The 144,179-nt window shown below is 34.9% G+C and overlaps 7 protein-coding genes and 1 long non-coding RNA gene across 9 annotated transcripts in view; 5 read left to right on the top strand and 3 right to left on the bottom strand.

Moving 5' to 3' along the window:
* Positions 1 to 8,863, top strand: part of LOC123662729 (pickpocket protein 28-like) — a 14,943-nt gene extending 6,080 nt beyond the window's left edge. Inside the window, exons 3-10 of the mRNA XM_045597532.1 lie at positions 2,541 to 2,655; positions 2,880 to 3,037; positions 3,942 to 4,167; positions 4,701 to 4,968; positions 5,053 to 5,118; positions 5,638 to 5,821; positions 6,872 to 6,963; positions 8,736 to 8,863. Coding sequence (XP_045453488.1) covers positions 2,541 to 2,655; positions 2,880 to 3,037; positions 3,942 to 4,167; positions 4,701 to 4,968; positions 5,053 to 5,118; positions 5,638 to 5,821; positions 6,872 to 6,963; positions 8,736 to 8,863 — 1,237 coding nt within the window. The remainder of the gene's footprint in view (positions 1 to 2,540; positions 2,656 to 2,879; positions 3,038 to 3,941; positions 4,168 to 4,700; positions 4,969 to 5,052; positions 5,119 to 5,637; positions 5,822 to 6,871; positions 6,964 to 8,735) is intronic.
* Positions 8,864 to 9,121: 258 nt separating this feature from the next.
* On the top strand, positions 9,122 to 14,063 carry LOC123662728. The gene is made up of 7 exons (XM_045597531.1): positions 9,122 to 9,300; positions 9,853 to 10,060; positions 11,002 to 11,207; positions 11,952 to 12,045; positions 12,152 to 12,280; positions 13,431 to 13,654; positions 13,814 to 14,063. Exons 1-7 carry the CDS (start codon positions 9,122 to 9,124, stop codon positions 14,061 to 14,063), a joined length of 1,290 nt encoding a protein of 429 aa, XP_045453487.1.
* A 363-nt stretch (positions 14,064 to 14,426) lies between these two features.
* LOC123662946 lies at positions 14,427 to 15,102 on the top strand. The gene is made up of 2 exons (XR_006744578.1): positions 14,427 to 14,778; positions 15,047 to 15,102. It is a non-coding gene; the product is annotated as an uncharacterized LOC123662946 (long non-coding RNA).
* Positions 15,103 to 33,391: 18,289 nt separating this feature from the next.
* Positions 33,392 to 34,401, bottom strand: LOC123662593. Its single transcript, XM_045597415.1, has one exon. It carries the CDS (start codon positions 34,391 to 34,393, stop codon positions 33,527 to 33,529), a length of 867 nt encoding a protein of 288 aa, XP_045453371.1. The 5' UTR covers positions 34,394 to 34,401; the 3' UTR covers positions 33,392 to 33,526.
* Positions 34,402 to 41,644: 7,243 nt separating this feature from the next.
* LOC123662950 (tetratricopeptide repeat protein 5-like) lies at positions 41,645 to 65,344 on the top strand. The gene is made up of 8 exons (XM_045597714.1): positions 41,645 to 41,833; positions 42,020 to 42,152; positions 42,530 to 42,753; positions 43,762 to 44,061; positions 62,248 to 62,433; positions 62,818 to 62,999; positions 64,280 to 64,424; positions 65,225 to 65,344. The coding sequence occupies exons 1-8, from the start codon at positions 41,756 to 41,758 to the stop codon at positions 65,342 to 65,344; spliced, it is 1,368 nt and encodes a 455-aa protein (XP_045453670.1). The 5' UTR covers positions 41,645 to 41,755.
* Positions 65,345 to 74,082: 8,738 nt separating this feature from the next.
* Positions 74,083 to 76,906, bottom strand: LOC123662951 (torso-like protein). The gene is made up of 5 exons (XM_045597715.1): positions 76,800 to 76,906; positions 75,465 to 75,683; positions 75,045 to 75,339; positions 74,815 to 74,949; positions 74,083 to 74,511 (listed from the first exon to the last, which is right to left on the bottom strand). Exons 1-5 carry the CDS (start codon positions 76,904 to 76,906, stop codon positions 74,251 to 74,253), a joined length of 1,017 nt encoding a protein of 338 aa, XP_045453671.1. The 3' UTR covers positions 74,083 to 74,250.
* Positions 76,907 to 85,668: 8,762 nt separating this feature from the next.
* LOC123662952 lies at positions 85,669 to 90,456 on the top strand. 2 transcript variants are annotated; one of them, XM_045597717.1, is made up of 5 exons: positions 85,669 to 85,874; positions 86,380 to 86,614; positions 88,314 to 88,365; positions 88,778 to 88,878; positions 90,248 to 90,456. In XM_045597717.1, the coding sequence occupies exons 2-5, from the start codon at positions 86,383 to 86,385 to the stop codon at positions 90,388 to 90,390; spliced, it is 528 nt and encodes a 175-aa protein (XP_045453673.1). In that variant the 5' UTR covers positions 85,669 to 85,874; positions 86,380 to 86,382; the 3' UTR covers positions 90,391 to 90,456. The 2 variants fall into 2 exon arrangements, with proteins under 2 accessions (XP_045453673.1, XP_045453672.1); XM_045597716.1 differs by having other exon boundaries at positions 88,314 to 88,370; positions 88,780 to 88,878.
* Positions 90,457 to 92,567: 2,111 nt separating this feature from the next.
* LOC123662727 (torso-like protein) lies at positions 92,568 to 103,944 on the bottom strand. Its single transcript, XM_045597530.1, has 7 exons — positions 103,844 to 103,944; positions 102,040 to 102,264; positions 101,370 to 101,492; positions 97,842 to 98,016; positions 95,029 to 95,163; positions 94,086 to 94,220; positions 92,568 to 93,460 (listed from the first exon to the last, which is right to left on the bottom strand). The coding sequence occupies exons 1-7, from the start codon at positions 103,942 to 103,944 to the stop codon at positions 93,200 to 93,202; spliced, it is 1,155 nt and encodes a 384-aa protein (XP_045453486.1). The 3' UTR covers positions 92,568 to 93,199.
* Between the last annotated feature and the right edge of the window lie 40,235 nt (positions 103,945 to 144,179).

The following is a 144,179-nucleotide window of genomic DNA, read 5'->3' as shown; positions in this document are numbered from 1 at the left end:
TCTCGAAATCTACCTATCAGATCTGACAAATACAATACCTACAATACAATTAATCTTTATTGCAAACTAAGTAAAACAGATAATACACAGGACAGGATAAGACCAATAAAGATAAATAATACTAATACAGATTACGTTGTACAAAAATTATTTCCTTTGTTTTTTCCTACTCCTCAAATCATATAAATCAACTTCAACTATCACCAATTAGTAGGTAAGTAATATTTTATACATTACTAGCGACCCGCCCCGGCTTCGCACGGGTGCAATGCTGATACTAAATGTACTACAGAATATCTTTGCTATTGTTTTTATTATTACTTATTTAGGCACGCGCCGCCGGCTGTCCGGCCGTAGTACCGCCGCAACCGTTATGTCCTTGCAATTTAAATTTGTAATATCTTCGAAAATATTCATTTAAATTACATGCTGTAAAGAGCTATATTGATCTATATTAAATGCATAGTATATTGAAGATACTTAATGGGACAAGAATTAATGCTGTATTGCTTAAAATTGCTTCGTAAATAAGACATTATTTCTCGTAAAAAGTAAAGGATAAAAAATGGTTTATTGTGGGTTATCCCTAAGAGATAGACATATACCATCGCGGACTTTTTTGTAGATCTTTTTAAGATCTACAATACTGTAGTACAATATTTTGATCCATCTCGTAGGGTTCTTCAGCCAGCGCGAGCGTTTGCAATGTAAGCGCAAAAAAATGTGTTTATTAACGACATCACATTAGAAACCTCTAAAATTATCAGTGTTTCTCTACTATATTATGCATGTATTATACATATAAACCATCCTCTTGAATCACCCTATGTAGTAAAATCGCATCAAAATCCGTTGCGTAGTTTTAAAGATCTAAGTATAGGTACATAGGGACAAACAGAGAGCGCGAAGCGACTTTGTTGTATACTGTGAAAGTGATAGCTCATATCTCAAAAATATCTTGAAAAGAAATAGGTAAGTAATCTAAAAAATGAGCTAAAAAATTGGTGTTCAAAAAATAAAATTAAAAAAAACATCTAAAGTAAGCAGTCTTGTTATGGGTTACCATGTAGCGATTTAATGCTAATAATGTGACTGGTTGTTTGATGTTTTTTGAGATTGAATTGAGATTATTTCAGTAATGTTATTATTAGGTATTGATTATTTATTTCTCTATGATAATACGTATTAATCTATTTCATTTCATTTATTTATAATATATCTTTATATAAATAAAAATGAAATGCCAAAATGTATGTACACGCAATTTTTTTTTCAGTTATATACTAATAATAATAAAAAATCTACATATTAACTCCCAGATGGATCCCAGATGGGATTCCCAGACTCGGAACTCACGAGACTCATAGTGGTGGCGGTTTAGCCACCGCGCTACGGAGGTCGTCAATGAGATCGTAAACGCATTTGCTAGCTTGTCACATGTACGCGCGCGATATTTTCTCACTGCTCTTCTCGGAGTCTTTCCCGTTCGCACACTATGTCAGGTGAAATAGCATTCATTTAGGCCTCGCCTACCAACGAGTTCGCGCCGTCGACTTGTTGACCCTTAAGAGTGTATGCTACCTCAAATTGCTTATTTTCCACTCGGCAGGATGTCCATATCTTCCAAACTACTGAATATTTAAGTTTGAAATTTATGTATGGTAAAGTTCAGGATATAAATTATCTTTCATATGTTTCGAAAACACGATTCCATAAAAATTTTTCGATACAAAAAAACCGCAAAGTTACCTCTATTTTTGTCTTAAAACCTTAATATCTCAGTAAATATAGAAGTTATGGACTTGAGATTAAGTATGGTATTTGAAGTAAGTATGAAGAACATTTTATATGTTGCGTTTTTTAAAAAATAACTATTGATAATGTTTGTGGGGAGAAAATACATATAATTCGCGCGATGAACAACCAAGCGCTCTCAGTTCTCATGTGTAATTAGTACGGGTGAAATCTGAATTCGAGCTGAGGTAGTGTAGCCCCTTAAGCCCCTGATATGTATTTATGATTTTATTTATCACGACAAATGTAAGCTATAGACTAAAATGACGTTATGTCTCTTTTAAGTCTACAAAAGATGTAATCAGTCATTGATGACTAATCACGGACCAAATCAAATCGATTCAGTAGCATTAATAACAAATGATAGTAATTAATAGTATAATCAAATATAGGAACATCTATTTATTATATATTTAAAAAGTTTTAATTTAATTAAAAAATATATATTGCTCTGTTCGTAGAGTTACAAAATAAATAAATTTCTAAAAAAAAGTAGCCTATGTTACTCCTTATTACATAAGCTATCTACCAGTGACAGTCCCGTCAAAATCGGTTCAGCCTTTTTCTGGGATTAGCCGGAACCAACAGACAGACAGACAGACAAAAATTGTAACAAATGTTATTTTGGTATATGTACTGTGTATATATCCATATGTATTTAGTAAAATGTGGTTATTTTAATATTACAAACAGACACTCCAATTTTATTTATTTGTATCGATTTTTATTGTTTTTATATTTTACAGTACATACAGGTTCTTCGCATCTTTAGTTTGCCCTCAAATGGACGTGAGAAATTTTGAAAGGAAGGAAAGGTTAAGCGTTACTGAAAATCATTTGTTGCAAGAATTCATATTAAAGGTAACTTACGCCTTAACTACAAATTGATATAATCAATATAATTCATTCAAACCAATATTTTAACACAATACATATGTCATATAGCACAATTATTTAGTTCAAAGAGAAACATTAATTATTTTAAGACAACCTAATTTTAACAAAAAAAAAACCTTTTTCGATACATTTTCCTGTTCTACATTTGACCATTTCAGTCAATTATATAAAAAAAAAATACTTTTAAGGTATCGCCAAAATGTTCAGATTTGGTTAAAATATGTCATTGGCGTTCAGGATACGACACGGCGTATTACAGAAACGACTGCTGTGAAAAATTATTAAAACCAATATTTACTGAATACGGACTCTGTTACACTTTCAACAGTCTGCCATTAAATGGAATGTAACGTATATCCTAAGACTTACTAATATTATAAAGTTAATCGATTCAGCCTGTAACATCCCACAGCTGGGCATAGGCCTCCTTCTCTGTGAAGGAGAAGGATTGGAGCTTTCTCCAACACGCTGCTCTACTGCGGGTTAGCGCATATATTCCCTACTATAAGTAACGATCGCTATCAGGATTAGGTGATACGGGATCATTCATTAATTTTAATTAACGTACTCTCCGAAGCGCAGTGGGGGTACCCAGGAGGAACAACTAACTTACAGAAGATCACAGCTAAATAACAATGCTTTCAAGTAGTGTTGTGTTAGTGAGGTGAGTAAGGTGACCAGAGCTCCTTTGGGGGAAGGGATTGGGGGTAGCGTCAGCAACGGACTTCTTATGCTTCTGGTGATGCAGGCGTTTATAAGCTACGGTAATCGCTTACCATCAGGTGAGCCGTGCGCTTGTTTGTGACATCCAAATTGGAAAAAAATATTTGTACAAATTCAAATGTCCATCCCGAGCGGCCACGAGCGTGCGAGCCACAATGAATAAATTCATTTTATTATTAACTAGCTGTGCCCGACTTCACCCACGTGTAATTTAACAAGTTATTGTTCAGTTCGCAGAGTTATAAAATAAATAGATTTCTAAAATAAAAGTAGCCTAGGTTACTCCTTATTACCTCAGCTATCTGTCAGTGAAAGTCCGGTCAAAATCGCTCTAGCAGTTTCAGAGATTAGCCGGAACAAACAGACAGACAGACAGGCAGACAGACAAAAATTGAAAAATATGTTATATTGGTATATGTACGGTGTATACATCCATATGCATTTAGTAAAAAGTGGTTATTTTAATATCACAAACAGACGCTCCAATTTTATATATTTGTATAGATTATATTTACTAATTTATCCAGGACAAATGAAACTGCAGCTTGGCAAAAATCCTTTAATCACATATCTACTTCTGATCCTCTTGAATGGGATCTTGACAGTGGATATCCAAAAGTGTTTCCACCAAAACTTGGTGCATTACCCTTCAGGGTTATGGCTTCGGGTGAAGTTAATGGTTTAAGTATTGAGCTACATTTGAATACAAGTGAACATCAATATGATTGTGATGGAGCTAATGTTGGGTTTAACGTAAGTAAAAAAATCATTAATTTATTAAATCAGCAGGAAATATTTTGCTTAAAATTTGAAGGAGCTCGTCTGGGGAAAAACCGCAACCTTACAGAAGATCACAATATCACTGCTCACAAGTATTGTTGTGCTCTTGTGGTAAGTGAGGTAGTCAGAGCTCCTAGGGAGGGTTGGGGGTAGGGTTTTCAACGCGTTTGCGTTGCATGCAACTACAGCCTACGGTAACTGCTGACCACCAGCTGGGCCGTACGTTTGTTTGCCTTGCTAACTATAAAATAATTGATATTTACTGTATTAACAAATAAGTCTTTTCTAATAATAATTTATCAATTTTATGCCAAGCTCTTTATTTTTTTATATACGGTAACATTTTGGTGAATTTTTTTCATATTTTACTAAAATAGGCACCCTTATTTAAATATGCTAAAAGGGCTATAACTGGTCTAAACAAATGCTCAATAAAGTTATTCAGAATGACGTACGGTTGGAACTAATTAATAAATCAAAAGCATCTAATACAAAATTTCTCACAGGTCTTGATTAGTTCCCCAACAGATCACGTCTATACAAGCAATATACTTCGTCTTCCCATGGACAGAATGACGACCATCGAAGTATCACCAATAACATACAAGACCGATAGCTCGTTACGAGCGTTGTCACCAGACCAAAGACAGTGCTTCTTCCAAAATGAAAGACAACTGCAATATTACGAATACTATACGGATACAAATTGTAAATTAGACCTGAGGATACGAGAAACAATAAAACATTGTAGATGTGTGTTGTATAATTGGCCAAGTATGCATTATCAATATTAATCGCAATACTATTAAAACTTGATTAAAATTCAATTAGATTATTTTAAATATAATTCTGTTGTAGGAAAAGATGTACGGAGTCCAATTTGTTCAACCGAATTGGATTTCGAATGCGTTGCACGAGTCAAAGGTCAGTCGTATTCTGTTCAAATTTCTAATATTTAATTTTCAATGACATCTCACTGTACTTTTTTTGAACCAGAAATCTAAAAATGTGTATTAAAAGTAGGAGGTAAAGATAGAGGTACATATATAAGAGAACTGAAATAGGAGTTCGTTTCAGCATATTGTTTTTTTCTAAAAAGTAGGTACATGTCTTTGAATCGATGCCTTATTTCACAAGCGGACACAAGAAGTATTTTAAATAAATTAAAGATAGCCTCTAGGTTTTTTATACCTGGCTCAACTTCACTCTGCAAATGACAATATAAAAATCTTAATATATATAAATCTCGTGTCACAATGTTTGTCCTCAATGGACTCCTAAACCACTTAACCGATTATAATAAAATTCGCACACCATGTGCAGTTCGATCCAACTTGAAAGATAGGCTATATTTTATTTTGATATATTAATTATTATATTTAAGAAAAAATAAAGAAGGCGGTACAAAGTTCGCCAGGTCAGCTAGTTTCTTATAAATTGCAGTTCAGGTTGGCGAACAACTAATTTACGCGTACTACGCAGACAGCGAAGAACAAAGACAGCCACACGAAGGTGCAATATCTTGTTACCCAGCATGTAATGATATACTTTATTCCACCCAAGTTTACTACTCCGATTTGATTAGAGACCACAACGTTAGGAAAATAGACTTAGACAAGGACAAGACGTAAGTAAAAATCGTTTAGATTTACGTAGTTGCCTGCAATAACTGTACGGAGTCTGACAATTTGTATAATCATGTCTTTCAACGTATATCATGAGCAGAAATTTAGTTTTTGATAATTTTTAAAATAACTGCTTCGTTTAAATATAGCTATATATATATATTTTAAACTGCGTATCTGTCCAAGTTACCGCGCACTCAAAAATGTAATTGCCTTTGCGATCTAATGACCTTCTTTAATTTGGGTTAGTTCTTGCGAAATTGCTGTTTTGTATATACCTTAGTCTTTCGTATTGCACATATATCGTCTGTTATTCTACTTATATATACTTACGATTATCTTAATACACTTAGTCCTACATCGACTTTTATTGGCTTTGGTTTATCTCATTGACCTTCCCTCAGATGTCATCTCTCGCTCACATATAAACAGTACACAATACAGTATCAAATTTGGAATCATTGTAATATCTATGGTTTAGTTTCTAAACTCTTAAAACGAGGTTACAACGACTATTTCCAAAAACATTAATTTGTTTCCTCTTATCCTCAATCATTTAAAATATCGCTTTGTTTAGTTGAAATATTAATTGAGTATGCTAATCTCAAGATTTGATAAAATAATTTGAAATTTTTTTCTTCGCATAGAAAACGTAAAGCTCGTAAAGGTTTTTTTGTGCCTCTAGGGTGTTAAACGTTGGTTTCACCTAAAGGTGAGCGATTATAGTTCATTATGGACACCAGCAAAACCAGAAAATTAAAGCTGGTTGCCGACTCCATCTGCCCTGTCAGCACAGCACATCTCTAGAAGACCTGGCTCAACACAGGATCACTACGTTACTTGAGAGCAGGATTATTTGGCTTTTTTTTGAGGTTCTTCCCCATTTAGGCTTTAATCAAATTTAAGCAAGAGATTTCATTCTGTATCCTGCCTCAATAATAACATTTCAAAACATTACGATACGACAGTTCAAAGCGGAACAGAACTAAAAAGCCAGTCAAACTCATTTGGTTATTTATTTTTAGTGAGTTACAAATGTTTTGTATTTTCAGAGGAGTGAAGACACATATAAATGTACATTTCTACGACGATATGTTCTTAGGTCAGCATCGTCACGCACAATACGATGATTATTACTTCGCAGGTTTGTATTACTAAAATATACATAATATACATATATCTACGGTCGTACGGTACGTCTACACATACACACACATACACTCACACATATGCATATATAATGAGGTCAAAGACAAGTTCATTATTCGAAATATGATGTTATTTTGTTGTTTTTATTATTATTTGTCCTCATCTGAAATATAATAAATTAATAAAGAAATTCTCGAAACCAATGAAGGCATTAACGAAATAAACATAATCACAATTTAAATTAAAAATACTGTACGTAAGTTACGTAACGTAAGGTTATACGTACATATTGAAATACTGCGACTGATTCAGGGAAATAATTTCTACTACTTGGAATGGAATAAATTCGTTTGTAGAAATATCATATACTATAATTTATACCATAGTATCGACTATCTCCGTTGTATGGCATTATACCTATATAAATCTATATAAAACTCTTGAAAAACTTAATAACATATCTACTTATCACCAATTGTGTACGAAAATTATTTTAAAATTCGGGGAACTACATAATTTCGTAAATTAAATTAAATATGCATAGGTAGGTATATAAAAATATCATTCAGATTAAATATTTTAATATTCATTCTTAAGATTACAAAAATGCCTACGGTAAATTGTCGGAATTTATCTTTTAAGACACCTTATAAAAATTAGGTACATCAATTTTAAGTAGCAAATTGTTTTTTTTTTTGCTACAACCAACAATGTTATATTTTTGTGACTATAGACCTATCCTTATACTTGTGTAATAAATATTCAAAAATTAAGACATTTTACTATTACAAAAAAAAAATTATAGTGGTATAAAATGTAACCGCGTGGAACTAAAAAAAAAATTATTGTTCAGTTCGCAGAATTAGTACCGTGTATACACCCATATGCATTTAGTAAAAAGCAGTTATTTTATTACAAACAGACACTCTAATTTTATTTATTTGTATAGAGTATTAATTTATTTATTGTTTTGATACTTCCGATATTTCGACGTCGTTACAGGCTCCAAGATCGCGAGTAACATTGACGAAAATAATTGTGTTTGCTCACAAACGAAAAAAAAAACCGACTTCAATTTCATCGACGAGTAATACAACGTAGATCGACGAAAAAATAGTCAAGTAACTACGCGTTATCAAAGATAACTCAAAAAGTAGTTATCAGATCTTGATAAAATTTATACGTGACCACATGATAAATATCAGCTTTCGATTAAATTAAAAATTATCAAAACCGGTACACCCAAGAAAAAGGTTATTGCAGATTTTTGAGAGTTTCCCTCGATTTCTCTAGGATCCCATCATTAGATCCTGGTTTCCTTATCACGGTACTAAACTAGGGATATCCCCTTTCCGAAAAAAAAGAATTATCAAAATCGGTACATCCAGTAGAAAGTTATGCGGTATAATACAACGTAGGTCGACGAAAAAAGCGTCAAGTAAAAACGCATTATTAGATATAACTCTAAAAGTAGTTGTTAGATCTCAAATAAATTTAAATGGGACCAATTGACACACACCACCTTTCGATTAAAAAAAATTGTCGAAATCGGTCCACCCGGTCAAAAGTTCTGATGTAACATACATTAAAAAAAATACAGTCGAATTAAGAATCTCCTCCTTTTTTGGAAGTCAGTTAAAAAGGTGAATTTTAGAAATGTTTAATCACACTGTGCCCCAACATAATGTAGAAAACTAGGTAATTTAAATTATCCGTAGGCTTGTAAAGAAAATATTTCCTTTCCATTCATAAATTTCTTCTTTGCAGGAGCCATTGGTGGTCTTCTCAGTCTGTTCCTTGGTTTTAGCATCATCAGCGTCGCTGAGCTGGTTTACTTCGTGATGTTAAAACCAATTCATATAGCGTTTAAAAATACTTACAATGTTATACGTTAATTATAATGTATGTACTCTAAGTTTTAATGTTAATAGGTACAAGACTAATGATTTGGTAATAGTTATCTTATTTACATGATGTTGACAACATTTTCTTTTGCAAATAAACCTACTTTGTTGATCCTTCTGACATTTTTTATTTTAATTGTAGATTAAAAATTTGTGGTTACATATTTGACAATATTTGTCTTAAACAATAACGCATTATCCATAGTGTATTTTTTATAATTATTTTTTAATCGATATATAAATACGACAATGTTCAACCAAGAAGCTTGTCTTGGAACCTCTTGTGGTATGGATAAACTAAGAATGCTAAGCGATGAGCTCAATGCAAAAGTAGTTGAACAGATTAATGGATCACAAGAATTAGTTATGCTCACCAGTTTTGCGAGAGAGTCTAATGAGTACCAGTTCAAAAAGTGTCTTCAAAATAGGTATCTGTATAATGTGTTGTTGTTAATATACCAATCTCATAATATTACATATATTTCCTATTTAATAAAATAAATAAGTATAGTTAAAAAATTATAGAAGAATCATAATTTTCTAATTGCTATGAAACTAGAACTTGCTCGAATAATACCGCGGGTTAGCTAATTTATCTTATGACGACGTATAATAAGTAGATCCACTGTTTAGTACTACTTTGCTTGCAATTAGTTCTGTAGTGTTCGATATAACAAATATACTGGTTTATATGTAACAATTATAAAACCTAATACCTACACTATTCACCATAGTGACAAGTCACGAATGCAAAGTGCACGGTGCACTCGAGAGCATGGTTCTTGCAATCTAAATATCGGAAACTCAAAAGCAGCACCACACACACAAACATAGCAAACATTCCGTTTTACATTTAAGGCATCGTATTAATAATCATGAAAATTTAAAAACTTAGATATATAACAAATATTTTTATAATACTGTTACACTGGATTTGCTTGTAAGAGACACGTAGAGATGTACGGACTGTTATACTTTAGAATCTCTGATGTAGCCTCGTGGCGTTGGGTGTTAGAAGATCTTTCTAAACGATTAGAAGAGGCTCTAGATTCTTTGAAATATGAACACAATGCACTGCGTGTAGTTGTGCAGAGAATCAAAGATGAATTAAACTATCATTCCACAGAAGGGACGCGACCAGGAGCTATATGTCCCTTGACGGATTTAGTAGAAAAATTTATTATAGAGGTAAATGTCGGGTAATATTTACAACTACTTTACGTTATTTGTAATGTTACGTTATGTAAGGCTATATTTAGTGAACGTGTGTATAAAAGAACGTCATATCATGTTCAATATTAAACACACAGTAGTACGTCCTACAATGACCTAAGCGTGTCCTGTTTTTGCCCACGTTAAGATGTGTTACGTACCTATACAAAAAAAAGTTCTACGCACCGCCACGCACTTACTGTGGTACATGCGTAATGTTGACTTGCATCGCGACCTTGGGATCGATTCAATTGCAAAGCATCTCAAAATACTCGCTACGGCGTATTTTGAGAAAGCGCGCATTCACCCTAACTCATTTCTAGCAGAGGTTTGCCAATACGTAAGTAGAGAAATACTATAGATTACACTAAGACGTCCCATGCACGTCAGCCGACCCCAACGATACGATACGATCACAGTCTTAAACGCCCCGTACACTAATACACCGTATACACGACAAACACACACCGTCTCCGCCAGCGTAGGCGTGTTCCGACGGCTTGTACGAGCCTAAGCGCGTAGCGAGCCGCCAGTAGCTCGATACCGCGCTCCATTCAGCGCTTTCCTCCACACCGACTTTGTTCTAAACCGAGGTGCGCTCTTGCTAAAAGATATCGCGATGGCTAGAAGACACCCTTAGGATTAACGGCCATCCCTAGCCCCAGAGGGCCGTTAATTCTAAGGGTCGGTCCTATCCTAATCCTAAGGTCTCTCCTAAGGACCGTTAATCCTAGGCTGGGTCTCAGTACCCGGCAACACCACCCTGTGATACTATCAAGAGCCATAGGGTTAAGAGTAATACACAATCCAAAAAAAAAAATTATTCATTCATTACCTTTTGATCGAGGCTTTAATTTCGACACACCTAAAATATATATAAAAACAAACCGTTAATCCATTAATAATAACTTTTTTAGGAACAAGAATTTCTTCGTATTCAGAAAAGAAATTTCGAAAAATTAATTGTAGAATTAGACAAACAAACGTCTGATATTGGAAAAACTATGAATAAAATTAAGAACGATGTCATAAATAAAATACAAAGTTTATCTATCGATGAAACGTGTGCTCGAAAAGATTACAAGAATGAAATAGTTGCAGACTCGAAGAAAAACCGTAAAAAGTAACAAATTCTAGATACTAATGCTAATGGCGCATTCACAATAACTTTTCTATATTCGATTTAATTTATTACTTAAATAATTGGGTTATTATAGACGAGTAGAATAATAGTTTTCGACTAGTAGCTATGTAGTCCAATTGCTTAATTGATTGACTAATTTCTGAACCAGTTTCCTATTTTTAATAAAAGCTAGTCTATACAAGACATTTTGTGCATACAGTCTTGCACAATTTTTCTGCTCCTAAATAGATATACGATTTTATCTGTTACATTTCGAACGTTTCCATCTTTAAATTTTGCAAACGTTTGTTCCGTAATACATACAGTCACATCGGCAGTCATTCCTCATAACCTATAAAAAATCTGTTAAGTTAACTGTAGTTACGACAGAATTGACTGTTGCGGCCAATAAATGCCAGTTTGTTGTTTGTAAACACCGTTAAAATGACTCTGAAATTGTACATGAGAGATTCTTACAATAATTGTTTATTACAAATCCCATCTTCGAGGTTTTTTGTATGCATTACCAGTCCCGATGATGTGTCATCTTCATTCAAATATATTAGGGTACCTTTTGTGAATCTCAATTTACTTGAAGATGTCTTATAGATTTTCACTTAAAAATCTTGTACACAAGTAATACAAAAAAGTTTCCTTGCTCTATTTCGCTTTTACTGGTTTAAATAAAGACTTTCAATGTTTTTCACTTATATTATAATTATTTTTGTTTGTATTACTTAACAGAGGCTACACTGTATCATGTTGGGCAAAGCATTGTGCGGCCTTAAAAAAAGCTGGATTAAAAGCTCTTTGCAATGCTGTAATAACCCGACAGCAGGTATGACAAACTAAAAACTTTCTTGGCTTATATATCCCATTTGTAATAGTATAAACTCTAAGGCTATATAAGCTTCTACTTTTGGTGTTTTAAAAACGAAATTTAGGTTCGAGGAGCTAGAGTTCAACTGTCGTTTACTGCTCAAGCTTACGCTGCCAGAATTGATGCGGTCTTGAGAAGGAGATTATATTCAAACAAAATCAAAGTTCAGGATCTACAATGGCAAAGAGAAGAGGTAAACTGTAAACAGATCTCAGATTAATAGTCTCCAAATCGTTATTACCTGTTTTTTACTAGATACTGTAGGTGTCTATTCAAAAGGATCGCGATTTTTTATTTTATTAGAAAGTATTTATTCATCAATATGTATGTTATTCCCTACAAAGTAATCTTCCTCGGAAGCAATAACTATCCATACACATATTATTTTCCAATTCTCGAAAAACGAAAAAAATATTTTTTTTTTGTAATCTTGTTCAGCTCCTTCTTCGCCGTCTTTAGCTTTTTAATCGTGGCGTAGCATCGTCCTTTCATGGGCCTATTTAGTTTAGGAAACAGAAAAAGTCACAAGGATTAGGTCTGGAATAAAATTCCCCTTAAAGGTAGTTACAGCATGCGCTTTAGACAATTAAGTCGTATTACCTATTCTAAAAATTTTAAACTTTACCAACAGTCAACATTAGAAATGTGGATACATTTATAATGTCGAAGCATTTTATTTTGTTTCTCACACAAAGTTTGACACAGATTCTTTGATCCAGTTTTGAAACAGGCAAAAATCGAAGACGAGCCAAGCACGTCCAAGCAAAGCAGCTGTCAAAAATTACCTAACAACTCAAAGTGGTCGACTCTGATAGCATATGTGATAGACATTAATACCAATATAAAAAAATCAAAAAAATCTATTATATGTAGCCGTATTTTTGAACAGAACTCGTACATCGGCAATATTTTTTAATGCTAGCTTAATTAAAATAGGTATTGCAAAGATTTTTTATTATATGAACTATTCATTCATTCATTACAGCCTATACAGTCCACTGCTGGACATAGGCCTCCACAAGTTTACGCCAAAAATAACGTGAACTCGTGTGTTTTGCCCATAGTCACCACGCTGGGCAGGCGGGTTGGTGACCGCAGGGCTGGCTTTGTCGCACCGGAGACGCTGCTGCCCGTCTTCGGCCTGTGTATTTCAAAGCCAGCAGTTGGATGGTTATCCCGCCACCCGGTCGGCTTTTTAAGTTCCAAGGTGGTAGCGGAACTGTGTTATCCCTTAGTCGCCTCTTACGACACCCACGGGAAGAGAGGGGGTGGCTATATTCTTTAGTACCGCAGCCACACAGTATATGAACTATTAAGAATTAAAAAATAAATAATATTTTTAGGCTTTACGTGACTATACATCTCTTAAAGAAGAATTAACATCAGCTGAAAAAACTCTTATAATGACTATGGATCAGGAACATATAATCGAGGCTAGGTTAAATGATCGCACTCGACGACCAAATAGGGAATTAATAAAAGACGACGTCAATAGAAAGTTAAGAGACGAACAAGTACAACTAAGAAAATATGCAAAAGAATTGAGAAATAATATAAAGAGGATTATGTAATGTATACGATTTTTTTATTTATCAATTTAAAACGCGGAAATAAATGAAATTCATAAATAAAATCACTCGTTTAAGTAAGGAAAACAATTTGTTACCTAAAAACATAATTACTTTATTCCAATCAATTTGTCATTTTGGAGTATCTTTGTTTACAGAAAATTGCAAAATGATTTAAGTGAGGCAATAACGCATATAGATTGTTGTGCAGAGGATTTAATGCAAGTGATCAATATAGATCAAGAACGGGTACAAAATAGACAAGCAGAGCAAAGTACAAATGATTCTGCAAGAAATGTTTCTACATCACCAACTTCTTTAGCAGATAATACTCATCACTCGCAAGTTTTGAATCAACTTACTGTTATTCAAGAAGAAAATGAAGACGATTATCCATTTGAATACTAATATTTTAATGTGAATAAATTTTCTTTAGATTTTTGATGCAAATTGCAAAAATTTGGAATGTTTCCGTGAATATTGATGTTATGTAGTGATATAATTAAGAATTCCGAATTAAATGTACTTGTTATGTACTGATAACTATTTATTATGACTAAATGATGTGTATTATTTTATATATACAGGGTGGGGATGACAATACGACAATAACTTTGACATCGTATATGTAATGATATTCCAAGCCCACATACAAAAAATCAATAAAATACATCCAGTAGTTTAGTCAAAAAATATGATTTTTCATTTTTTACAATTACTACGTGTTGTATAACATTAATAAACGGTCACCCGCAGGTTAACGCAGGGCTTGTTACCGTTACCAATTACCATTATAAAGTACCGGTAAATAGCGTTAATTTTAACAGATACCTGTTTTACCGTTAAAACTTTTAACGGTAATTCGGTAACGAAAACGTTTTTTAACGTTAAATTTTACCGTTAAATAGAATTTTAACGATACTGATAACGTTACCTCTAATATCAAGAATTAACGAAATTTTTATCGATACTTCTACGACGTTGCCGCTCCGTGCAAGTGACCTTCAACTCGACGCGCTAGGATTGATAAAAGCGGCAACAGCGCGTGTCATTGGATTATAACGCTGTAGGTACGAACATCAATGTACTTCAACCGTTTACGTACTCTTAATTCGAACATTAGGTAGGTATAATGTATTCCGAAATTATAATGGCGAACTCAAAAGAGTACTGTCCGAGTGACCGATTTATATCTCTCTCATTTTATTATTTAATTTTATTTCATTATTGTTGAAATTCATAAAATAATATTTTAGTATGTTATACATATAAGAAATAAAATAATATATGCGCCTATATATCAAACAAAATTTATGTTTTGCATATTATATGTGTTTCTAGATATTCATTTTGTATTTAGGTACATAATGATTCGTGGTTTTCTTTTTCAGAACTTGCAATTGTTTTTATTTTTAAATTAAACTGTATGAGACTACATAAACTAAAACAGAATTTTGTTTTATTACCTAATTATATAGTAGGTACCTGGATGAGCGAGGTTTGCTCGATATGTTAGATAAAAGTAAGAAATAAAAAGTAATCTGACTGGACACATCTGAACTCGAACCTTGGTCATTTAAATTCTGGATAGCCCGATTTCCCACCTGAGCTATTATAACCTTATAAGGGATGGCAAAATTTACCTTAGTATTGTAATGATATTGTAGCAGTTTTTCATTGCAAGAAAACAATGTTAAAACGACATTTTCTAAAAATGAATCCTAGCTAACTAGTTGGAGCCGTCAGCCAAGATTGATATTATATATATACAAAAATTGCTCGTTTAAAGATATTATTCTCTCGTTTAAAGGATTTATTTTGTATATATTTTTTAATCATTCATTAATACATTGTATCAGATGTTACTATTTGTAAGAACACGTATAAAATATATTTAATGCCGACACTACAAACACCACGAAGACCAACTAGCTTATTTCTTCACAATCCCGCTGGAATAATTATTCTGCGATATATCAAATTACATTGCAAATAATTAATCCGGGCTAGCGAATCAGTTTCTAAAAGTAATAATTATTATCTTATACTGTGTGTGAATGGATTAATTTATTTTATACGGGAAATATTGTGTTATCCATGTACCGTTTCATATTTTTGTGTACAGTACACAATAAATAACACAATATTTCTCCACAGAGCTTTGAATTTTTTATAATACAATTATTGAATAAGTTTTTGTTTATTTCATTTATTCAAAATACATATATTATCTATAATATAAAAAAGAGTCGCTGAATGTGTTGCTAAGTGCAAAACTCGAGAACGGTTGGACCGATTTCGCTAAATCTTTTTTTAAAATATTCCTTGAAGTACGAGGATGGTTCTTACGGAGAGAAAAATTCAAAAAAAAATTTAAATTTCCTGAAAAAGTCTAAAAACAACACTTTTCTATACTCCCATACAAAATATTTGTGATAATACTTAAAAGTCAATTTGAACTTTAATACCATACGATAAAGTTTGTGTTAGGCGATACGAAGTTCGCCGGGTCAGCTAGTGTTTTATAATTTTTTACCTAAAGAATGAGGATACCTATATTACAATTATAATTTAACTGGAGTTATTTGCTGTGTCCTACCTCAATTTAGCTGTTATTATGCACATAATAACCTACTATTTTTTAATGTGACATATTACACACATAGACATCTTTCTATTTCATACCTTAGCTTTAAGTTTCCATTAAACAATATTTATTTCGTGTTATGAAATAAGATGGTGGAACGAACAAATTCAATACTGGGGCAAGTATCCCAATGGGGTGATTGCAACCTGGTCACGTTCAACGCCGCCAAAACGCAGGCCTGTTTATTCTCCACCAAACGGAGTCCTTTCAACTTGACTCCTACTTTCCGTGGTACACCTGTCCCTGTGTCCGATACCCTCGACCTCCTTGGCATAGAGTTGAATTCTAACCTCAACTTTGGCAATTACATTGAGTCCAAAGCGCAAACTGCGGCCAGAAAGCTTGGCATCTTAAATAAGGTTAAGCGATATTTCACGCCTAAACAGCTTCTTACGCTATACAAAGCTCAAATCCGATCGTGCATGGAATATTGTAGTCACTTGTGGGATGGCTCAGCTAAATATCAACTCGCCACACTGGACTCAGTGGAACGCAGAGCCAAGCGGCTTATCGGTAATGCCAGTTTGGTGAAATCTCTTCATACTCTGGCTCACCGAAGAAAGGTTGCCAGTCTAACGGTCTTTTACAGGTTGTACTTTGGAGAGTGTGCCCTGGAGCTGCACGAGCTCATACCCCCATCTCCTTTCTTCCATCGGACTTTCAGACGTACCGCAGGCTTCCATCCCTACCTGATTGATATACCTTTCATTCGTACAAAGCGCTTCGAATCATCTTTTTTAATGCGCACAGCCAAAGAATGGAATTCCCTGCCGGCGTCTGTATTTCCGAGTTCATATAACCCGAACATGTTTAAAGCGCGAGTGAACAGGCTTCTTCTGGGCGAACTCGCTCCATCTTCGACCTCGTCTGTGCTCTAGAGCTAGACTGAGGTCAAGAGTAAGCCCATATCGTAATAAAAAAAAAAAAAAAAAAAAAAAAGATAAAAACGTAACAAAATTTATTGAAAAATTACCTTTCGAATCATTACTCAAAAAAATATTCTAATAAACTTGTAAGTCATCGAAAAATAGTCCGAACTTAGCCGAACGTACATAAAATTACATTCACATTTGTATTAATTAGCACGCAGATATATAATAATAAATACGTATACGTCAGCGTAATGTGTGTATAGCAGCTTGTCTTGTTTTTTTTTTTTCTGTCAGGAAATTGTGGTACTACCTAAAAGCAATGTTTTCAATAAATTATCACTCCAATAATAAATTTCAATTATAGTAAATTTGTCATGCTAAGTATTTTTCCAATGATTAATATTTTTGTAAAAATTCATTCTTTTTCTGTTCTTGTTAGTGTATGTCTTGTTGGTGTTAACGTTAAATAAATAAATGATTAATTAATACATAATTATAATAAAAATGTAATCGCTGGACTGTGGATCGTTGTCTGAACATTTAATATATAAGAGAAAAAAATATTATTTGGATCTTCATCGACGCAAATAGCACCCAAAACAATCATTGTCAGAACTTTTGTCTGTTTGTCTGTGCGTTTGTGCACGCTAATCTCAGAAAAGGCTTATCCGATTTAGATGCGGTTTAACTAATATATTGTGGCAAGCTTAGCTTAACATTTATAAAAAAGTTATACTAATTTAAAGAATCACGTTGAACATGACGGTCACTATTCCACACGGACAAAGTCAAGCAAGCGCAGCTAGTTTAGTAATAAGTATTTTGATTCTTGTTCCACTCTGAATTTAAACGCTCTCGTCTTTAAAATATGTATTTTTTTTTTTTTTTGATCTCTTGACAATTTCTAACTGCTACTTTTTTTCAATAGTCAAAAATTAATATGGGTTTTAATGATAAATATGATGCTTAGTACATGACTCTTCTCTTGCAAGTAATTTATTTATTAAGAATTGCTAGCAGTTTTTATATGTTACGATACATAGGAAATTTAATGTTATTTTATTAGACTACATTTCTAAATGAATAACCATATTGAAGCAAACGCGACATGCAGAGTTATGCTGTTAATCTATACATCTATACTCTTTACAAATTAATAAATTTGGAGTGTCTGTTTGTAATATTGAAATAACCGCTTTTTACTAAATTCATATGGATGTATACCAAATATATATAATACATATACCAAAATTACATTTTTTTACAATTTTTGTCGGTCTGTCTGTCTGTCTATCTGTCTATTTGTTCCGGTTAATATTTGGAACGGCTGCACCAATTTTGACGGGACTTTCAATGGCAGATAGCTGATGTAATAAGGAGTAACTTAGGCTCCTTTTATTTTAGAAATTTATTTATTTTGTAACTCTGAGAACTAAACATTTTTTTTTTTAAATTCCACGCGGACGAAGTCGCGGCACAAGTAGTGTAACAATACTTATAAGAAAACTTGATTATACAATAGCAAATACTCAAAATAGAAAAAAAAAAATTATAATAATATATAGATAGAGAATAGATAAAATAAAAAATATATATTCTAAATGGTATGATAGTATTTAAATACTAAAGTGAATTCTTTTTTAAAGACAAGAGTTTTCAGCGCAACAAGTTTTCTTGCAATTGTATGACGTTAATTTTTAAACCTCAGTTATAGTACATCAACGAGCAATTCTTGTATATATATATATATATATATATATATATATATATATATATATATAATTTGATACTCGTAAACGGCTCCAACGGTTTTCATGAAATGTATGCAGGGGATTTCGGGAGCGATAAATTGATATAGCTAAGATTCATTTTTAGAAAATGTCGTTTTATCCCGGTTTTTAGGCTCTGAAAAAATAGCTACAATATCGTTATAATATGAAGGTAAATTTCGAAATTGTTAATAAAGTTGTAATAGCTCGGTGGGAAGTCGGCCGGTCGGGAGTGATATAGAAGACTAGAGTTCAAATCACCATGTCTCCAGAATTGTTTGTTTTTTCTTTTTATTTCTAATTTCACTCATGATTTTTTATTGAAATAACCAGTTCATATTTTTATTATTATTTCGGTAAAATCGGAAAATATTATTTATATTTTATCAATATGTAATTCGTATTTAAATATGATTTCCAAAAAACACGATATACTAAAAATACTGAGGTAAGATCGGTCACCCAGGTACTTAGGTTGGATAGGATTAGATTAAAACCATAATTTATCAATTGTATTTCTTCTAGTTTGAATTTAGAGTTAAAGCAATTTATCATTAGGGCAAGTATTTTTAATTATCGAAAATCGTACTTTAAGGTTAAGTATTTAAGTTCAAAAAAAGAACTGAATAGAGTAGGTACATATCTTGTGTTGTTGATAATTGTTTTTTTTTATAAATATTCATAGAAATAATACATATATAAATATAAAATACATAAAATACATTTTATAAATATTCATAGAAATAATACATATATAAATATAAAATACAAATATTACACAAAGACTCAGGCGGGAATCGAACCCGCACCCCGTGGAACAGAAAGCAGGGCCACTACAAACTGCGCCAGCGGGCTAGTAGATTGTTGTTTATCTTTTGTTTTGATCGAAGCCGGGGCGGGTCGCCAGTAATTCATAAAATGAACTCAAATTAAACTAAACTAAGCCCAGACGAGATACATCAATTTGAATTAACTAGTAAAACCAACAAGTTGTTATAAATCAAACAAAACAAATTAAATGACATCAATTTACATTACATTTAATAATAATAAAAACCTATTATGTCGTATAAAATCCAATCAAGTTAAATTAAGTTAATCAAAATTCAGTCAGTAAATACATATAATTAAATTTTCATAAATTGAAACACAAATATCAAACAAAATAATTAAAATACAATAGTTTAAATACCATAAAATTAAAATAAGACAAACATCAAAACAAACAAAATCAAATTTAGTCAAAATTAAGACAAATAAAAAAGACGGAATTAAATCAATTTGCCGTTAAAACAAAGCATTTGTAAGCAAAATAATATTTACAGGTAAATTTATTAGTTATTTACTACATTTACATGCATTCGCATGTCGCATGCATTCAGCCTGTATCATCCCACTGCCGGGCCTCTTTCTATACGTACGAGAAGGATTGGAGCTTAATCCACCACGCTGCTCCACTGCGGGTTGGCGGATATATTAATAATATATCCAAATTATATCATCAGTCATCATCATCATCATGACATACTTAGATAATATATCCAAATTATATATTAAGATATATTTATAATAAATATTTTAGATTTAGCTTGTTAATTTCTTTATGTATATGTATATTCATAGCTGTGACATATACTCATATAAGGGGTTTTTTATAGATTAACGCATATAAGATTCAATTACTGTCGTTTAGAAATTTTAATAAGCTGTTTTCCGGGATACCTTCTAAAATATTTGCTCCTTTTGCAATTACATGGTTACATACAAGCCACAAGGGCGGATCCAGATATTTTAAAGGTTATTTTAAAAAAAATTTAAGATTTATTTTAATTTTTAAGCGCAGTACTTAGATACCTACATTAATAAAATATCTATTTTTTAAGTGTATCTATTATTATTAAAATTAATAATTAAATTATAACTTCTTGTGACGGCTTTGTGATCCCCTCCCCCGGCGCCAAAGCTGGATCCGCTCTTGGTTACTAATTTCTGCTTCGGTTCGAGTACCTACAGTCACCTTGTAAATTTTATCGTTGTAGTATTATAACCAAATTATAATATATTGAAATTGTGTAGCTAAGATCCTGTTTGATTTATTTGAATAATTTTCCTTGATTCGATTAGATTTTGTTTATTTTAATGTATATATTTTAATTTGAATAAACTTCATTTAATATTGTTAACATAATAATAGAAAAATACTTGTTTTTAATTCTAATTGTATAAAATAGGAAAGAGTTAAAGTTTAGTTTAAAGTTAAGTTTTTGTGAAACCAAGTGTAATAACAAAATTACTTAAGTTCTTAGATGGAAAAGGGTATTTTTCTGTTAAATGTATGCATTGAATTATGTTAAGTAGATGTATTTTTTTATTTTTTGGTACTTTTGTCAAAAATTCGCAAGAAATAAAAGGCTTTTTTATTTTTATTTTATTTATTTTTATTATAACCCTTTACTAGCTATACCCGTGCGAATAATTCGCATTCAATAAGTATAATAATTATCACTTTACAAAATTACAAAAAAAAAGTATTATTATAGGTGAGTTGATTTGAAATTAAACAATAAAAAAATTACGGACCCTCAATCATGTTGACGCTGTTTCAGAATTAAAGCCGTCATATACCTACATAATTTTATTAATTAATTAATTTACAAAAACAAAAGCAATCACGACTTTTTAGTTGCTAATGTCAGTAGAGCAAGCAATTATCTATAATAAAATGATATATAATTTATGCTGAGTAATTGTGAGGTTTTTTTCTAAAAAGGGAAGCAAACATCTTAAACCTTAGCGTAGGTATTAATATATATGATATTCAATAATAGACGATCAGACTTTATAAGTTTATACAAAAAATAAACATTGAACTTTTAAAAGCAATTATTGGAATTATTAGATCTATTATTTAAGAAAAAGTTTATAACGTTTAGTTTCTGCATAACAATTTTTAATTATACCTACTATCTAATTCACATATTGATTTTTAATGTTTACGCAAGTTTTATATTATCTGACCTTGACTGGATTTGTTCTGTTTTGCGAACTTTTAAATGCATAAATTAAGCAATAGACATATGGTAGACAAAACGCTTGTGATGCTGCTAGTGTTGCAGGGCTGTAATCTACGGAAATCGATTACCTGGTCTCAATATTTGTTGAAAAAAAATCTTCATGTCTTAATAAGAGTTTTAAAATTATAAGTCCGAAAGTCTGAAATTTTAGAGAATATTTGATCTTTTCAGTTTTACAGAGTTATAAAGACTTATTGTCTTAAAAGGTGGTATGATGATTTCTTAAGATATTTTAATACTTTTTCCAAATAAATATATCCAACAGGGTCACCATCGGGTGAGCCGTGCGCTTATTCGAAGATTAGTACATATGTGGTAAATATGTAGCTAGTGCTTGTTTGCCGATCGACCTAGTTGGATAAAAAAAAAGTTCTATCGAAAACACTGCTTAAACACTTTGAGATGTACCAAAAAAGGTATGGTAGAATTATTCTTCTTTCATTGGTCTACAAAAACAGTCCGTGTTGACTTTTAAGAAAGCTATTCATACTTAACTTCTAAATAATGCATGTGTAATTAACTTCTAAATTTATATTGCACTAATTCTAAAGCTATACGGATACAGTATTAATTACAAAAACCTTAATTAATTTTGTTAATTGATTAAATATTTATGATATTTACTAAATACGTTAATTAATTAGATAATTGACTAAAATACGTCAATAATTTAAACATTTTATGTAAAATTTGATACTTTATGTTATACATTATACATATTTATTATATACGTTTGTGTGTATATACGTTTGAACAAATAGGTAAGTAGCTAAAAAGTCAGCGCTCAATTAATTTAAATAGACTAAAAAAAGCAAGCGAAAATATTATTCAATTAGCAGTGCCCGCGACTTCGTCCGCGTGGAACTTATAAAAAATTATTGTTCAGTTCGCAGAAACACAAAATAAATAAATTTCTAAAATATAAGTAGCCTAAGTTACTCCTTATATCTGCCCAGCCGTTTCAGAGATTAGCCGGAACAAATAAACAGACAGACAGACAGGCAAAAATTGCAAAAAATATTATTTTAGTATTAGTACCGTGTATACACCCATTCAGTAAAAAGAGGTTATTTTAATATTACAAACAGACACCAATTTTATTTATTTGAATAGATGACGGGTCAGATACCGACGACGCGACACCACCCGCTCGACCTTCGCTTCGCGCCCCCCGTTGTTGCTGAGATAAATATTATTATTATACTAGGTAGCTAGTTACACGTGCAAAGCTGAAAAAGGACGCTAGCGTCGATAGCGAAATATACAACAAAATCAGTGACATCAAGTACGCGGTACCTTCTTGTTAGTTAATTAATTTTATTAATTTTAAAATAAAATATAACACGCAAATTTGTATCATTTGGGACCCCCTCCTCCCCCTTTGTCACGCTAAGTCACACGTTCAATGATCCCCTAACAGACATTACTATGTAACAACCACAGCCCACCCATCCTCCTAGAATATTTTTATTTCGAAAGTATAGGTGTCTCTATTTATTTAAATAAATACATATTTAGTTTAAAGGACGCTCTCAGCGGGTGCTATTCTATTTCCGTGATTGCGATAATCCCCTTCCCCATATAATTGCAAACGTATTTGACGGGACCGAATATAGGATAGAACACCTAATGAGAAAAACTACTTGTATCATTTTTTCATCAATAAATTATTGTAGTACTAGAATTCAGTTGGTAATAAAAACAACTGATTCAAAGATATTAAAATAAAATAAATAAAATTGTGTTTACTCGCAAACGAAAGAAAAAACCAACTTCAATTACATCGACGAGTAAAATAACGTTTATAGACGAAAACATAGTAAAATACGCATTATTAGATATAACTCGAAAAGTACTTGATCAAATTCAAATGGGACTATAATGATAAGCACCACCTTTTGAATAAAAAAAGAATTATCGAAATCGGTCAACCCAATAAAAATAAATTATGACGTAACACACATTACAAAGAATTCAATCGAATTGAGAATTTCTTCTTTTTTTTCAAGTCTATTAAAAATAATAATACACAACGAACGGCTTATTTCATATTCCATCATTGTTTTAAAAATAGATCACATATGTGCACACTAAACAAACGGCGTATTCTGTAATAATTCAAAAACTAATAAAGAAAATTACAAATCTAATCTGTCTCTTTCTTACATTGTACGAGCGTAATAATTTCGTTACCTATAACGTTAATAGTAGCAATTAACAGTAACGGTATAGATAAGTAACGTTAAAAATAACGTTAACTGAGTTTTTACCGGTAAAAAATATAACGGTAAAATTGGTGAAAAATACCGGTATCTAAAGTATCGTTACTCCAAAAATAACGTTATGCCGACCTTGGCAAATTAACGTTACCGAATTTTTAACGGTATTCCAAGCCCTAGGTTAACGACCCTTTGAGCGCGATTGGTACAAACATAATACCTATTACGCGTCCGCGTAATTTAAAAACGTGCAAAATTGTTATCTATTTTGGTAGGTCAGTGTTGTGTTAAGACATATTAAAAACATTTGTTAAATAGTTTTAGTATTCAGTATGATTCTAATAATTTTCTTTTTATAATTTTTGTTTTTTAAAAATTTATTGTTTCTTTTAATGCTTAAATTTTAAATTCTGAAAATCTAAATTCTGAATCTAACATAGTTTTTGCAAGTAGGTAATATCACGGGGAGCACACATGGCATATCAACAATATTTAATAAATTTAAGTATTTCATTGACTATATTTATTTCAAGATCAAAATATTCGCGAAACTTTTGCTCGAACAGTTCAACAAATGCGATAAAGACAACAAATAACAATAACAACAATTATTAATAATAAAATACCACGTTATTACATTAAAATATTAAATCTTGCAACAGCTGAAAAAAACAATCAACGTGGCACGTGTGTTGCAATGACCCTGAGAACGTCTAACGGTGTAAAGGACAACTGGCTGTGCCAGGGCTGCTAGAAAAATTTGTCACATTCATACAAAATTTTCTGTGGTCATATTTTTTAACAAAAGAATTTGTTGGCTTAAAATTCGTATAATTTTCGTTTCTTCTTATTAATTGATTGGCTAATAATGTGCCCTTAAGTGTATCATTGGATAAACTGTTTCTAAGTTTTGTTCTGATTAAATGAACTTCATTGAATGCTCGTTCATATTATAGATTGCACTGTGATGGGGAAAAAATAACAAATTTAAAGCAAATTGAGGCAATATTTTATAATTTTCAAATTGTTTTTTTATTTCAAAATGTATTTTTTTCAAGTCGAAATTATTATCACAAAAGAAATTATAAGTTTCATTAGAAAGCAAACAAATACAGCCTTTATATGATTTTTCAGAGTCTTCATTCAAGTAAAAAAAAGATCTAGACACGCGTTACGTAGTTGGGAAATTCAACGAAATTCTTGTTTGCCGGTGGATGACGTTTCTTTAATTATGAAATGCTTCCAGGTAATAGGAATATAAAAATCGTACATTTTGTGTACGATCTTAGTCTAGCGATCGTACATGAGTAAAAATGCAAAAAAAAATTCGTATGAGTACGATTAAAATCGTACATCTGGCAGCCCTGGTGCGTAGGCTAGCGTAAACAAAACATGTTATAACATGTTTTTGGTTTTTTCCAGGCTCGCTGCGTACGCGACAAGCGGCCAGTAGTCTCTATGCGCTTTATTTAGATACTTGTGTTTCTTGATGTTATTAGCGTTGTTTTGTCAATTTTAATTAATTATTGGATTATCTCGAAAAATTCTTGGAGTGAATTGTGCGATATTTAACGCTTTATTTTTATAGTGATAAGTACTTAGTTTAATAGTTATTATGTAAATTGTGCGATATTTAACGCTTTATTTTTATAGTGATAAGTACCTAGTTAATAGTTATTAAGTGAATTGTGCGACATTTAACGCTTTATTTTTATAGTGATAAGTACCTAGTTTTAATAGTTATTGAGTGAATTGTGCGAAATTAGACGCTTAAGTATTAATATTAACAATAGTTTTTATTTTATTTACAATGCCACGCTATAATTACACAGCTTCGGAGTACGCTGACATGATTTTTGTTTACGGAGAATGTCACGGCAATGCTAATTTGGCAATAGAGAAGTACAGGGAGAGATATGGGAACACCCGTATTTGTCCAACCAATGGCCGCACTATTACAAATGCTTTCCAGAGGATACGGGAAAATCAATGCTTAATCCCGCATTTAGATACTGCTCCTCCACGTGCAAGTCGATTGCAGGATGCTGAAATTTTAGATTATTTTTCAAATAACCCAACAACCAGTTTGCGTAAGGCAGCACGTCTCCATCGTGTGGATCATAAAACGATACATAATGTTTTAAAAAGTGACAAACTGAGGCCTTTTAGGTACAGTAAAGTGCATGCAATGTTGTCAAGGGACAAGCCCGTCAGAGAAGCATTCTGCCGCTGGATGCTAAACAAAGTTTTTGATAACCCAAACTTCCTGTACAATGTGATGTGGACGGACGAGAGTACATTCACAAGGAATGGTTTATGGAACCGTCAAAACCTTCGATATTGGAAACACGTGAATCTAGCACGGGAGACGTCCCACCAATACAGGTTTACGGTAAATGTATGGGCGGGCATACATAGAAAAACCATAATTGGTCCTATTTTTATTGACGGCAGTTTAAATTCTGATAAGTTTCTGGAACTCCTAAACGGACCAGTTGCTGATTATATTGACGAGCTTAGTCTAGACGCTTACAGCCAGATGTGGTATCAGCTAGACGGAGCACCTGCTCATTCAGTTGTGTCTGCCAGGGAACGTTTATCGGAAATGTTCGGACAGCAGTGGATTGGCCGTCATGGACCATCAAGGTGGCCAGCGAGATCACCAGATCTCACGCCGATGGATTTCTTTTTGTGGGGTTTTATAAAAAACGATGTGTACTCAACAGAAGTAAATACAGTTGATGAGTTAAAAAATAGAATTATAAGAGCTTTTATTAAATTAAAAAACATGACCGCCAATGGCGAAATTATGTCAAAATTAATTAATAACATTGTAAGAAGATATAATTTGTGCATCAGTGTTCATGGCGGACATATCGAAAATTTGAAAATTTAGTACTATCACCGTCCAAACAACCCAAGTAGTAGTTCATTGTGGCACCGCGCGTCATAAAAGGTCAGTGAACCCATAGCTACACATGTTGTAATAAAATTTTATCATATTTTTCTTATTTAGTTTGTTTGAAAAAAAATCTTTTTTTATTTTGACCGTAGGACTTTTTTGATGGTTTTGAAATACTCCTATAAACTAGTATTACCGGTGTTATCAATTTTTGTCGTATTGTCATCCCCACTCTGTATATACAACCTACATATAGTAGAACCTACTAGCTACCCGGGCAGACTTCGTTCTGTCAAAAATTAATAGTAAAAATTTTTATTTTTGGATTTTCTTTTCTATCAATACCTTCCGTGGGCTTTAAGAAACATAAAAAAATAATAATTAGCCGAATTGGTCGAACCATTCTCGAGTTATGCGTTTAGCAACATCCAGATAGATATACATACTGACTTTGACTGTTTGTAAAGGAAGAGAAAGTAAAAAACATTTGGTGAAATTTAGAATCGTTTGGCACGAATTTAAGGGCGAAAAGGGGTGACTGGGTGAGGAGATGTCACGGAAGGAAATTATGCCGATTTACATATATTTTAATAAATTATATTTACTGAGTTAAGGTGTAACAATAAAAGACTGACTATTTTGCCTGTTTTCAAAATTAAATTGAGACTGTTATCTGAACCGCATTGACCAATCAATCTCCTTCGTGTGTTCTCCACTCTCTGTGACATTAGCGAATCAGCTGTGCTCCACTGGCACAAGTGAAAGCCATTAAACCAATCAATCAATCAATAATTACTGAGCCGCAGCAACGCGTGGCTGGGTCAGCTAGTATATATATATATTTATATATGTATGTGCCCGCGGCTTCGCCCGCGTTTAAATCAGTGAGTCACAAAGTTTTCCCGGCAAACTTGCCACGATGGCGAAGTGGCTTCTTCCGGACCTGGACAGATATAATATAATAAATAACGGTTCGTTATTAAACAGGTTTGTTTTCTTTGTTGGCGTCCTGTCGTGTTGGCGCCATGGCGCGTTGGCACGTTGGCGCATTGGCGTTTTGGCGCATTGGCGTGTTGGCGTGTTGGCGTGTTGGCGTATTGGCGTGTTGTCGTATTTGCGTGTGGCGTGTTGGCGTATTGGCACATTGGCGTGTTGGCGTGTTGGCGTATTGGTGTGTTGGAGTGTTGGCGTGTTGGAGTATTGGCGTGTTGGAGTGTTGACGTTTTGGTGTGTTGGCGTTTTGACGTGTTGGCGTGTTGGCGTATTGGCGTATTGGCGTGTTGGCGTATTGGCGTGTTGGCGTGTTGGCGCATTGGCGTATTGGCGTGTTGGCGTATTGGCGTGTTGGCATGTTGGCGTATTGGCGCATTGGCGTGTTGGCGTATTGGCATGTTGGCGTGTTGGCGTGTTGGCGTATTGGCGTGTTGGCGTGTTGGCGTATTTGCGTGTTGGCGTGTTGGCGTTTTGGCACATTGGCGTGTTGGCGTATTGGTGTGTTGGAGTGTTGGCGTGTTGGAGTATTGGGGTGTTGGAGTGTTGGTGTGTTGGAGTGTTGGCGTGTTGGCGCATTGGCGTGTTGGCGTATTGGCGTGTTGGCATGTTGGCGTGTTGGTGCATTGGCGTGTTGGCACATTGGCATGTTGGCGTGTTGGCGCATTGGCGTGTTGGAGTGTTGGCGTGTTGGGGTTTTGGCATGTTTGGGTGTTGGCGTATTGGCGTATTGACGTGTTGGAGTGTTGGCGTATTGGCGTATTGGCGTGTTGGATAGTTGGCGTATTGGCGTGTTGGAGTGTTGGCGTGTTGGCGTATTGACGTGTTGGCGTGTTGGCGTATTGGTGTGTTGGCGTGTTGGCGTATTGGCACATTGGCGTGTTGGCGTGTTGGCGCATTGACGTATTAGCGTGTTGACGTGTTGGCATGTTGGAGTGTTGGCGTATTGGCGTGTTGGAGTTTTGGCATGTTGGCGTGTTGGCGTATTGGCGTGTTGGCGTATTGGCACATTGGCGTGTTGGCGCATTGGCGTATTGGCGTGTTGGCCTATTGGCGTGTTGGCATGTTAGCGTATTGGCGCATTGGCGTGTTGGCGTGTTGGCGTATTTGCGTGTTGGCGTTTTGGCACATTGGCGTGTTGGCGTGTTGGCGTATTGGTGTGTTGGAGTGTTGGCGTGTTGGAGTATTGGTGTGTTGGAGTGTTGGCGTGTTGGCGTATTGGCGTGTTGGCGTATTGGCACATTGGCGTGTTGGCGTGTTGGCGCATTGGCGTGTTGGCGTATTGGCGTGTTGGCATGTTGGCGTGTTGGTGCATTGGCGTGTTGGCACATTGGCATGTTGGCGTGTTGGCGCATTGGCGTGTTGGAGTGTTGGCGTGTTGGGGTTTTGGCATGTTTGGGTGTTGGCGTATTGGCGTATTGACGTGTTGGAGTGTTGGCGTATTGGCGTGTTGGATAGTTGGCGTATTGGCGTGTTGGAGTGTTGGCGTGTTGGCGTATTGACGTGTTGGCGTGTTGGCGTATTGGTGTGTTGGCGTGTTGGCGTATTGGCACATTGGCGTGTTGGCGTGTTGGCGCATTGACGTATTAGCGTGTTGACGTGTTGGCATGTTGGAGTGTTGGCGTATTGGCGTGTTGGAGTTTTGGCATGTTGGCGTCTTGGCGTATTGGCATGTTTAAGTTAAGCGGACAATAAAAAAAGGTCGATGTTTCCGATTTTAGTAATTTTCCAATATGCAAGGAAACAAAACTAATGAATGAAAACTATTGCTAACGGGCGTCAGATGTAGCCCGGACGACGACCACTGACTACTGCGCTCAGTCAGGCGTTATACACATTATATAATTTATATGTAGAAAGCCGGTAGAGATAACTCTAGAAGAAGTCTCTTCCAGCTAACTTGCGGTAGTTGTTTTATTTATTTTTTATTTTATTACTGGACTTTCATTTGGACAAAATATCTGTGTTGTTACGGCAATAAAATATATAGCCGCCCCCTATCTTCCCGTGGGTGTCGTAAGAGGCGACTAAGAGATAACATAGTTCCACTACCACCTTGGAACTTAAAAAGCCGACCGGTGGCGGAATAACCATCCAACTGCTGGATTTGAAATACACAGGCTGAAGACGGACAGCAGCGTCTTCGGTGCGACAAAGCCAGCCCTGCGGTCACCAATCCGCCTGCCCACCGTGGTGACTATGGCAAACACATATGAGGAGCTTGAACTTGTGGAGGCGGCTTGTCCAGCAGTAGACTGTATCAAGCTAAAGTGAAGATGGTGATAATGATGAACACGGAATCGACTATCTGTTTAAACGTTATATCAAGTCAGTCAGTCAGTCCACTGCTGGACAAAGGCCTCACTGAGTTCGCGCAAGACATCCCGGTTTTCCACAATATAACAATATATTTATATATAATTACTAGCTGTGCCCGCGGCTTCGCCCGCGTTTAAATCAGTGAGTCACAAAGTTTTCCCGGCAAACTTCCAGTGAAACTCAAAATCTCAAAGCGGCTTAGTCGTTCCGTAAACCTTCCTCTTGAAGCCCTCTCTCCATTGGTAAAACCGTATGAAAAGTCGTTCAGTAAATTTTGAGGGAATCGATCACATACAATTTTGGGGACTTATTGTTATAATATACTAACTGTTGCCCGCGACTACGTTCGCGTGGTTATGAAGATATGCATATCAAGATGTTTAAGCAAATTATTTTTTTATTTCAGTCACTTGAAATGCTTATCACGCTGAGTATTTTTTTAAAAGGCACAATTTAGTATAATTTATTAGTTATTTTTATAAAACCTCTCTATACACTACATTTTTAGTTTTGTTTTCAGGCTGCAGTATAAATAACCTAGCAGGCGAACTTATAGCTGCTGTATATGTTTTATACAAACTATCAACCCCAATCAAACGCCCTTAGCAATGGAATATCAAAAAATCCGTTCTTAGCGGACGTTTACTAACTATAATCTACTTTCCTGCTAAATTTCATCTTTGTCCATCCTGGATGGATCCAGCGGTTTTTGAGTTCTCGTGATGAGTGAGTCAGTGACCTTTCTCTTTTATATATATAGATTACGATGCATTATTTGGACTCCTTTTCACCATCTATAGAGCATACATTTTAAATTTCGTCTCTTACTTTAAAAACATAGGCCTTTCATACAAACTTCCGACCCCCGTTTTATCTTTTACGTCCTATACAAAACCTACTTGCCAAATTTCAAGTATGTAGGTGTTATAGTTTCCGAGATTTCGTGATGAGTGAGTCAACCTACCATCCCCCGTTTTAACCCTAAAAGGGAGTTGGTTTCTAAAGATACATTATTTGGACATACTCTCACCATCTGTAGCCCATACATTTTAAATTTCAAGTCTCTTCCTTCAAAAACATAGGACTTTCATACAAACTTCCAACCCCCGTTTTATCCCCTTAGGGGTCGAGTTTCGTAAAATCCGTTCTCAGCGGATGTTTACGCCCTATAAGAAACATATCTGCAAAATGTCAAGTTTGTAGCTGTTATAGTTTCTGAGATTACGTGATGAGTGAGTCAACCTACCATCCCCCGTTTTAACCCCAAAAGGGAGTTGCTTTCTAAAGAAACATTATTTGGACACCTTCTCGCCATCTATAAGGTGTACATTTTAAATTTCAAGTCTCTTACTTCAAAAACATGGGACTTTCACACAAACTTCCCACCCCCGTTTTACCCCCTCAAGGGTCGAATTTCGTAAAATTCGTTCTTAGCGGATGTCTACGCCTTATTAGGAGCCTTTCTGCCAAATTTCAAGTTTGTAACTGTTATAGTTTCGGAGATTTCGTGATCAGTGAGCCAACCTACTATCCCCCGTTTTAACCCCAAAAAGGGGTTGATTTCTAAAGATACATTATTTGGACACCTTTTCACCATCTATAGAGCTTACATTTGAAATTTCAAGTCTCTTACTTCAAAAACATAGGACTTTCATACATTCAACTTCCAACCCCCGTTTTACCCCCTTAGGGGTCGTTTTTCATAAAATCCGTTCTTAGCGGATGCCTACGTCTTATAAGAAGCCTACCTGCCAAATTGAAAGTTTGTAGGTGTTATAGTTTTGGAGATTTCGTGATGAGTGACCTTTCGCGTTTATATATATTATAGATTATAGATTTTTATATATGTAATATTTCTATACATATTTATAAAAAAAAAGTATTTAGCCTTATCAGCTGGCTGTTACCTATAACACATGCATTAAGTTGCTTACCATAGGAACAGACGACCGTGTATTTATGTTATTCGATATCTGTTTATTATTACCTTGTATTACAAGTGGTATGGGAGACCTCTACCCTACCAGACCCTCTCTCCAAGCCGTGCCAAGCGATTCTAAATCCAACCCAATAGAGGAAGAAAATGTTTTTAAAGTGTCCGTCAACCTGTCATTTACTATCTCTACTATTATTCGGTATAAAATATAAATTGCTTTATTAGAATTTTGTAAGTCAAACACAATAAATGTGATTAATTTTACATTATTTTGTTTTTCAAATTTAATAAATATTTTCAAATATTGTTTACTTATTTCTAGTATTTTTTAGAATGTGAAGTACAAGGAAACAACAATTTATTTTATTAAGATTTATTTCTGAAATAAAAGATTGAAATAATAAATACTATGTGACGGGGATGCTATATTTTTACTGTTGGAGCTTCAGACAAAGTAAATAAATATTATTATAGTAAGAAAGATAATGTTTACTTTATTTTTATTTTTTACATCATTCATTTTGAAATTCACATTTTAAGCATTTAACAGAATATATGTTTATACAAATCAATTTTTTTTTGTTCTTAACTAAGTTTCGATCACTATAATCTGAATGTGAAAGAAAAATAAATTCAGGTGAAAATATATAATGTTAAGTAAAATTAAAGCGAGATGTAACCAGCAAAAAAAAAAAGTAGCAAGTAAAAATTTAAGCAAGGAATGTATATTATCTACTATTACAAAGGTCTTAATAAATAAAAGAGATTTAGTATAAAACATTGCAGCTACTTTTGAAATTCTATTTTATTGTCATAAAATAAAATATATATATATATATATATATATATATATATATATATATATATATATATAAAACATTCTACTTTGTAATTTCATTTTAAGCAAAGTAATTAGTTTTTACTTTAGGTATGTCAATACCTGAAATTATTATTCTCACATTTAAAATATTAAATGATGATGGTAATAAGCAAAAATACAAACACTTGTAACATAAAAATCTATTACGTTTATTACAATATTTTCATATTTTCTTCATTAAGTTATTCAAAATAATAAGAAACAAATATTATTTGTTGTTTTTAATTTCAATCAAATTAGCTAGTTATGGTAAAAAAAAAACATTAACTAAACTGATTTAAATGTGCTTCACTATGGACGTGGTCTTCAATACTACGAGCATTACAAATTATTTCTACCTGACATTTGTTACAGAATGCGTTTTTCTCGTGCTCATTTTTAAGGAAGTCTTGAATAGATACCTCCTGGCCGTCGATCAGGTCTTCAATATGAATAAACCATTCCATGTGCTCTGGTGAGTCATCAATGTGTTCCAAAACACTTATGGAAGTATTCTCTATATATTCATCACAAAGCTTGCACCATAATTCATCGTCATTATCCACGCGGAATATTCCATTTAACGGTTTCAGTTTTTCAGCGACGTTGCTTCGATGTAAAATGTCGTTAACATGAGTCTCTATGTTTTGGAGGGAGCAATTAATGTTGCAATTGCAAACTTCGCAATATACGTCTTCACTTTCGCTTGCTAAATAAGAATCGACGTTGATGAATTCGCCCTCTATTAAATTGTCGACGGCTGCCATCCAATTGGCATGATCGTCACTTTCGATATGAGAGGCAACAGAGTCCTCTTCAGAGAGATTCACATTGCAAGGCTTGCAATATAATTGTTCGTTGTTGTAAATCATTCCATTTTCAGCCATTTGGTCTATGTTTTCTTTATGTTTTGTACCATTCGTATGTTCTTCGATACATTTGTTGGCCTTTGGAATGTAAACTCCACAAAAAACACAACGCATACGCGTTTTTGAGTTTGCTAAGATGCCATATAACGGGCCTGTCTTCATTATTACTGGTTCTGCTACTACGTTAATAAATAATAATGTTATTAATAAACCTATTACAAATAATTTGCTTTTCGAGGTTTCTGGCAATTGATTGATTTGTTTGAATGGTAAAATGTGCATTGACGGTTGACAATACTATTGTTAGTTCTAGAGTTGCAACTTGCTAAAAATTTGTCTTTGGAAGTGTGTAGTTACATTAAAAAAAAACAAGGTTTTATTATAACGTTATAAATTACCATCATAAAAAAACGGTAAATAGCGTTAATTTTTCCCTGTACCAAATTAAAATTTTTAATAAAATTTTTAACGGTAATTAGACAAAGAGCAACAAGGAGTAGCCATGTACAGGCGTTCTCTCTGTCAAGGTGTAAGGCCAAATGGCCATATGCGTACAATAAAACTAGTTGCAGCCGCACTGATCACTAGACTAAATCTAGTTGCGCGATCGAATCAACGTCCTTCAAAAAATGCCAAATTATTCTGTTTTGTGCCAAATTATTCTCTTTTGGACTTAATTTATTATATACTACAAATCAAACATCTTCATGTACAATAAACGATTGTAAAGAGTAAAGATTTGATTGTTTGTTTGTTAGCATTGAATAGGCTCCGAAACTACTGGACCGATTCAAAAAATTATTTAACCGTTGAGAAGCTACACTATCCCTAAGCAACGTAAGTTATACTATATTTTCAAAAATATTAGGGATCCTTACTAAAACTCCAATAATGTAACCCAAGGGATAAAAAAATAACCTAAAAAATTCCTTACATTGCGTGCCCTGCAAAAACTAATGATAACAGAAATATATAATGTAGTAAGCCTTTGTAGAAAACATCATCATCTACAATAATTGTATTTGCTCGCAAACAAAAAAAAAACCAACTTCAATTACATCGACAAGTAATACAATAAACGTAATATACCCGCGTTATTAGAGGTTACTAAAAAGTTGTTATCAGAGCTCGATGAAATTTAAACGCAACTATGTCATAAAGGGGTTGTTTCAAATTTATATGGAGCCTGGGCTAGGTATTTGTACAGTATTTTAAAATGTTCAGGTTCATGAAATAGTAATTATTTCTTCATTATTTCTCATTAAAAGGCCTTTTTTACGAGGTAGTTTTTATTTTAAGAATTAAAATCGCAACCACTTGGCATCCTTTTTGACAATGACATGTACACAAATGTCATGATGACATTTTACATAATTATAAATAACTAAAACAATTGGTACCTACGCATCCAACAACAAGTCGATTCTGAGGAGACCTGTGTCTAGTAATGGGTTGTGAAAAGGGGCTGAGACGGATATTTCAATGTCTTATTTATTTAAATAGTGACATTTCATCTAACATAGATAACAAAAATACATAGGTAGATGGCGTGGATGCACTTCGAGAGTTACCATTCTACGTATGTACCCAATTATCAATTTTATAAACTACCTCTAAATCACTATAAAACTACTTAAATGCATATTTTATTTTAATTTCTATGATTTTATACTATTTTTTCGAATACTGTACAAAGACCTGGCCCAAAATGAAACAACCCCTTTCAGTTTTCTATTAAATGAAAAATCATCAAAATCGGTCCACCCACTCAAAAGTTCTGAAGTAACATACATAAAAAAATACAGTCGAATTGAGAACCTCCTCCCTTTTTGGAAGTCGGTTAAAAAGTGTCGCGACAGCATATGTATTATGTAACTATTATAATTATGTTACAATACGTTTGGTGCATCTTTGTTGTGCCAAACAATGCCAGTCTACATATAGTAAACGATTTAAAGTTAACTCACATTTTGAGGAGTTGACGATGTACACGGTGGTGTCAACGAATCAGGAATAGGGAGCGTAGGACTAATGGCATCATAAGACGATACCCTGTCATCTGCTAGATTGAATGATTGTTGATGACTCTGAAAGGATGGATTTAACATTGTTAATTTTCAAAGTTGATAAATCTAAGTTTCATTTCACTACTATGACTAAGGTGAACAATATCAGGTGGACTGATTTACGCTTTATTACCTTGTACATGAGATTAAAAAAAAAACTTACGGGACAAAAGATGTGTGGCGTTAGTATTGGTTTGGTGCCCTCGACTAATTCCCTTCTATTGTTCGCCAACACTTGAAAGTTAGTGGTATTGATATGATCTAAACAAATGACACTATTTTTTGCGGGCATCCAGGTTAGTCTGTTATTATAATTTTTTTTTTCCATGTATCCCTTAATTTTTTTATTTTTAGGAAACCTGCCAAATTTTTATATAAAACATTATGATCGAAGTTCACATTAAGTAATTCTAGTAAAATGTGTTAATACTTGTGAGTATTGTGTTATATTTAATTTAATGCAATTTTATTATATAACAATGTTTATTAAAGAAAGCTCGCAATATAATATTTGAAATAAATCAAAATCTCAAAAATGTCTGTCTCCTCTTTTGCCTTTGCCGTTTTTATCGATAACTATCTACAAACAAACCGGTAACAACACTATCGCTCGGCGACAGTGACTTCTCGGAAATAGACTCGGATCAGTCGCTCGACCGATCCGCATATTGTATGAGGGCAAGCGGCCTGTGTTGATAAGCAAATCGAGTCAACACGACCGATATCATTTATAATTTTTATGTTTAAAAAAGGTTTAAAAGAAGTATACAGTAATAATGTGATTAAAAAATACTTACGTATGAAAGGTAACGCCATCTTTTAGTAAATTTGACGTGACAGATCTCTTTTTGCAGCAAAAAACAGAACAATTTGGCATTTTTTGAAGGACGTTGATTCAATCGCGCAACTAGATTTAGTCTAGTGATCAGTGCGGCTGCAACTAGTTTTATTGTATGCATATGGCCATTTGGCCTTACACCTTGACAGAGGGGAACGCCTGTACATGGCTACTCCCCTCCGTGTTGCTCTTTGGTTGTCAAAGACTATACTTATAATATCAAAGACTCTAATGTCAAAGACTATACTACTATAATAATAAACAAAAGAGTATATAAGCGTTTGTGTCAAATGCATGGTAGTGTGTGTAATGTTTTTTTATTGATTTAATGTATTTTATTTATTTATTTATTTTTTATGTGGGAAACATACAATTTTAAATTATATATTATGACTCATTACAATAACTGAAATCGATAAAGTTTCCACCATTAGCATCTCATCTATTTTTATGGATAATTTTAAGAAAACGAAGAAACTATAAGTGTGCTAAATTTCATACTCCTCTGTCCGCACAATTTTCGTATAAAGGCGTACAACGATTTTGCGTCACGTATTGATATATAGATACTAGCCGACCCCGCAAACGTTGTTTTTCCATATACGCTGTTAACCCCCTTCCCCCCCCCCCCCCTATAACTTAGGGGTATGAAAAATATATGTTATTCGATTCTCAGACCTACCCAATATGCACACAAAATTGAAATAAGAACCGGTCAAGCCGTTTCGGAGGAGTTTAACTACAAACACCGCGACACGAGAATTTTATTATGTTGTTATTGTTTATTATGAGTTATTGATAATTCAAAATTTATTAAAATGTAATTATTTAATTATTTAAATGTATTTGTACTAACATTCGATTATAAGCAACATTGTTACTAACACTATATGGGCTAGTCCCGAAATAAAGATTATTATTATTATTATTATTATTATTTATATATTAGTTATGGTATGTTGCCCATAGTCACCTCGCTGGGCAGGTGGGTTGGTGACGGCAGGGCTGACTTTGTCGCACCGAAGATGCTGCTGCCCGTCTTTAAGTATTTCAAAGCCATCCGTTGGATGGTTATCCCGCCATCGGTCAGCTTTGCAAGGTCGGCTACATATTTTATACATAGTACGACCTTAATAATTTTGTTACCTTTATAGGTAACGATAGCAATTAATGGTATAACTCGCGTCATATAAAAAGAACGCTGAAAGAAACTGGAGGGGGAGCGTTTGTGCATAGGTATACTCGCGCACGAAAGTACTATTGTTTTATTTTTAATTAGGCTTTCACTAGCGGCTTCATATAATGGTTATTAGTAGTTTGGTAGTGTGAAGAAAAGGGGGTATCCCCCACCTAGACGGGTGTTGTGTTCGGCGGGCTACTGCCCCAACGATTGTTGTCGGGTTCTTGTATATATACTCAATCACTTTGAAAACTCTGATAGCGCGATGTAGCATACGTCAGTTTTTTTTCTAATTACGTAGTTAGTATGTTGCGCGATAGATGTCACCACAGTAGGTACATTAAAAAATACTAGAAATACCAGCGCGAATAATTTGGAGTAAATAAGTATTTATTTTTTTATTTATTTAGGATCACCAGTATTTGTTGACACTAATTAGGTACACAATAACGTAAACTTAACCTTAATAAATACTTTTCAGCTAATTGTTACAATTTCTTAAGGTGAACACACGTCCTAGGCCTTGGCTCAGACAAGGCGGTACACCGCTAGAGCAGCACCGATGAGAATAGAACCCGTATCCTCCAAGCCGAGGCTACCTTCCAAATAGGGAGGTAACAGCCTGTTGGCTGCCAATGGCACTCCACGTCGCAGCATTGAGGGGGAGACGGAAAAATCGCGGTCTCAGTTCCAGAGGAGCGCCCCGAGTCACAGAAATCAAATCTTGCAAGATCTCTCTCATATGTTCTACTTTTTGGGCGACTGCTCCCTCAGTGATCGCATCCACAGGCGCTTCGCTACAAACGTTTTCTTGTTGCGTTGACACTGCGTCGCGTACTGTCGACACGGGTTCGACTTCAGGAGTAGCCTCACGTTGAAAACTTTCGAACTCAGCGGCGTCGAATACGTTTCGTATTTCGTTGAATGTACCGAGCTCGATTTGCCAGGTTCTGTTCTGTGACAGTTAAAGTAGCCTCAAACAGCAGAAACTCGCGGTGCATTATCGCCCGGTAGCCAGTCAACCCGGTGCTATGCAGCTTTGGTTGTCCTTAGTCGCCTTTGACGACATTCTAGGCTTAGGAAGGGGTGGCCCTATTCTACTTTACCGGGAACCACACGACTTTTATTAAATTATTATTATTAAGTATATAGTTATATTATTGTCTCTTGAACAACAACAACATAATAATAAGATAGCTCAAAAAGTACTCATAGCATCTCGATAAAACTTTAGTGGGACCATGTGGCCAAAAGCACCAATTTTTGTACCAGTAACTAACAAAAAAAAAAAAAAACAAATGAATTGAGAATCTTCTCGCTTTTTAAAGTTGGTTAAAAGTGAGTTTTACTAAACTATAGTTTAGAGTTAGTTTTGAGTTATAACTCATTTGACCTTACTTTTAAATTACTTTACAAGTTTAACTTTCTTTTTAAATGTTTATAGGTTTTATACATATATATTGATAATTAAAATACCTTATTTTTAACAGTACAAAATCATTTATTTATACTTTGTAATTACTTTTATATCAAATATAATTTAATTCCATAAATAACAATAACTAACAATATGCAATTACTAAGTATTAACAACTAAAATATGTTAAAAATTGTATGTAGTGATTTACAGTTTTTTGTCTTATACTTTGTCATTATCGTGCCTCTTTCCTTTAATGTGCCGTTCAAGATTATCAGCATTACAGGAAACTTCAGTATTACATTTATAACATGTAGCTTTGTCTTCAGTGACATTTGTTAAATATTTATCAATAGTTATATTTTGACCTTCGATCAATCCTAATATCTTTGTTAATCTTGTATTATGTTCTTTATCTTCATCGACATGTTCAAGTATTATTTCAATATAATTTTCGAAATAAACTTGACATATTTTACACCATAAATCATCATTGCTTCCTTCGACTGAAAATATTCCATTGTACGGTTGTACAGCCATCGCTCGGGCTCGTCTATGTTTTGAACTATGTATGTGTTCTTCTAATTTATTCAGACTAAAATCTATGTATCTATCACATATAGTGCAATAAACATTCAGTCTAGATTCCCGTATATTACAAGGCAATTCAAGAAATCCACCATCTTTCTCCAATATTGCATTTATTTGTAACATTAATTCTTGATGTTGAAAATTCTGTATGTGTTCTAATAAATCCTCTAAATTCACTTTACAGATGAAACAGTGCCCTTTATTTTCACGCACTATAACATTATTCTGTATCATTAACCTTTGTACATACAAATTGTTATGATTCTTGCAATTTAAATGACTTTCAATTGCTTCGTCGTCCAAAATATGTATTTCACATAAATTACACATAGTTTTGCCATCATCGTCAATTATGATATCTTCGTAATATGCCATTTATAATTAAAAAAAAAAAATATTTAAGGGCTTAATACATTTAGGTTTTAAATAAAAATAATTACCTATGCCAAAGAAACAAGGACACAAAAAAAATTAACACTGAAGCACAAAAAAATATTTAATGTAATGTTTATAAATACGACACTAAATCTGCAAAATTATTTGATAGTAAATGCTAATTACAACTAAAATATCCACACTTTAAAGGTTCAATCTTTATTTTTAATAGCTAGGAATTATGTTTAATTTTGATTCAGATTTTATGACATTTTACTACTTTGTGACTGTGTTTTTGTTCAGTATGTCACTTTTATTAGGGAAAGTCCCAATTATTTTAAATTTGATTACATGTGTAGAAATTATTCACTTCAATTGAAGTTTTGTTTTAATGTCTTCGTCCACGACCAAGTAATTATTGTAAGCAATATTAATATTTAATATCATTCACATAAAAATATCTAAGACAAAAGCACAGAGTACATTGTAATAGTAGGGAAAGACACTGTGGGCGCGTTCCACCCAAGAATTAATAAGAATTAATAAACGCTTCACACTCAACGGATCCCCCAGTAGAATTTTCTCCTGTGCTGGGGGTCCGGAAACACATACAATACACAAGCACAACGCCCAGACCACGACTAACATCTATATGGTCGATATGAATGTCTGTCGTGACCGGGAACCGAATCCGCGACCGCTGGCGCAACAGCCAGTGCGTTAACCGTTGCGCCAACGGGTCGTCAAGAGAAGAAGCTTATATAAAACACAACAATAAAACAAGCTTCTTGGGTGGAACGATAGAATCAAATAGAATGGGGCGTTGCGGACGCTTAATGGAACGCGGCCTATATGCTTTGCTATGACAACGGTTGTCATAATAAAGTAAAAATAAACGGTTTAACGAATAAAAATACTTATCTATATCTGAAAAAACTTAATAATTAATAAAACTTAAAATTAATAATTTATGAAATGTTAAAGTTGTATTTGTTCTTAAGTCTTATAACTTCTCTTGATTTACCTTAGAAAAATAATAAACTGAAATATCCAATGTGTCATTTTGTTTGGTGAACTTGACATTGACATTTCTTTGTGTCGAATTGATTAGGGAATTATTGGTTTTTAAATAAACTGCTTACAAAATAGAAATCGACAGATACATTAAAAAATCATCATGTCGGCAAATACCGCCGATACAGAGGATCAGGTCGAAATTTTGGAAAATCTTCCAGAAGTCATGGAAAAATTATCGGTGAGTGAGAATAGTATAGTTTAGTCAACATCATCTCAATGATGAAGAAATAATATATTTTTTAATACTTTTTTTAAACTTTATGATGTGACATGATGTTTCTAATTTAAATATAATTAAAGAAATACCATATATTATCATTGAAATACATTTTAGAATGTTATAAAAAAAATTGTGTGTTTTCAGGATGATTTAAAAGAGCTGTATTCTTATAGGGATTTATTTTTTGAAAATCATCCACTAGACATGGCCGGTGGGAAGAATAAATGTGTAGATGAGAAAAAAGAGATTTTGGTCAAAAAATTTGAGGCTATTGATGGTTTGTCACTTACTTTTATTAAATCGAGAAATAACTAAAAGCTTAGGACATTATGGCATAATATTGAGCCGATATACATACTTTTATCATGTATAAAATTATACCTAAGTAATAATTTAAGAAATTTAATTATTATTCAGTCAGTCAGTTCGGCCTATTGCAGTCCACTGCTGGACAAAGGCCTCCCCACTTGGGGAATATGTCTAAGAAATTTAATTAATTGTAACAAAAATTATCTGTCTTGAATTAAAATGTACTAATTTTTACAAGAACATTTATTATAATGTTTATTATGTTTCTTATTTTAAAATATTTACATATTTTACTTATTTTATAAGAAATCTCACAGAATTAATTAAACGTGTTCATAATTTCAGTGGAGACACAAATACCATTCTCGTTAAGGGCAGAATTTCTATACATGAAAGGCAGATGTTACAATGTTAGTCCAACATACGACCCACGGGCAACTCAGTGTTTGAGCAAGGCGATAAAGTTGAATCCTCACTTAGTAGCAGCTTGGAACGAACTCGGCGAATGTTATTTGAAAAATCTTAATGTGAAGGAAGCAAAGGCCAGTTTTGAAGGTGCACTCAAACATGTAAGTTTAATTATTTATTTTAGAAAAAAAAAGCCAAGCGTAAAACTCGAGAATGACTATAGTCATCACAAAATAATAGGCCTGTTTTGACATTTGTCATCGAAACGTAAATAGCAAAGTAACCATACGACTCGGTATTCGATACTCACGATAGATTGATTCAAGTTTGTATGAGTATTTGATCAATTTGATTATGTAATGTAAAGTGCAATTGATTAAAATTCTGATCAGAAATTTAACTTAAACTTTAATATTGTAGGTAATTTGAAATAATACAATGGTACAAAAGGTCAATTTGTCTTTATTTTATGTTTTTATATTGTTTTCTAATGTTTACACAAATTTTGAACATTATAATGAAACAAGTTTTTTGGATTTAATTGCGGTTTATTAGCCAAATCAAAGTTTCATTTACGGCTTTGAGCACCAATCTCTTTTTTTCAGTAAAGATCACTACACAATATTCAATTACGATTCAAATAAAAAGAAGCTCGTAAAATTCAGTAATTAATTTGTTGCAGCACTAGTGTTTAAAAAAAAAGACTTAGAATATAACTGTTTTTTAAGACATTTCGTAATTATTAGAAATTGCATGCTGCTATAAAGTAAGCGCGAAAAGAATACTCCCAATATATTCTATCATATTATTTAACGCACCAAAATTTTTTACATATTTTTTAAAACACTTTGTTACTCGTTTTTTTTTTGTACAAAATAAATTGAATTTTCTGAAAAGTCCACTGAACAATCAAAGAAAATATCATTTCTACACTAATAATAATTATTATTACTTAGAAAATTCAGACAGCTTACCAATTTTATTTTATTATTTTCTAGTTATTTCTTTATAGCAGTACTAAATGATAACATCATCAAACATAAAATTAATTTTATCAAGTTTAAACTTGGTGGCAATGGTGGCCTACAATTTTCTTCTACCATTTATTTAAAAGGTGAATTGATTGATTGAAGATTTCTGCAAACAAATATAAATTACATTCATTACAGGAACGTAATCGGCTATCATTAAGATGCCTTTCAATAATTCTTCGACATGAAATCGGAGATATGAAACGGAGCGAGTCAACACCAATAATATTGAAAAGTGTCGATTTAGCTAAGGAAGCAGTCGCTCAAGACATCAAAGATGGAATATCATGGTCGGTGCTAGGAAACGCGTATTTATGTCAATTTTTTATGGTGGCCCAAGATCCGTCTACATTAAAACTTTGCATGAGTGCCTACAAACAAGCTTGGATGGATCCCGTGGCGAAGGGCCAGCCGGATCTTTTTTATAATAAGGGTGTCGTAAGTATACACACACACATATATATATATATATACTAGCAGTGCGCGCGGCTTCGCCCGCGTTGAAATCAGTGTGTCACAAAGTTTTCCCGACAAACTTCCAGTGAAACTCTCATCAAAATCAGCTTAGCCGTTCAGTAGATTTTGAGGGAATCGATCACATACACTTTTGGGGACTTTGTTTTATAATACACCAACTGTTGCCCGCAACTACGACTACGATCAAGATGTTTAACGCTTATTATTTTTTTATTTCAGTCACTTGAAATGCTTATCACACTGAGTAACTTTTGAAAAGGCACAATTTAGTATAATTTAATAGTTATTTTTATAAAACCTCTCTATACACCACATTTTTAGTTTTATTTTCAGGCTGCAGTATAAAAAACCTATCAGGCGAACTTATAGCTACTGTATATGTCTCATACAAACTATCAACCCCAATTAAACCCCCTTAGCGGTGGAATATCGCAAAATCCGTTCTTAGCGGACGTCTACTAACTATAATCTACCTTCCTGCTAAATTTCATCTTTGTCCATCCTAGATGGATGGATCATCTAGCGGTTTTTGAGTTCTCGTGATGAGTGAGTCAGTGATCTTTCTATTATATATATATATATCTAAAAGCGAAAGGTCACTCATCACGAAATCTCCGAAACTATAACACCCACAAACTTGAAATTTGGCAGGTAGGCTCCTTATAAGACGTAGACATCCGCTAAGAACGAATTTTATGAAACTCAAATCCTAAGGGGGTCGAGTTTCGTAAAATGCGGGGGTTGCAAGTTTGTATGAAAGTCCTATGTTTTAGAAGTAAAAGACTTGAAATTTAAAATGTATGCCTTATAGATGATGAGAAGGTGTCCAAACAATGTAGCTTTAGAAATCAACGCCCTTTTGGGGTTAAAACGGGGGATAGTAGGTTACTCACTCATCACGAAATCTCCGAAACTATAACCCCTACAAACTTGAAATTTGGCAGATAGGCTCCTTATAGAGCGTAGACATTCGCGAATTTTGAACGAACGAATTTTACGAAATTCGACCCTTAAGGGGGTAAAACGGGGGTTGGAAGTTTGTATGAAAGTCCTATGTTTTTGAAGTAAGAGAGTTGAAATTTAAAATGTACGATCTTTAGATGGTGAGGTGTCTAAATAATGTATATTTAAAAATCAACTCCTTTTTGGGGTTAAAGCGGGGGATGGTAGGTTGACTCCTTCATCACGAAATCTCCGAAACTATAAGACCTAAAAATTTGAAATTTGGCAAATAGGCTCCTTATTGGTCGTAGACCGACCCCAAACGGGATAAAACGGGGGTCGGAAGTTTGTATGAAAGCCCTAGACTTGAAATTTGAACAAAACTAAACAGAATAAAGAACAAAATAGAAAAGAACAGAAAAGAATGGAGTAGAATAGAATAGAACAGAATAGAACAGAACAGAATAGAACAGAACAGAATGGAATAGAACAGAATAGAACAGAATAAGAACAGAATAGAACAGAACAGAATAAGAACAGAATAGAACAGAAGAGAGTAGAATAGAACAGAATAGAATAGAACAGAATAGAACAGAACAGAGTAGAATAGAACAGAATAAGAACAGAACAGAATATAACAGAATAGAACAGAACAGAATAGAACAGAACAGAGTAGAATATAACAGAATAGAATAGAACAGAACATAATAGAATAGAACAGAACAAAACAGAATAGAAAGGAATAAGAACAGAATAGAACAGAACAGAATAGAATATAATAAGAACAGAATAGAACAGAACAGAATAAGAACAAAACAGAATAGAATAGAACAGAACAGAATAAGAACAGAATAGAACAGAACAGAATAGAACAGAACAGAATAAGAACAGAATAGAACAGAATAGAACAGAATAGAACAGAATAGAACAGAACAGAATAGAACAGAATAAGAACAGAACAGAACAGAAAGAATAGAATAGAACAGAACAGAATAAGAACAGAATAGAATAGAACAGAATAGAACAGAACAGAATAGAACAGAACATAATAGAACAGAATAGAACAGAACAGAATAGAATAGAACAGAATAGAACAGAACAGGATAGAATAGAACAGAATAGAACAGAGTAGAATAGAACAGAATAAAAACAGAATAGAACAGAACAGAATAAGAACAGAATAGAATAGAATAGAACGGAACAGAATAGAATAGAATAGAATAAAACAGAATAGGACAGAACAGAAAAAGAACAGAACAGAGTAGAATAGAACAGAATAGAATAGAACAGAACATAATAGAACAGAATAGAATAAAACAGAAAAGAAAAGATAAGAATAGATTCTAGAATAGAATAGAACAAAACAGAACAGAATAGAAAGGAATAAGAACAAATAGAACAGAATAGAACAGAATAGAACAGAATATAACAGAATAGAATAGAACAGAATAAGAACAGAACAGAATAGAACAGAATAGGACAGAACAGAAAAAGAACAGAACAGAGTAGAATAGAACAGAATAGAACAGAACGTAATAGAACAGAATAGAATAGAACAGAACAGAAGGGAAGAGAACAGAACAGAAAAGAAAAGATTAGAACAGAATAGAATAGAACAAAACAGAACAGAATAGAAAGGAATAAGAACAGAATAGAACAGAATAGAATAGAACAGAACAGGATAGAAAAGAAAAGATCAGAACGGAATAGAATAGAACAGAATTTATTATAACATGTTATATACAGATAACATATATATACATCTATCTATCTATCTATCTATCTATCTATCTATCTATACATATATAAAAGCGAAAGGTCACTCATCACGAAATCTCCGAAACTATAACACCTACAAACTTGAAATTTGGCAGGTAGACTCCTTATAGGACATCGACGTTCGCTAAGAACAGATTTTACGAAACTCACTCACTTTCATACAAACTTCCAACCCCCGTTTTACCCCCTTAGGGGTCGAATTTCGTAAAATTCGTTCTTAGCGAATGCCTACGCTCTATAAGGAGCCTACCTGCCAAATTTAAAGTTTGTGGGTGTTATAGTTTCGGAGATTTCGTGATGAGTGACCTTTCGCTTTTATATATATTATTATAGAATATAGAATTTTTTTTACTTGACAAATTTTGGCTTTATGGCTGTTACTGAAATTTCATTTTTTTCATCGTTACTTTTTTGAAGTTTTATAATATTATATTATATTTTATTTGCCCCCGTCGGAGCTCGTGGCGGAGGTCCTTGCTGAGACCTACTCATACGTCTTGGGTAGGAGGGCTCTCGGTGAGAACGTGGAAAGTGGATGGGGCAAGAAGCATTAATGTGGAGGTGGGGGAAGGACCTGGCGGAGCAGCCGTATGGCAGACGCGTAACGGCTGCCTTGCGCCCGGTCCTTGAGCGGTGGATATGCCGTAAGCGCAAGCCCCTCACCTTCTGTCTGACGCAAGTTCTCACCGTGCACGGCTGCTTTCCCAGAAGGAGAATGACGAGCGGATGAGAGAGGAGGCCACCGACGAGGCCTCCGTCCGCAGGCGACGAACGGGGTTGAGTAGGAGGCACTACTTAATGCGCGTTCAGTAACGCCCCTGTGCTCGTGTCGGGCCGGGATGCTCGTGTGGAACCCGGTCCTGCTAGACATGCGTCGTCGAGATTGTTCAAAGGTGAGCCGGACAGTCCCCGATGATGGAGGAGAAGTCTGGCCTTTTCGCCGAGGCCAGCCGGTCGCTGGAAGGATCCTGTTGCCTGTAGATCCGGGACCCTCCAATTAAAGCGGCTGAAGGCTCCCGCAGGGGTTTGGTGGGTATTGCACCCCCCAAGTGCTGAAGCCGACATACGGTCTAGGACTGCCTACCCGGGCTTTCTGGATATCACCCGTAAATGGGTTCCCCTGCGGATTTTTTTTTTATATAGATCATCATTCAAGTGGACTTCGTTCAAAATCTCTTGCATATTTTTATTTTAGATCGCATCAAAAGTTTAGCTAAAAAAAACCGCCCAAGTGCGAGTCGGACTCGCGCACAAGTGTTCCATACTATTAACTAGGTAAACAAGAGTAGGTAAACAATTTTAATATTGTGTGATCATTGCCGAGCAACTGCCACGCGACACCGACACAACGACACCGACACCACTACACTGACATAATGACACACCGACACAACTACACCGACATAATGACACGCACCTTTATACCGACACCGACACTGACACAATTACACCGACATAATGACACACCGACACAACGTCACCGACACAACGACACCGACATAACGACATCGACACAACGACACCGACACAACTACACAGGCTGCTGAAGAAACAGCCCACGTGATCCTGGAATGCGAGGGAGTGGCCACACACCGGGCAACCATTAGGGAAATAAGGACGTTTCGAGAAGCCTGTGAACGCCCCAGGAGGCTCCTGAGCTTCTGGAAGGAGCTGGGCTGGCTGAACTAGTCAGCCCTCTTTTCACACATAACGGACCACCTTTGTGTCTAAATGCGGAAAACCGAGCCCACAACAAATACAAATACAATGGGCCAAATACAAATACAATGGAATAATAATATAATAATTGGGAAGGGGAGGGTCGGGGTTGGGGAGGGATAGAGGTGGTGGGTCCCGGCTGGGCCCTTGGTCGACAGGCGGAAGCCAGTGCGACTGTGGACTCGGAACTCACGCAGATCCCAGCCAGTAGCACTCCCTCTAGTCCTGCTAATTGTATTTCGCCCCGTTTGCCACACCAGCTTTTTGGACGACTTTCCTTGCATAAGTCAAGAACTTGTTCCTGTGGCGGTCATCCTCGATGAGTAGGGGCAGGTTGTGCTTTTCTATGTTAGTGTCTGTCTCATTTTCTGTGTCGTGTCTTAAGATACTATACTTAGGGCAGTGGAACAGGACGTGTTCTACTGTTTCTTCGGTTTCGTCGTCACATTCGCAATACGGGGTGCTGCAGATTTTCCTTTTGTAGAGGTACGACCTAAAACCTCCATGTCCGGTGAGTAATTGTGCCATGCAGTTGTCTATTTTAATCTTATTGATTATTCTGTAGGCCTTTCTTGCATCAGGGAAGAACATCTTGGTTGTTCCGCCCGCGGCAGCTCCTTCATATCTTTTCTGCCATTCTAGAATTGTTGCATCTCTCAGGTTTCTTTTGGCATGAGAGAGCGGGAACAGGTCGTATGCGTGTCTAGCTTTTAGTTTTATTGCTGCTTCCTTAGCTAGTTCGTCCGCTCTCTCATTGCCAGGGATCGTGTCATGTGCTTTAACCCAGTACAAGTTTATATTTCCCCCAGTGGCTTTGAGATCTGCAATCTTTTCTCTTATTTTTAGAGCTACGGGAATCAGGCCGTTCGGGTCGGCCAGGCACATTAGTGCCGATTTCGAGTCGCTGAGCACTGCTGCTGTTTCTAGGGATTTCTTCGTTGTCATAAGTTTGAGGGCTCTGTAAATGGCCACCATCTCCGCCTGGAACACGCTGCAGTAGTCCGGCAGCGAGAACTTAGCATGTCCCGTTTCCCTGCCGTCCTGCCAGTATGTCACCGCGCCACCCACTTTGCCCTCAAGCTTGCTCCCGTCTGTGTAAATTTGCGTTCCGTGTGTGTCTACCTTTTCTAGTTCGGCCCGTTCATTGATGTCATCAAACTCGAGTTTCTCTCGGAGAGCGGGGTGTGGAAGAAGGAATGGGCTCGCCCTCATTTCGAGCTCCCTTCCAGGGAGAGTTGGCAGGGGCTTACCCCTTTTCTAGGGGGAGAATTCCCGACAGAATACAACCAGACATTAGGGAGGAAGTGCGGTGTGATTTGCTTATGAGGTTGGCGAAAAGTCTGGTGATTCTGTCGAGTCTGGTTCTGGTTTGTTTACGTTGAGCGCTCATGCCCCAGACATTAGACCCGTGCAGCAGTATGGGTTCGATTACCGCTATGTATATTGTTCTTATAATATCCGGGTTTAAGCCCCATTGGGCTCTTGCCGTTCTGCTCACTGCTTTGTAGATGTTGATGACCTTGGCCGTTGTTTGCTCGATGTGTGTTATGAAGTTCAAGTTTTTGTCAACTGTGAGTCCCAGTATTTTGAGGTTTGGTGTGAAACTGATCTCGGTGTTGTTTATTTTTATGTTGGGTTTCTCGTACTTGAGTTTTCTGGTTAGGATAATCGCTTGAGTCTTACTTGCTGCGAATTTTAGCTTATTTTGCTCGCCCCATTTGGTGACGAACTCCAGTGCTGGGTTTAACTTGTTCTCGATGTCGGCCCCTGTGTGTCCCTTCGCGACCAACAATAAGTCGTCTGCAAAGGCCTGGATATGCACGTTCGACTTGTCCATTGCTTTGAGCAAGGGGTTTAGTAGTAGATTCCACAATAGTGGTCCTGCAGTTGACCCCTGGATGCACCCCTTGCTCATTTCTTTCGTCGCAGTGGCCCCCGCGTATTTGACCTCGATCGTTCTTCCTGAGAGATAGTGTCTGGTCAGGTTGTAGAGTGATTTGTCTATGTTTGCTCTTTTCAGTTCTTGCAGGATCGTAGGCCACCAGGCGTTATCAAAAGCTCCTTCGATATCTAGGGAGACCACTGCGACAATGAGCTTTTCCTGTATTGCGCCTTTAATGAGTTCCACCGCGTCATAAAGGGCGTCCTCAGTGCTCCTCTGTGGTAAAAATCCGTATTGTCTTGGGCTTATTTGCCCATTTCGCCCCAACTCCCAGAGCATTCTATTTGCCATCATTTTTTCTAGACTCTTTCCCAAAACCGGTAGCAACCCTATAGGTCTATATGATTTTGGGGTCTGGTAATCTGCTTTCCCCGGTTTCGGGATTATCTTGATCCTGGCTTTTTTCCATATCCGGGGGAAGATGCTCATCTGGAGACACCTGTTGTATATGGCTAGTAGTATTTCGGGTTCAGTCCTATAGGCTTCCTCACAGATGTCTGATGTGAAGCCGTCTACTCCAGGTGCCTTTTTAGGGTTCATATTTGCCCATACTGTTTCGAATTCTGTGCTGGTGAAAGGTATTGGAGTATAGTCAGCTGCAATTTCTTCCCCAATGCGTTTTCTCAGCTGGGCCTGCTGACTGGTGTCGGTGCCAATGTCGTCATTTGGGAAGAAGGTTTCCGCCAACAGGAGGGCCGAGGATTCTGGGCTTAGGGTTTTTGTGGGATCGGTGGGGGATCTAAGTAATTTGTCGCGTTCCTTTTTAGATGAATGTCTTATTATTCTAAATATTCCGTCCCACATTGATTCGCGTTCTTGTTTGGTGCAAAATAACTTCCAGCTTTGAGTAATGGCTGTTTCTATACTTTCTTTATAGATCTTCTTCTTTGACTTTAGGTCTTCTATTAATGCTATCCTTCTCTCGGGGTTTGCGTATTTAATTCTTCTTTTTATACGTTTTATATTTTTCTTCATCGTGTCAAGTTCCGGGTTCCACCATTTGTTTCTATTTGGTTTCTTCTCCTTGTTTATTAGTGGTATTGCCTCATTGCAGGCCGCGGTGATCGCCTCCTGGTATTCGCGAACCAGGTCTTCAATTTGGTCGGCAGATGATGCGTCTTGGATGGTGTGAGTATTTATGTTGCGCCGATTTAGGGCGTCGACGAGTGCCGCTCGGAAAATAGCCCAGTTTGCTCTTTTCGTGTTGTAAATTCTGGTGGAAGGGTCTGGGATGTATGTTTGGTCGGGGTTTAAGTTTATGCAGTACTATTTTCCGGTGGTCGGTGAGTACTGCGGAGTCCTCGTCGACGCGCCAGTTGGTGATTCTCGGCAGGAGGTCGGGGGAGCAGGCTGTGACATCCACTATGCTTGCATAAAGTCGTGTACCCCGGTGTGTGTAGAATGTTGGGGTATTTCCAACATTGAGCACTTGTAGATTTAGTTGTGCGAGTAGTTGCATGAAATCTACTCCCCTTTCGTCGTCCTCGTCGCAACCCCACCACATGCTTTTGGCGTTTGTATCTCCAGCTAGTATGATTTTGTCCTCTTTCATGCCGTTTGAAATGGTCACGATGCGGTCGAGGTGCGGTCCGATGTCTGTGTCACCCTCAAGGTAGATGTTTATTATCCCCGCCCTGAAGCTGTTCAGGGACACTTTAAAACCTATGACATTGCCACTTTGGAGAGAATAGTCCTCTGTTATGACGATATTTTTGTCAATTATCACAGCCGCCGATTTGACAGGGTTTGTTGAGTTGGCTCCTGTCCATTGAATGACCCTGTGATTGGAGGTGACAAACCCTTTAGCTCCGACATAGGGCTCCTGCAGCAGGAGGATTGAGGTTTTGCGTTGACCTGGACTATTTTGATGGCAAGTGGGCCTGGTTCTTTAGCAAGCGTAGTTTATAGATGATCTAGCAATCCGGTCCCACTTGCGCCATTCCGGGCAGTCGGAGCTGTATGCGGGGTGATTCGTGGGGGTTCCTCGCGCTGAAGCGCAGTTGCTACATGAAGGTTCGGTGTTCTCCCTTTTGCACTGGCGGGTATCGTGCTTTCCTCCGCAGTAGCCGCAAGTGGACTCCGCATTACAGGCGCGAGCCAGGTGACCAAATTTCAGACATTTGAAGCATTGCAAGCAGAGTTTGTATAGGTATAACCGGAGTGTAAAGACGTATTCGCTTACTCTGCGTCTATTTTTATTCAATAAAATTGTAAATTTTGCTCGTTTGGTGGTACTAATTACATTGGTGGGTGTGTGAACCTGAGAGAGAGCCGAAGACTATCCCAGTTGTGTTTGTGCTTCGTTAGTTTTTGGGATATAATCGAAATCTAAAACTTTTGCCCCGTGCACAGTTTGAAAAAGACGGTATACGATAAAAAGTGTCAGTGAATTTTAAAAGTTCATAATAGTCGAAACAATATCGTTATCTTCGTCACAGACATTTCTGTATAAACGGTTTCATAATTTAGACAAATCAACTATTGTGTCGGCCTTGTGGTGTGATGTCATAGACATACGTAAACATTTTCACCAGATGTCACTGGATCGAATCTCATGAACTTCCTATAAACATTTTTTTTTGTAGTTTTAATTCTATTTAAGTTATTAGGTATTATATTTTTTGCATTCATTGTATGTTTTTTGTCTCCTTCTGTTAATTTTTTTGTATATATTTTTTTTGTATTACTTGTAAATGTCATTTTTTTACGTCATCTTTATAAAGTTAATTTTTTGACTCATTATTTTTAAAGTTGTTATTTTCGAAATTGAAGAATATTGATATATTTATTCAACAATAATGTCTGAATTTACACCTTGGGGTTGCTGTGATGGGGATGGGGTCGGTGATGAGGGTTTCATCAGATGTAGTAGCTGTATGAAAATATTTCATTATGAGTGCCTGTCTTTAACTAAATTAGTTGGAAAACCTGATCATTGGAAATGTCCAACGTGTAAGAGTAAAACAAAAAAAGCCAAAGCCAAAGCCAAAGACGTCAAAAACAGATACTACCCCCATTAAAAATATATCCACAACCAGAGGTAGCAAAAGGGTTGCTCTTAATTCGCCACCTACTGAGGCTGCGTCACCTTCAACTGATTTCGTGACTGCTGATGTGGTTCGTACGGTGGTTCAAGATGTTCTTAAGGAACAATTAGACACCATGTATACGAAACTGAGCGACTGCTTGATTAGAAACCTTAATGAACAACTTGCACCCATAAAAGAGGAAATGGAACACATCACTGACTCCATGTCATTTATGAACGAACGATTTGATTGCATAGAAGGGCAACAAAAAGTCGCAGCTGAGACCGTAAAGGAGCTGAAGGAAGACAACAACAAGCTAAATTCTAAAGTGATTGATCTCACAAGACGTATAAATTATCTTGAACAACAATCGAGGTCCAATAACTTAGAAATTCAATGTGTACCGGAAAAGAAAAATGAAAACTTAATGACAATTATCTCTCAACTGGGAAACACTATTGACTATAAGCTGAATGAGCATGATATTTTAAATTGTACCCGCGTGGCCAAACAGCGCAGCAACTACTCGCCCCAGGTCAATAGTAGTACAGTTGACTTCAACCAGAATTCGTGATCAAGTGATAGCTGCAACGTACAAATTTAACAAAAGTAACCCAACCAACAAATTAAATACTGCACACTTGGGTTTTGGTGGCGAAAAGTCACCTGTTTTCATTTAAGAACATCTATCTCCTCAAAACAAGGCACTTCACGCTGCAGTTCGAATTCGGGCTAAAGAAAAGGGTTATAAATATGTGTGGGTGAGAAGTGGAAGAATTTTTGTAAGAAAAAGTGATGACTCAGGATACTTATTCATTAGGGATATGGTGGACTTGGATAAATTAGCTTAATAGCACTTCTGTATTTTAATGCATGTTTTTTTATTTATATCTTGTTAAAGTTCTCTCAATTAAATATATATTATCAAAATTGTCGAGGTCTTCGAACTAAAACTCAAACATTTTATAATAATATGTGTTGTAATAATTACGATGTTATAATTTTAACAGAAACATGGCTTAATAACTCAGTATTGGACGGTGAGTTGTTTAACGATCGTTATGTAGTTTATAGAAGAGATAGGGAAACTCATGGTGGTGGCGTGTTGATAGCTGTATTAAGGAGCATTCAATCTAAACGAATGCCTCTTTGGGAGAGTTCGTGTGAAGACTTGTGGGTGACAATTAATGTCCGTCTATCATGTAAGGTGAATCAACTAGCTCTATGTGCAGTATATATGGCGCCTCCTGTTCGTCTTGATTCCCTTAAAATATTTACAAAGAACTGTAGTTCTGTCTTGGAAAAATATTCCTTACCGATTTGTATTATCGGCGACTTCAATTTGAGTCAGATTAATTGGAAGTTAATTGATAGTGTTTGTCATACTACTTTCTTACCAACTTTTTGTAAGCATCTATTGGATTTTACTCTGGTTAACAAAATTACTCAATTCAACCACGTAACAAATAAATCTGATCGCACTTTGGATCTAGTACTGTCTAATGTTGGTTCTTGTGTTGTTAATAAAAGTGTTTGTTCACTCAGTGTAGTAGATTGCTATCATCCACCATTGTTAATAACTGTTGATTCTTCGGAGGATAAAAGATTGCCATACAATCCTGAGACTATAGAACACAATTTCAAAAGGGCCGACTATGATTCCATTCGTGAATATTTCAATCAACTGGACTGGAAACAACTGCTTGGTAGAAATAATGATGTTGATGAGATGGTTGGCAGGTTTTATGAAGTTCTAAACAAGGCAATAGAGCAATTCGTTCCATTAAAGAAAGTTAAAACTAGTTCTTATCCGCCGTGGTTTAGTAAAAAATTAATTAAAAATCTCAAAGAAAAAAATAAAATAAGACTTCGATATAAAAAATGTAAGAACCCTCGTGATCGAATTGAATTGAATATTGTTGGTAGCAGGTGTGAAAGGCTGGCTACGTGTTGTTACAATGATTACATGGGGAAGCTAGAAGTTGGATTAGCCAAGAATCCTAAGTTGTTTTGGTCTCTAGTTAAAAGTAAAAGAGGTGGTTCTAGTCGATATCCAGCTAGTATGTCTGATGGGAATATAACTACGTCTGATACGAAGATCATATGCGATATGTTTGCAAGTAATTTTTCCTCTGTTTATGAACAAAATCATAACACAAAAACAAACGTTGTCCGTTCAGATTTCCTTTTATCCTTAAAATTAAATTCAATGTCCCTTGAAGCGCCATTATTGGATAAAGAAAGTATTCTAGCTAAATTAGTAACTTTGGATGATAATAAAGGAGCAGGTCCAGACGACGTGCCTCCTTCTTTCATTAAAACATTAGCGGGTGAATTAGTTCATCCGTTACTAACAATCTTTAATACCTCTCTTTCTACAGGTGTTTTTCCTTCAGTATGGAAAACAGCAAAAGTAGTTCCAGTTTACAAGAATGGAAGTGAGGAAAGTGTTTCAAATTATAGGCCTATATCAATACTTTCTGCATTTGGCAAAATATTTGAATCACTTGTTTGTCCTGTCCTTCAGAGACATTTTCGTATGTATATTAGTGAACACCAACACGGATTTGTAAGTTTTAGATCTACCTGCACTAATCTTAGTACGTTCACTGAATATTTAGTGGAGGCTGTCGATGCTGGTAAACAAGTTGACGTTATCTATACAGATTTCAGTAAAGCCTTCGACAGAGTTCAACATGAAATATTAATCGATAAGTTGTCACATTACGGGATCACAGGGACATTTTTGTTTTGGATATCATCTTACTTATCGAACAGAGGTTTCTATGTAGTAGTGAACGGATTTAGCTCTAGCACTCGTAGTATAGCTTCAGGTGTGCCTCAGGGTTCTCATTTGGGGCCTGTCTTGTTTAACATATTTATAAATGATCTACCTAATTACCTTCAGTTTTCTGTACCCTATTTGTTTGCTGACGATTTAAAATTTTTGAGAATTATAGAATCAGTTTCTGACGCCACGTTGTTGCAAAGCGATATTGACAAGCTCATCGAATGGTGCAGGTTAAATAATATGCAACTGAATTATAAAAAATGTTTCTTCTTGTCGTTCTCTAGAAAGCAATATAATCATACATTTGAATACCATATTCACGACAATTTGATTCAGGAGGTGGACACTATTAAAGATCTAGGTATTTTGTTTGATAGGAAAATTACTTTTGTTCCTCATATTGAGAATATTTGCAACAAAGCTTCTAAAATGTTGGGATTTGTGATCAGGTACACTAAAGACCTCAAACATAGAAATTCTAAAATATTATTATTTAACTCTTTGGTTCGCAGTATCTTGGAATATTGCAGTGTGGTGTGGCGTCCGCATTACTGTGTACATTCTTTACGTTTAGAGCGAATACAAAAACGATTTTTGTGGCATCTTGCGTTCTCCGAAGGAAAGACAAAAAAAGTTACTTCTTACAGTAGTAGACTTCAGTATTTTGGTCTACTATCATTAGAAAAACGTAGAGAACTATTAGACGCAATGTTTGTCTACAAAATTTTTAACAACAAAGTTGATTGTCCACATTTGTTACACTCTTTTAACCTCCGTGTTCCCAAGCGTACTCCTAGGAGACCAATTACCCCTCTATGCCCCCCTCTTAGAAGAACTGTTCTAGGTTCTAGTTCCCTTGTGCCACGAATCTCTAAATTTATAAACGGCTGTAGTGGTTTGGTTGACCTTCACGCTGATTCCATCTATTCCTACCGTAAAAATGTGTTAAAATATATGTACAGTATTTGACAATGTCTTTGTAATTTTATTATATTCTGGTACCATCAGCGGACAAAACTTTTCTTTTTCTAGTTTTGAATATTTTTGGATAACTAAGTTTAACTAGTAAGTTTGCTGATTGTAATTTTTTGTGTAATTTTTGTGTAATGTCTTTATTGTTATGCATGTGGTGTTTACCTTTAATTAGTTATTGCATTTAATTTTGTAATATTTGTAATTAATTTTAAGTTATATTAATGTAAATAGCTGTAGGTAAACCTGTTAAATTAAAAAAAAAAAAAAAAAATTGCACCACCGGGGACTGGTCTGTGGCAAGAACGCTCTGAAAACCGATCTTTACCTTTTGGTCAACGAGTAGCTTCCATATTGATGGATCCACCTCCAGAATAACCCCGCAGGTTTCGGGCTTTCTGGTTTTAGTTCTTCTGAGAACCTTCACTCTATGGGATTCCTCTGGGATGTTTTGGAGAGCTTTAGAGTTTTGATTGATGATTGCTTTCTCTATTTGGTCGTTTGAGAGGTCGTTAATGACCCCGTGCAGCCTCAGTTGGGGGTTCTTTGGTTTTGGTTGGGTGATTGTCAGGGATTTGGTATGTTCTTTGAGTGCGGTTCCCAGGGTTTTTCGGTCCGGTTCGTTATCACACCCGATGACCACCTTCTTATTTCTAGTTCCTCTCATCTGGTTTATCCCTATCCCCAGGTCTATGACATTTATTGTGGATTTTATTTCTTTTATGACTTCTGCGCTGGTCTGTCTTGGGTCCTTAGATTCGACTACCAGAGAGTATCGGGGTGTGGCCGCCACCCTCGCGTATGTAGATGCCTCGGCTTGTTGCTGATTTGTACCCTGCTGACCGGGATAGTCGAAGGATGGTTTCCCTGTATGAGTGTATTTGGTGGCGTAGGCATCCCCTGCACCAGGGAGGTCTCGTTTTTGAATCAGCTGGTTTGATGCTGTGAGGTCATGCGTTATGTTCTCGACCGCCACTCGTATGGGTGCAGCAATCTCCGCCACCATGTCCACAGATTTCCGAATCTCTTTTCTAACCTCCTCCACACCCGCCCCGGCCATTAGACAAGGTTCCAATATCTGCTGAACGCTGGAGTCTATTCTACTTATGCCCGCTCTTATTTCAGCCCTGATAGGCTCCAGGTCCGCCAATGCGCCATGGGTGGGGGTCCGCGCGGACGATGGTGCTCCGCCTTCCTGGACCACCTTCTTTAGGGAGTCGAACTCTCTCAAGAGGATATCCATCCTTGTATCCAGGGCCTCCTCTATATGCGCTTGGTCATCAGTGCTGTCGGGGGGCGGTCTATTTTTAGGAGAGGTTATTTCGATAGTGCGTCTAAGGCAGTCTATTTGGTTTGATACCGAGTTCATGGTGGTATGGAGTTTCTGAATCTCGACCCTGATGTTTTTAAACTTGTCTTCTCTTGCCGAATCCGCCCTTGGGTCTGGCTCGTTTTGTCGTCCCTCCTCTAAAACCCTTTCAAGCCGCCTGATGACTTTAGTGGCCTCGTGGAGGTCCTGGAAAGGACCGGTTGTTTCGTAGTTCAGCCACTTCTGAACCTGATCTATTGCTGCCTGGTTCCGCTCAAGGTCCTCCGTAGCTTTGACCAGTTGCTCGGCCAGCGTTTTTCTCATTGCTGCCATTTCAGCAGCGTGCGCCCTTTCGGCCCGTTTTAGTTCCTGGGCATGTCTGCCCCTTTCCTTCTCCAGGCTGCACTTGTGGCGCGACCTGGAATCGGACAGGGCCAGCACAGTCTCATAAAGGGACTGGAGGCACTCCATGGCGGTGGCCTTGTTTTCTCTCCGCATGTTCCCTGCTTCCTCCAGCGCGGTTTTGCCCCTCTGAAGCAACTCGGTAGCGTGTCGCGTGGCTTCGTCCATATGGGCCCCGTGGCCCCTTATGTGGGAGGGCAGCAGGCTATCCCGGCTACACTGCGAGGTGTCAGAGGCCTCCGACAGACGGTCTTCAGTGTCGGCGACCGTGCTCCCTATAGTGCCAGGCAGATCAAATGTCTCAAGAAGGGGATCGTGATCCAAGATGTTTACCTCTGGGGTCCTGAGGAGCTCACTTTCTGAGAGAGTGACTTGTCTCGAGGCCTTCCTCAGGACTTTTTCCCTTAGGGACCCTTTCGATTTGGCTGAGGCATTTGACGGACTTTTGGCGCTGGTCTTCTGGTTTCGTGGTGCCTCCACTGTTCCGGTCTTTCTTTGGGAGTCAAGTGTCGTTTTTCCCGGGCATCTTGGCGTCTGGGCGCCAGAAGGGCCCGGTTCGGCCGAATTTCCCGCCACGGGTTTCCGAGAAGGGTTGGTGGGAGGTTTGTCCGCCATTTTTTGGTGTTGTTTGGGACTGGAGATATTTAAAATGGTGAGGAAATATGCCCAGGTCTTAATACTATACTAATTCTAACTTAAATCTAACGAAAAGTGGAGAAAGCTCCACCTTTTGTCGGCGACTCTACGTAGAGTCTCGTGACCAGGATGAAAAGAAAGCCCTTGAGAAGGGACAGTCAATGGAAAAAACCGCGTCGCTCTACGACCAGCGGTTCCCGAGATATCTTATCTTCTAATTTCGTTCTTAAACGGCCCTAAGGACCCGGACTACTTCTTTAAAAAACAGAAATTCGATATTTCGGGAACCGCTGATCGCAGAAACCCGTGCGACGGCTCTCCGTGCTGGTCTCCAGCTGCTCCGTCCACTCCCGGTCCAAGAAACAGGATCGGGATGTTGACTCTACGTAGAGCCGCTTTGTGCCTCTAGCCACAGGTCTCAACTCGACAATAACACTATAGAAAACCCCGAGTTGATGTGATTAAAATCAACGGAGTTATGGCTATTTTAAGTTTTTTAAAATGGCGACCAATATGGCCGCCACGAAATTTAAAATTGCCCGATTCGGCCCCCGTTACTCGAAATGACCGTCGTCGACGATAGGGCGGGATAGGGCGTCTTATGATCTACAAAACTAGACTAAAAAGAAAATTTTAAAACCAACCCCCGATTTTTGGGGGTGGAAAAACTACTATTTTAACGCTTAAATTACAATTAAAACTACAAAAAATGGTACAAAAATTCTACAAAAAATTGAGGCAACTATTTACACTTATATCTAACTTATAAAGTCCTGTTTTTACTATAATATATAAAGGTTTTTTTATTGTGCGGAAGTAATAACGTCGATGTCGAGGTAGTTGTGGGTAATGCTGGGTAAATGTGCCGAAACTCAAAGGATGCGTAAATTGATGATTGAAAGTTGATTGAAAATGTGCCAGCGACAATCAGTGAAACCGAGAAGCAGAAAGCCAAAGCTAAGCTCGTAATTACTATTGACTGTTCGTTATATCTGCATATCAAGAGTGAGACTACAGTGAGTGGTCTGAGAAACAAATTGAAACAGTTATTTGATGCCACGGGATATCAACGTATCCACATAACGTAAAAGGATACAAACTGTATAATCCAAAAACTAGAAAAATTACTATGAGCAGAGATGTAATTATTATGGAGAAAACAGAGTCGGACACAGATTAGATAATACTAAATAATTGTGAAGAAAAGTCAGAGAAGGATGAAAACTTGAAGATGAAGGAAGGTTACCAGAAAATTCAGTTTTAGATCCAAATGATCCAACATATAATTTGTGAGTCATTGACTTCGATGATGATTCTTATCAATCTATGGCTGAAAAGGGTATGAAGATGATGAAGTTCAGTCACAGAGTATGAAGTTCAGATGGAGCTGGATACTAAGCGTAGGAGATAGCCAGTAGAAAGGTATGCTATGACCAATATATGTATTCTGGACAACCTGGAATCATACGATAAAGAACTCAGTTATAAAGCTGCAATGAATGGAGCAGATAAGGAACAGTGGAGACAGGCGATGAAAGATGAACTGGAGGCTTTCGACGACAAGCATGGAAATTTGTAGATAGGAAAGAAGCTGATAGAGTGGTGTAGTGTAGAAAAGGTATGAAAGAGATATATAATAGTATGAGTTATAGGGCAAGACTGGTCGCGAAAGGTTTCACCTAAAAAGAAGGCGGGGACTATACTGAAACATACTCACCAGTACTTTATTACTCAACATTAAGACTTTTATTTGCTTAAAGTGTCAAACTTAACTTTGAAATTACTCATTTATATTCCATTTTTTTGGAACAGTCTTATTTGGTAAACACATACGGCGTACTTATGACCATAGACATTATTAGAATGAATGAACAATATCAATAAGCCATAGACAAAGTAAAAATAACTTTACATCGAAATATTTAACGATACCATATTGCTGAAATTATTTCAAAAACTTCGATTATATTTCGTAAATACAATCGACTTATATTTCGTAAATACAAATAACCTGTTAGAAATTAGTTGCTCTTTGACTGAAATAGATAAAATATCGCACTGATTTATTCATGAAAATGTGGCTACCTACCACATCGAACCATGTTTTTTTAAACTTCAGCTTTTATTTCGTTTTCATCATCTTGTATGTCTGCCTTCCGCCAACTAAAAATTTGTCAAACTATTACTGACCCAGGTTCCACTTTATTTAAAATGTTAACAAACTGCTTCTCATAATTATGTGCATCCATGTCGCCGTGGTAATCCCCATAATGTTTTTTGGCCTCAAAAATCCACTTTGCGTCTTCTAAAAATCCATTGACTGATTGATACTAACACACCGATACATCGACACCGACACAACTACACCGACATAATTATACACCGACACAACGTCACCGACACAACGATACCAACACCGACACTAACATACCAATACATCGATACCGACACAACTACACCGACATAATGATACACCGATATACTGACACCGACACCGGCGTCAGTGCCGACACACCGACAATGACACAACTACACCGACACAACTACACCGACATAATGACATACACCTTTACACCGAGGACTACGACTACGACTACGACTACTCGAACTTCTCGAACTTTTTCAGGCCTTGAAATACGAGGAGTGTTACGAGGAGGCTCTCCAGATGTTCGAACACGCTTGCCGCCTGGACCCTGCGTGGGCGCCGCCTCGAGCCGAGCTGGCCGCCCTCACCGCCTTCTTGTCCGCGGCCAGCGCGCTCGTACGTACGCGGGGCAAGCTCAAGGCCAAGCGCATTGCCAACATGGTGCAGGTGAGTAGCGTCTGCCTCCTCACTGACTGACGTGGTGCAGGCGAGTAAAGAACCCATATACTTACCTTTTCATTCAGCACGCCACTGTCCAATGTGTTTCCTATTAAGAAAGACAATAATTTATTAGTTAGTAAGTGTGTAAAGTGATTTATGAACATTATTTTAAGTATAGCATATTTATCCTTATGAAAGTTACTTCATCATCATGACTTTGTGTTCAATGTTATGTTATGGAACTCATAACATTAGAATTTTTTATCCCGGCCATATTTCCAGCTATATATATGCCGGATAAAAAATTTACCACCCAACTTAGCTGGTCGCTGATAAAAGATAAACTTAACAAGTTGATAGACATGGCAAAATACTATAAATTTGTTTCAGTCGATTGATAAGAAAATGATGTTGGGTGAATATGGTTCAGGCACTTTTCACACTTTTGGTTCAAGGCGTGATGTCATCTTGGAGCACGTGAAGATAGATCAATTGCAAGAGGGTCCAAATGAGGGAAAAGTTGTACTTGGAAGAGTAGTAGGCTCCATACATAATGAAAACGCAGTTCCTTTGTGAGTATTAGTTACTATTAATTTGGTTAGCTGTGCCTGCGACTTCGCGTGGAATATTGTCTTTGGGTAGAATTTTTATTATTTGGGCTAATTATTTAACAAGTAAAACACATACGTATAAATACTTTAATGAGTTATGTGTAGTCTTTTCTGCAAAGAGCTTATTAATTTGGGTAAGCATACTTAGGCATATATTTTTTTATTTATGTATTCGCTATCTGAACGCAAATTCTGATTATGTAACAATAAACTAATTTCTGGGGAAGACACTGTGGCCTGTAACACAGCTTTTTTAAGCTAGCACGGGTCGCAGGGCTTCTTGATAATGTAAACTACATAATTTGAGCAAATAAAAACTATTTATTATTTATTATTTATATTTCCCCACCTACACGCCCCCCCCCTCCCCCTGCGGCTGAACAGCGCTCATTGTGTATGACGAGAAGCTTAGCAAGTTTCTTACTCCGTAAATGTCACATCAGAATAGTTTTAATATGTTGTCTCTTGTCGCAAACTTATAAAACATTCACATAAACCTTACATATTTCTATACAAACTTTCATCCTCTATTCCCCATTGTTATTTTACACCCTTGAGGTTAAAACTTTTACAAACTTTCGAATTTAATATTTATTTATATCGAATCAACAGGCAAAGAATAAGTCTTAAGTTTCAAGCTTCTAGCTCTAAAAATGACGATACTTCCATACAACTTTTCATTCCCACCTTTCAACACCTTACTTTACCCTTTTTTTCGCATTTATGGTCATATAATCGGATCAGTAGTTTTGACGTGAAAGCGCGACAGACAGACAGACGGAAAGAGACTTTCGCATTTATAATATTAAGTAAGGATAACTCACATTCTACTCTCCTACTACACTCGAATTTGAATGGGACCACATGACAAGCACCACATTTCGAATAAAAAAAAAAACATCAAAGTTGTTACACCCAGTAGAAGGTTATGAGGAAACACATAAAAGATACGGTCAAACCTTCTCCTTTTTCTTGAAGTCCGTTTTTTTAATACGAAGAAGTAGCCTATAGATGCCTGAACCACCATAAGCATCACAAGCACGTTTCCGATTCTACCCTCGACCCTCCCTAATTGCTCTGGCCACCTTATTCACTACAGTAACACAACTCAACTTGAGAGCAGTGTTATATATCTATGATTGTAAAGTTGAGGTTACCAAAATCTGGCTGCTCCAGATTTTGAGCAGGAGTCCCTGCTGTGCCCCGTCCAATGATAACAAGTATTTTTTAAATATTCTCAGCACGTTCGCGATAATCGACGAAAGCATGCAATGCGTTTGCGTTACGGTTTACAACTGGGCGGACGGTCGGGGACCTCTCATTGGTGATGCGGTTGCAGTTCCTGAGCCAGTGCTGTCTTCGTGCTCCATGAAGACTGATGTGGCGGTAAGTTATCTTTGTAAGGACCAAAGACATAATTTAAGGACAAAACAGTGCGTCTTTGGTGTGACAAAGCCTGCGGTCACCAACCCGCCTGCCCAGCGTGGTGACTATGGGCAGAACACATGAGCTCACGCTATTTTTGGTGCGAATTTGTGGAGGCCTATGTCCAGCAGTGGGCTGTATTAGGCTAAAGTGAGTGAGTGAGTAGTTTCGGTCCAATACAGTTCTCTAAGTAATATGACGGCCAATGGCCCGTTAGGTCACTGGACCTAAAATTTTGACACAAGATTATTATTTTTTTAAATATATATTCAAAGAAATCCAACAATTTGTAACTTCTAAGACTATATAATTTACCTTGAACACATTTTTATGCCAAAAACGTTGCACCGACATGGTGCGTTCCACAGTGGTAGACGACGGAAGAGAGAGTAAAGTTTTGAGCTTTAATTACTAAAACTAATTTTCATACGTTGGGCAGTAATTCATTGGTATCCCAGGTTGACCCGAGCCGAGGTTATCGAGTTATAATATCTGTCCAATTACAAGTTGGTCAATATCATCAATGATTCTGTTTTACATAAATAATAACTACAATTTTTTTAAAGATTGAGCTAGGAATAGTTTGTTTACAATAACTAATAAAATATATATTTTAGTTCTAGCTGTTGCGAAATTCTAATACCAATTTTGTATATATTTTGAAAGGAATCAATCAGTAAATAGACAAAAAATAAAAATCCATAAAGAGTATTCTTAAAATTTTCTTAGCTTAAAATAAATTGTATTTTTTTCTGTTTCAGCAATTCGAATTTAAATCGATACGAGTAAACAATCCGTTGTTTTTATTGGTGAACGGTAAGAGAGTGAGTCGCCATCAGTTTGCCAGTACTCGCGTCACAAGTACCTATGAGATACACTGACGGTGTGGCTCAAAACGCTATATGCGTTTATATTAACTGACTAGTTTAAAACGACGGACTCTTAAAGTGTGTGCGCGAGACTAACGGACATTTTTAATTTCTACTCGTTATAGTGGTAGCTTTGAAGCTTCCTTGAAGCAGGAAATATCTTTCTAAAAATTTGAATAAGCCCCGACCTTACAGAAGATCACAGCTAAGTAATACTGCCGTCAAGTAGTGTTTCATGTGGTGAGGAAGATGGCCAAAAGCTCCGGGGGGGGGGGGGATAGGGTTGGCAACGGGCTTGTGATGCTTCTGGTGATGCAGGCGTCTATAGATTTTGTAGTTTAAAAACGACTTTTAGACTGTGCGTTATGTATATGTGTCATAATCGCTAGACCAAATTGGTCTAAATATTTAGCAAACGTTGGCGCAACCTGTTTTACCCTGTTGTTGTATATCAGGGGTCTAGTATCAAAATTAACAAACTCTAAAGTATGTAATTTTAATAGAAGTGAAAATCTTTTAAGCTGCTGTAAGGCAAGTATGCTGTAAGCAAGTAAGGTCTAATAGATTAGGGTCATGTAGAACTGCATATTCCAACTATTTAATGTAAAATTAATAGGAATGAGTTTAATGAAACTAATATTATCACACAAATAAGATGGAGATTGCTGATTTTGTTACTAATGTTGGAGTAATGTTGGCATTTGATACATTTCATTGTCATTTAGAAGGATATTGCTGCATACTATACTATATACTACTCACATTAGTTTTGCATGTATTCAGGGCCGAAATCAATGAAACAAAATTGTGAAAAAATACTTTTATTCAAAAAATTAAAAACTTATACCCAATACAATATTAGTGGTCTTCTTCATAATATAAAGTTGATTCCTCCTGAGATAAATCATCTTCACAGTCAATGACTTTTTTGTAATATTCCAAATGACTTAAACTACGCTACTCCACGCCATAGTATTTAATCAACAAGTTTTTCACACCATTTATTTTATTACGATTAACTGTTATGCCTGAGTTGATTGTTTGGGGCACCATCATGTTAACATTTTTATCTTTTCGATAAATATTAGCAAAGCGGCCGAACTATGCTCTGTAAAATGTCTCGCCTTGTATTCCAAAATTTTCCTTATTTTTTGTCTTTTTAATATAAAGTCTTTTACTCTCCTTACACTTAAAATGCCACTGTCCAGGTGGTTTTATAATGTTTCCAGCTGCTGCTTTCCAGTCGTAAACTGGACAAGTTTCATTTGAATGTATAATCACTTCTTTCCTCTTAACCTCTTTTTCTGTATGAGCAAATATCCGGTCTGAGGGCAAGTAGGATTGATGTGTAACAGGGAAAACTAATTCTATATGGTTTACAGTATTATTTTCTAGTATCCATTTACAGCACATGGACATGAATTTTTGTTTTGACCACCACAGCTATCTGCAGTCAACCGTATGGTCGAAACGTTTGTGAAATCTGTATTATTAAGACGGTGGTAGATTATAAATGCTATGGTGTTTGAGTCTTTGCTATATTGTTCTTCTGTCCATGTCCAAGCAAATACATTTTCTGGTTTTAATGGATATTTACAAGAACCTTCAACAACAGTTTAGTTATGAACTTATAATTGGCGGGAATAATAAAAAAACTGGTCTGCTATTTTTGGTATTAGTTGATTTTTTTGGCAGTGGAATGATATTATTTTAGTATTTGCTGGTTTTTCTTTCAGTAGCGAGTAAAATGCCTTTGCTCTTAGTACATGCACTCTTTAAAGTGTTATTTATTCTTTTCTTGCATATTTGTTTCTCTTTTTTCCTCATCAAATTATAAACATATGTCAGTTCGGGGAGATCTAAAGCCAAGATTAAATTCAGTGTTGAAGATTTTCGTGAAAAGATTTATTTTTTTACAAGGTTTTCCTGCATTTTTCACCATAAACATTTTATGTAGCTTCTTTATATTGAGTTCACTCGGTAGATATTTTCACTTACAGACGAAGCACTGCGGCAGTAATGAGGTTCAGTACATTTCAAGGACATGATAAAGATACGAACACCTTTCTTATTCATTTCTGAATATAAATGTTTCTTGTGATTACCACCTCTCTTCTCTGTGGGGAATTCCCCTGTTTCAAAGTGTTTCTTCAGGATTTACTGAATCCTGTAGCTTGTTAAACCAAAAATCGTTAAAAATGTTTTTTGGCACACAGGAATGACTTTCTTAATAGAACTAGCTGGAATGGTAAACTTGGTAGTAAAACATTTTCTAGAATGCTTATCATTCGTTGCTTTTCTTCTTTTAGTTGGAACGGCATGGCAGTATTTTAATAAAAAAGCATCTTGATAGGTTTTATTACATACTATTTTTATAAAAAACTTCATGATTTTTTTTTTAATATCAGTCATTTTTAAGGTTTTACATTTATGCTGTATAAAGTAATTCCCGGCATCGCTTTCGGTTTATATCGACAACAAAAAATCACATTATACAAGTACTCGATATTTGAATTTAAACATTAAATTTATTACTGACGAATTCGGCCCTGTCATTACCTGTTTGCTTTGGCAATATTTGCCTTCCATTTTTCGGGTTGTCTGGCACGTTTTCTGCCTTTATTTTTATCCACAGGCAGACAATGAACCTCCACGATGTAAAATTTTAAGTATTTAGTTTAAAATAATAAGATTATCTACTGAAAATCGAAATTATCGTAACAGTAACCAAACTTTAAATTTACAAAGTCGCCATACTCGATGCGATCCTCTGATTTCCTGACTGAGAATGGGAAATGAAACTGAGATTGTTGAATTTGACAGGTGCGTTTTCTTGCTTGCTTTGATGTTAATTGATATTTGCTATGTCACTTTTGTATTGGAGTTCGGTGTTTTTAATGTAGTGAAATTACTACATGCAACGAAATTCCATAGACAATATAAAAGATTAAAAAACAAAAAAAAAAGACTAAAAACAGTAGAGTTTGTTACCTTTGATAGTAGAAGCCCTGATATATATGTTTATGCATTGATGAATGTTGGCATTGTTTGGCACAATTTTGGTCAATATATTTTGTCAAGCGATGGGGAAACGATTGGACCAATTTTTAGAATGTACTAACGTCGTAAATTGAAATTGTTAGACACTGCTTAAAATGTTTGTCAAACATTGGATAAAAATGTTGGATGGTATTGGATTTCATAAACATGAAATTTTTGAACATTTGACCAATATTTAATTGGTCAAATATTCTGTCAAACGTTCCAAAAAAAACATTTTGTTAATTTGGCGGTTGTATGGTCAATTATAAACCTATGTATAAATGATAGAGTAAATATTAATTATGTAGTTAATGTATTTTTTGGCGTGTAAAATAATATATTCGCCATTTCAATAGAGCATATAATGTAGTCAAACATGACTCTCGTTGGCGCAGTTTGTAGTGGTTTCTGCTCCGCTGGTTGCGGGTTCGATTCCCGCCTGAGTCTGGGTGTAATATTTGTATATTTATATCTTCTTACAAATAAATACAATTGGGGTCTTTTTGTTATATTAAAATAACCGCTTCTTACTAAATTCATATGTATGTTTCATTATACACGGTACATATACCAAAATATCATTGTTTATCAATTTCGTTTGTCTGTCTGTTGGTTCTGGCTAATCTCTGAAATGGCTGGACCGATTTTGACGGGACTTTCACTGGCAGATAGCTGATGTAGTAAGGAGTAACTTAGGCTATTTTTATTATTTTTATTTTATAACTCTGCAAACTAAACTATAATTTTTTTTTAAATATGTTGCGGACGAAGTCGCGGCTACACATATATAATATTTCACATAGGATTAAATTACGGAACAGACGACCGGGTGTGTATGTTATAAGATATTTATATTTATTTATTTATAATGTTTAGTTTTGATTTATGAGAAGCTATACTACTGTCACAATATTAGATGTATATTTTGTAAAATTAATTGTGAGTATAACTATGCAAATTGTGCATACTGCTTTATACGTAAAAATTAACTATTATTAAACTTAGGGTCTATTTATGAGCAATTGCGTTATATACAACTGCTGAACAGGCCCATAATGTTACGTTAAAGATACTATTATATTATATATAAAATCAAATTCATTTGCTATAAAAATTTGCCAGAGAATTCAATAGCTCATTTTGTCAGTCAATTTATTGGATAGCTCATATGTAAATACATTTTAATATAAGTGTCTAAATATTTGTATGTAATATGTGTGTTAAGAAAGTAATTACGTTTTTTTATAAGTTATTTAATACTAATTTCACTGTGTTATAAAAACGTGTCGCGTTATACACATATATTTATTTGTTTACAAAAATAAAATAAAAAATATTTTTTGTGATATCTGTATTTTAGCTCGTGCTGTACAAACAACTTGAAAATAGAACAAAAGAATATAATTTACTTGATTTGTTCATTATATTTCGCGTCATTAACTTGAGCTGTGACTCATTATTTTAACGATCATTATTTATAATATGATATATGATCATTATTTTAAACCCATATTTAGGTGACGTTGCGGACGCCATGGTCACTGGTGACTCAATACACTTGTACTATAATAATTACGCTATGGGGACATCCATTTTTTTAAATTTTTTTAATCCCTTTTGTACAGAATATACCTTGAAATAGAAAGATAAAAAACCTTATAAAATATAACATTTGTACTTTTTCTAAAGTAAAAAAATGCATATGACTAGACTATTTGACTGTTAACCTTAAGAATGCACGTATTTTTGTCAAAATATATATTTTTATTCACTTAAAAAAAGTATTTTATAAAGTATTGAAAAAACGATATTGTTTTATTTTTATATCAATTAATAGTTTCAGTGTGATAAGTTTTTAAAGGCCAAATATATATATGTAATATTTAGATAAAAATTTGTAATTTTTATTTCGATTAATTACAAATTACAATTATCATTAAATGAATGTTTATATATGTGTATATAGGGTGTTCGATTCCTATCTGCCTTCCTTCAAATATGGGGTTCTGTATATGTAATAGATCACATCCCACTCAAAAAAATCCTACCCCATTTTTACATTTGACTTTTTTTAAATAGATGCACTACTTTGATACACTCTTTTCGGATAATACGCTAAAATTTATGTTGAAATTCATTCTACAAATAAAAATAGGTAAAAAAACTTTTTAAGTTAAACGGTTTTATGTTAAACATACATTGCAATGTTTAAGATAAATGTACTAAAAACCAAAAAATAATAAAATAGATACAGTCGTGGGAATTATAAACATATGCATAGACTAGACTAAAATAAAACCGTGGGGCACGTCAATTGTCTACAGCAGTGAAACGATTCCTCGCCAGCCAGCAGTGTGAATGTCCAACGATAAACTAGTTGTAACATCTCTTTTATTTACATGGAGTGTATATCTATTGGAATTTCCATGAGCAAGAAAATAGTAAGTAATTTCCTCACCGTCTGCGGGCCAACTGCCTATTTTAACGACGAATTAAACGATTCTTCTATCGCACATTAAGTCGATAATTTGTAGACAATTGACGTGCCCCACGGTTTTATTTTAGTCTAGTCTATGCATATGTTTATAATTCCCACGACTGTATCTATTTTATTATTTTTTGGTTTTTAGTACATTTATCTTAAACATTGCAATGTATGTTTAACATAAAACCGTTTAACTTAAAAAGTTTTTTTACCTATTTTTATTTTCTAGTTTTTAGTTTTTATTTCGCATTCTGTTTAATTCATTTAGTGCTTCATTATTGCAAGGCCCATCTTAAATATTGAGGTTGTATAGTTGTGTATTCTTCTTGTCAAGCCCTTTTATTTGATACCCATATTGGTGGGATTGATAAAAAATTGTTATCAGACATTTGGTAGCGGCGGCCAGCTTAGATTTCAATTTTGCATAGTAAATTGTATTCTACTTGTTGAGACCTTTCATTTGATACCCATGTTGATGGGATCGATAAAACCTACGTTATCCGCCATTTTGTAGCGGCCGCCATCTTGTATTTCAATTTTTTATAGTATATTGTATTCTGCTTGTTGAGCCCTTTCATTTGATACCCATATTGATGGGATTGATAAAACCTACGTTATCCGCCATTTTGTAGCGGCCGCCATCTTATATTTCAATTTTTTATAGTATATTGTATTCTGCTTGTTGAGCCCTTTCATTTGATACCCATATTGATGGGATTAATAAAACATAAATTATCCGCCATTTTGTAGCGGCGGCCATCTTGAATTTATAATGATAATGAATAAACATAATTGTATTGTCACCAAAATCCAAAGTGTATACAAAATTTCAGATTAATCGGTTGACAGGAAGAGGGTGAAATTTGAATTACTAAATTTGACCCAAGAATAAATAATAAATAAAAAATAAAACAAACGGGGTGAGCTAAATAAAACCGTTTAAAAATAGAATTCGTTCCATATGCGGTTCTATAGTTGTATGCGGCAGTTAGTATGTATATTTCACTTTATCGACGTTTTTTAAGTATAACAAAAAATAGTATTGGACGGTTATGCAGAAGTACCTTGCCAGTGTAGCTCGTATCAGACAAAAGTAAAATTTAAAACAAGAGTTAGGATTATTTCCCGCGTATAATATGGTCTACAAAACCGTCAGAACTGCCCATTTAAAGGAAAACAGTTAAGAGTCGAACATTCTGTATATTAAGTACAAAGATAGTATGTACTTACATTGTAATTTAATTACTATTTGTGTTGTATATTATCGGGGACAGGGTGTGTAAGAAAATATATTATGTGTACCCTGAAGGTTTAGGTAACTTGGGGCAGCCTATGTCCAGTTGTGGACTGCGTGTAAGGCTGACGTGTGAATGTTTAGGTGTATGCTATTGTGCTACAATATTTTTATGTATTAAAAAGGTCTAATAGTGTATTTTATGTAATATTTTTAAGCGACTATCCAAGAAAAAGTTATGTTTTCAAGGTCCACAAAATATAATATCATTACTCTCTAAAAACTAAATTTAATTTCCTAACTAAAGTTTGGATATGAAATTAATAAAAAAATGATTTTGAATAATATCAACTTGTAGTCTTAAGTTATCAAAATAAATTATATGCCCATTAGGGGCCGGTGTTACCTTATGTGGATAAAGTTTATCCTGCAAATAAGTAACGATTAGACTTTGACAGCAGGAGGTATAGGGATCTGTTTCACGTCAATTAATAAACTATAGATTTAGAGTAATTTTTGCGAACAGAAATATCTCATAAATATAGTGGATGTCAATCTTAAAAAAGAAGAATATATCAAAAACTTTTATCTGTTGAATATCGTCATCCGTCAAATAGCGTTATCCGTGACCGGTAGAACAGGTCATAATGATCACTTGAAAACTCTTGTCTCTTTTATGTAGCAGTTTTGTTTTCTATTTTCAACCTTTAGTTATTGCCATGTTTTCACAAAATCGCACAACTGTAATTTTTATATAAGAAATATTTTATAAACTTTAAAAAATTTAATTAAAATTAAATATGTGAAAATGTATACTAACTAATAAATAGATGATTTTGAATTACTATGTTATTCACGTTTTATAATGATATTGTAAGTTGATATAAGATCTCAGACTAGTTAAAGTGAATGTTTTAATTTGCGTCTCTTTATTTTCATTTGACTAAAATAAATGTGTAGTGTTAAGTGTTTTATTTTATAATAAAGAACATATTAATGAGATTAAAAAAGTGAGTCCTTGATTTCAAAGCCTATAAAAATAAATTTGAAAAGCTAATATGATTGTAAACATTTTGATATATGGCGTACACACTCTTGGATTACAAACTTATTATAACTTATGTATATATACATTATAAAGAATCATAAGGAGTTTTATTGCGCATAAAAGAAAGGCGTACATTGGAACACTCTTTGTAGAACATGTTCTTTTATGGCCTATTCGCAAAGAAAGTAGTACGTCGTCGCTGCCACTTAAGCTACGTGTGATTTAGACATGCTAATTGACCAATTAAATCGTTATAAATTGGAACATATCGTGTAAATTGACTTACTACGATTAAAAAACGGTGCGGCATGTCTGAGTGACAGCAATAAGATATTTTTTCCCTTACGCGACTTGACTATAATACCGGTTTTTGATGATGACGACGCGTTTGCCCAGCGGTCACAGCACTGTATGTTGCGCTGGCGGTTGCAGGTTCGATCCTCATACATGTCAAACATTTGTATTGGTCATATAGATGTTTGTCGTGGTCTGGGCATTTGTGTTTGTATATTGTGATTCCGGACTTACGACACAGGAGAAAATCCTACTAGGCGCCATTGAGTGTGAACCGTCTATTTATTTATTTATTTATTATGACGTAGCCTCCGTAACAGTGCGTAATCTGTGTATAGCTTTGGGGTTTAGTATTAAACGACAAATATCCCGTAAGTTTTCATAGTTTGCGATGAAATTAAATATAAAATTGAAGTATTTTTTTTTACATTGTAACTTTAATTTTAATTTCGGTATATCAAACATTTTGATCTCCGAAATGATTACACATATAGCTTATTTCACACACATGTACATATATTAATTATCTGTATATTTTAATATTATTATTTTAATTATCTCTAATTTTATCTAAATAAAGGAACACTGTATTCGCACACTAAGTTGTAACAAAGATTTGTAATCAACCATGTCAATAATAAAATAAATTTAACAATTTACTTAGTTTTAATTTATAAAATACTGGTATTTATAAATGAGGTGTTTTATTAACTATAAACAATTATTTCTGCCGCAAGCTTAACTATTTGATCAGTATCATTTCCTTTTATCAGCCTTCTGCATTATGTCCTATATAAAATTTTCTAATATTGATATCAAGCATTTATTTCCCATAATTTCATGTCATTTTCGACGATTTCTGCATATCTCTCCCTCTTGTACCGATCTTTGAACAGCGGTCTTAAGATTTTCAAATTTAAACCTAAAAGGGCGCCATCGTCCAACATTTCGTTAAGCTTATACGCCAATATTGGACTGTAATGCACCCTGAGGAGACTCGGTCTCGAATATAAATATTGACTGTCTAGAAGATTGCTTCGTGCCCATTGTTCGATCCTTTTGTTTCCGCTAGCTATCTGTAAAAGTAATATTTTGGATGTTATAAACATAGAAGCCTGATAGTGATCGTTACGCAGAATGAAAAACATCCGCCAACCCGCAGTGGAGTAGTGTGGTGGATTAAGCTCTAATCCTTCTCCTATATGGAGAAAGAGACCTATGCAAATCAGTAGGATGTTAGAGGCTCAATCGTAAACATGGAAAGTCGTTAAAAATTGTATTTAGCGACTGTAAAAGTACCAGTAGTTCAGTTAGATTTCACTCTTAACCTTAAGTCAGTTTGTGTAATGAAACCTTTTTTATATTCCAAGCATACTTACTCTAATATCACCAACTTGCTTAAGAAAATAGGATGAGAAGTAGAACCTTAAGTTGCCGAAGTCAGACTTTCGTTGTTCACGAACTTTGATGTAGGATTTTAGAAGGTTGTAGCCAGGTCTCTTATACTTAAAAACCTGTGAACAGCAAGAAAGAATGTTATTAATAATATACATTTCGATCAAAACGTTCTTCGATGTTAACAAGATGAAAAGTAAAAACTAGAACTAACCTGGTATATAAAGTTTCCAGTCACAAAAGAATCAATGTAGTGCGTCCCGTAGCTTTTCATGAAACGTCTTATCGCTGTCGTGTCGCTAGCGTTTAAGTTCTCTATTTCTCGTTCAACATATTTTTTAACACGAATATTATTCATCGAGTCCATTTTAACGGATTTTAGGGTCTTTGATAGCTTGACGAGGACATAGCAACAGTTATCCGGTTTGAAGTCGAACTCCATGCCGAAGGTCCTCATGATCTCGTCGTTTATCCAGTCACCCAAAAAGGCTTTCCATGGTTTTTCTGTACTGGAAGCAGCATCAGGGGTTATTTGAATATATTTTCCATCCAATTAATACCAAAAATGTAACTCAATTGAAAAATTAACGGAATGATGTTGGTAATGTTAAAATAAAGTAATTTTTTTTATTACCCTTCTATTTTGAAGTTCTGAAAGTAGTTTGTCACCAAATCTTCGAAAGATTCACAAAGGAGTATATTCATGTCTATCCCTGTGTCACCAGGAGACTCCGTGCTGGTGACATTTTCGAAGACCCTGATATTTTTCTCGCGAAATAAATCTGCCCCAACATTGTCTTCATCTTCGTAATCAGCTGATAAGACTTGTGTTACTTGTGATAGATCGCCATAGCTATTATAACAAAAACATATATACATACATAATACATAAAGATATTAATAATTTAGGCATATCTATTTGACATGATGATTAATTGATTCTATTACATGACTACTCATGAAACAGTTAAATTTAAAGATTTTATAGAAACGTGAAGAAAAGATGGACATGAGATTTATAATTAGGCGTTAGGACAATTAAATACAAGTTTTCCTATTACCAATATTGTCATTTAATTGAAGTGAGGCACAAACAAGTAAGAAATATCTGGTTCAAAGTTTAGAACAGCTGGACTGGAAAAACCTCAATCTTAAAGAAGATTATAGCTAAATAGTACTGCTCTCAAATAGTGTAATCGTGTTTCTGTGGCAAGTAAGTAGTCAGGTCTCGTATTGAGGGTCGGGGATATTGCAGGCATATGTATCCGCTTACCATGATGCGGATTGTACCAATGTTTTCCATGTTTTTAATAAAAAAAAATACAACAACAGTTTTCGCTGTTGTGCTTCTAATTCTACATATGTAAATTTAGTATTTATAGTGCTAGTAATTAAGCCGTTGTTTCGTTTAGATCAATTGAATTTCATTAACTAGATCCTTTTTTAATTTGTTGAGTAAATGGTACTTAAATAGATGAGAAGACAATTTAAGATTTGCTACACTATTCATACAGGGAAATGTTTTGTTCGTGGCGAAATGATTAATAGGCTAAAAACTTAGCGTAATAATAATTTGGGGCTTTCTCGTTGTTTTACAAAACAGCTGTACCAACGCGCAATATTTATATATGCTTAATATCCATTAATAGCATCCGTTCTTATACCTATTTTGATTTTTTCAAAAAAACGAAATTTTTACATACCTATCTATATAAATTTTGATGTATAATATGTAGAGGTAAAAATAATGGTAGGTCGAGGCGACAATTACATTAAGAAAGCTAATAAAATGAAACTTAAATAGTAAAATAATTTACAAGACAATCACCGAAAACACAAACATGTTATCTATCTCACTGCTAAACTATGAAACTGTTAACTATAAATCAAAACAAACGAGACCAATTGGTCTGGAAACAATACTATCAGAAACGAAATTTAATACATTACAAAATAATATAAAACTTACTTTGCAAATACGTCAATGGCGTTTCCAATATTCAAACTATATCCTAGATCTTCCTCACTGTCGCACATGCCACAACAGAAGAAAACGGCCAGTAACAACAAAAACATCTTTCGACGAAACACTAGTTTGCAAAGATCTGTCCTAAAACTTTGTGATTAAGCATAGTAGATACGATACTCGCCGCGTGGAGGCGGCGTTGTAACTAAGATTTTTTTAACATTTTGCCAATGCTGATGCGTAAACTCAGTGTGAACTTGACCCAAGCGATTAGTTGCGATACTGAAACTCGTGTAAGTGTCTACGCGTTTGAAGTTATTAGTTTTTACTAATTAGAATAATTAAACTATCTCAATATATATAAACTACGGGTCACGTTTTTTGTCTAAATAGTTATTATATTCACAAAAAATATAAGGCGTTGCGAAGTTCGCCAGGCCAGCTAGTATTTTATATAGATAAAAAATTAAAACTAGTAACACTTACAGTAGAGCAAATGAAAAGAAAGAATTTTCAGTTATTCAAACGAGGGAGGTATGTTATCCAATTAGATACCTATACACACACACACACACACACACACACACACACACACACACACACACACATCAGCCTATCGCAGTCCACTGTTGGACATAGGCCTCCACAAGTTCGCGCCAAAAATGGCGTGAGCTCATGTGCTTTGCCCATAGTCAACACGGTGGGCAGGCGGGTTAGTGACCGCAGGGCTGGCTTTGTCGCACCGAAGACACTGCTGCCCGTCTTCGACCTGTGTATTTCAAAGTCAGCAGTTAGATGGTTATCCCCTAATCGGTCGGTTTTTTTAAGTTATAAGGTGGTAATAATAATAATAGGTGGTAGTGGAACTGTGTTATCCTTTAGTCGCCTTTTACGACACCCATGAGAAGAGAGGGGGTGACAATATTCTTTGCTGCCGTACTTTACTATTATATGAAAACAGATTTTAAAAGAAAAAAAATTGTGACAGATAATTTGATTGCGTTTTATTGCAAGACGTTTTAAAACAGTCAAGATATAGTAATTTTTGTAAAGTTGGATATTAGACCAATGACACTTGACATTAAATGGCCTTCAAACGTTGAAATATATTCGTTTGTAGCTAACTGCTTGCTAATGGATTCTCAACACAGGTAGAGAACGCGGTAGAGACGTGTGTAGATCCTCATTAGAGACCCGCAAGCGCAATTAGACATAACCAGACCACAATAATCGTCTACATAGTTGAAATGATCTGTGGTAGGTTATGGATAGTAAATCACGGTTGACAATTATTTATTTTACATAATGTCAATTGTAGTTGCCCTTCGCGTCTTTGAGTCGTCGCGTGACTTTTTATGGCCTGCGTTATTTTTGTATAATGTAAAGGTTTATGCTAAATAATAGTTAATGCCTATTTGGTATATTTTGAGTTAAATAATTTCAAAATAATTAATTACTTTTAACTCTTTAAGCCGCTATCGTTAGCGCTACAGCTATTAGTTGTCTAGCTGCTATCTTCGCCGAAGTAAGAATATATGTAACACCAGCTTCTATTTACCCTCGGCTTCGCTTGCACTGAATTATTTTGAGTAAAAAGTATCCTATGTTACTTCTAATACCTTCAAGAATATGTTTACAAAGTTACACGATGATTGGTTAAGTAGTTTTTGCGTGAAAGCGTAACAAACAAACTTACATTTATATTCATAATATTAGTAGGGATTAATAAATCAGAATTAACTGTCTTAATGGGAAAAATTTTAATCAAGAGTCCGGCAACCCGCAGTGGAACAGCGTGGTGGATTTAGCCCCAATCCGTCTCCTACGTGGAGAAAGAGGCATATGCTCAGCAGTGGGATATTACAGGCTGAATCGTCAATGGTCTATTCGTATTATCGGTTGTATATGTTCCTGCAATTTTAAATTTAACTTGCTATAATAGTCTTTAATTTTCTATAATTATTATACTACCAAACTATGATATAGAATAAATATGTCACGACTAATAATAATATTTTGTTCTATTTAATTCGTTATAGCGTTGAATAAAATGACAAAAATCAAGGTCTTACAAAGACTCTGGTGGTTTGAATCACGTTTACCGATAACCCGACGATCTGACGCTTGGATTGATTTTATCGTACTCCAGTATGGTTTTTATGAATATAAAGTATATTTACAATAAATAATAAATGTTTGATTAAATAAAATAATTCTCGTATTTATGTATTATGATTATGAATTACTTATTTGAGAGTATTACTCAGTGACTCAGCCAAATACTTTTTTTATTTGTGTAAACAAGTTTCTTTTTACGGCTTCGCTTGGGTATCATCTGATGTTTTTATCTTAAAATATACTAATGTTTAACTTATAAATAAATATGAATACTTTTTTTAAGATCATTGAACCTGAACTACTCGTATATCGATCGTCATGTTAACTTACTTCTTCTAAATCTAAGGCATATTTGCGATATCCTTTGCTAATATATAATATGTACGTATATATTTTTTTATTTAAAATACATATAGAGATACAGATAAATTATTTTTGCATTTGAAAAAACGTATTAATCATCGCATTAACTTTTATGGGTGAAAAGTTTCTACATGATATATGAAATAACAGACTGATTACATTAATATAACATACTTGAAACAAAACGTTTTCTAAGAATGGCAAATTATTTATCTCTGATAAAGTTGAACGACACGCTATCGGGCAAGCCTGGCTTTATGTTGATAAGCGAACGATTTAGACAACAACCTCATTTCATCATAAGCCATGGATCAGGATGTACGGGACATTTGTGCCAAGCTAACAGGGAGCTTATCTATGTATAGGTATAATGCTAGCTTTGTCCCGCGGTTTTACGCTAACCAGGTAAATATTCATTAGAAGCGGATTAAAATAAATTAAAAATTTATTTCATTCCAGAATTTAGTAGGTTCAAATAAATTATAAAAAAATGCAGTAAGAATTTTACTCGTATAATGAGTTGTTAAAATATTTTGTGTGGATTTTAAAATGTAATCATATTAAATATTAATGTCTGGCAGTAAATCAGCAAATAAAGTAACTACATACCATTTTTACAAGCTTTTAATAGCTAATAACTGAAAATTAGCTGTCGGTCTAAGCTAATACATTCACTACACACTAATACTACTCTATTAATTGTGTATATGTGGTCCACCAGATAATAAGAAAGGACCTATCTTACTCTATTGACGAATAACTATTGTAAATGCGAAGCTATTATTACTTTTAATACAATCGTCAGTACATTACCCTACCTCTACATTTCTTTGCTAGTAATATTTATTTGTATGTTTGCGCTTACCGCTCGTTACTTAACATAGAATATCTTTATAATAGGTTTATTATTACGACAAAAATTGTTTTGTAATGGGAATCGAATGCGTTAGAAAAATATGCAATATTAAATTTGCACACATCTATGGGCGACGGTAAAACGCTTGTTTGACACAGTCATCATTACAAAATGGGTCATTCATCCTATCATGGCTCGGATATGTTTGCTTCAAACATGACCGACATGAAATATCTTACCTATTAAGCGAACTTTATATCTATGCAAATAAATAAAATGGGAGTGTCTGTTTGTAATATTAAAATAATAACTACTTTTTTATATATGCATATGGATGTATACACGGTACATGTACCAAATTTTTTCTACATACTTCGAAAGTAATTTCCTTGCACAAACTCATAGTTTACATAGGCATAGTAAAAAATCACTAACTGTTATTAATAATTCTACCATATGTAATATCGTAATATCCCCGGATGAGGTAAGGAATTAATAATAGATATTGACCTCACGAAGGGTATGGGTCCTGACAACATTCCACCTCTATTCATTTCACGTTGCTACGTTTCCTTAATCGAACCTCTTACTCTTTTATTTGGGCGTTCCATTACAGAAGGCGTAGTCCCAAAAATTTGGAAGTCCGCTTTCATATCCCCTATTTTTAAAAGTGGTAGTAAATGCGAAGTTAAAAATTATAGGCCCATTTCCAAATTATATATATTCGCTAAACTATTTGAGCGTATTGTTTACAGACACTTGTCAAGTATACGGATTCTTTTCAAACTTCTTCATAGATTTCTAAAACATAGGTCAACTGCATCTAACTTGTTGACATTCGTTGATTATGTATCTGAAGGTGGACTCGGGAGGACAAGTGGACACTATATTTACCGATTACAGCAAAGCTTTCGACTGTATAGATCACTCTTTGCTTCTCAAAAAGATCTACTTGGCGGGCCAATCCATGGCAGTCTCTTCAGGTGGTTTTCTTCTTATATGGAAAATCTCAGATGTCATCAGGTGTCATTTACCATCAGGTGTGCCCCAGAGATCGTTACTGGGACACCTTCTCTTTAACATGTTTATAAATTATATAAGGTCATGTTTTTAGCACTCACAATTTCTTTTGTATGCTGATGACATGAAGGTATTTAGAACTATAAAAGATTTGACTGACAGTAACTTGCTGTAGGAAGACCTGGACAGACTCGCAAAGTATTGCCATAATACCTTATGACCTTAACGTATCTAAATACTCTTCCATAACTTTCAGCCGCTCTTCTAAAGCAATAGAGTTCCCTTATAAATTGAAAGCACAAGTACTAGTAAAGGTGTCAAATGTTCGTGATCTCGGTGTCATTCATGATACAAAGCTTACTTACAATAAGCATCACTTCAGCTTATCGCAGTCCACTGCTGGACATAGGCCTCCCCAAGTTCGCGCCACACATCCCGGTCTTCCGCAATCCTCATCCAGCCTACACCGGCACTCTTACGTAGATCGTCGGTCCAACGGGCCGGAGGACGTCCCGCACTGCGTTTGCCAAGACGCGGTCTCCACTCTAGGACCCGTCTACTCCAACGGCCATCGGTCCTGCGACACAGATGACCAGCCCACTGCCACTTCAACTTGCTAATTCTGTGGGCTATGTCGGTTACCTTCGTTCTCTCGCGGATAGTCTCATTTCTAATCCTGTCTTTGAGAGAGACCCCAAGCATAGCCCGTTCCATTGCACGTTGAGCGACTTTAAACTTGTGGACCAGTCCCTTGGTCAGTGTCCACGTCTCGGCTCCGTATGTTAACACAGGCAGGACGCATTGCTCGAAAACTTTTGTCTTCAAGCATTGCGGAATCTTCGAAGTGAAGACTCGACGGAGTCTGCCAAACGCCGCCCAGCCCAACCGAATCCTCCTATCGGCCTCCTTCTCGAAGTTGTTGCGGCCTAGTTGGATAGTATGGCCTAGGTAAATATAATCCTGAACAACTTCGAGAAGGGTACCATCGACCGATACCGGTATCGGTATGACTTGGTTGTTAAACATAACTTTCGTCTTATCCAAGTTCATACAGAGACTGACACGTCGGGAGGACTCGTTTAGGCCGGCCAGCACTTGGCCTAACTCATCCAGCGTCTCCGCAAAGATGACAATATCGTCGGCGAAACGAAGGTGAGAGATGAATTCACCGTTGACGTTGATGCCCCGTTCCCCCCAATCCAAGGTCTTAAAAACATCCTCTAGCGCAGTGGTAAACAGTTTCGGTGATATTACATCCCCCTGTCTTACCCCGCGCTGGAGGGAAATAGGTCTTGTTCTTTGGTCATTGACATGAACGGTCATCGTCGCCGCGTCGTATATAGATTTTAGTACCTCGATATATCGCCAGTCGATATGACATCTCTGCAGAGAGTCCAGGAGAGCCCAGGTCTCGACGGACAATAAGCATTTGGACTATATTATCAATAAGGCTAATAGATTGTTAGGATTTATCTGTAAAGTGAGTTCGGAATTCAGGAATATTAAAACCTTAAAATTCTCTAATGCTCCTATGTTCGTAGCTTCCTGGAGTATTGTTCTCAGGCTTGGAATCCGCAATACCTTATTTATATTAATAGGCTAGAGTCAATCCAAAAAAGATTCATTAAACGTTTACAATCTAAATGTAAACCATACGATTCTAGTTATGAATCTAGAGCTAGGAGATTCCATCTTCTCCCTTTTTTGAAAGACGTCGTATAGCTGATATTGTTAGCTTACTAAAATCTGCTCAAAACAAAATAGATTATCCCCTACTTTTATCTAAATATACCTGAAAGTCCCTACAAGGTCCTCAAGAATTCCATCTCTCTTGTATACTCCATTTAGTAGCACTAATTACCGGAAATATCATCAGAATTATGACAAGGCACTGGTTGTGGTTTGATGCGATCTCTTAAATATTATTATATTAATCTATTATCTGCAATTCAAGCTTTGGTCTCTATTTAGCAACCGTATGTATAAACATATAAATTTTTTGTGTAATATGGTTCAAATTTAGGTTTTGTGTTGAAAAAGCACTGGTTTAATGTAATTCTATAGAACTTGTGAATATATTTAATTGAACGTTATGCAATTGTTTTATATTATTAGCCATTACTTACTGTACAAGCTCTAGCTTTTTATGTAGCAACCGTATGTAAAAACTTTTAAATGGTGTATTTTTTTTTTGTAATGTAACTAGCTTTAAACTAAGTCTCTGTACACTGTCTGTTTTTCAAATAAATAAAATAAATAAAAAAATTATATTTTTTACAACTTTTGTCTGTCTGTCTGTCTGTCGGTTTGTTACGGCAAATCTCTGAAACGGCTGGATCGATTTTGACGGGACTTTCACTGGCAGATAGCTGATGTAGTAAGGAGTAGCTAAGGCTACTTTTATTTATTTTTTTGTAACTTGTATTTTTTAAATTCCACGTGGATGAAGTCGCAGGCACAGCTAGTGAAATTTTAAAAGGTGGTCGTCAATTGAGACGGCTAAAAAATAAAAGCCGCAGGATTTTCTGTTCATTGCATATGCTATAATTTAAATACTAAAAGTTGCACACGGCTTCGATCTCGAATCGAAAATTTAGAAAGGGCAAAAGTTTTAAATTTCCACAAAAGCTGAAACATGTCCTGCTCATTTTAATCAGTAGTCCAGAATTAAAAATTTGGTGTTTCCAGCTTCAAAATTGACAAACTTTCCATTTAAGCTTTCAATTTCGATTTCAAACACTTAGAGGTATAACTTTTTGATTTCAATTTGTGGATAATGTACCCTAGATTGCCTATTAATACTGAATTTATTCATTTTTAATCAGTAGTAGAAAAATTAGGTTTTATGCTTCAAATTTTAGAAATGATAGACTTGTCATACAAACTTTCCTATTTCACCTCGTTAGGAGCACCTACCTATTATTTTTCAAAATCTGACAATGAACGTATATTAGATACCTATAATCTTGTAGTACCTATTTGTAGCACAAACATTGAACTATTTTTATAAAGAGTTGCGAGAGTTCTTACGCTTCAGCCTGTAATATCCTATTACTGGGCATAGGCCTCTTTCTCCATGTAGGAGAAGGATGAGAATCTTCTTAATCTTAATCTACTACTTTAATTCACTACCCTCGAAAAATTCGTTTTAAGTAGACATCTACAAATTATTAACTATCTCCCCGCCAAATTTCAAGCAGGGCAATAAGCAAGACTAATACAAATTTGCTTAAGCCCTTAGACGACCTTAATCTGATCCTGTCTCAAAATCTGTTATTACTCGACGTCTACAAACTATTAACTATGCCTATGCCAAATGTTAAGCTTATAGAATTAAAAAAATAGCAATTTATAAAAAATAAATTGAAAGCCTTATATACCTCTTCAGTCAGGCCCTACCGCAAAATCCGTTCTTGGTAGACGTCTACTAACAATTAACTACCTCTCTGTCAAATTTTATGTTTACAGCAAAAACAAATGAAGAACTATACTAACTATTGTAAAAACTTGTTAACTATCGTTCAATCGAAATTCAAGCTTGTAGTACAAACATGAAAGACTTTCATAAAAATTTGTAAGAGCCCTTAGACCAACTTAATCTGTTCCGGTCACAAAATCCGTTCTTCGTGGATGTTTACTTATTGTAACCTTTAACTCCTGTGACTATTTTTAAGTTTGTATAACAAAAAAGTAAGGACTTTTATAGAATTTTCAAGGGCCCTTCATCTTAATGTCTTATCTTATATATTATCTATATCCCTTCTTGGTGGACGTTTACTAACCTTTATGTTAACAGAAAGACAGACGAAAATTTTAATTTCTTTGTGTTTTAGTATTTGTAAATAACTATCCACGCACTCACTTCAGCCTATCGCTCTCGACTGCTGGATATAGGCCTTCCCAAGTTCGCGCTAAATATCCCGGTTTTTTTTAATCTTATATCTATATAAAATTCTCATGCCACAATGATAGCTCTCCGAAACGGCTAGATCGATTTTTATGAAATTTTGTGTGCATATTACATATATACCCGTAGTACCCCTAAGTAAGGGGGGGGGGGAGAATTAAGGGTGTTAATCAGTTAATGACATAACAAATGGCATATGGAAAAACAACGTTTGCTGGGTCATCTAGTAACTATATGTAGTGTAAAAAGCACGGTTATATTGAAATCAAAGACAGACACTTCAATTTTATTTATATGTACAGATAGGTATATAATTATTTTTGTTGGACAATATACGGTCACAGTCTTGATAGAAATGTTATAGAAATACCTACGTAATATAAAAGAACTTTGAGGATAAAAACCATTATTTTTGTTAAATGAAATAATTATACTGATCACATTTCGTATTTTAAGCTTTTGTTTGTATTTCTATCTAGAATTAATATGACGTATTTAATTTCGAAAAGATTTGTAACCAGTCAATTCGTTAAAGAGTAAAGATACAGGACGAATGCGGGGAACGGGGGAGTGAGGGGGGCTATAAACGTGTCCTTGACTCCTTGTTGTTGCATTTCATTCTTGCGAGTTTCGCGATTCATACGTGTACTGTTCATTAAATAAAGTTTATTCTGCCGGATTTTAATTTCCGTATTCTGTACTTATCGTGACTGCAAAGGTGGAAGCAGATTTGGGAATCCTTATCAACAACTGTAATATTTCAGTGTAACAACAACTTTAGTCACTTGACTTTAGAACTTTTTGTTAAATATTCGTAAGTATTATAACTTATTTTATATCCTACATGTATTTGGTTTATTGTGTTTTTTATTTAGTAAATTAATATGACAAAGAATTTGTCCGCAAAATAATCTTATGCTCAGTTTTTTATATATCTCTACAAGAACGCTATCCTTATTTAGAATACTAAACGAGTAGTGTCTACGTACATGTATGTGTGTGTATACAGACTGGAGTGTCTAGCGTTAGCGTTCGTTAATCGTTATTGTTGCTTTATGAATAATAACAATATTTATTATAATAACAACCTGAATATTATTTAACATAATTAATTTAACACTCTTTGTACAGCCATGGAAAATTATTATTTACTACAAATACTAGCGGATGATAGAAGCTATGTCGAGATTTAAATAATAATTTTTTTTAGACAGAATGTATTCGTACATATAGTTTATAACAATGTGAAAATTTGATTTTAAATGGCGGGAATAAACGAATATCCGCTTTTATTTCTATGAATAACATTTTGATTTCAGATTATGGCCGAACCGACAAGATATGTTATTGTAAAATTTAAAAAATTGCCATTTGTCGGAATGCATCCCTTACAGTGTGTCCCCGTTTCTTGGATAAAATGTCAAATGGACGATGAAAATGTAGCAGTTGCTTTTCCCCCCGAATTAAATTCACACCATAGAAGTCTTATGAAAACTGGAAAAGACCCAGTTCTAAAATGGAAACAGTTTCCAGCCAGCGTCGAAGAACGTCGAGGTGATCGAATTGTCTTTATACTTCATACACAAAGAAACATTAAAATCCTTTTCACTATATTGCAATAGAATAAGAACTGATTACGTATCGTACGGGTAAGTTACTCTTAGATATTAATATTGTGTCCTCAAACCTTTTGGTGATGCTTTCAAACAAAAATATTGCGATCAGTGACTAGGTACTGTTCCTGTGGTGAGTAAAGAGGCCAGAGCTCCTGTAGGGGTGACGGGGGGGTTTGGGTAGGGTCGGCAATGCGCTTGCGAAGCTTCTGTCGTTTCAGGCTAAACTACGGTTGCAGCTTACCATCATGTGGGCTGTATTCCTGTTAACCACACTTGAATTACAAGAAAAAGTCAATAGCTATAAAGTTGACATTTCTGTAACCACTACTCAAACAGGTCGACCAACCAGTGTTATACGTGAATAGAATAAAACTATTGAAATTTCAAAATAAATTTCAATAATAAAATTATGTTAAAAGTTTTTTTTTTAAACTAAATATGTATATCTTGTATTATTTTTTAATTTTTGTGGGAGTTTTTTGTCGTTAAATATTCTGATTTAAATATTTGATATGACGGAAATAGTTGTTACAATTTCATATCGAATTCACTCGATTTTTAATACGAATACAATATAATTATGATAACGTGTCCTTCGATTCAGGCGTATGTGCAGATGACGTAAGTCCGATGCGACGATCGTGTCGTAACGATTGAAAACATGTGGACATGAGTCATAATTCATATATAAATAAAATAATAATAATCGCAAGAATGTGTGTGCGAACTACTGCCATTTCATTATTGAACATATATTTTTGAAGTAAAACTTCTTCACGCGCGCTTGACTTGGGGAGTAAGCTTGTGAATGCGTGACGAGAGCGTTACGAAAAGTGTGTTCGGGCGAGGCGAACGGAGCAAGAGAGAGAGGCACGAGCACACATTTTCTTTCTTTTTATCTCATAGCCAGTTACGTTTCGTATACCTAAGAAACACTGCTATTGTGCAGAAGTTTTACTTTAGTAGTGTGGTCAAAGCATACTTAATTTCCCCGTTTTTTTTTTTTTTTTTGGTATTTGTTACTTTCATGCTAATGTTTGTATAAAAGAACATTTATTGAAAAATAATTTAATGCCGAAAATGTCTTACATCATTTTGGAAAAATTCTTCAAAGTGATGTATTGATTTTTATTAAACTCACAATCAGTGCAAAGAAAATCACTTTCATGAAAAAAATCCCGCATCGAAATGTGTCCATTCATTCGAAAGATACGATACTACAGACATACACACAGTCAGACCTTGGCGTAAAAGTTATTACACCTCTCTTTTTCGACTATATCTTATATATAAAATTCTCGTGTCACAATGATGATTAAGGGGGTTAATAACATATATGGCAAAACAATATATATACATAACTAGGTCGCCAAAAAAGCGTATAACTTACCCGATGATTTCGATTACCATAATTTATAGACTCTCATTCCCAAATCGTCCCAGGAGCACTGGTCACGTTACTCACTAACAGGAACACAACACTGCTTGAAAACAGTATAATTTTGCTGTAATCTTCTATAAAGTCGAGTTGCTACCAAAGCCGGGGTTCTCCATATTTTGAGCAGGAATTTTCCTGCTGTGCCATCTTAGTGCTCAGTTACATTGAATGAAATTCTTATATGTTTTAATACTTTTAGATGCGTACGTAGAACTTAATAGAGAAGCAGCGGGAGCGGCAGGAGGAACACCGGGAGGTGAATATAATTATATAGTACAGTTATTTTTAAGGAGTAACAGCAGAATCTACATTCCAAATTAGTGGTACATTTTGTAAACTATAATTAATTAATAATTAAAATAAATTTAATTTTAATTTGTAAAGTTACGATTCAATACTGTCATATTAACATTTTTCGAGTTTGTAAGTCGTTATGGAATAACGAATTAGAATTACTTACCAGTCTTTATTTAATAAGTGGTATTGAGTATTATAATTTCGAAGAGTTATAACACGCGTATTCTTCTACATATTATACATATTTTATAAATTTAATTATATTAAATGATTTTAATATATGTACATATAAACTAAATGATTTTACGTATAACCTGTAATCATTATAATTATTTTATTAAAATCAAGTTAATGTTTTAATTTTTAAGGTCCTCTATCACCGCCGTCGCTCGCAAATCTAAATATTTCTGAACCGTCGACACCAACAACAAGTACACCAAAGAAACGAGGAACTCGTATAACTTCAGGTATAAGAGCATTTTTTATAACTTTCATATTACCCTCTGCGATTTGAATTTTTAACGATATACAAATGTGTAAATAATAAGAAATCTCAAAAATGATTTGGTGACGAAATTTGATGTCTTTTACCAATTATTAGTCTTTTTTTATCCTAAATTTTTTGTCGAAGATGAAATAAGCTCTCTTTAGAGCCTCAATAGTCAAAGGCAGATGTCTTCTTAGTCTATTCTTGTGGAAAAGTCGCTTTGACATGACATGGGAAAAGTGTACCTTAGCATTTATAGGGTTCTCGCGATTACTTTATAGTCTAAGATCCAAACTATACATGGTTTTCACCCATCTGTTTTATGGATATTAATTATTTTATATCCAATTTAGTATGTTTAAGACAAATCGCGAAAGCGTTGGCTGGAAAATTCCTGGCCAGGCTCTATGATAGTCGCCAACCGCCGTTCAAACAGACAACCCTATGTCATCGTATTCGCAATAAAACATCGCTCATTTTGATGTAGGTACGATTTATTTATTAAACATGTAGGTGTAAGTAACTAGTATCAATATATATTAATATATGTTTGTACCTACCACCCAATAGTTATGCCATGAAAATAATAGACCAACGTGTGTATTTTCTACAGTTTTTATAATATTGGTAGGTATTAACTTTAAGCTTTAAACTCTTAAGTGCCTTTTTAAATAAAAATAAATTGTTTAATTTTGAATAAATATAAATAATTCCCCGCTATATGACACTCTCTCATGACCATTGGTTGACTGAAAGAGTTCTCTCTAGAGATAAGTCCACCTTTGCCATCAATTTTATGTGCAATTTTCTGTACATTATATGATATAAATGTAGCCTGGCAAGGATTTTTCAGACAACCCTTTCGCGTTCCGATACACTAAAATAAATATAAAATAATTTTCATCCATTAACCAGATGGTTGAAGTTCGTCTCTAGTCCGGACTCTCCTCCTCTCCTACTACCATAAACGCCTTATTATTTTCATTAAATTCTAATATCGTGTTTGTTTAGGGCCCGCAACAAGGGCTCCTAAGTCTGAATTTGTTCTGTCTACCTTCGAAGACCACGAACATTTATTATTTGAGTGATTGATTGATTCAGCCTGTATCATCCTACTTCTGGGCATAGACCTCTTTTACCATTTAGGAGAAGGATCGGAGCTTGATACACCACGCTGCTTCTTTACGAGTCGTCGGATATATTCCCTACTATGAGTAATTATCGCTATAGGTCTATGATAACACACGGAGCCGACAGTTTAATTTGACATTTCCATACTATTCTGTAAACGGAATCTTGAATTGTACAGTAGGTAGGTATATATTAAATAATTTTAATACCTTTTAAAGGTGCCGTTGAAACCCAAACTGCTTTAAACCAGACCGTGGAAGTGGAACAGCAATTACTCGAAGAACTTTATCAAAAATGGCAAGAGATGAACTGCATAATGGAAAAGCTATTTCCTACGAACTACGGAAATAATGCTAATTAATATGAAAAACTCTTAAATCACAAGAATAAAACATTTAATTGACAATAAATATATGATATAAAAATATTTTACCAAATCATATTTTGAATTTTTGTCTTTTCTATTTTTATATTTTAATAAATTGTATCAATTTTTACGTTTTCTTATTTATTATACTAGGTGATCTGGCGAACTTCGTACCGCTATATTTCTTTTAATTTTGTAAAAAAAATATCGTGGCAATATAAATATAAAATATAGCCTATATTTTAAGAATATATATATTATACTATATGTGCTTCATTACGTAGTATAAAGAAAAGTCGTTTTCCTCTGTCTGTAATGTCTGTATGCTTAGATCTTTAAAACTACGCAACGGATTATGATGCGGTTTTCTTTAGTAAATAGAGTGATTCCAGAGTAAAGTTTATATGTTTAATACATGCATAATATAGTAGAGTAACACTGATAGTTTTAAAGGTTTCTAATGTGATGTCGTATATAAACACATTTTTTTGCGCTTACATTGCAAATATTCATTTTATATTTAGTGTCAACATTGCACCCGTACGAAGCCGGGGCGGATCGCTAGTAAGGAATAAACTTCAAATATGTCAATACGATAGAAGAACCAACAATGATTATTATCTACGTTCCGAATATATCACTGACCTTTTTCTGAATCGATAATTCAATTTTATTTTTCTTTCTTCTAGCTGAACAGTGTAACTTTATAATGTTTATCACTAAGCGACTTCATAAAAAGGAGATCATCATGAATCTCTCTCCTCCTTTTGATGAAGTCATCATCATCATCATCATGATGATGATGATGACTTCATAAAAAGGAGGAGAGTCTCAATTTGACTGTATTTTTTTAAATATAATATGTTACCTCAGAAGTAAAACTGGGAACACCGATTTCGATAATTTTTTTAATCGAAAGGTGGTGCGTGTCATGTTGTCTCATTTAAATTTTACTGAGGTCTAACAAGTACTTTTTGAGTTATTTCCAATAATGCGTATTTCCTTGACTATTTTTTGTCTGCCTACGTTGGTCCTGTTACTGGTACATGTTATGAAGTCAGTTTTTTTTTCGTTTGTAAGCAAACACAATTATTTCAGATCAAGATTTTGGTTGTACAATTTCTTTTTCTTAACATTATATTTGATGTAATCGCAAATATCTTTTTAATAGCTTTCTGTATGGTAACATGGATTGTGCCTATTGCGCTGACGGTTGCGGGTTCGATCCCCGCACATGACAAACATTTGTACTGGCCATATAAGTATTTGTGGTCTGGGTGTTTGTGCTGTCTTTGTGGGTCTCCCCACCGTTACTCGGAGAGCACGTTAAGCCGTCGGTCCCGGTTTTTATCATGCACACCTGTAGCGATCGTTACTCATAGTAGGGAAATCCGCCTACCCGCATTGGAGTAGCGTGGTGGATTAAGCTCTGATCCTTCTTCTGCATGGGGAAAGAGGCCTATGCCTAGTAGTGGGATATTACAGGCTGAAGCGATGGTAACAACAAATCCTTAAATTTTCTATTTAAAATTGAAAATTCTGATTGTTACATACGCAGTTACTTTTTTTTTATGTTACTAGGTCGCAAACAAGCGTACGGATCACCTGATGGTAAGCGATTACCGTAGCTTATAGACGCCTGCAACACCAGAAGCATCGCAAGCGCGTTGCCGATCCAATCCCCAATCCCCCAGGAGCTCTGGTCACCTTACTCACCAACAGGAACACAATACTGCTTGAAAACAGTATTATTTTACTACAATATAAGTAACATTCCTTGACATTAAGTCAATATAAATAGAGTTATAGTTATCACAAGTGGTTGAAAGAGGCATAAGATCATTCATTTGTTATATATATGATAGTTATATAATAGGTACTTTCCGAATAAAGCGGTAAAATCAAATCATAATAAATTAGACAAAATAAAAGACATAAATAGTTCAAAATTATTTTAATTGTCTATATAACTTATATCAGTATTTACATCAAATAGTGTTTATGAAAATGCATTTACATTTTGATCCCGCATTTTAATTTGTACACAATTGGATAATTAACTAAATATTATTGCACATAGATAATATAATATAGTTGTATTTTCAAAGACATCATTTAAATTTTAATAAAAAATATTGAATAAAAAAAAATATCAAAAATATACACAACATTACATATAAAGTATTTATAAAAATAATTATATACTCTTTTTATTTTACTATTTACATATAATTATTAGGCACATTTAGGTATAATTTTTGTAGAATACATTTTTATATATAAAAATAAATATGCGATATATGTGACACCATAAGTTAGTATTTAAATACGAACATAAAGGTGTGATGATTATTGATGTTAACTATAATATAAACAAATTCAATTTAGTATTATGAAAAAATCTGTTGCAAATTTTTTGAATTGAATATTAAAATGCAATTTTGTTGTTATTTAATTAAACTGAATTTTTATAAGCAAGATGATTTTTAAGGACTAGACAAATTGTCGATTTATTTATATTTTTTTTTTTCATATTCGTCATATGGAAACTGTGGTAGAAAAGTATTTACACAAATACAAAAAGAAAATATATTAGCTAAATAAATATGTTTTAGAAATCAACTTCATAATAATTATAACACATTTTTAAATACTCAATAGTCGTTTACGACGAGTCGTTACGAGCTTGTAACTTTGCAATAGTCACTAACGCTGCGACAATAGCGCGTATAGGCAACAAGTGGTACCGTGAATGACGAACCTTTAAAATTTCTTAAATTACCTAATTCTTCTATCACCATTATCACATATTACTCTCCCATAATTTTAAATAATTGTCTATAACTTCCTCGAACCACTTTCTCTTCTTGACGTCTTTAAAAGCAGGCGATAATGTCTTTAATTCTAATTGTAATAAAGCTTCATTTCCTAGCAAATTGTCTAAGTTTTTAAGTAGTGTGGGCTCCTCGTGCAGTGTCAGTAGACTGGGATATGAGAATATGTAGTAGTGCACTCTTAGACGCTTCAGTGCCCAGCTCTCTACCGTCTTGTTACCGCTGGCCACCTGTAACACTTGTAACAATTAAGGCCCGTTTCAACGAAGTTGGATAAAGTTTATCCTACAAATATGTTACGGATAAACCTTAACAGCAGGACGTAGAATAAGCCATTAGAACCTGTTTCTCCCTAATTGATAAACAACAAATTTAAGATTCATGTTTACGAATACAAATATCTTATATTGTGTGTATATGCATGAGAAGTCGATGGTAAAAAAGAATAATATATATAAAAAAAACTTTTATCTGTTGGATACCGTCATCCGTCAAATAGCGTTATCCACAACCGATGAAACAGGCTCTTAGGCTGGCAAATATATGAAATAAAGATACGTCTAAAATCTACCAGAATGTTTATTAGAAATAATTGGACAAGAAAAAAGACGGTGAAATTAGATGCATGAATATAGAGGAAAAAGAAAGATTTTTAATCACGTACATGCAAGTAATAATATATTTATGAATTACATGTTAGAATATATTTTCGACATGTAAACGCACCATAAAAGTTTAAGTACTACTGCTATTTAAGCGTGGAGAGTAAATATACTAAAATTTATCTAATAGGGGACGTGTAGGGGAAAGGGGGGATTATCGACCATAAAATGTGCCAGATACTTATTTTTTTACCTTAATCTGGCCAATATGTTTTGCTTGCCAAGGCGAAAAGTAACCTTCCAACTCCTTAGCTGTTATATCCGCAACGCCCTTGCTTTTAAGTCTCTCTTTGATCATAGAGTATGCGGTTCTAGAGAACACAAACACCTGGAGTGAGAGCATAGACAAGATTCACGTTGTTATTATGTGATTTTTTTTAATGGCGGTTATTTTTTTTAGGGCGTGCACTCGCGGTATTCTGCCAAGGTTTTAATCGGATCTTTCTTTACTTCTAAGTCTTTTAATTATATTTTTTTTTACATTTTGATTATTACAAAATGTAATGGTTAAATTTTTACAGATTACAAAAACATTTTACCAACTACTTATTTTTTTGTAATGGCGTATATAAAATAAAGGATATATGAAAAAATTAAGATTAATGAAAACGATCACAGGGCATGCTCTTAGATGCGATGAGTAGAAAAGAATAAAAATAGGCTTGATTGAAGACAATTTGCGATGTGAAGCGTCATCCATGTTAAGCATAAAAATGTTCATAGAAATACATATAATGGATGCAACATATTCAATTAGTTCTGCTTGCTGATAGTTAGTATCAAATAAAAAAAAATTGGAATGTAAGCAGATTATTTTTGTACTTCTTGTAAGATATTTTATTTTAAGTATATGAAATTTGCTAAAACAGCGTAATTTGCATTTGAGTTATGTATGTGTACCTACCGTTAAAAAATATATTTGATTGAAATTTTTATTCAAATCTAAATAATCACAGTTATATTTGAAAATAACAAATATCTTGTCTATCAAAACAACAAAAAGATATATATTCACTTTTACTTTTAAATATGCTTCTCACAAATTATTCGTGCCTAAAAAATATTTGTCATGTGTTAACTAAATTCACATTGATATTTTTGAGAACAGCAATCAGAACCAAGCCCTCGATCCAAACCTTGACAGTTCCGACGTGTTCAGCGAACGAGGGTGAGAAGTATTTTGACATTTCGCTAGTCGGTATATCCGACACGCCGCGCGTCTTCACTCGCTCCTTTATACGCGAGTACACGCCCCGGGAGAACACGAATACCTGGGCATTGTTTTTATTTATAAAACACACAACACACATCACACAAACACACACAGACAGATACACACATAGATACGCACACATGTCCTCCTTATACTATATATTTTTTAAATTATGCATAATTTACTTGAAGGAAATATGTTTACTTAAGTTCTCTTATGTATAATTTGGTTTAAGGAATAGCACACTGGTTCATTGTGGCACAGGCTTTTACCTATCACAAGAACCAGGGAATTCATTATTGTATGTAAATATTTTTATGAATAAAGCATTATTATTATTATTATAAACCATTATTATTATTTATTTAACAACTGCTCTGGCGAAGCTGCGCCTGTGCCATGTACGCAGCTAAACACTGGCGGTTTCTGTGGGTTCGATTCTCGCTCGGGATGGATAATTGTATTTGTACAAATATTTCTTTCCGGTTTGGATGTCTGTCCTTATGGGTCTCCCCACCGTGACTCGGAGAGCACGTTAAGTCCCGGTTGTTATTTTATACACCTCGATTTTAACGAAACTTAAGGAATATATTCGCCAACCTGCAGTGGAGCAGCGTGGTGGATTAAGCTCTGATCATTCTCCTACATAGAGAAAGAGGCCTATACATAGCAGTGGGATGCTACAGGCATAAACATGAGAATAAACAGTCCATTGAGGTAAGACACAACAGGATATATCCTGCTCAACATCTGGAGCTGCTCGATTGGGGAAGTACCACAACCTTACAGAAGATCACAGCTAAATAATACTGCTCTCAAGTCGGCCCTTCTGGGTGGGGGAAGGTCGGCAACGCTCTTGCGATGCTTCTGGTTATGCAGGCGTCTTTAGGCTACGGTAGCCGTTTACCATCAGGTAAGATCTACGTTTGTTTGCTGACCTAGTCGTATAAAAAACGCAGGTATAATAAAATCCTACAAACGATTTTACAATTGCCAGAAAACAAATTCTAACATTATATGAAAAAGAATCTAACAACTAAAGCTCAGTCTAACAGATTATTATTATATAATAATCTGTTAGACTGAGCGATTTTGATGTATTCAGTTAGGGTGTGGTAGTGGCGAGGCGAGTATTAAGCCAGAACTTCTTTGCATTATTTAGTTTAAAATTTTTTATGTAACATCTTGACGTGCAATTACTCTGTCCGCATGATATGCTTATTTATATGCTGGTTCTTATACGTGAAGACCTATTATTAGGCAAATGTTGTTTAGTTCAATTGCTATGTATTGTTATTTGTGCTGTTGGTTTTCCGAATATTAAATAAATAAATATAATTCGCTTCAAGATTATATTAATGAAAAAAGTGTGCGGATTTAGTGGCGCTGTATTTATTTATATGACTAATTTTAAAACCAAACAGTTTTTTTTTTCTAAAAGGTACCTGCAGAGTTTTCGCGATCTGCGTTCCATGCTCTTTAAATAATTAATTGAATGTTTAAAAACACTAAAAAATATCGCTCATAGATATCAAGTACCCCACGTTTTTTACTCTGAATTGAATTAATAAATAAATATAAATAAATAAATAAATATCTACACAATACACACACGGTCGTCTGTTCCTAAAGTAAGCAACTTAATGCTTGTGTTATAGGTAACAGCCGACTGGTATAGCTACATTTTTGTTTTTAAATTCTTATTCTCTTAATAACTTAAATTTTGATTATAATTTTATTTTGAAGTAATTAATTATGATTGATCGTTCGATCTTCTACTACTGTAATATAAACTCTTTGTAATAAATAATTATTTTCTACTTTTTAGTTCGATTAGCTATAAAAGCGTGGTTATTTAATTTTTTGAAACTATAATTTTTAATTTGTAAAATGACGATTCGAAAGTGCATTTGAAGCCTATTTAAAACAAAGTAATTTTTGATTTTGATTTTTATGATAACAACAAAAATTGTATAGGTATACCTAGCCAATGGGCAGACTTGAACTAATTTGACTTGCTATTTAGCCATTTCTTCCAGACAACCAAAGTAAATGAAGGTTAAAGTTAACGTCAAGGGTCGGTAGTTCCGTTATATTTAAAATAAACTTATATGCAAAACGTCTACATACTAATAATTGTACAAATTACATGAATAAATACAAAGGTTATAAATATATACTAATAAATGTTAATAAAAACTAACAAAAATAAATTTTATTATTTACGTTGGTTATAGCGTCTAGTGTGTTGAATTAGTAACCATGGCGTCAACATCACCGATGTTTCGGCAGTTTCAAGGTGACAATGGCAGTAAGTCCCGTATGAATTAAAATATTTACGTTCACATATTGAACATAATAAACGGATAGAATCACGTGAAAAACAAAGCGTTGTGCAAAGGTATAATGTTTATAAACATACGCTGAGGTTTTCTAAATATTGAGAAAATTGTGTGCGAGGCTATTACACGTGACTTTAGTTCGATTATCAGTCAGATAGTCAATTATAAATGTATTGTTTTCTTATCGAGAACAAAGAAAATTAACTTATTCCAACATAGTTTTATTACACATCTCAAAAAAGCTATTACTGTATCTGCGAGCAATTTATAATATAATATAGTGATATAAGGTCGACAAACAAGCGTACGGTTCACCTCATGGTAAGCTTAGCCGTAGCTTATAATCTGTAACATCAGAAGCATCGCAAGCAAAGTTAAGACAACTCGGTCTCACCTGGTATAACGAGTTACCCGTCACATAGGACGCTATATAATGCGACCCGTATTTCCTTATAAAGTCAGCGACTGTGACCGTATCGCCGATTCCTATTTCATCTATCGCTTCGTTAACTACATCTTCGGCTAATATATTTGATGGAAGGTCTTTTAATTTTGCCGTTTCTCGAAATCTGTAAAATAAAAAATCAATATATATAAAGATATAAAAATTGAATTTTTGTTCAAAAAATGTCTTACGAACGTAAATTGTTATAATATAAATTTCAGGATATTTAAAAAGTTTATATTCTTATTAAAGCCATTGCTATCTTAAATAACGTTCCTGTACTTCTTCAAATGTAACAATATGTTTAGTAATTTTTTCAAATGTTTTTCGAGTTTATTTTAACATAAACATTAACATATGTATGTTTATTTCTCTTGCCGGAGAAAATCTAACTTAAAGAATAACGTGAGAAGCTTTATTTTTCAGTTGTTCTTTATATATATCTCTTTATAAATATAATTAGCTGTGCCCGCGGCTTCACCCGCGTTGAAATCAGTGTGACACAAAGTTTTTCGGGCAAACTTTCAGTGAAACTCTCATTATAATCAGCTTAGCCGTTCCGTAAGCTTTCCTCTTGAAGCCCTCTCTCCATTGATGAAACCGCATGAAAATCCGTTTCGTAGATTTTGAGGGAATCGATCAGATACACTTTTGGAAACTTTGTTTTATAATACACTAACTGTTGCCGCGACTACGTCCGCGTGAAGCGCGCGTCGCGTTTAACAAAATGGTTCGTTGAATTCGTCAGAATTGTGGTATGAAATAATGTAGTAATAATATAGTATTGTAGTGTAAATATATTTAAAATATACTGCATGCAATTTAGTTTTTAATATGGTTCTACGTAACTATAATAGCGTAACGCACGCTCCTCCGTGACTCCGTGACGACAGGGGTAAATAAAAAGTATTCTAGTAACGTAAAGATTAGATATTGTAAAAAATATATTTTTTTGTACTACTTATAAGTGATCAATATAAATATTTCTTGAACACATAGGGTTGAAACGCAGCTATTTTGCTTTAAACCGACCCTGCTGTATATGTTTTATACAAACTATCAACCCCAATTAAACTTCCTTAGCGGTGGAATATCGCAAAATTCGTTCTTAGCGGACGTCTCCTAATTATAATCTAACTCCCTGCCAAATTTCATCTTTGTCTATCCTGGATGAATGGACCATCCAGCAGTTTTTGAGTTCTCGTGATGATTGAGTCAGTGACCTTTCTCTTTTATATATAATATATAGATTACGATGCATAATTTGGACACCTCCTCACCATCTATAGAGCATACATTTTAAATTTCAAGTCTCTTACATCAAAAACATAGGACTTTGAATGACATGAAATGGTTCTCAACCCTAGCTCTAAAATCTGGATACTGGCAGGTGGAAATTCATCCAAAAGACAAGGAGAAGACAGCTTTCTCGACTGGTAAAGGTTTATGGCAATTTAAAGTCATGCCCTTCGTATTGTGCAACGCACCTGCCACATTTGAGCGACTCATGGCGTGTGTACTGGCAGGCTCAGTTGGAGGCTTGCTTAGTCTACTTAGATGGCGTCATCATTGTCGGCCGTGACTTCGTTGTCCATTTACAAAACTTGGAGCGAGTTTTCGCTAAAATAGAGGGGGCCAAATTATAGTTGAACCCGAAAAAGTGTCTTTTATTCAGGAATAAGGTCAGTTATCTCGGCCATGTTATCTCCAGTGATGGAATCCAGACAGACCGGGAGAAACTGGAAGCAGTCCAAAAATGGCCTACCCCTAAGGACAAAACCGAAGTGCGGATCCACTGGGCGGGGCTTGAGCCTGGGAGGGCGGGGCCTGATCCCGAGTGGGTGGTGCCTGATCCCGAGTGGGTGGGGCTTAAGACAAAGTGTGCGGGGCTTGAGCCTGAGTGGGCGGGGTCTGAGCCTGAGTAGGCGGGGCCTAAGCCTGGGTGGGCGGGGCCTGATCCCGAGTGGGCGGGGTCTGAGCCTGAGTATGCGGGGCCTGAGCCTGTGTGGGCAAGGCCTGATCTCGAGTGGGCGGGGTCTGAGCACGAGTAGGCGGGGCATGAGGGGCGTGGTCAGTGGGCGGGGCATGAGAGGCGGGGTCAGTGGGCGGGGCTTGGCCCACGGTGGGTGGAGCTTGGTCCCCAGTAGGTGTGGCCTCCGCAGCTCGTTGTGCCCTTGTCCTGACGACTGACGCCCTCCTTGAAGTCTTCTCTCGGAGTCAATGGCATCGCTAAATCTCACTTCCGACACCAGTTGTTACGTGTTAGGGTTCGAAGGATTTGGAGAGAAAGACCTGCTGACTTTTTTGGAGACTTTATTCACTAGCACTAGGTCCAACACAAAGCACTAGGTTCAAACACTAAGCACTAACGATGTCCTAAGTCGTAGCCAATGCGTAGGTTTCGCTGGTACCACTCTTGATCACTAGTTGTCACTTTGAAGTCGCCTCGAAGATCGCTCAAACTGAACTGAACTCGCTCGCCTCCCTGCGGCTATTTATATCGGCCGAGTTGAGGCCCAGATAATTCTGGAAAGTTCGCGCATGTACCCGGTTTTCGAGACTATACTTCTATATAGTTCCACAGTAGTTCCTCTAACGCCATCTAGTATTGAGTAGAGAGTTTCATGCGGTCTCTGTCTTTGTGTGGTTTGAATGGTTGCCGCTAGATGGCGCTAGTTTCTTTGTGTGTTCATAGCAATGCATTATTTGGACACCTTTTCACCATCTATAGAGCTTACATTTTGAATTTCAAGTCTCTTACTTTAAAAACATAGGACTTTCATACAAACTTCCAACCCCCGTTTTATCCCTTTAGGGGTCGAGTTTCGTAAAATTCGTTCTTAACGGATGTCTACGCTCTATAAGGAACCTACCTACCTGCCAAATTTCAAGTTTTTAGGTGTTATAGTTTCGTAGATTTCGTGATGAGTGACCTTTCGCTCTTATATAATTTATAGATATAGATAGATTATAATGTAAATTTTCGATCGTGACTGTTAAATTAGTGTATATCCCCTGTTACTTAAACGTCTTGACACATGAAGGGCCCTTGTATTTTATCCCAAGCAAAAGCTTTGATATATCTAATTTGACTAGTATGCTGTCGTAGTTTGTCTCTAGAGTGAATAACGGGGTTACTGCCAATTGAGTACGCGATCCAGTCGATAACATTATATTTGTCTAGTTTTTTTTTGTGTTTCATCCTTTAAACCGTTCTATAATTAAGTACATTTTCTTATAATCTGTATAAATAAAAATACTATATTATGCTAAACGCAAAACGAAAACGAGAACGGCTGGACCAATTCGGTAAATTTATTTTTTATTCTTGAGTTTTCTAATACTGTGCAGAGGTTCTTACGAAACGAAAAATTAAGAAAATTGCCCAGAAAATTGGAAAATTTCAGAAAATTAAACGATTATCTTCACACAGTGCGCAAGATAAGAAAATGTCTGCTGGGTAGTTTTAAATATTACCTTGAAACTCTAACCAGTACGTAGCAATGATCGCCATTGATGAATGACGAATTTATGCCGAGGTTCCGCGCCATGATGTCAGTGGGCCAGCCGGCGGTAAAAGCTCGCCAAGGACGTTCTAATCTGAAAGATAGTTTTCAGAAATTAATAAACATACATTTATTTAGACGGATCTCCAACATTTACGCGTAGGTACAAACTAGAACTTGATTTGAACTGTTCAAGTTAACTATGTAAGAATTAAAGGAGAAGTGGGGTCGCTGTCCGACCGGCGGAGGACTTCGGACAGCAGGACAATACTCTCCCACAAGTCTGAAGGTAACCTTGTTGTACGCGAGGCCACTCCAACTTTGTGCCGGGGCCCGAAGGTTTCGTTCTGGTTTACCGTTGGGGCGAGGTGGCAAATGCTAGCGCGACCCCATCTCGCCCCACCCAGGCGGATGACTGCTCACACGTGGTGGTGTTTTGGTCAGTAAAAGTCTGACATAGCCTCTCCGGTGCCCCCACGCTGGAGCGGTATCCATGATGATTTTCACACGTAAAAAAGGGTTGGTAACGCGTTTGTAATACTCCTGGTTTTGTTGGCATCCATAGGCTATAGTACTCGCTTAACATCACGCAGACCGTCCGATTGTCTGCCGCTTTTGTACTAGAAAAAAGTAAATTATACCTTTCAAAGCTAAAATCTCTGAAGTACGCCTGCAGTAACTGCTTCAAGTTATCGCAGAATTCCATATGAAAGTCACCATCGAAGAGCGTTTTAGGCTGGCGAGGTTTGGGCGCTGCGACGAAGCGGTCAATGTCCTTGAACACGCTGACGGTAGGCTCGCGAAATACCCAGCCGTCCGTGTCGTTACGTGGTACCACTCGCATGCAGATACTGAGGTAGCCATATCTGGGAAATATAGAAAAAATATCTGTGTTACGATGTTTATATTAAATCGTCTAGTGGATAGAACTTAAGTCGATTTCATGGCCCCGTATTTTATGTTGCAGCTAACACTGCTAAGAGTTTAAATGCGTTTGCTTTTCTATCGATATCGTGCTCGGGGAAAAAAAGTTATTTACAAAAATGTATATAAATATAAGTTTTTAAGACTTAAAGAATTTAGTCTCAAAATGATAAGATTCACTTACTATGAGAACAACATTATACGTGAAAATATACAAATGTAAAAATGGCCATTCTCTAAAATGTATTTTGAGATTTGAAATTTAAATCCATTAACTTAGCTTACGTTTTTTATAGGAAATGGTAATTTATTGTAAAGTTAAGCTCCTACCAAAAGTTTTTTTGTTTTATTTGCAGGCATGGCCGACAGTTGCTCCAGTTTGTTTTTACTATTTACACGTTACTACGCATGATAACATTACAAATAAATAATGTTTATGATTTTAAAACAGTGAGTAAACAAGAAAAAATTCTTGTATCGATTCACTTCTGCCGTGTCCGGATTGTAATGCAATAAAACAATTAGCTTTGTCCAATCCTTGTAAATACAACTTAAATTCCAATGCTATAACACGCATTACATGCCAGAGCAGTTTTTGGATCCATTCCTAACAGTCTTTGGGTTATGTTGTCTATCAACACAATGTAACACATTATGAAATTTCAAGTTCATTACTAATCACTTTAATAAACGGAATTCAAGAAAGAATCGAATTGCAAATTCCCACTCATCTAAAATTCATACCAATTTCCTTTTCCTAATCTCTGCGTAGACAAATAAGTAAAATTGGAGTGTCTGTTCGTAATATTAAAACAGCCGCTTTTTACTAAATGCATATGGATGCATACATGGTGCATATAGCAAAATAACATTTTTTACACTTTTTGTCTGTTTGTCTGTTTGTTTCTGTTTGTATGTCTGTATGTCTGTTTGTTTCGGCTAATCTCTGAACTTTCACTGGCAAATAGCTGAGTAACTTAGGCTACTTTTATTTTAGAAATTTATTTATTTTATAGCTCTGCAAACTGAAGAATAACTTTTTTGTTAAATTCCACGCAGACGAAGTCGCGAGCACTGCTCGTATTAATAATATTTTTTTTATTAAACATGAGATACATTATAAAATATTGTTTATATAATGTATTTAAAACAATTAGGTATATTAAATTTATCAAGTAGTAGATATACTTATAGTAAACTTATAAGTTTACAATATAGTATCAAGTTTTAAAAAATTCAGATTTTCTTAAAATTCAAGTATAACGTGATAACATTGTGAAAAGGAAGTTTCGTAATACAAATTTAGACATCAATGTTGCATGGGTCTGTCGCTTGTTTTTTTGGTTTATAAATTGCACGTTCAATAAAATAAATACACGTGACATCTTAATATAGCCACTTCTTGTGATGTTTCGTGTTTTTTTCCGACGTCACGTGATTAATGGATGACCATAACAATAATTTCATATACAAAATTATGTTTAAAAACTAAAAAAAAAAACTAAAAATGCAGTATTTTACCTCATAAAAATGTTGATGGACTTGCCCACGCCGAGCTCGGAGTCCAGTGTGGCTGCGCGGCACAGTGCAACCGCCAGCAGCAGTAGTGCCGCGCGCACCATCACACAGACTCTACTCGCCTGAAAAATGGTACACATAAATAATTGTGTTTGTCCCAAGACAAAAGAAAACGACTTCAGTTTAACATCGACAATCATAGTATAACTAGCAATACCCGTGCGAATTATTCGCACTAAATAAGTAAAATATTAATTATTTAAAACCGGCCGTCAATCATGTTGACGTTGTTTCAAAATTAAAGCCGTCTTATATGTATATAATTTTAATAATTAAATAATTTATAAAAACAAAAGCAACAATAATTTTTTTTGTTGTGGATGCCGGTAGAGCAAGCAATTATATATAAAATAATATATAATTTATGTCGAGTAATTGTGAGTTTTTTTCTAAAAAGGGGGCAAACATCTTAGCCTTAGCTTATTAATATATATAGATATATTATGATAAAAATTATTAGGGATAACTTTAAAACTGCTCGCCTCGCTAAAATAAATAAATGGGACCACACGATTCTTTTTTAACTTTTATTACAAAGGTTTCAAACAAGCGTGCAAGCGAATATGATATCGTGGACGTCAGCAACATCGCGGGCATTTTAATCGCGATGACCCGACCCTCCCCAGGAACTCTAGCGTCTTATCCACCACAGGAACACAACACTACTTGACAGCAGCGTCATTTAGCTATGATCTTCTGTAAGGTTGAGGTTGCTCAAAATTTTGAACAAGATATGTTCTGTTGCTCCTTGTGTTGCGTTCTTGATTTAATAATAAGTATTTACAGTACATTCAAATACAATACATAACTTATCTATAAAATTCTCGTGTCACAATGTTAGTTACAATACTCCTCCGAAACGGCTGGACCGATTTTTATAAAATTTTGTGTGCATATCGGGTAGGTCTGAAAATCGGCCAACATCTATTTTAACCGACTTCTAAAAAGGAGGAGGTTATAGTATGTAGTATAGGAGGAGGAGTATTTTTTTATGTATGTTACTTTAGAACTTTTGACTGGGTGGACCGATTCCGACATTTTTTTTAAATCGAATGGTGGTGTTTGTCATTTGGTCCCATTTAAATTTATTTGAGATCTAACAACTACTTTTTGAGTTATATTTAACAATGCGTTTTTACTGGGTGTACCGATTTTGATGATTTTCAATTTAATCGAAAGCTGATATTTATCACGTGGTCACATTTAAATTTTATCGAGATCTGATAACAACTTTTTGAGTAATCTTGATAACGCCTATAGTTATAAAAAAAATATATAGTTATAACAGTCGGCTGTTACCTGCAACACAAGCATTAAGTTGCTTACCATAGGAACAGACGACCGTGTGTGTATGTTATAAGATATTTATTAAAACATATATTATTTAAAGAATATTTAATTTTAATAGTAAGTCTAATATTCACAATTCAGACGCATCAGAAGACAATTTGTTCATACTTTGAACCCTTGACCCGCTTCCCGTCAAATTAAACCAATTGTATTTTATAAATTGCATTCAATCGTAACTCATTGAAGACGTCACGGCGCCGCGAGCATGAAAACTATAATTGATTTCTTAATAGATTTACTTCATAGATGATAAATTATAAGATGAAATCGAAATGCATTTTGTAAAAGTTAAAACTATTGTACACAAATAAGTATTCTTATTTGTTTCATAATGGAACAACAGATGTCGTTAGTATCTATGAAATATTTAGCACGTGATCATCATTAGAACAAAAATGACGACATTCTTAATAAATAAATTGCAAATATTCATCAAACAATCAAACATTAATAAATTATTATCAATCATGTTTTCAAAAAAACGGTAATAGTAATTTTTTGGATAAAATAATTAGTTCTCAAAATCAGTAATAGATGTCGTCAGTTTCTTATCATAAATGTAATCTGCAAGTTTATAAATCTATTTATTACATTTCTTCATAAGCAAATACTATTTTGATATGTTTATAATTCATTGATTATTTTTTATACGCTAATAATTATGTAAATTGTTTTTTGATTGTATGGACCTTGACAAACGTATTTTTATTTAACTAACCAAAGAAAAAAAAAACAAATAAATACGAATAGCGCACATATTTATGCGTTTGGCACTCTTACTAAGCAGTTTAATTTTAAATTATGTCTTCTGTAATTTTGGATCTTTTTTAATATACCTAATTGCACTTTGTAATTGTCTTTGTGGGTATTTATTATCACCTAATAAAGATCACAATAAACGTATTAATCAGTATGGAGTAGCAAGTTGGATCAACCTCCAATCACTCATATATGATATGTGTAGGTATGCCTAATAGTATTACCGTACTGTAATTTTGTAAACATTAGCGAGAGTGCAATCAACATGCACAAAATATGCAACATTAGCATTCCAAGGGGCAATTATGATTCAAATATAGGTACCTACTAATTATCTAAATTTAAATTAATACTCCGGCCACTCGAATATCCTCGCGCACTTGAGGTGTTGCAACACGCACAAATATGCACACGAGTGTTTCGACAATTACTTACAAATGTTCCAAATTTATCATTTAATTGTGTTGCCGTGTTTATGATTTTCGACTTGAGCTTGGTTCCTATATTCAGAAAACGGGTTGTATTCTTAACTTCCCTTACACCAACTTACTCTACATATTACAGGCTGACGCGAGTGAAACTTAGAACATGTGTTATTCAAAATGCAACGGTTCGTAAGAAAACGAATCGTTTTCTGGATATAGGAGCTGAGCATTAAAATAGGTACATACTACTTAATATTCGTTTTGGGTTTTTAATAATTCTATGTCTTTACTGTTTCGACAGTTTTTTGTCACTTGTCTTTTCTGTTACTTGCCTTATTATAAGCTGTTTGTGTTATTCAAAAATTATTATTTATACATAGAGTTTACGGGAAAGGATGCTCCATTTTTCTTAATTATACTCTTACTTCTAGCAGTTCGACATTATTCCGATCAGCGGTAATTCTAATAAACTTAATTTTCTTTTTCTTCTACCGAGAAAACTACACTGCGTATGTGCACATAAGCAGTCTATTGTGTAAAAGTAATGAACAATTAATATTTCACTATATCAAGAGTTCAAGGATCAGGCGTTGTGAATGTGTCTCCTAGCTTGGTATTACCAATTTACTAAGAGATATTGAAATTAAAATAAATGTCATATGTCACATTGTAAAAGTTACAAATCGAAACGTAAGTTGTTTGATTTTATTAATCAACAAATGCTTTAATTAACTTTTAAATTTGTGCTCATGACAGTGTGCATATGTTTTTGTATTAACCAGAAGTAATTACATAATACACATAACACATAATAAATGCAGGTATTTCCTATAAACGTAGTACGCACACATTGTTTATTTTACACAATAATGAAAATTAAAATAAAGTACGAAAACAAGAGAACTACACAAGGTGGCCTTAGCGCATATATTGATATCGTTTAAGCGAATTTTCGATGGAAATTATGAAAAATAACAAACAGTATGAATATTATTAAATATTTAAAATAATTGGAATAAAACAAGTAAATTGTACCAAAAAGAACATATGCAGAATAACATTTTTAAACTTAAAATACAAACTTTATCGTATAAAATTGAACGGAACCCAACCGAAAAAATTACAAATAGGTTAAAAAATACACTACTCGAATGTATCAAGTTGTTTTAAATTGTTTTGAACAAGTAAACAAATCTTTGTAAAATTAGAATAGAAGTAGAGTAATCTCTAATTCCTATTAAGTTCCAACGTTACAAAACCGTAACCATCAAAGTTACAAAATTATAATTAGTCACGTTTAGTTTCTGTTTTACCGACACAATTTCTTTTCAATCTCTTCCGCAACGCCACCTGAATCTAGATTAGTGACAACGATGTCAGTAAGAATTATTTCGTACATAAATACTTTTTTATACTTTAAAGTTGGCAAACAAGCGTACAGTTCTGCCTGATAGTAAGCGGGTACCGTAGCTTATGGACGCCTGTAAAATCAGAAGCATCGCAAGCTTGTTGCCGACCCTCTCCAGGAGCTCTGGCCTGCTCGCCACAGGAACACATCACTACTGGAGGGCGGTACTTAAACTTTAAATTAAGAGAATGACCTTACAGAAGTTTAACAAGAAGACTATTTTGCAAAAAGTTACATTAATATATAATTATATAAAATATGCATACCGTGCATAGCTATGTATAAACATTATGCAAAAACATAAGCGATTAGCTCAGTTGCTGTTAATGTATGCAATAAAATATTATCTTACTGAATGCATTATAGGCATAAATGTGTAATAAGTGGATGGCAGAAACAGAAACATAGACATGATTGTATTTTAAATTGTAATTAGTAATCGGCCTAGAATCCTAGTAATAACTGTAATTGTTATGTATTGTGATGTAATGTTTTATTGTTATCTTAATGATACGATGTATTTATCGATAGCCTATTTGTCGAGTTTTGCAGTAAAACTTCTTTACGCACGTTTGACTTGGGAAGTAAGCTGGTGAATGCGTGATGAGAGCGTTACGAAAAGGTTGATCAGGCGCGGCGAACGGAAGTTGAGAGGGAGATATAAGTTAGCGAAGATAGAAGGAAAGAGAGTTGCGTTTCGTTAGTTTTTATTGATATTACTTTTATACCCAGTAGTTAAATAATAATATTTGAATTTAATTTACTTTATTTACGACTACTGCATATAATATGTTGTTTAAATAATTAATTTTTGTACTTTATTTTTTATTTTCAAATTTTCTCTATTTTTGGAGGTTGTCTGTAAAAGATTACTATTAGTGATACCGCCTTTGCACCGTTTAAATTGTAATATTGTATTTCATTATGTACTTTCAAGTGTACAATAAAGTGTTAAACAATAATAATAACGTTGCTCTGAAGTAGTATTGTAGTACTATGGTAAGTAAATAAGGCCAGAGCTCGGGCACACACAGCACAGGCTTGTGACGGTTCTGATGTCACAGACAACTTTTTCCTTCCGATTGTCTGTAGTCTCAGACTCCTGTGGTTCCTGTCTCGATATGGAAAAGTGCTGCGTTAAAATCTCTATCAAATTATTTGAATAAACAATAACAATACAATAAGTTTTTCAAGTTGCAGGATAGAAAAAATTTCACTTATAATGTGATTTAGTATAATATTAAATTATATTAGTACTACTAACCTCTGCTTGACAGACAAGATCGAAAAATGGTTATTATGGCGCGTCAATAAAATTTATATTTCATAAGCATTTGGTCATGTGAAGTTCCCAAAGCAGAAACTTTCCTTTATAGCCAAGCCTTGTATGTGATATACAGCTAAATTGAGAATGACGAATAGGCGGCCTCTCTTCGTAAACATGAAAGATGCTGCCATATAAGTAGTTTAAACTAACTACTAACTGTACAAACATATAGCTTAACTAGTCTAGCCAAACCAGTCGATTAAAATAAACACTTAAAAACCGACTATCGATAAATGTAACGTGACATCGCTTTGGTGTAGTGGTGCGTGTGTCGATAAATGTAACAAATATGTACAACACTATTTCTAATCCGGGAGAAATTAGTTCACTTTGAAATTAAATAAACCGCAGTTGAGGTTAAGAAAGTTTTGGCCTTGGTTGTCGACATCGATACCGTGATTCCTATATCGTTGACAGCGATCGTCGACCACAATAATATCAATCTCTATTCATTAACACATGTACTAAATATTTGTTAAACATTAGACGAAAACTTAGATATTGTTAGACAAGAATAAAAAATGTAGACTGTCCTTACTGTATCTACCCGGTATTAGTTAGCTAATTCTACTCCACATATAATGTTTATTTTATTAATAAATTGATTTGTTTAAATGACTTTTTAACCGACTTCAAAAAAGGAGGAGGTTACTCAATTCGACCGTTAATTTTTTTATGTATGTTCGGGGATAACTTTTTCGTCGTTTATACACCGATTTTGATAATTCTTTTTTTGTTGGAAAGGAGATATTGTAAGTGTAGTACCATGATAAGGAAACCAGGATCTGATGATAGGATCCCAGAGAAATCGAGGGAAACCCTCGAAAATCTGCATAACTTTTTACTGAGTGTACCGATTTTGATGATTTTTAATTTAATCGAAAGTCGTTATTTATCATGTCACATTTAAATTTAATCGAGGTCTGATTACAATCTTTCGAGTAATCTTTGATAATGCGTATTCACTTGACTATTTTTTCGTCTATCTACGTTGTATTACTTGTCGATGTAATTGAAGTCGGTTTTTTCTCGTTTGCCAGCAAACACAATTATTGTTGTGCTAGTAAGGTACTGCCGCATTTGCCAATGTAACTTAGAATAGCAAAGACAGAAAGAAAAATAATCCGTGTTATTGTGATAGCGAGCTCAATTAAATACAGAAATGAGAAAGAATAGCAGGTTGTTCAATGATAAAACACAACCAAGAACAACATAAAAACAGTTAGATAAAAATCCTGTAACTTCTAACCCACTCCAAAAACACAAAAAAGAGGTTCTCAATCCGATTGCATTTTTTATTTCTGCTAACTCAAATTTTTTTGTCGGTGCACTTGAATTGTAATAATTCTTTTTTAATCAAAAGCTTGTACTTGTCCTATGGGGTCATTCAAGTATTACGTAAGCAGAATTTTAATAATCTTGACGACGCGTTGGCGCAGCGGTCATACCACTGGTTGTTGCGCTGGCGGTCGCGGGTCGATTCCCGCTCACGACAGACATTTGTTTTGGCCATATAGATACCCCCGACACAGGAGAAAATCCTATTGGGGGCCGTCGAGTGTGAAGCGTTTAAATATTTAATTTTTAACCCCCTCCTCCCCCTTGTCAGCGAAAGTCAGCAAAATCTACCCTCTCCCCCTATGCTTACGTAAACATTGGTATGTATATTTTAATCTATTCCGCAATAATAAATAAATAGTACTGACAAAACCACCATCTAGACCCCCCGGTCCGTATGTCATCAAAAATAAGCAAAATGTAGACCGAAATATAGATACGTGTTTACGTAAAACTTGAATGACCCCTATGATCTCTTTTAAATTTCATTTTTTTCGACTACCCACGTTTTAATACTTGTAATTGTAAATTGAAGGCGGTTATTTTTTGATTTGATGGCAAACACAATATTAGTAATTTATTTTATTAAAACATTTCTCATATGCACATGACGACGAATAATACACTTATTTGCAAAAAAAAAAAAAACGGGCGGTTTCGATTTTCTTCCTGGCTGAAAAAAATAAAATACCAAAAAGGTTTTAATCATTTGAACATGTTACTGGCCAGTTATAAACGTGCCATAATGTTTATAAGAGTACATTCCAAATTCAAATTTTTGACTGAGCCTGGTTTTCAAAGAAAACAACGCATATCTACATTTTGTGGCGCGAATTCCCTATAGTTAATATCGACTCTAATTAACTTTTTGTCAATTTTTATTAAATTACCTGATGTCCTTGACATTTAAAAGTATTGTTATTGCTGTTTAGCAATCTCGAAAATGGTAGATAAAGTGATAAAAGCGAGCAGAATTATTGCGCTGCTTGAAGAAGGTTGCAGTCAATGCTTCGTGGCTCAGAGGCTAAATGTGAGTCGGTCGACAGTTCAAAGGACCTGGCAGCGCTATCAACAGACCGGTTCCGTCAAGAGAAGGTCTGGTTCTGGCAGAAAGACATGTACCGAACCACGGGATGATCGTTTTCTAGTTAGTCAAGCGTTGAGAAATCGCAAATCTTCTTATGTGGACTTCATGAACACCCTCGAAGAAGTAAGAAATGTGCAAATTAGTCTATGGATGATCAGGAGGAGGCTTTTCGCTGCTAATATCACCTGGCACGCGAATATACTCCGTGGACATCGAGTTGCCAGGTTTAGCTTCGCTTGAAATTGTGTGTCATGGACTCATGAAGACTAGGATAGGGTATTGTTCTCCGATGAAGCCAAGATATCTCTGCATGGTGAAGATCGACGTCGGCGAGTGCTACGTAGACGAGGAGAACGCTTTGCAGAGGCATGTTTTGAAGAAATCACACCTTATGGACGGGGCTCTGTTATGTTTTGGGCAGGAATAAATGATATGGATCGTACGGAGTTAGTCTTCATCGAAAACGGTACACTGACTGGAAACCGATACATAACGAAAGTCCTAATTCCTTATGTACAACTAGCTTTAACCGCTCTTGGCGAAAACTCAATTTTTATGGACGACAACGCTCGCGCCTACCGGTCTGGCGATGTGGAAGCGTATATGCTAGAAGTCGGAATTCGTCATTTAGACTGGCCAGCTAGAAGTCCGGACCTCAATCCCATAGAGCATGTCTGGGACGTTCTGAAGCGACGAGTGAGATCAATGCAGCCGGCTCCGCTGACCATCAGAGGCCATCAGATAAAGAATGTGATTACCACGGAGTGGGAACGTATTCCCCAAGAAACCATAAAAGATATACTCGCTAGCATTCCCAGACGAATGCAAGCTGTGATTTCAGCAAGAGGGGGTCACACTCAATACTAAACTTTTATGTGCTTTTAATGTATTCAAGAAAAACAAAGAAATTAATATGAAATGCTGTGTGGCTACGGCACTAAAGAATTTAGCCACCCCCTCTTTTCCCGTGGGTGTCGTAAGAGGCGACTAAGGAATAACAAGGTTCCTCAACCACCTTGGAACTTAAGAAGCCGACCGATGGCGGGATAACCATCTAACTGCTGGCTTTGAAATACACAGGCCGAAGACGGGCAGCAGCGTCTTCGGTGCGACAAAGCCAGTACTGCGGTCACCAACCCGCCTGCCCAGCGTGGTGACTATGGGCAAAACATATAAGTTCACGTTATTTTTGGCGTAAACTTGTAGAGGCCTATGTCCAGCAGTGGACTGTATAGGCTGTAATGATTGAAAGAAATTAACGCGTTTCATTTTTATTTAGCGAGCAGGTACAATAATAGTGTTTTGAGCTTAAACATTATTTCTCAATAATTTAATCAAGATGTTATGATAAAACTGATGAAAACTATTCCTTTCTAATTAATTTATAAAATTCTGAGAATAACAATATCTAAAATTGTCAAACAAACTAATAGTAACTATAAAATAGTTCTTTGCTTAAGTGCCCGTTTTTTTTGCAAAAGAGTTTATTTTTGTCATGAATGGATGAATCAGTTCCTCGGAAAGGTGAATGATTGAATGAACTAAGGCACCCGAGTGCCATTTGTAATTATATTAATCATGAGTCGTAAGCTGGGATCGCTTCGAGGAATAAAGGAGTCTCACACTGAATGCGATTTGTAAAAAAATATTTGTTGTAAGCCTATTCAAATATTGTCAAAAATTGAAGTACTACGAGTAGGTGACTAAGAAAATGTAAAATAATCGTGAAAAACAATGAAATTCAGTTTGTAAGCGACACGTAGTCAAAGAGGGATTTAAGATTTATAAAATCTTCAGCATTTTTAGAGACACAAAAAGAAAGATTTCGGACTGTGGACAATCAGTATAAAATATTAGCCACGTATAAACCAGCTACAGTGGTGCCTACTTCAAAAAAGATTTAGTGGTTTATATTAAATTGATTTGATGGTTATTTTAGTATTTCAGCTATAAACAGCAAATCTAATATATAAAATTCTCGTGTCGCGGTGTTTGTAGTTAAACTCCTCTGAAACGGCTTGACCGATTCTCATGAAATTTTGTGTGCATATTGGGTAGGTCTGAGAATCGAACAACATTTATTTTTCATCCCCCTAAATGTTAAGGATAGACCACCCCTAAATTTTTTATCTTAATTTTTAGATAAATTATTTATTTTTTATTTTATTATGATTTGTCGCTGAAAAATATATACAACCCTAAATTTTCACCCTTTTACCACCAACTCCTATTTTTAAATAGCGTTTAGCGGCAAGACAACGTTTGCCGAGTCAGCTAGTATTCATATATAGTCATACCTGTACTATATGTCTATACACATACACACGTAAATATATCTATACAAATATAGTCCCCCTCTATTCATACATTCCTACCTTTACTGTTCTGCGTTTTGTGTGAATAGATCGTAACGAATTCGTAATAACAACAGGTGTATCATAATTATATGTTAAACGAATAGTTTTAGTATTAACATTCAATTCAACTAGCTGAGATGTTAGACGATAGACATTGTTTTCATGTTTTGCGAACTGTCACGCCGTAACGTTAAGAAAAAGTTTCTAATTATCTGCACAATTGTCCTTATTTTTCACATACCTTGTGCTCTATATTTGTATTTCCATTTATTTTCTCTATTTGTTTAAAAAAAATATATACGACAGAAAACACTCAATGAAACATTTATTTCGCACTTCAAATCCATTGTTCATTCGCAATACACACTTTTAACTGCATTGAATAAGTTATCACACTAATACGCCACGTATCGAGTAGCAACGTTAGCCGTACAGTACTTAAACAATCACTTATATATAAATCATCATATTTATAGGACTACAATCCTGCTAGTAGATGACAAAGATGGCGACTGGCCAATCAAATTAGTATTAACTATTTTGAAGAGGGTGCCTCCATCTTTATGCTCTTTCGGTACTTCGACAAATAATAAGCACAGTAAAAACAATACTATCTTATAAAATTATTAGAATCAAACATTTAAGTGATGACAGTATTTATTGTGTAACTACCCTGCAAAACAATTAATAAAGTGTCGCCATATTTCTACTGTTTCGGTATTAAACGAATAAACAATAAGAGTAACATCGATACACAATCCAATATTATAATAATTGTTCGAAATACAAATTTAAATGCTAACAATATTAATTTCCAAACGCCATCTTTAGAGTCTGTGGACAAGCGTGTGGTTGCTGCCACAGCGCCATTTATCTTCTTTTCTATCCCGGTTATTTGAGCCCCTAATACTACTAGTGGTCGCCCAGAGGTCGAAATTCGACCATAATTAATAAAGGTTATATGTTATAGGTATGTTATATTTTCTAAGACTATATTTCAATAAAAATAAACAAAAGAGTATATATGCGCGTGTGTGTGTGTCAAATACATGGTAGTATGTGAAATGTTTTTTTATTCATTTTATGTATTTTTTATGCATGAAAAAAATATTAGCATTCTGGACTCCTGCTCTCTATAAACAATAAGTGTGCGAAATTTCATACTCCGCGCAATTTTTGTAAAAAGGGATGCAAAGCTTTTGCTTCACATATGAATATATAGATGATGAATCTACGTTAAAATATCCGCATTAGTACTTCTATAGAAAACTTTATTACTTCTACTTTATAGATTATTAAACTAATACTTCATGTGTCGTAAACAATACTTTATATAATACCGTAATAGTATTCTATAAAGTATTAAAAAACAATAAAAGTCGAAATATCCCTGCCGTTCTCTGGTTTTACTTGATTGGGATTTAGATAATTTAACATTTCTTATTATAGAATATATATTTGTCGTTTTTCTATTAGAAAATACGATTATCAATGCGTAATTAATAGGCACTTAATGTTATAATTACGTAAATTAATAAGTAATAATAAAAATTCTAATTACTATTTTCGTTTTAATTTACTTTGAATTAATGTTGCATCAAATTAGTTTTTAAAAAGAAATCCTATGTTTCTGTTATGCTTGATAATGCTATCAGTCATTATTACTAATTGTACAATGTACTTACATTGTGCAATTAATAGTAAAATATTTATACTTTGTAACATAACAAAATTGTAACACCAAGTATCAAACTTTGCAAAGTAAACGTCTAAAATCCCGCAAACAATTTTATAATTGTCTCAACATAAATTTAAAGTTTTTTATTAAAATAATAATAATAGATGAAGCTTATTATTCGGTGCAGGATTACATAGTTGATAAAGATGCGTGGACTTAGTGACGCTGTATTTTATGCAACATGTTACTAATTTTGTACTAAAACCCAGTTTATATATTATGTTTCAAAAGAGTAACTGCGGAGTTTCTTGCCGATTCTTCTCTGCAGAATCTACATTCCGAATCGGTGTAGCTTTACTTTTACAAAAATAATAATTTATTTTTAATTTGTAAAATGACGATACGAAAGTGCTCTTGGGCCTATTTGAATAAAGCTGTTTTTGATTTTGATTTCGATTTTGATTTTAAAATATTGAATAATTTTTTTTTGAAGTTATATTTCTTTTGGCGCGTTTGGGAAAAATGATGAGAGTAAAATACGAAGCGCAAACCATCACGAATAAAACCGACACCCCGAAGTTAGCTAGCCAATAAAGTATAACTTTTTACATGCATATAGGTATACATACACTTTTTTATATAATAAGTGAATCTAGTTTTTTTATAGTGAGTTAGAATTTATACACATACTAGTGACCTCTGTCTGTCCATATTTTTTACACGATAATTACTTGTAATCAAGATATCATATACGAAAACCTTAGCGTATAAGTATTTCTCGTATTCCGATCGGTTCGTTTGTTTTTGCAGTATAACCGAAGAAAATAACCAACTCTCCATTTATTAGTATAGATATAGATTAAAAAAAAAATTAAAACTAATTTTGTCCGATTTTCCACAATTACACCTAAGACAACATTTTTTTAAAGTAAAAAAATTTGCCATGTTCTATAACAGAGGATAACTTTAAATAATTTTAGGAATAAGCATTATATCAGATTCTATTTGAAAGGAAATATATGGGGAAATTCGAAGGAGAAGCATTTTTTTACTATAAATAAATTTATAAATTATCATTTGAACTATTATATTTACATTTTTTTTTCAACAGAGTTACTAATTTATATATATGATTATAAATGTGAATGAGAAATATGATTAAACACTATATTTGTCCAATAATAATCCACATTGAACTGTCGTGAATAAATTATAGTAAATATTATACGTAGTACAGATTATAGTAGTATTACTATAGTACATGAGCCCTAGTAGATAGTAATGAATAACAGTACTTAGAGGTCAATGACCAGTCTAGCTCGATCATCGATATCCTGTACAATTAGGGCTGTTAATCTAAATAAATAAAAATGAATTGCCGAAATGTATTTACATGCATAATTTCGGACGACTGCACCAAATTGGATAATAACTACTTTTTTTGTTCGTTATTGTCAAAATAAAGTTTTAATGAAAGAAATTAAAAAAAAAAAACAAGAATTGTCCTTGTAGTGACATCTATCGCGCGAAATACGAACGACTACAAACTACGTAATTAGAGAAAACTGACGTATGCTACATCGCGCTATCAGAGTTTTCAAAGTGATTAAGTATATATACAAGATCCCGACAACAACCGTCGGGGCCAGTAGCCCGCCAGACACAACACCCGTCTGGTCGGAGGATCTTCCCTTTTCTTCACACTACCAAACTGGTGACCCCGACGTGATCAACACCACGTTTCCATCACATCCCCAAACTGGTGACCCCGACGTGATCATCAGCACAGCCTTCGCAAGCTACGTCATCGTGACGTCATCATCACTTGACCCCGAGCATGAACATCGGCGCAACCTTCATCGTCATCATCACTTCCTCGAGCTTTCGAGCAGCGAGTAGCATCCAGCATCTACGACTTCAGCCAGCCAGCATCTACGGCTACTACGGGTATCCTGACCACCAGCATGCTGCGAACGCGCATTCCTGGTCATCGCCCACAGCCTTCTCAGCGACTTTGGCACAGCACACTGCACTTCGGCCGGTCAGCAAGCAGAGACGCACTTCTCTCCTGGTCGACGCAGCAGCCAGCCACTACGCAGCACTGCACCACTCCGACTCACTGGAGCATATGCAGCATCACCGCAGACAGTTCCGACTCACCGTGAACTATGCGGCATCTGGTTCCGACTCACTGGAACATTCCACTGGCCCGGCAAACATCACAAGATGAATGGACGACTTAACCTGCTATCGACCTCCGGTCTCGGAGGGGAGTGATGTAGTGACATCTATCGCGCGAAATACGAACGACTACAAACTACGTAATTAGAGAAAACTGACGTATGCTACATCGCGCTATCAGAGTTTTCAAAGTGATTAAGTATATATACAAGATCCCGACAACAACCGTCGGGGCCAGTAGCCCGCCAGACACAACACCCGTCTGGTGGAGGATCCTCCCTTTTCTTCACATCCCTAAAGTCCTTGACTATAAATGATATGAAATACTTTTCTCTTATTTAATAAAGGATAGATGTTAATCTTGTCTTCGAATACAAATATGTCGTCCAAATGCATGTTTCTTTCTCTCTCTCTAATATAGAAATACGAACTCCATACAAAAGCTAAAATTATTATTAAAATGAATAATAACATATCATTGGTTTTTTAACTTACCTGCTATAAAATTCAAAACCTAAATGTCATGTTTTAAATATATAAATAAAAAAATTCCAGAATTGGACAGCCCTTGTCAATAGGGCTCCTATCCTAGAGAGCTAGGCCTAAACTTGTTTAATTTATTTAGATAATATGTGAAGTGCATGTGCACATACTTAAATTTTACATTTATTAACACTTTTATGAGTTAACTGTAAATCAGGATTAACAATCCAAATTGTACTTATCCAATCTGATCCTGCTCATTTTATGACATAAATATTCTATTTTATTAACAAGATGTAGGTTGTATTCAATTTTATATTGTTGTTTTTTTAAATGCTAGTCTATGTTTTACAGTTGATGTATACGATTGTCTAACGTTTCATAACTATATTACATGTTTATAAAATATTTGTGAGACAGTTGCTTATGGACAAACCTGAAGGCTTCAACAAGTAAATGTAATTGTTCTTAATATGTCTAATAAATAGAAAATAATAATAAAATAAATTTTGACCTGTCCGGTGCCGTAATCAGCAGTGAACCAGTTTTTCGGTCCGGATTTATGGGTTGTTCCTAACTCGAATTTGGATGTAATATTTAGATATGTGGTATGCATATATGCATTTATTATAAATATTTACGTATGTATCAAACAGTCCGCCAACCTGCATTGGAGCAGCGTGGTGGATTCAGCTCTGATCGTTCTCCTACATGGGGAAAGAGTTCTATGCCCAGTAGTGGGCTATTACAGACTGAAGCGTATCAAACAGTGTATGTGAAAAATATTTATTTAAAAATTACACCTAATTTTGTTAAAATATAATAACTTTAATACTTATTAATATATGAACTTAATAATTAATTTAATGTTTGTATTAATTTAATTTAATGTTGTAATGTAGCCGCGGTTCACCGTTATTTTACGTTATTTAATTTGTATCAAATATTCTCAACAAAGGCGACCTTTACCGTTAGTCGCGGACATTTCTTGCCTCTAATCACTTGGCATTTTACGTGCGTCAGTATTTGATATTTACCTTTAAATGAGAACAATAGATAAAAAATAGAGCATTAGAACAAACAGCATTTACTTTTTTAATTTTAAATTTTCTTCACTTCAAACTTTAAAAAAAGGAAAAGGTTGTCAATTCGACTATATTTTTATATATGTTATCTCATAATGTTACGGCAGTTGTTTGTTGTTGTTTTACTGTGATCAACAACAAAATGTTACGGCAGTAAGAATATGGATACCCACTCTCTTCCCGTGGATGTCGTAAGAAGCGACTAAGGGATAACATAGTTCCACTACTACCTTAGAACTTACTGAACTGATGGCGGCATAACCATCCAACTGCTGGCTTTGAAATACACAGGCCGAAGACGGGCAGCAGCGTCTTCTGTGTGACAAAGCCAGCCCTGCGGTCACCGACCCGCCTGCTCAGTGTGGTGATTATGGGCAAAACACAGAGTTCACGCCATTTTTGGCACGAACTTGTTGAGGCCTGTGTCCATTTTTCGAAAGTTGATGTCTATCGTCTTTTCAGAAATTTGAGTGAGATCTCAGGAGTACCTATTTGAAGTTATTATTGATGTAATTTGAAGTCCTTTTTTATGTTTGAGAACAAACACAATTATTTTGTTTGTCATGGTCTGGGTTTGTTCCGAATCCCTGACATAAGATTCACTTCCTACTGGAAACATTTGAGTGGATTGCGTTGGTAATAATATTTTTTTTTTAATACTAAAACAGTGGCAAACAAGCGTACGATTCCGCATGATGGTAAGTGAGTACCGTAGTCTTATGGTCTATGAATATATAGTCCGTTGTCGGCCCTACGTTTGCTCAACACAGGTCCCGGTTCGCCGCAGTCCTCATCCAACCTCCACCGGCCATCTTAAGTAGTTCGTCGTTCTAACGAACCGGACGTGATACATAATGTAGAGATAATAAATACATACAAATGTAGAGCATAATGTAAATAATCAAAAATTTAAGCACATAGTAACGAGGATGTGATTTTTGCCCTATTATTATGAGAATGATCCATTAATAGGCACATGCGAATAATACGGTCACCACTGTGTCCGCTGACGGTATATTGTCAATAGTATGACTGTGACTCAATTACTACAATTACTCGAACTTCATTATCAAATATAATTGGACTCGCACTATTAGTGTGCCGCTCTGGAAAATAACACCTAGCAGTACAGATATGTGTTAAATTTCATACTTTTTTTTACTATTATACACAATAATTAAGTTGCAGTTTTAGGAAAAGTCGACAACGTGGGTTATATGATAAACATATTTATTTATTTAGAAATTAATATTTGCAACGATATGCTCAAGAGAATTCTTATGATTTATAGTCATCTTTATTGGACAGTAGAAGATGAAGAAGTGCAAGTCGGACTCGCGCACCGAGGGTTCCACACAAACAATATGATTAAAAATATTTTTATTATATGATGTAACTAAAAATTTATGTTTTTCACAATTTATTCTTTATCTGTGCTATAAGACGTTGCTTCGTACCAAATTTCAAGATTCTGAGTTAACACTGTAGGTTTTGATTTCCTTGTGAGTGCCGAAAATGTGCAGCATTAACGGCTGTATCTTTTGATTGCATTGGCTTAGAAGTTTGATTTTTTTCACAGCTCTAAAGCACAGCAGACCTGAGTATTTGATATGAGTCTCAGCTTGATACTTTTATGCGTACCTGAGAAAAAGTGACTTGATAGACAGACAGACGACAAAGTGGTAAGGTCGAAGTCCTATAAGGATTCCGATTTTTTTCCTTTTGAGGTACTGAAGCCTAAAAAAGCAATGACTACCAGTGTGTTCTAAGGTATCGAAACTACTTACCAGCATCGGAAGCAAAATACAATATAGCGAAGTATTCAAGAACATCTTTGTTTCACTTTCGGAATTCTTCTTGTTTATAAAAAAATGTAAAAATAAATATTAGTTAATGTGTTCTGACTGTGAAATAAAACTAAAAAAAAAAATTGTAGTAACTATTTAAGGGAATCCAAAACATCGACTTTGAACACAAGTATCACCAAGCAAAAACGCAGGTTAGTCAGACCCACCACTTTTTTTCATTTGACATAAATAATTAAAGATAAATATAAAAAATTGAAAAAACAAGCTTGATACAAATTCATTTAAAAGATAGTGAGTAAAGGCTTTATTTTGTAAACAGCAGAACTAATCGTTTCTACTCCAGGTTGTGCCAGTTGACGTAATGAGTGCACCAATGACAGACCTAAACGCGTTAACGATCTTCATTTTGATGATTTGGTCGAAATGAGAGCTGATGGTCAGGCCAAGGTTTGGTTGGGACCAATGTTGTAGCCATGACCTCGGCTTTACATAAACTAGATATCTTAAGATGTTTATCTCATAAAGGTTTTTAAATGCATTATGAAAATTATTACGTTTTTAATGTCATAATGATGAAGAAATATTTTTTAAATAGGTATTATTTATCATATGTTTAATATGAACACTAAATTGAAAAAAGTTGTTGAATAGAAGTCGCATTTGATCAAAATTTGGAACGATTTGGTGACCCCTATTAACCTCTATGGTAAAAATAATAAAGTCAAAGCTAAGTTGTCTTCAAAATAAGAGGTTAAGCACCTGTCTGACCTCGGGCCTTGGCCTAAACATGAAAATAATTTACTATCAAAAAATAATTTAAAAGATAAAATAACAATATTTTAGTCATTATGGTCTAAAGTTGTGACATCAAATTGTGGTATCTAAATTTTATTATTTCGGTCACGTTGGTTACATTATGTTTGATAACTTTTCGTACAAGGCTCTTAAAGAATTTGTATTTTTTATTCTAAGTCACGTAGAGTCTACATATACGAAAAAAAATGGTGTTTTTTGTTGTTCTATTTTTTTTCAATGAACAGACATTTTAGAGGCTTAGCTTAGCCACTATTTTGATTTTTGATTTAGCCAAGGTTAATTTTTCTAACTAGTTATACCGTTCGCTATATCATGAACTAGCTTTCCGCGCGCAACTTTACCCATATATGTAGCTGTACATGATCTTGGCTGTTCTGTTGTCTCCTATTAATATAGAAAGTATTTCATTCACAAAGAATCATTTCATTCATAAAGAATGTTTAAATTCGAAACAACAGTTTTTGACTTTCTCCATAACAGATACAAATAAGTCTTTACTATTTTTTTATAATTAATTTATATTATATTTATGAATGTAACGAACGAAAATAGCTATTGAGAGCGATATAACTATCAGGATACAAATTTTTTATAATTTTTTATACATCAGGGTCAGCAAATAAGCGTATGGCTCAGGTGATTTTGAATAATAAGTAAATATCTTATATACATACACACGGTAATCTGTTCCTATGATACGCAACTTAATGCTTGTGTTACAGGTAACAGCCAACTGTTATAGCTAAATAAGTTTTTGATGTGACATCGTCAAATAAATCGATGAACGCCGGCGGCATGCACGAAAAAGGATGACTCATTGTAACGTTGCACTCTTTGTAGCGTTACGTTAAGTGGAAGTAGATGCGGCTTGCTAGCTTGCGAACTCGATTGGCCTATGCGTCCGAGGAGATGTTTTGTTATGACGTTTGCCACGTTAAACTATCGTCCGTAAACCAACTTTACAGACAACCAGTTTTTTTTATTTTTTTATAATACATCTCATCATCAATCATATAGAAATAATACATCTATAAATATATAATTACAGATATTACACCTAGACTAAGACGGGAATCGACCACGCAACCCGCGAAGCATAAAGGACCCTGATCATTACAAATTGCGCCAACGGGCTATTCTTATGTCTGGAGGTAAGCGATTACCGTAGCTTATAGACGCCTGCTACATCAGAAACATCATCGCAAACTCGTGGCCGACACCCCCCCCCCTCCCAGGAGCTTTGGTCACCTTCGCCACAGATTTTAAGCTGGATATTTCCTGCTGTGCCCTACGTCAACAATTTTTTTCAAATTAATATCCCACACAATTATTAGTAATATTTTCAAACTTAAACACTATTACGTTAGTACAACAGTTATGGACCCATTTATATGTTTTACCTAACTACTTTTTATTTCGTATACACACATAATTTGTATGTTTATGTCTATGTATGCCTTGTTTTCGATAAAACTTTACAATGGGCCATTTCATTCGAAACGTCGTCGTAAACAACAATATTTTATAAATTCATTCATTCCGTGGGTCGTGACAACCGACGTAGCATAATTTACTTAATAGTGAATACATGTCGACAAATACAATAAAAATAAACGTCTGTTGATCGCTTTGGTGTAATGGTGATGTGTCGTCTCGGCGGCGCCTAAACACCGACGGTCGCTGGTTCGATTCCGGTTCGGAGTAGATATATGTTTTTATACAAATATTTATTTCGGGTTTGTTTGTATATCCTTGTGAGTCTCCCCACCGTGTCTCAGAGAGCACGTTAACATGTCGTAATAGCGATCTTTACTCATAGTAGGGAATGTATCCGCCAACCCGCATTGGAGCAGCGTGGGAGCACCCAGTAGTGGGATATTACAGGCTGATTATCTGGGCGTTGGTGATTTTGTCATGTCAATTGGGACCGTTCAGTGTGTTGCTTTTATTTTTAACTCATATTTTTAATTTTGAATAAGAAATTAGTTTACAGACACTTCTTTCTGATTAATAAGAAGTTTATTCAAAGCTAAAATACTAAACTTACATCTTAAAAATAGATAAAGGGAGATAAAATAAATATAACTAAATTTAATCTAATTCAAGGATATCGATAAACTTAATTAAATTCAAGGACGTCCAACAAGCGGTTTACGTAAAACCCAAATGACGTACTAATTTACTAAAAGATCGTGAAGATATTTTGACTAAGTTAAGGTTACACATAACACGGGGTATATATATTACCTAAGTTTGTGGCGTACCCAATGTTAAGATATAAATTTTTATTTTATTGTTTGATATTTTTGCTGCCTTAACTTTCTTTTATTATTGTAGAGTTTTTTTTTTTAATTTATTTGTATTATTATTTCTGTAAATGACATTATTTTGACTTTCGTTAAGTGTCACCTTATGACGAAATAAATGTTTTCATTTCATTTCATTTCAAGATGCTGAATAGCACCTATCTCATTCATTATATAAACGAAGTCGACATAACATTTAACAGTAAACACGCCACAGATACGAGTAGTAAAGCTCGAAATACACTTGAGACAATAGTAAATAACTCGCAAATATTCCTATTACCGTCACGTCTGTGTTTCGTGCCCTTTGGTCATAAACATAGCGATCGTGACAGACGACTCCATGTAATACGAGGTTTGTATGAAAATGCCTTTGAATACGATGACAGTTAGGTGTGAGGTGAGAGCAGCGATTCCCAAACTGTGGTATGCGTATCTCTGGAGATATTTAAAAAAGTGGGGGAAGTAAAAAGTTATACCAGCAATTGTGGAAATTTTGGAACTTAAACTTAAACTTAACTTAGATAAACATTACTGTGATGTATAATGTCTGTAATATTTTGTTTAAAACGAATTTCATAACTAATTGATGACGCGTTTGTGGAGCGGTCACAGCACTGGCCTATGTGCTGGCGGTTGCTGGTTCGATCCGCGCCTATGGCAGACATTTGTATTGGCCACATAGATGTTTGTTGATGTCTGGGAATTCGTGTTTTGTATTGTATGTGTTTCCGGACCCCCAACACAGGAGAAAATTATACTGGGAGCCGTTGAATGGCCGTAGCATTTATTTATAATAAAAAAAAAACACAAAGGCTGGAGAGTTAGAACATTTTTATGGACTTCAAAAAAGGAGCAGCATTTTTGAAGTTATACTATATCTTTTGACGCGTTAGGGAAAAATGACAAAGAGTAAATTTATATGATGCGCGCGCATACCGTTCCAAAAAACCGACACCCTGAAGTTAGCTAGTCAACGAAGAAGAAGCTAGCAACGTGAAGTTAGCGAGCCAATGAAGTATAATTTCATACGTGCGTACATAAATACACACACACACTTTTTTGCATTATCTCAACTTTAACTGGGTTTAGATATTTAGATGATTCTTTATTCTTTTTGTAGGACTAGGTATGGAGCTATCAGAGGAGGAATACTAATAAATAAAAAGTTTATAGTACGGGAACGAAAAAAAGGTTGGGAAGCAATGTGTTAGAGAATGGAATGAATGGAATAATAAAGTTTGACGAACGGTTTTTAATGTCAAAGACAAACTGGGACAGCATTCTACATTTAAATACCTTATAGAAAAAGAATACATTGTTGTACATCAATCATCATCTTTTAAGTTTTTAAGCTTTCACGGTCACACCAACAGTTTTTGTTATACGAGATTTGTCGCGATTGTAATTTGTAAACTCCCGATACTATGGTGATGATGCCATGGTCACGGTTGACTCATTGGCTAGCTCAACTCTCGGGTGAGAGTGTAGTGACACCCGTGAATATGGCAGCTGCAACGTCATCGAAATATCGGGAGTTTCAACACTTTTGTGGTAAATTCTTTAGGGTAAAAGTCGGATAGTTAGCTCGCTATAGGATACATGCCATGCACGGTCAAACCTGCGGTATGGTAAACGTCGCGCGTGAGCTGTGTTCCAGATTAGGCAAATTTACTAAACGTACTAAACTTCATTTAATATAACTATAAATAACATTATTTATATTTAAAAACCGAGCTTTTATAGAAGATCAATGACCTATGTTTTGATATACACTTTTGGTTTAAAAATGATAAGTACACATCTTTAATAACAGCTTTGTTGCAAAGTGGCGCAACTATCCGGCTTTTACCTTATACTGTATATGCTGATATACTATATATGCTATGCTGCCTATAGGCTGAAATGATTGAAATAATATAACGATTCTAACATAACTAGATATAATTATAGGTATGTCCATTTTAATAAAAGGTTCAATTCTTACTTGTGACAAACGTTTGTGTACATCATGCACTCGTTTTTATCATTTTATATTATGTACTAGCCCCCCGGTTTTACACGCGTTAATTTGAGGAAAAAAATATTGTTGAACATAATGTTCTTAATTTGAATTTCGCGCCTATTTGTGCAGTCTGTGCGCTTTAATAAATAAGTCTCTCTCTTATAATCTGTTACATCTAGCGACCGGCGTATTACAATTAATTTTTCTATTTCTGAATATATAGTGATTAAAACCTGAGCTACGTCTTTTAATCCAACAGGTTATGGGCCCAGAAAAGCTCAGAAGTAAGACAGTGCAAAATCAATCGTAATAATATTAGTGATCAAAGACATTACAGTGAACTTAACCTCAAAACGTAACGTGCTTCGTGTAAATTTTTCTTTGTTTGACCTTTTACAACTTTTTGTGAAGTGTTTACGTATTTGAAACTGAGTTTTGGTAAAAGATGGCATTTAATAATACATCCGCATATATTGAAAAGCTGTCTGGCCGTGAAAATTATGCAACGTGGCGTTTTGCCATGCAAACTTACTTACAACACGAAGATCTCTGGGATTGCATAGAATCAGAAAGCTTAGATAGTAAACGAGACATCAAAGCTAAAACAAAAATAATACTCTCAGTCGATCCTATAAATTACGTGCACATTCAAGAGGCTGGCACTCCCAAAGAAGTATGGGAAAAATTGTCTTCAGCGTTTGACGACTCTGGGTTGACACGCCGAGTTGGTCTGCTGCGTGATCTATGTAATACATCGCTAAGTGAATGTAAAAATGTAGAAGAATATGTAAGTAAAATAATGGGTACTGCTCATAAGCTCAGGAACATAGGCTTTAAGGTAGATGACGAGTGGCTGGGAACATTGTTACTCTCCGGTCTTCCTGATACGTATCAGCCTATGATAATGTCCATAGAGAGCTCCGGAATGAAAATTACCTCAGATTCTGTTAAGGCAAAGTTGTTACAAGATATAAAATTGTCTGAAAATAACTCCAAGGCATTTTTAGTAAATAAAAAGTCTCAGAAAAACAACAAGAAGCCATCAAAAGGACCAAGGTGCTATACTTGCAATAAATATGGTCATAAAAGTTCAGAATGCAAATCTAAAGCTAAAGACGCACAGAAACTAAGTAGCTCGTCTTATGCTGCTGTATTTGTAGCATCATACTCACAAAATGATGCCTGGTATGTGGACTCCGGTGCAACCTCGCACATGACCAAACACAAGGATTTGCTTCAGAATGAGTCAACCTCTTCCATTAAGAAAATAAGAGTTGCAGATAATAAGGAATTATCCGTGCAGTCCTCCGGGCAAGTAAGTTTAGAAACCTATAATGATAAAGGTCATGAGAAGAAGGTCCTGTTTAATAATGTTTTATATGTTCCCGAACTAGCGACTAACCTGCTATCTGTGAGTCAGATTATTCAAAATAGTGGCCAAGTAAAAATTGATAAAACCGGATGTATTATTATGAATGATGAAAATCAGATAGTAGCAACAGCTAGTATAATCAACAACATGTACCAGCTGAACACTCCAGGAGGAGGCTATGCATGCATGTCTGATGTTGAAGAGCAAGATATTTTCCTGTGGCATCAAAGAATGGGACACCTTAATTTCAACAGTTTAAAGAAAATGCCTGAAAATGCTGACCATGTAACTTTCTCAGCAAATACAGAAAGTGTGACATGTGTCACCTGTAAAGAAGGTAAGCAAACCCGGCTACCTTTTAAAAGTGAAGGAAACAGATCAACGGTTCCTCTTCAGCTGGTGCACTCTGATATATGTGGCCCCATGGAAACACAAACAATAGGAGGTGCCAAGTATTTCCTGACCTTCACTGACGATTATACTAAGAAGGTTTATGTGTATTTTCTTAGCAAAAAGAGTGACACACTAGGAAAATTCAAAGAGTTTAAAAATGAAGTTGAAAATCAATTGAATAGACACATAAAGATTCTTAGAACGGATAATGGCCTAGAGTATGTCAGTAAGGAATTCTCTGACTACTTAAAAAATGCTGGCATCATACACCAGACAACCACACCGTATACTCCCGAACAAAACGGGACTGCAGAACGAATGAACAGGACTCTCATTGAAAGAGCAAAATGTATGCTGCTTAATGCAAAACTACCAAAGCAGCATTGGGCTGATGCAGTACACACAGCTGCTTACATAATTAATCGTTCTCCGACTAAGTCCCTATCATTCAAGACACCAGAAGAGCTGTGGTCTGGACGGAAACCAAATGTAAAACACATGCGTATATTTGGTTGTGAAGCCATGGTACACTTGCCACAAGAGAAGCGTAAAAAGTGGGACCCTAAGGCACAGAAAGTGATATTTATTGGCTATTGTGATCACAGTAAAGGCTATAGATTTATAATACCTAACTCTAGAAAAGTGATAGTAAGCAGGGATGCTACATTTCTTGAATCTACTGTCAAAAGAGATTATGTACCAGTACAACTGTCAGAAAACAATCCTGTAACAAAAATTGATGTTAGTGAAGAAAATAATACCACTGAAACAGATATAGAATCCTCAACAAGTTCATATGATACTGTATGTGAAAATAAAACAACCTCAGACAGTGATTACTCACCTGACGTCAGTTTAGATTCTCCTATAGTTAGTAACATAACATTGAGACCTCGGAACAAGAGATATGAAGTAAAACAAGATGATTCCGAAGAAAGTACTTACCTGTGTCAAAGTAGAGACATTCATTCATATGCTCCAGTCACATATAAGGAAGCTGTGAACTCAGTTGATAAAGATAAATGGATTAAGTCCATTGCTGAAGAACTGGAAGCTCACCAGAGAAATAACACCTGGACATTGGTTGAAAAACCTCTGAATACAAAAGTTATACCATGCAGATGGGTATTCCGAATTAAGGATGAACCAACAGGTCCAAGGTTTGGTATGATTCTATACGTTTGCTTCTTTCAGTTGCAGCACAAAATAATTTAAAAATTTTACAATTAGATGTCAAAACAGCATTTCTTTATGGAAAACTTGAAGAGATCATATTCATGAAACCACCAGAGGGCCTACACCATGAAGACGGTCTGGTATGTAAATTAAATAAATCCTTATATGGCCTAAAGCAGGCTCCACGGTGCTGGAACAGTAAATTTGACTCTGTTCTTAAGAAGTTTGGCTTTGTCAACAGCAAAGCAGACCAATGTGTATATGTAGGTGAAGTCAACAATAAGAAATGCTTTCTATGCTTGTATGTAGACGATGGATTGTTATATTCCTCAGATGAATGGGCTTTACAAGAGATAACCAAGGAACTGAAAACCATATTTGAAATTAAAATAACTAAACCTGGGAACTTTGTTGGAATGCAGATTGAACAATTTAGTAAAGGCATATTTATCCATCAAACTAAATATGTAGAACAAATGTTGGCTAAATTTAACATGACTAATGCTAATTCTAACAGTGTTCCAGTTGATCCCCATATGAAGTTGCAAAGAGGCCATGAAGAAGATGAGAAGGATGTACCCTACAGAGAAGCTGTGGGCTCTCTGATGCATCTAGCTATTGTGAGTCGACCAGATATCATGTTTGCCGTCAGTCTGGTGAGTCGTTTTTTTAATTGTTACAATCGGACCCATTGGAATGCAGTAAAACGAATTTTCAAGTACTTGAATGGTACAAAAGAGTATGGATTGTGCTATACACAATCTCTACAAACATCAGACGTCACAGGCTACAGCGATGCAGACTATGCAAATGATATGGACACACGCCGTTCAGTCACTGGTTATGTATTCATTAAGAATGGAGCGGCTGTGACTTGGTCCAGCCAAAGACAACAAACAGTGGCTCTGTCTACTACAGAGGCCGAATTTATGGCAGCCTGTGCTGCTACCAAAGAGACAATGTGGATCAAACAGTTTTTAAGTGACATAAGTGAATATAAACAGGACTCTATGTGTCTTAATTTAGATAACCAAAGTGCTATTAGTGTCATTAAAAATATTAATTTCCATAAGAGATGTAAGCATATTGAAATTAAATATCACTTTATTAAAGAAAAGTATCATCAAAAGATAATTGTATTAAAGTTTGTTAGTAGTGATTGTCAGTTTGCAGATATACTAACAAAAGCATTGTCTAAAGATAAATTTCAACATTTAAGGTCAAAGCTTGGAATGATATTACATAACACAGTTTTCTGTTAACTCAGTACTTGATTGAAATTTATAGTTTAAAATGTTATTGTAAGATTTACTTTTGTGTTGATGAATAATGTGTAGGTAATTCAATGTTTTTTTGTCAACCTGTGAGTTAACTACACTGTTTAGTTTAGATAGTTTTTATTTTATTTTATTTTTGGCATTGTGGCTTAAATTCAGGTAGGGTGTTGAACATAATGTTCTTAATTTGAATTTCGCGCCTATTTGTGCAGTCTGTGCGCTTTAATAAATAAGTCTCTCTCTTATAATCTGTTACATCTAGCGACCGGCGTATTACAATTAATTTTTCTATTTTTGAATATATAGTGATTAAAACCTGAGCTACGTCTTTTAATCCAACAAATATCTTATAGCCTTCATCGGCATATGGGCTATTCAAGTAGTATTAATAGTATAGTTCCCTGGATTACCGCGCTTAAATAAATAAACAAACAAACTTTTCAATGTTTTATAATAATAGTATAGGTATATGTATTTTAATACGTGTAATATGTTCTTTTTTTAAACACAAATATATTGCGTTTGTAAAAAAATATCGTACAGTCAGAAGCAACATTTTTTTAATACAAGTCAATGGAACAAAAAAAATTTATATAACCTCATTGATCTATAAAAAACCCTTTTATAGATCAATGTATAACCTTTTTACTATTTATTTTTTTACCAAAAAGCATAATATTGTAGACACCCTCCATCTAATGGGGAAAATTTGTAAAATGGTAAACACAATTTTATCAAACGAATTTTAAACTGAAAAAAGTAATTATTTATCGATCTAATTTGTATATTGAGTCCCTTGATGAATGTGGTTTTTTTTTCAAAAAAGGATTTACCGTAGTTTATTTCTTTTTCCTCTAACTGTACACGTTGGTTTCACTTGTCGCGTGCAATCGTTAGTTTAGATACGGCTCCAGTTCCGAAAGATATTAATTTCGTCCATTCACTAATAAATTGCCCAATATTTCATACAAGGTCGCATTAATCTCAATAATAGATTGTTTTAATACATTTTAAATAGTTCTATAGATAAATTCATGTTATTAAAAAACACTAATTTTATAAGTTATAGATTTTGTAACTTGTAGAAAACAAAATGCGGATACATATAAATTGTTTTGTGTTTTTTTCTTTACTATTGCCTAAAATATTTTTGTCATTTTTATATAACTAGGTCGACAAATAAGCTTACGACCCACATGATGGTCAGATGCTACGGTAGCTTATAGACGCCGGCAACACCAGAAGTATCGCAAGCGCGTTGCCGACCTTACCTCCAATCAATTAGCTCATTCCTCCATTAGCTCGGGTCACCTTACTCACCACAGAAGCACAACACTGCTTTGAGAGCAGTGTTGTGCTTCTGTGCAGTGTTATTTAGTTGCGATCTTCTCTAATGTACTTCTCCAGATGGGCTGCTCAAGATTTTGAGCAGGATATGTTCTGCTGTGGGTTAATCATGGAAGTAATTCCGTAATTAATAAAGAATTTTTACAATGGATCTTGTAATTTTTGTATATATCCGTGACAAACACATAAAAAAGCAAATCTTTTCTCTCAATAATATCTATTAATAGGCATACATAGATATATATACAAAAGATATTTTACAAGTTGATTGAAAAATACTCGTAAATTCTTCGACATAATATAATAATGTTATAAATTATAATATATTTATAAGACTGATGTTTATTAATAAACTTTGAATACGTCCATAATTATTAGAAAATCATTAATAGGTTAGTTCAAAACCTTGAAAATATGTCGGAACAGGCAATGGATCTCTGAGGCTTCCGCACCATTAGTAATAATTATTTATATTATAAATTTTAAAGGTTTCCGAACAAACTAATATGAATAAGCTGAATCTAGTTTGTAAGTAGTTATTATAATGCATTTAATAATATTAGAGTTGATTACTGTAATTGTATTTAAATTAGGTAATTCAAATCACGATGTTTTTGATTTTATAATATTCTTACGTACTTACATATATTACGACCTGTTTCAGTGGATGTGGTTAACGCTGTTTGATGGATAACGGTATCAAATAGATTAAAGTTTTTGATACGTTATTCTCTAGTGCCATCGTAATGCGCTCTATTCACGAGATATTTCTATTCGCAAATATATATCTAGTAGTTGTAGTTTGATAAGTAAAGAGAAACAGGTCCTAAATATCTGTTCTACATTTTGCTGTTAAAGTGTATTCGTAACTTATTTGCAGGATAAACTTTATTAACAACCGGTGAACCGTACAATATGTACACAAGTTAGTTTTAATTATGTCGCAATTTAGTATCAGATAGATCTTGGATACAATTTATATGGGTCTTACGTAAAAATTCTATTTCTAAAGTAAGCAAATTCAGAATATAGATAGAGTATTGACAATGGTCGTAAGTAAGCCGAGTATAAACTTTAGGATTGTCTTTAGTATAAATAATTTTAAAATTTAACACATTGATGATACAAAAATATATATGATATAAAAAATGTAATTATGATAATTAATGTAAACCTTACTTATAGTATATATGGTTGCATCTTTTATTATTATTTTTTTTAACTCTGTTTTATTTTAATTTTATATCAATAAATCATTTAAATTATTTTTTTTTATTAATAAAAATTTTTTTTTCAAGTTACGTCCTTGCCAGTTTGTGTGATTTTCTTACTGCTTTGTATTTTTTAGTACAAGGCTACGAGATTTTTATTTTATTCATAATTTCTGTTTTGTTTATTATAAAAGAGGTCACAAACGAAATTAAACACTATTATCATTAATTTAAATATATTAATAAGATATGGCAGCACCAAGCTTTTTGATTAATGTTTCTAAATTGCAACATAAGTATTGTAAAAATTGAATATATAATAGCTAGGGAAATAATTGTAATACAACGTAGATCGACGAAAAAATAGTCAAGTAACTACGCGTTATCAAAGATTACTCAAAAAGTAGTTATCAGATCTCAATAAAATTTATATGTAACCACATGATAAACATCCGCTTTCGATAAAATTAAAAATTATCAAAATCGGTACACCTAGTTAAAAGTTATTGCGGATTTTCGAGAGTTTCCCTTGATTCCTCTGGGATTCCATCATCAGATCCTAATGGTTTCTTTATCATGATACCAAACTAGGGATATCTCCTTTCCAACAAAAAAAGAATTATCAAAATCGGTACATCCAGTAGAAAGTTATGCGGTATAATACAACGTAGGTCGACGAAAAAAGCGTCAAGTAAAAACGTATTATTAGATATAACTCAAAAAGTAGTTGTTAGATCTCAAATAAATTTAAATGGGACCAAATGACACACACCACCTTTCGATCAAAAGAAAATTTGTCGAAATCGCTCCATCCAGTCAAAAGTTCTGATGTAACATACATAAAAAAAAACATAAACAGTCGAATTGAGAACCTCCTCCTTTTTTGGAATTCGGTTAAAAAGTCTCCACACGGAAAACAATCTATTTCCATCGCGTTACAACCTTTTAGTTTTTGGCTATAAATGCTTTGTGCTTTACCAGATACTCGTAAAAAAAATGTTATGGTTTCAAGCGCTTTGCCATTTGAAAATCCTATTTCGGGTTATTTCATTTGTAGCCAAACTTAGGTAACAAATAATATAAATTTCAGCGAAACCGCTGTTGATGAATAGAAAGCTTCTCCTTATAAATTAGTTATGACTAACGAAACACTACATATATGAAACCACAGTAATACGTATAGTTTAGTAATTAACATGTAACTAAAAAGTTAATTACTTACGTTATCATAGAAACGTAAACATGAATGATATACTATATTTATCAATGTAATGTTTCAACAGAAATTACACGATTCATGAGAAGAAAGCCTGTAACAATTGTGACACACAAATACACTACGATTCTATAGTTGCATTACATCGTGACACGAGATACGTGACGAAAAGACCTATTGAAGCAGTTTTCAAGGTCCTACGTGACTTCCGCTCTTCAATTTTGTTTTGTTGTAAACGGAAAAGGTTGGAGATTACTTGGAACGTTTATGTTATTTTAACCTATGGTATTTTTTAGGTGAAGGTGATTGTTATGCATTAGGCGTCCCGTGCGGTTCCACCTGCGCTCGTTATCGTTGTACTGATGCCGTTATTTCAAAGTATATTTTTATTAGAGATACAATCGGTGTGTTGGCAAACGCACGTAACCGTGAGACGTTAAAAAGGGGGCTTATCCACAGACCCAAAAGATTGCGTTCTCAAAATAAATAACTCACAAAAGGAAAATACGGGAAGTGCTTGCTCACTCATAATCCTTTATATTTATTATTTTATGCAACATCTTACTAATTTTGTACAAAAACACATTTTATATATTATTTTTCAAATGAGTAACTGCGGAGTTTCTTGCCGATTCTTCTCTGTAGAATCTACATTCCGAATCGGTGGTAGCTTTACTTCTACAAATATAATAATTGATTTTTAAAGTTTTAATTTGTAAAATGACGATTCGAAAGTGCTCTTGGAGCCTATTTGAATAAAGCTGTTTTTGATTTTGATTTTGATTTTGATATACCTACATAAAAGTATCGTGTCACAGTGTTAGGGGCCAAACTCCTCCAAAGTCTGAGAATCGATCATAAGCTATTTTTAAACCCCTAAGTTAAAAGGGTCATCCCAATTTTTTTTATTTATATTCTTGGCAAAATTTTTATTTTTTATTTTATGCCAAATGGCATTAAAAAATACATACAATCCTACATTTCCCTTTCTACCACCAACCGTTCGTTTAGCGGTAAAACATCGTTTGCCAGGTCAGCCAATTGACGAAATAATCTGTCTTCTTTTTTATTATGTCAGGAAACTAGTAACTAAGAAGCCAATTGAATATGAAGGCTGAAAAATTATTCATTTTTTACAATTATTTTTTTACGTTTATACCATAATAAAATATCGTGATGTGAATGAATCATCACGGTCGATCATTAGTTTCCAAGCCAGCTAAAGAGCGCTGCTAAGTACTCGTATAAGCTGCAAGCAATAGTTTTAAAAGAGCGCGTTGAACCGTGCAGTTTTGGGTTTGCCAAATATGTAAACTTTTTTAACCTAAATAGATGCCTCTATAATAATATAACTAAAATATAAAATCGCGGCGTTCTTTGGTGTTCAAAATCGAACCAAAAATCGTTTCAAAAACTTTTATAACCCAGTTTGCGTGACATTTTTTTTACTTTGCTGACTTGCTTTAGTACACTCTATACTATCTTTCGAGTATATTCTTTTTAAATTTCAGTTACTTCGGCATTTACAATATCAGTACGAATAGTAAAACAGCATGGTCCAAACTTTTATAAAGAAAGTTTAGTGTCGAGATAGATCATTCTAGAAAGATCCAGGGATTCTTTAGATGAGCCTCGAATATTTTAAATATTTGTCACGTGCGCGTGCTTTTCCTTAAAGGAAGTAATCGTATACAAACATGAATGTCTTGGGAGGGATTCTGTGCTTTATACCTATATATTTGTCAAAATGCATCATAACGAATTAATAAACGAATAAATAATTAAAGAACAGTGAAGAAAGAAAAGAAGAGATTTACTTTGCTGAGCAGATGTACTCAATAGCGTAAACAATTATTTCGGTATTTTTACTTGTGTAAAACTTCAATTTTTAGAAAGATTTATGATAAAGTTAACTTTCGGACTAGATCACGCAATCTTGTAACGAATTCAGCTTTCGATTTATATAGTAGTATTATAGCATATTTAGCAATATCTAACTGTGGCAATTATCCAACTAGATACTTTCACTTATGCCAGCACACCATGAACTAAATTAAGCAATATTTAGCTGAAAATCTTATCATATTCAACGAAACTAAGAGACTAAAAGTAAATCACTTTTCAGCTTGTAACATCCCACTGCTGGGCATAGGGTTCGTTCTCCGTGTAGAAGAATCGAAGCTTAATCCACCTCGCTGCTTCACTGCGAGTTGGCAGATATATTCCCTACTATGACTAACGATTGATACCAGGTGTATATGACAATAACCGAAACCGACAGCATAACGTGCTTCCTGAATCACGGTAAGGAGACCCACACGAACAGATACCCGAACTGGATTTGCATAAATCTTATTATCTAATCTCGCATAATCTATTCCGAGCGGGAATCGAACCCGGAATCGCCGGTGTTTGAACACATACACGGCATACAGAGCACTACACCAGATCGAAGTCTACACATGAGCGATGTTGAAAAAGAAAATCGAGGTTTCATTGTATAAAGTATTATATTAAGTTAAATACTTGTGCCTCGAGTGTGTGCTCGGAGAGCACGTTAAGCCGTCGGTCCCGGTTGTTATCATGTACACCTGATAGCGATCGTTACTTATAGTAGGAAATATATCCGCCAACCCGCATTGGAGCAGCGTGGTGGATTAAGCTCTGATCCTTCTCCTACACGGAGAAAGAGGCCTATGCCCAGTAGTGGGATATTACAGGCTGAAGCGACTAAATACTTTTACAGACTTCAAAATTCATTTAAGGGTATAATCTCGACCACTCAGATTAACCTTCTTCGAGTTATCTTCATTCTACATGACTTTGGCAAAATCATCCGCGCTTACTGACTTCTGTTGACATTATTGAAAGCCGTTAATTTAAATGAGTGTATAAATATCAAACAGGTAAACATCGAGGTTTTTCGTGATAAGGCAGACGGAAATTTCGTGTTTAACATCTGGAATCGCCTGGCAGGGGAAGTACTACTAACTTATAGATCACAGCTAAATAATACTGCTCATAAATTATGTGTCCCTGTGGTGAGCAAGGTAGCCAGAGCTCCTAAGAATGCGTTGTATTGAGCAGTCGTAGAGTCGGCAACGCCCGTGTAATGCACCTGATAGTGCAGGCGTCCGTAGCCGAAGGTGACCGCTTATTAATCAGCTAATCTGATTCATGTGGTCCGTACGCTTATTGAACCCTTACTAGTATAAACACATAGTGTAATTTCATACACAAATTAACCACACATTTCTTTAAGAGTTCACCTAATGTGTTTGAAACTCGACCTCATAGTTTGATAGTATACATAGATTAAGTGAATGTGTCTCATATTTCACCTAATCTAAATGTACCATCAGACTCATGTTAACTACTTTCTATATTGTTACAAATCCATGTAGTTACTTTTTTTTACTAAATTATACAACATAACATTCAATTAAATTTTAAAACCGTTAGAGTATACAGTACTAATACCTATTAGTTATATTGAGTTCTAAAAATTATAAAATTAGAATTGAACGCTCAGTAATTTTTCGATATGGTAAAACCGGGAGAGATGCCGCAGTGGGATAGATGCCTCATGTTCTAAAAACCTAACATCCCGAACTCACAAATAAAAATTAATCGCATAAGTAGGAGTCGAAGTCACGCCGTACCTCAGATATCCACAGATATTCGTGTGGCAAGGACGCGTTTGGCTCGTGTGTGTAATTGTCTCCGTGGCGAAATTTACAAACACGTCAAAGTTTTAAAGGTTAGTATTTAAAGTTGTATAATTTTATAAATAGTAATAAATTCCGTTATATTTTTTATCACGTCTATATACTGGGTCATTGAGTCTGCATATAGTTGTAAATAGATGCTATTTTGTTTATAATTTATTTAAAAAATACGTGGGCATCTATCCCAATCACAAAGGATAGTTGCCCTGATTTTATGAGGTATAGGTGCCCTTAAAGGCATCTATCCCTTCATTCACCATATACAGAGTAAGTTTATATGTTTAAATTTTTTTTTGTCTGTTATATTTTTTATGTATTTACTTATATTTATGTTTGGATGTTTTACAGATTCTACAGAACTATGCCACGAAAATTGTGCAATGTGCATGTTGACACTTGATATGAATATTTTAGACCAACAATTAAGAATTTATACTTTTGTTGTTGTTTATTTTATATACAATATATATAAAATCTTCTTAAGTTTCGACATATATATATATATATATATATATATATATATATATATATATATATATATATATATATATATATGTCGAAACTTGAGAATTTATATTTTAGTTAAACAAAAGCTTTAAAAATTTAATTAGGTATAGTAATCTGTGTGATATAAAAATTATATTCTAATTATAACAATTAAAAGATATAAAAAAACACAAAATGTTTTTCATTACTATGGCCCATGTTTCTTGGAGACAATCGATGTTTTAGGAGTAGAACTACCTAACATTTGGTTTGGGTTTTTCGTTTACATGGTTTAAAGGGCATCTATCCTACTCATTATTTTCACGTAATAATTCAACATAAAGGATTGAGCTAGGTACATTAATAAAAATTATTCGTATAAAAATCATATTTTTAAAATTAGGTGGCTATTTCAAAAAGTGAGGCATCTATCCCGGTTTTTCCCTATAGAATTCTTAATTTTTCATATCTGTAAAATATATTATAATAAAACAAATTTAGAGTTATCACTTAATTTACAATTTGATTCAATAATCCCTTCGATATTTTAAAAGTGAATGAAGTCTAATGGAAGTTTAATAAAATATCATTTATCATAATTTTAACCCCAAGATCATAAATGATCTGTCTTATTAATCCTTGAATGACACTAGCCCACTTCACAATGATTACTTTGCCTGCATGTTTCTAGATAATATATAATATAATATATACACGACAACCATTTGTATCGGCTATACAGATGTTTCCGGACCCCCAACACAGGAGAAAAATCCTACTGGTGTCATATAAGAAGAAGCGTTTATACAATTCAAAAAGTCAACAGAATCAACAACCGGCGCAAAGTAACCTTGAAGCCGGCGGTTATAGTTTTGATTCCTGCTCGGGTATTTACAATAGTTGTACCTGCTGTACGTGTGTAATTCTGTCAGTAATTCGTTGCTGGCAGGAGAACACATTATATACAGCATCACCACGTGGAATCGCATTGTTGAAGCTTCTGAAAATGGTCGCTAGTTTTGTGTACTCAGTAAAAAAAAGGTAAATGTTTTTTTCTTACATATCGATTAAATTTTTTTCTACTATAAATGTAGCAAACAAGCGTACGGCTCGCCTGATGATAAGCGATTACTGTAGCTTATAGACGCATGCAACAAGAGAAGAGCTCTGGCTATCTTACCACAGGAATACCACGCTACTTGAAAGCAGTTATTAAACTGTGATCTTCTGTAAGGTCGAGGTACTGACCCAGTCGGGCTGCTCCAGATTTTGAACGAGATATTTCCTGCTGTGCCTGCTACATCAATAAAACTTAATAGAATTTAAGTATCTAAGGATATAATAGTCTAGAGTATCAGTTTAACACATTCTCACAAAACTATTTAGTAACGTTGGTACTGTTTAAGACCGTGGGTAAATTGTTTAGTCGATGCAAGAAGAACGTACTATACTTCATTGGTAAACTGTAAAAAAATGTCGTAGCTAAATACTAAATATGATATATTAAGAAAAATGTCTGTAATAATACGAGTAGATAATTATAATGACATGCTGAAAATTAAAAGACGAAAATATGTAGAGACTCTTTTTAATTTACTTATTTTGCTAGAGAAACCTAAATTAAAAATAACTTATTTTGAAGTTACACAAAATACGCAAAATATAATTTAAATTTATCAAGAAGTGTTAAACCTAGATACCTATTATCTTTGTAAATTAATTGAATGTAAAATGTTTTCTTTCGAATATAAGCATGCGTTTTAGAAAATCTGTATGCTATTAAAGATCACGCAACACATTATATGAAGCTGTGTCTATTAATGCATGCAATGAAACTCATCAAAATTAGTTTCGGTTAGGATGTGTCAAAATTATAATCTACCAGTTTTGTGAAAATTAGTAAACCGCTTAGCCGTTGAAAAGTCGTCAATATATTTATTACATACATTATTTAATTGTAAGCTGCACATATATTTGTTAGTAATATTAAATTTCCAGACGTTTCAAAATAAACATTTTTTAAAGTTTAACCGTAACTAACACGAACAATAGTAACGGAATTAGTGCACCACTCTGGGAAAATAACACCTCATAGTGTTATAATGTTGACATGTAGGTATGTCATCTATTTGTATACTTTAGAAAATTGAATTATCGAAAAAAAATATTTAAGTTGCTATGTTAAGAACGGTTCCTTGTTTGCGTATTTTAAAGATATTTGATAATATAATCTACCTGAATATAATAATATGTATATCTATAGATATATATTACGGATTACTATCTCTTTAGTTAAAGTATATACCGTATTAGATAACAGTGTGTTTTTTGTTTGAAGAAAAAAAAATTCTCATTATTATATTATGTTATATTATAAAATTGTTTAAGTCTCATTGCCTTTATTAATCTAATTCTGAGAATTTTTCAAAATACTGTTGTTCGTATTATTATTTTCGTTTAGTAAAAAAAAAAAAAAAAAAACTAGGATTAAGTTACATTATACATGTACTCAACATTACAATATTAAGTAATTATTTCGTTAGGTAAAAAATAAATCTTTGTTATTTATTAATGTAATAGATGTACGAGACCTCGTCTAGCGCAATGCCATCAAATACATGGTGATGAAATCATGATCATACATCATTGTGGTCTTCCTCGTATCCGTTTATCTTGATTTTATATTGTTAACAAAATTGTATTAAATACCTATGTTTATTTTACTGTACTCGTGTAAGTATAATTTTTGAACGTGCATTACATTTAACATTTTGATTTTTTTAGTGAGTTAACCTGTACACGCTAGAGCAGATCTCTTTCTTCAGGTGGCGAATGCTAACGCGACCCCATCTCGCCCCACCCAGGCGGACGACTGCTCACACGTGGTGGTTTTTAGTCAGTAGGAGTCTGGCGCCCCCGTGCTGGAGGGTATCCATGATGGATTTTCCCCACGTAAAAAAAAAGATCTCTTTCTTCATTTCTTCATTCTTTCAGGAGGTCTTAATACACTACGATGCTTCACTGCAGATATTTCCCACTATGAGTAGCGATCGCTATCAGGTGTCAACTGTAACCTACAACTTAACGTGCTCTCCGATACCCACAAGGACAGTCAATCAGACTGGAAAGAAATATTTGTACAAATATAAATATTCAACCCGAGCGCAAATACTGTCTATCTGTGTACACGTTAATGAAATAATAATTATGTTTCCTTGCAAAGGAAGCAACCCGACGTAAATTACATCGACCAGTAATACAACGTAGAGAGACGAAAAAAGTAAGTCAAATCAAGTAAATATGCGTTATTAGCGATAACTCAAAAAGTATTTGTTAGATCTCAACTAAATTCACACGGAGCCACACGACAAGCGCCACCTTTTAATTAATAAATAATTGTGTTTGCTTGCGAAAAAAAAAAACGAATTTTATGACATCGTCCACGAAAACAACGTAGGTAGACGAAAATAGTCAAGTAACTACCCGTAATAAAAATTACTCTATAAGTAGTTATCAGACCTAAATCAAATTTAAATGGGACCACAAAACAAGCGTTATCTTTCGATTGAAATCATCAATAAAAATCGGTACAAACAGTAAAAAGTTTTTTTTTTTTTTTTTTTTTTATTTAAATTTTAACATCCATAGGCTCTTGAGTGCCCATGCCTTTTTTTTATTTAAATTTTAATTTTCAAGTATTGAGGCGTATTATTTTCAACATTGCAGTGTTCGTAGTGAGTCCAAAACCGACCGTGAGAGATATATATAATTATATAATAATAATAATTAGAATAATTATTAGAATTAAATTAAATAACAATAACTAGAATAATCACTTACGACTATGTTTTTTTTTTTTTTTTTTTTTTTTTTTTTTTCTACATGCTCCATTAATTTTATAATGCACTACATGCTTTATAATTTACATTGTGTGACTTACATTGTTAATTTACCGCATTGTCGACGGCCACTCTCATTTTTCTAAACCAGCGCCCGCCGCCAGTTTCGCGAGCACATCCTCAATAACATTCGCATCCCTATTATGGATCGCCATTTTGAGGCTGTGCTCGAGAATTTGCCTACGGTTAGCCTCCACCGCCCTTCTGACGAAGTAGCCAATTGCGTCGTCCTTGTCGTCGGTGTAATAGACACAGGTGTTAGTGTGTCTAGTCACCGCGACCACCGCGTGCGAGACACTATCATGGATTCGAAGCCTCTCCGCCCTCGTCTGGATAACAATGACGTTTTCACTCGTCTGTCCCTGCGCCTCATGAATGGTCAGGATTCTCGACCCCTCCCCAGCTCCGTATCCCCGACCTATCAACGTCTTCTTCTCCTCTTGCGTGAAAGTCAGGTACAGGGTCCGGTCCTGTTCTGCTGGTATTCGTGAGTCGGTGAATCCTTCCATGCGCAACGAGTGGATGATCGGGCTCGAGCTGTAGATCCCGTCGTACACCTCACTGATGGCGAAAGCAACGTCTTTTGGGTTTCGATGCGTGCAGGACAGCTCGCATGAGATACCTACTGTCAGGTAAGGTCTGCTGTACCGCATCTCGAACAGGTTTTCCCTGTCGATGTACGGCAGCTGGTTTACGTCTCCGATGAGGACCACCTCTTCTGCTGCCGATAGCCGGGCAGCCATGACTATGGCTCCGAAATGGTTCATAAGGGCTTCGTCTACCGTTAATCGGCTTATCTTAACGCCCTCACGAAAACCATTTGCCAGTATGGACTCCATTGTGCGCACCTTCGTTTTGGCCTTATTGCCATAGCGGTGCGCCAACTTCTCTTTAAGATCTTTCGCTGCCTCGATCGTGGTTGTGACTACGACTTCGCCGTCCATATCGAAGTCCCTGACTATGTGAGTTGTCTTGCCGCATCCGGGTACCCCGTTTGTCCATCTCAGTTGCGGTAGCCTCCAAGCCCCGAAAGCGCCTTCGGCATCCGGGTCACTCATGATGGTTTTAGCCATCCCGAGCACCCTATCACCCAGCATCACCCTCGTGCACTTGGCCACCACCACCAACGGGTCCCCTTTCGGTGTGTGAAAGGTCTGAATCTCGTCGTTCTGTCCCTCGTCCTCGACTGCGTCCACGAAGCCTGACGTGATGTTGTATGCAGCCATATATCTTCCCGACATGTTGCCCTTGAGGACTTGCCGGGTGTCGTTATTATAAATGGCTGCTTCGGCTTCTTCGAGTTCCACCTCCAGCAACTTTTCATGGTTGTACTGGTAGGTCTGCATGATTTTCTTGCATATGGCCAGGCTTACCTCGCGGTTAGCATTTGTTATGGCCAGGAACTCGATCAGCGCATTTTCCGCATGCTGTAGTGGTGTGGATGCTGGTCGAAGTCTGGGTGGTGTTACTTGCCCCATGTCGGCCCTCGTTCGAGTGGCTGATGGTGCTTGAGAGTACCTCGGACTTTCGTCCTTGGTAAATCTCCTTATTGCTTTCATTTGCAGCTCACTCGTTTCCGCCAATTTTGGGGAAAGGTGGGACAGTCGTTTACCTCTTTTGGGGGAGATGGTAGCCTGGACGAACTTTGCTATCGCCATCAGTCGGGGCTTCGCCTTTTGAGTATTATCTTCGGGGTCGCGTTGTCCCTCCATTTTCTTTTTCGCCTCAGCCTTTTGTTGCAGTCGCTCCGAGCCACTGAGA

The sequence above is a fragment of the Melitaea cinxia genome, chromosome 19 (genome assembly GCF_905220565.1).
Source record: "Melitaea cinxia chromosome 19, ilMelCinx1.1, whole genome shotgun sequence".
Lineage (NCBI taxonomy): Eukaryota > Metazoa > Arthropoda > Insecta > Lepidoptera > Nymphalidae > Melitaea > Melitaea cinxia.
The sequence above is the reverse complement of the archived record's forward strand: the minus strand, read 5'-3'. Positions and strand labels throughout refer to the sequence as shown.

Coding starts and splice junctions, on each gene's coding strand:
- LOC123662593 (XM_045597415.1), bottom strand. CDS start 34,393: ATGCACATTTTACCATTCAAACAAATCAATCAATTGCCAGAAACCTCG.
- LOC123662728 (XM_045597531.1), top strand. CDS start 9,122: ATGTTCAACCAAGAAGCTTGTCTTGGAACCTCTTGTGGTATGGATAAA. Junction 9,301..9,852: donor AAAAAGTGTCTTCAAAATAG/GTATCTGTATAA, acceptor GTTATACTTTAG/AATCTCTGATGTAGCCTCGT. Junction 12,281..13,430: donor TACAATGGCAAAGAGAAGAG/GTAAACTGTAAA, acceptor TAATATTTTTAG/GCTTTACGTGACTATACATC.
- LOC123662951 (XM_045597715.1), bottom strand. CDS start 76,906: ATGTTTTTGTTGTTACTGGCCGTTTTCTTCTGTTGTGGCATGTGCGAC. Junction 75,340..75,464: donor CAGAACTTCAAAATAGAAGG/GTAATAAAAAAA, acceptor TGCTGCTTCCAG/TACAGAAAAACCATGGAAAG. Junction 74,950..75,044: donor CTGGAAACTTTATATACCAG/GTTAGTTCTAGT, acceptor TGCTGTTCACAG/GTTTTTAAGTATAAGAGACC.
- LOC123662952 (XM_045597716.1), top strand. CDS start 86,383: ATGGCCGAACCGACAAGATATGTTATTGTAAAATTTAAAAAATTGCCA. Junction 86,615..88,313: donor CAGCGTCGAAGAACGTCGAG/GTGATCGAATTG, acceptor TAATACTTTTAG/ATGCGTACGTAGAACTTAAT. Junction 88,371..88,779: donor GGCAGGAGGAACACCGGGAG/GTGAATATAATT, acceptor TTAATTTTTAAG/GTCCTCTATCACCGCCGTCG.
- LOC123662727 (XM_045597530.1), bottom strand. CDS start 103,944: ATGGTGCGCGCGGCACTACTGCTGCTGGCGGTTGCACTGTGCCGCGCA. Junction 102,265..103,843: donor TCCATCAACATTTTTATGAG/GTAAAATACTGC, acceptor TATATTTCCCAG/ATATGGCTACCTCAGTATCT. Junction 94,221..95,028: donor AACACGTCGGAACTGTCAAG/GTTTGGATCGAG, acceptor CTCTCACTCCAG/GTGTTTGTGTTCTCTAGAAC.
- LOC123662950 (XM_045597714.1), top strand. CDS start 41,756: ATGTCGGCAAATACCGCCGATACAGAGGATCAGGTCGAAATTTTGGAA. Junction 42,754..43,761: donor TTGAAGGTGCACTCAAACAT/GTAAGTTTAATT, acceptor CATTCATTACAG/GAACGTAATCGGCTATCATT. Junction 62,434..62,817: donor GCATTGCCAACATGGTGCAG/GTGAGTAGCGTC, acceptor AATTTGTTTCAG/TCGATTGATAAGAAAATGAT.